We start from the raw sequence: 144,179 nt of genomic DNA, 5'->3' as shown, positions 1-144,179 counted from the left end.
ATAGGAGCGCCGGATTGCAAAACGGACAACGGGGAAAATGCTCGGATGCATGAGACGAACACGTATGCGAATGCAATGCACATGATGACATGATATGAAAATGCATGACATGACAAAATACAAAACGAAAAACAAAACCCGACAACGGAGGGAAAAACATATCACATAGCCGAAAATGGCAAGAGTCGGAGTTACAAATATGGCAAGTTACATGCGGGGTGTTACAGCCCCCCTCCACCATATTCCACCTCGGTCATATCGTAGCGGTGCTTAGGCAAAGCCCTGTGTCGGTAGCAACATCATCACCGTCACCACGCCGTCGTGCTGACGGAACTCTCCTGTGAAGCTCTGCTGGATCGGAGTTCGCGGGACGTCATTGAGCTGAACGTGTGCTGAACTCGGAGGTGCCATACGTTCGGTACTTGGGTCGGTCGGATCGTGAAGATGTACGACTACATCAACCGCGTTGTGCTAACGCTTCCGCTTTCGGTCTACGAGGGTACGTGGACACACTCTCCCCTCTCGTTGCTATGCATCACCATGATCCTGTGTGTGCGTAGGAATTTTTTTGAAATTACTACGTTCCCCAACACCTACGACACTGTTAGTTGGTCCTTCCTTCGGGAAGTTTTGCTCCGGAAGGGCTTCGATGATCGATGGATCACCCGGGTGATGCAGATGGTCTCCTGCGGTCGCACCGCCGTGAACATCAATGGGGAGATTGGCCCTTACTTCCCCACCCTCTGTGGGGTAAGACAAGGTGATCCTTTCTCTCCGTTCTTGTTCAATATGGTGGTGGACGCGCTTGCCGCCATCCTAGATAAGGCCAAAGCCGCGGGCCATATTCGTGGGATCACCCCTCATCTGGCTGGCGGCTCCGGGATCTCCATGCTCCAATACGCCGACGATACCATCATCATGGTCGAAGGCTCGGACACGGACATTGCTAACCTCAAGTTCCTCCTTCTATGCTTCCAACAAATGTCTGGCCTCAAGATCAACTTCGACAAGAGTGATGTGATGTTAATGGGCTATTCTCCGGCAGAAGCCCTCGACATCGCCAACCACCTCAACTGCCGCCTCGGCTCCTTCCCCACGACGTACTTGGGAACCCCCATCAGTGACTCTCGGCTCACCGTCGCGGACTTGCGCCCCATGGTAACCAAGTTGCAAACGCGCATGGAGCCTTGGCAGGGTAGGTGGCTGTCAAAGGCGGCTCGGACGATCCTCATTAACTCCTCCCTCACTGGCCTCCTCCTGTTCCTTATGAGCTTCTATAGCCTCCATGAGACCCTTCACCATGAGATCGCCAAAATCCAATCTCGCTTCTATTGGGCTGGCGACAACAATAAGCAGAAGTACCATATGGTTAGCTGGCCGGACATCTGCAAGCCCCGGGAACAGGGAGGCCTCGGTATCATGTGCTCTAAGCGCATGAATATTGCCCTCCTCACCCGCTGGCTCTGGCGCATTTCGCAAGGGCATGGTGGTCTTTGGCTTGACATTATCCAGAACAAGTACCTGCGCGGACAGCCCATCGCCTTTTGTCAAAGGTCCGGCGGTTCCCAGTTTTGGCAATCGGTCGTCCAACTGCTACCCGTCCTCCGCATTGGGACCTCCATCTCGGTTGGATCGGGTACGACGACGTTATTCTGGTTCGACCGTTGGGCGGGAGACTCCCCCTTTGCGGCCCGCTTCCCCGATCTCTTCTCCATCGCCGTCGCCCCCTTGATCTCAGTTGAGAGGGCCCTTATTGACTTAGGGCGCCTCGCCTTCCGGAGGCCATTTGGGCCTCCGGAAGCCGCCGCGTGGCTTGAGCTGCTTGATTGCGTCGCTCTCCACGAGCCGGTGGTGGATGCTGGCCCGGACGAGGTGCGGTGGCGTCTTGAGCCTTCGGGCCAATTCTCCACCAAGTCCCTTTACACGGCCATCGCACCCTCGTCCGCTCCTCCCCCCTCCCTGCGGTTTGGTCCATCCGCCTGCCACTGAAAATCCGGATATTCATGTGGCAATGGATCCGCGGAAGGATTCCGTCCGGGGTGGAGGTCCGCAAACGCAATGGCCCTGGGTCCGACCTCTGTCCTTTGTGTGGTACCCCCGAAGATTCGAATCACATCTTCTTCTCCTGTGTCTCAGCTCAATTCATGTGGAGCTGCTTTAGGGAGGTTGTGGGAGGTGATTGGTGTCACACCAACTTCCCCGACCTCTTCGCCGAACTCCAGAACTCCCCTCTGCCCTCTCGCCACATTAGGTGGCTCGAGATTGGGGTGCTCGCGTGGACTCTTTGGACGATTCGCAATAAGCTTGTGATTCAGCGTATTCCTCTTCGACGGGCTACTGACGCTCTCTTCAAACTGTCTGGTTACTTGCAGCTTTGGCGGCCGCTTAGCCGCCCTCAGGAACACGACGCCATCACCGCCTTCATCGCCGACCTTCGCTCGATGGCCGTCCGTCTGTCGCCGCCGCCCCCTCCGCCTCCCCCGGAGCCAGATTAGACGCCTTGCCTCGGCAGCGTCCTTTTTTTTTTTCTTTTGGGCTTGTTGAGCTATGCCCTCAGCAGAACCTTTGTACTTCTCGTTGTGTGACTTGGATGTGTGTTCTGAACTAGTCCGTGTATGTGTGTTCCTGGCGGTTTGCTTTATATATAAAGCGGGGCGAAAGCCTTTTTGAGTAAGTGTATATTCGGCACCGTCTCGTCCACCACCGCTGCCCCCGACGCGTTCCGGATGCACAGCCACGGCGGTTCCCCATCTACGGAGGCCGGCAGAGCAGGTCACTATCCGTGCGGCCGCGAGCTGGCTCCGGTGGCTTTGTAAGAGGAGAAGAGGTCGTCCCGATGGCGTGATCCGCCTCAACGGAAGAGGCGGCACCGCCTATTCCGAGCGCGACCTCAGCTCCACGGCGACGCTTGGTCGCTTCGAGCCTTCGACACGCTCAGCCTCCGCGAGCTCGTGGACTGGGTTTCTCTCCTCTCTCATCCTCACCTCTCCGGTTGAAAGGATCCAGAGATTTCACCAGTCGCCGTTGAGTCTTACGGTCTAGGTATCATCGACCTCCTCTTCATGTTTGGTATTTCCTCCTACTTCATGCGCCCATATAAACGGTGATTCCTTCCTATTTTTTGATAGACTGAAGCATGTTTGTGTCATCAAGACTGAAGAGTGCATCAGAATTTGTGCGTATGAATTTGGCATCTAAACAGGGATGGTAAGTTGTGATGGGGAAATTACATCTCAAGGATTCACTCGTCTGTTGGAATAAGTGCAGAACGATATTACCATGCTATGTGAAATTAACATGCTTATTCTAAGGCTTATAATATCAGAATTTTCTTGCGGCATCTGCCACAACCCTAGGATGTCTGCGACCTCAGCTTCTTGCCACTTGCAGATTTTCTTCAGCTTGTAGTTATGCTAATTTTGTTGGCTAAGTTCTTCAGTTCTTTCCTGATTCTCATGGAGATATCCACATCCAATTCCAAATGGAAGGTATTTGTGCCGAACTAATGCTGTTTCCTTAAATTGAAACACCTCTCATTCTTTAGTTCAATTTTTGGTGTAGGGATCCAGGTGAGGCCTCACTATAAACATAATCTCCATCAAAACATACATTTTTTTCCTCAGCAGAATGCACCTTTTGTTAAGCGACTTGTATGGTCTGATTGACTTATCAAACTCATTGAATTTTCCTTGGCGTTTTTTGGGGAAGGTATGGGAGAAAGATTTTGTTCTAGAATATAGGTTTGTACCACAATACACGATGAGCAAATCTCGCTGCAAATACATTTCCAGTGTTCCGAAAAGTTCTTGTTCTCTTAATCAAGAGTCATACTTGCAGCTAGTAGCTCCTTCCAAACATTATTGTAGTATTACTAAATATATATTCTGGAGGTGCTGCTAAAATTTCCTACTATAATAAAATAAACAATTTTTGGGATTCCTGACTGTTCAGAATGCATATGTAACTTTCCTACCATCTATGATGGGTTTAAAGTAGATATACCTCATGCTGGAGTTGAAGTAAATACTTCACATACTTCTTGTATAGTTTGCTATAATTTTTTAGCTGCTTGTGTAACATCATTGATTTTCACACATAAAAAATAGGAAATTGTGTTTATTAATTTTCAGGTAGAAACTATATCACAAAAGGCATACCCAGGCGTGCCATTCTTCTCGAAAGAAGATGAGTTTCCAGAATCATTAATGCAAAATAGCGGCTGCTTCAGTTTTCTGGTTTTCTTTTGCAATCTGCATCCTAGTCCATAGATTGTTTGGGCAATACAGAAAAAAAGTACTTGCAGTTTTTGTACAATTTTGAATAGTATATCGTTAATATATATGTTGAGGACGAAAACCTTATCAATCAATTCGATGCTAATATTTGTACTTGAGAAATAACTAACTCTCTCCCTGCAAAAGAAAATGAAGTACTGAAGTAGTTAGCTCTCATACGAACATGTATTTAGATCTTCCGGCTCTGTTATGCATGGATCTAACTAGAAGCTTCATATGGTTGGCAGACCATTGTCTTGAGATTGAGATTCATGATGATACTACTTGTTCTATACATAAAAGAAACCTATGTGTATACATGTATTTGGTACTTAATGTATTCCTTATTTCCTTGTTTTCTGGCTGGGTATTTTGTTCACAATATCATTTTCTGTTTATCACAACCACAACTCGTGCAGCTGCTCGACCTGTCGATGCTCACCACGAATTCGAAAGCCTGACTGAAGCTGCCAATGCCAGAAGAAGATAGAAGAACTCTGAATTTTTATGCCATGAATGGAACATGTCATTCAGCTGGTCTCTAGTTATGCAGCCTGACTGAAGCTGCAAATATTTCACTGCCAATTCATTTTCATGATGTATAGTGAATACTTGATTGAGGTGTAATGCATTTACCTTTTGAATTATTATATGTAGGTAAAATCGCTCCATGTGAGTCCTTATCAAATTTCCTTGTAGAAGTAGCACTGGAAGTTTGTTCTTATAATTTTTGTGTGTTTTCACCAGAATATGATAGCCTTGTCAATAAGGGTATTGTTGAGTTTATCTGTGAAAAATCATGTTTTTTGGTTTGGGATTCCTGCTCTTCATTTGCCAAGATAAAGGAATTGCTGCAATGGTGCATTACACCACATAAAATCTACCCAAAAAGCACTTGGATTTCATGACATAACTAGGTCGGTTTTGCAATGAACAAAAAGATGATGTGAGTTCATAACTAGGTCATCTTACAACAAATTCAATGCACTGCTTGACAAACTAGCATCTAAAAATTCAATATCTACAAAAAAATGTCTTTCTGTACGTAGTAGAACACACTCCAATCGATCTTGAGATGGGCACTGGTCTAGCCAAGCTGGAGGCATTTGTTTAGCGGTTTGAAATCCCCATCTGGATGATCCTACAGTATCTTCAAAGATGTATTTCCAGTTAGCCTTTACAACCACCTCATCTAGATGACCCTACAGGTTCAGCAATGATTAGTGAAAAAGTTCAAGAGCTTGGGCAACAGTTACATGTACACATATCATTGCTCCTCCTAACTTCTGTGTCATGTTTCTTTGTCAGAGATGCATGGCAAAATGTAAGCAACAAAAACTATAAGGTGAAAAGAGGAACAGTAGTTTGAAAGGTACTCTTCATGCTCCCATCAGCCGCAAAATAAATAAATATGACCATGAACTAAATAAACACAGGTCTATGGCAGTGGGGAAAAAATCCCCAAGGAAGATGACATTAATCATATTAGGGTTGATGCATCCATTCTTCACTGGATGGTGAAGTGTTAGTACTATAGACGCCCAGTGGTTTCAAACAAGAAATCAAAACATAGATATTTAGGTGCTTGAGGTCCCCGGAAACCGCCACCCATCTGTGCAAAGGCTGCCCCTTCACCTCAGCGGTCCGTTCCGCGGTGCTCTCCTGGAAGGGCGTCCATTTGAGTCCGAGTCTAGCGGCTACCTTCCCCTCTATTGAAGGTTGGTGGCAAAGTCTCCTAAAGTTATCCAGCAAAGACACTAAGCGTGGCACACAGCGGCATGTCATTTATATCATGTGGAATACATGGAAAGAAAAGAACCGGCGCATCTTCAATGGCAAGCACATGACCATGGAACTCACGTAACCATGGAGCTCATTGCGCAGAGAGATTTAGCATTTAGCCCGAGAGTTAACCTTTTGCATGAGTAATCGACATGCGCCGTGATTTTCTCGAGGTTTCTGGCTTGTCCCCAAAACATGCCACTCTGTATATAGTCCCCCCTTGTTAATGAAAAGGAGCGCTCCTGCCGGTTGCTCAAAGAAATCCATTTAGTCAAAACATTCTATGGAAAAAATAACATTCCAACCACAGCAAGCCAGACAAGAAACAAAGCAATAAGGAGTATAATAATTACAAAATTTCCAAGTTGAAAAAGAAAAGAAATCGCGAGGTAAAAACTACAAGTATTCTTGTACACATGGATTTCTTTTTATCGGTATAGAATGAGTAGTAGTATCATGAAGAACAACCAGAAGACAAAACCTTCCAGTTTTCAATGAAGTTCCAAAGAGGTATGTGCACATGAAAAAGAAGTACATTTTCTTCAAACTCCTCAACTTCCAAATTTTTCTCTTCATATGAGAGCTAACTACAACATTTTTTATTTTGCAGGGAGAGAGTTGGCTATTTCCAAACCACAAAATTCAGCATTCAATTCATTGATAAGCTTCTAGTCCTCAACAAATGAATTGATAAGCTTCAACTGCATAATCAAACATGGATGATAAATTTATTTCTGGATCAACTAAACCTGGAAGATAGAACAACATGCTAACACACAATATAAGATACTTCCATGGATACAATTGCTATATTTTAGAAAGGACTAGTTTATTTGTTGTTCTATAAAATACTCGAGCTTTATCTTATTTTCTTGTTTCCGGATCAATCTCTCCAGGGTTCTCCATAGTATAGGACCAGAGGTATGTATGACATTTCCAAGTTATGCACAGGAATGGAGTGGTATGGCTGTCTTACATGTGACTTTCATCAGTAAAGGAGGAGCTGTGATCCACTTCAATAGATCAAATTGGACATCTACTCAGCGCCGCAATGAGTTGGCCTCCAAAAAAATTTCAGCCAAAATATTTATTGCATCAACAACAATTAGCTTCTTTACATGCTGAGCAGTACTGGCACACATTGCGGAGAGCTCTCTTAGTCGGGATCTTGAGTTCGTGAGGATGCCGAGGCGAGCTCTTGGCCGGAGATATAAGGTACCTGCACATCCCATTAGTATTATGGTCAGAAAGTTAGTCAAACAACTTTCTGCTCTAAGCAACTTGCCCAAAACAGAACTGTGTATCTCTAGGATGGCAAGTGAAAAAAGATACTAATTGTTCAATGCAGTGCAGATATTTCACATTCCAATCAAAGTGCAAATGCAACAAGCTATGAACAAAACAATTCACGATTTGTGACACCAAGTCTGAGGCAAGCAATCGCCAGAAGATTATCACTTTCAATAGAAAAGAGAGAACATAATAATGATTAGAGTGGGACTTCAGAGTTCAGAGTTTAAATAGAGTAGCAGATCTATCCAATTTGGGATATGGGCAAAAGAATTAAAATTACTGGGCATCAAGCCCATCCATAGAGGAGGCGTCGAAGAGATTTGTATTGAACTCAACAACACGTACTAGAGCAAGCAGCCGTGGCCGCTGTCCGGAGGATTGCACGAAGCGGTCACGGTCGAACAGGGGCCGCCGCGAGCACTACTCATAGTGTCGCCGCCAACGTCACCTGAACTGTCGCCGCAGCCAGCCGACCACCACAAGCCACGCTTCCCAACATCGAGGCTACGTCGCGCTCACCTCGACGCCGTGGCCGCCGAGGACCAGGCCGTCGCGTTCCCGTGTTCAACCGTCGCTCCCCACGATGCCCAGCCTTTATATATATACCATGTGGTAGTATATACTCTACTTTATTATTTTTAGTATGTTCATATACTATATCTAAGATACTTCAAAGTAATTTATATGAAAAAATTGCAAGTGAGATTAGCCAATTTTTCATAGCTTGTTGCATTTGTTTCATCCACTCAGTGCCGCAATGAGTTGGCTGATTGTTTTAGCAACTTGAACTTTGCTCAAACACGATGAGTTGGCCTCCAAAAAATTGTTTTGGGCAACTATATGAAAAAATTGTTTCATCCACGATGCTCAAACATAACAGCTAGTACTATCAACTAAACAAATGAAATTGGCTGATTGTTTTAGCAACTTGAACTTTGCCTCTGAGGTTTTATCTTCCTGAAGAGATACCCGTCCTAAAACTGAAATGCACTTAAAGTTGACAATACAGCTACGAAGCTGACACATCAATCTGAACCAAAATTAGCAGTACAACGAGCATTCAGATAGAAATTCCCCAAGCCAAAAATGAGGAGACTGACGAAACTCGGGAGAGAAAACAATTTTTCAGAGTAGGCGACTCCGATCCTGGCCCGAATGCGTAAACCAGGGATGATGGATGCTGCAGAGGAAAAGTTAGCGTCCCTGAGAAGCAGAGATGCATGGTTGCTGAAGGTGGAATACCACAAGCAGCACGCTGATCTTGTCTTCCGCTATGCCTCCCATGGAGACGCAGCCTTTGCTTCTGTGAAGGAAGGTCATCTAGCTAGCTTTATTGAACTCAAAACAATATTACATCGTCCACAAGCTTGCTGACTAGATAGTCACTATCCAATCATTAGAATACATGGCTAAATAATATGCCTAGAGTTTATAGTTTCGTAGTACTTAAGGCTCTGCCTCTCTAGAGCAAATTGACACATACAGTACCTCATAAGACCAGCTATCTTACAGAGCAAGGGTAACTTCCAAATTTCAGAACATGTTCCCTCTAGGTATTTCTCCCGAGCTAAAATAGAAACCTTAATATCAGCTATATTTAATATGTGTAACCTTTTGTAATGTTGGCTCAACTTATGTCCCCTAAAACTCCGACTCTTATTCTCCTAATCTTATCAACTCCAGATCTTAAGGAGAGCTTCTTAACCAAACAGACAGTGTAGTTCTCCCTGTTGTATATTCCTTCCACTATATTACAGTCGCTACATTAACTCGTGTAGCTTGCAACGGGCCTATAGGCAAATGGACCTTGACTCATGAAAGGTACCAAGTCATTCTCTAAACTTTGAATTAGTCCAAGTCTCTGTAAGACAACGAAACATGCAGCTGCCAGTACTACAACCAGCCAAGTGCACATCAAGGCACGCTGCCGTATTGCACGGGATATTACGTTGGCCACATAATGGTGGCGCACAAGCTTTCATCTTGGACAAACAACAATGCCATTAAACAGAAACTTTAGTGCTAGGAACGAGTGAAATGTACTGTTGAGATTTATACATCTACCATGTATTATATATTACCCTGAGCACCAGTTTGAAGTTATAAAGCAGATAAGCAGTAGAAAGATGAGCACCAGGCGCCCACAGCTTCACATCAACCTGCTACTGCTAGTATACTACTGCTCCATCCACACCGCTGCCAATGGCGGCACTGGCGTCAAAATCCAGTGCCTTTCAATGAAAAGAAACTATGTTGACTCGTTCACCCTTCCGCTTGTCATTTGCGCAAATCCAGTGCCTGTTCAAAATCCAGTGCCTTTCAATGAAAAGAAACTATGTTCGAGAAAACGCAATCCAGTGCATGTTCCCCCATTTTTCAATGAAAAGAACCGCAAAGTCTTTGCGTTTTCTCGGAAAAAAAAACTTCCATAGCTAACCTTACGCCCTAAATGCATTGTTGCTCTCGGGGTCAAGAGTGGAGAAGCCAATGCTCTCTTGGAATTGTAGACTGCAGAATCTGTCATACTTATCGCTGGAACACTATAATTTATCTGGGCCAATACCCTGGTGGATCAGAAATTGTATGAATTTGATAAGCTTAGAGCTCTTTGGTTGTCATTAATCAGGCGAAATACCCTCGTGGATTCGGAACTTGACCAAGCTTTCAGGTTTGAGCTTTCAGTACAATAGGCTGAGCGGTAAGCCACGTTAGAGTTATAATATAGGTCATGTTCCCCTTTGTATTTATCCCGTTGTACAAGGGGTTTCCTGCATATGTTCCACACCTGTACATGTATATATATTGGCCTATGGCTTCATGGTAATACAAGTTGCTTATTCCTAACATGGTATTAGAGCTTTAGGTCTCTTTTTTCGCACGCGCAACTCGTGCTCCGATCCCATCTCGCCGCCGCCGCGTCTTCTCTTCGCCAGACGCCGTTCCTTCCCGCCCAGCGCCACTTCTTCTCCCGCCCAGGCGCTGCTCCCGCCTGGCGCCGTTCCCGTCGTCCGCTCCTCCCGCAGGCTCGCGGTCGCCAGGCGCCGTTCCTTCCCGCCCAGCGCCGCTCCCGCCAGGGCGCCGTTCCCGCCCAGGCGCCGTTCCTGTCGTCCGCTCCTCCCGCAGGCTCGCGGTCGCCCGGCTCGCGTTCGCCAGGCCCGCCAGGCTCGCAGCCGCGTCTCCTGCTCTCAGGCGCCGGTGCTGCTACCCGTGCGCCCCAGCTCCACTCCCCGCGGCGCCGTTCGCTCCCGCCTGCTCGTGGTCTTCCGCCTGTCGTCTCGGATTCTGCTGACTTCGGGTCTCTCCAAAAAAAAATGTCTGCTGCATCGGGCTATGTTGCTGTCCCTCGCTGTCCGGTGATCTTCGATGGTACTAACTACACCGAGTTCGCTGGCTTCATGCGCATTCACATGCGTGGCATCCGTCTCTGGGGAGTTCTTTCTGGCGAGGTCTGCTGTCCGCCACGTCCGGTTCCTCCGGTGGCCCCTACTCCGCCGACTCCACTGGTTCTTCCTACGGATGCTAATCAGGCCGCCAGGATGCGGCTAAGATTGCTGATGAGGCTGCTGATCGTGCCTATGATGAGAGGGTTTTGGCTTATGAGGAGGCTCTTCAGACGTATCATGGTGCTTTGTCTGTTTACACCCAGTGGGTTGATGATGATGCTTGTGCTGCAGCCGTTCTCACTGCTAGTGTTCTGCCTCAATTTGCTTCTGAGTTTCTGGGTCTTCCTACTGTCTTCTAGATGTGCACCTGTCTTCGTCAGCGCTATGAGCCCTCTGGTGATGCCTTATATCTTTCTGTGGTTCGTCAGGAGCATGCTCTTCAGCAGGGTGACTCTACTGTTGATGACTTTTATGCACAGAGTTCTGCTATCTGGCGCCAGCTTGATTCTCTCCGCAGTGCTGGTTGTCGTACTTGCCCCTGCTGCCAGACTGTCCAGGCCGATTTGGAGTTTCATCGCGTCTACGAGTTCCTGTCTCGGCTCCGTAAGGAGTTTGAGCCCCGGCATGCTCAGTTGTTTGCTCGTGGCCGTATTTCTCTCATGGAGGCGCTTTCAGAGATTCGTGCTGAGGAGACTCGCCTACGTGGTGCTGGTTTGCTGGAGGTTCCCTATGTGCTCGCTACTCGGGCTTCTTACACTCCACCTGCTGCACCGCCTCATTCTCGCTCGAGTGCTCCGCCGCTTTTGCCCACTCCTTCTGGAGGCTCAGGTCGCCCCCGTTCACATTGTGACTACTGCAACAATGATGGTCATATTGAGTCCCAGTGCTACACAAAGCGGAAACACCTGCGCAAGGCGCGATCATCCTCCTCAGGGACTTCATCATCTCCCTCGCCAGCTTCAGCCATTGCTTTGACTGAGTAGGATATTTTGAGACTTAAGCGTCTGCTCGCGGCTTCAGGTTCTTCCTCGACGGGTACTGCTGGTTCTGTGAATGATGCTTCCCGCACTGAGCACCCGCCCCCTACACAGTCAGGTACATCCCCATGGGTTCTGGACTCTGGAGCTTCTTTTCATATGTCTTCTCATTCTTCTGTTTTGTCCTCTCTTCGATCGCTGGATTCTCCTGTTCATGTCTTCACTGCTGATGGTACTCCACTTTCTGTTGCTAGTAGAGGCCATCTTTCCACTTCTTCTTATTCTGTTCCTGATGTTGCTCATGTTCCTCGACTTACCATGAATCTGTTTTCTGCCGGTCAACTTACTGATTCTGGTTGTCGTGTCATCCTTGATGTTGACTCTTGTTCTGTCCAGGATCGTCGCACGCACACTCTGGTTGGGGCTGGCCCTCGCCGCCGTGATTCTCAGGGTCTTTGGGAGTTGGACTGGCTTCATGTTCCTTCCGCTGCCACCACCATCGCCGGTCCCTCCGCTGCTGTCGCCTCTGTTACTGGTTCCTTCAAGCAGTGGCATCATCGACTTGGTCATCTGTGTGGTTCTCGGTTATCGTCTTTAGTTCGTCGAGGTCTTCTGGGGTCTGTCTCAGGAGATGTCTCTTTAGAGTGTCAGGGTTGTCGTCTTGGCAAGCAGATTCAGTTACCATATTCCCATAGTGAGTCAGTGTCTACGCGTCCTTTTGATTTAGTCCATTCTGATGTCTGGGGTCCGGCTCCTTTCGCTTCGAAAGGTGGTCATAAATACTATATTATTTTCATCGATGATTTTTCTCGTTACGCATGGCTTTATTTCATGACTTCACGTAGTGAGGTGTTGTCTATTTATAAGCGTTTTGCTGCCATGGTTCATACTCAGTTCTCTTCACCCATTCGTGTTTTTCGTGCTGACTCCGCTGGTGAGTATATCTCTAAGATGTTGCGTGGTGTCCTTGCTGAGCAGGGTACTCTTGCCTAGTTCTCTTGTCCTGGTGCTCAAGCTCAGAATGGTGTGTCTGAGCGCAAGCATCGTCACCTTCTTGAGACGGCTCGTGCTATGATGATCGCAGCCTCTCTTCCGCCTCATTTTCAGGCCGAGGCTATCTCCACCTCCGTCTATCTCATCAACCTTCAGCCATCTGCTGCTTTGCAGGGTGGTGTTCCTTTTGAGCGTCTTTTTGATCGTTCTCCCGATTATTCGATGCTTCGTTTGTTTGGTTGTGTTTGCTATGTTCTTCTTGCCCCTCGCGAACGCACCAAACTGACCGCTCAGTCTGTTGAGTGTGTCTTCTTAGGCTACAGTGATGAGCATAAGGGCTATCGTTGTTGGGATCCCATCGGTCGTCGGATGCGTATCTCTCGAGACGTGACTTTTGATGAGTCTCGTCCTTTCTACCCACGCCCATCTTCCTCGTCTTTTTTAGTGGAGGATATCTCTTTCCTCACTTTTCCTGACTCCCCTATCACCCCCGTCGCGTCTGTGCCTATTCGTTCCACTTCCTCTGCTTCTCCACCCCTCGTCGATTCGCCGCCACCATCTTACCTGGTCTCCTCATCTAGCATCTCCCCGGATTCTACACCTTCATCTCCGGTGACTTCTTCGTCGCCACCCCCCGATTCTACCTTGGCGATTCCTCCTTCTCTTGTTCCATCTTTTCCTCAGCATTACACTCGCCGTTCACGACCTATGGATGCTTCCTTGGATGAGTCGTCCTCTTCCTCTCAGCCTACTTATGGCTTGCGTTCTCGTCCTCGTCCGCCTATTGATCGCTTTGGATTTCCCACTGCTGGTGCTGCTGTTCTTGAGCCGACTTCTTACCGTCAGGCTGTTGTTCATCCTGAATGGCAGTTTGCGATGGCAGAGGAGATTGCTGCTCTTGAACGCACTGGTACCTGGGATCTTGTTTCTCTTCCTCCCGGAGTCCGTCCCATCACTTGTAAGTGGGTCTACAAGGTTAAGACTCGCTCCGATGGTTCTCTTGAGCGTCACAAAGCTTGTCTCGTGGCTCGTGGTTTTCAGCAGGAGCATGGTCGTGATTATGACGAGACTTTTGCTCCTGTGGCCCATATGACCACTATTCGTACCCTTCTTGCTGTGGCCTCTGCACGCCATTGGTCTATATCTCAGCTTGATGTTAAGAATGCTTTTCTTAATGGTGAGCTGCGTGAGGAGGTGTACATGCAGCCACCACCTGGGTATTCTGTTCCTGATGGCATGGTGTGTCGTCTTCGTCGCTCTCTCTATGGCCTTAAGCAAGCCCCTCGTGCCTGGTTTGAGCGTTTTGCTTCTGTGGTCACTACTGCTGGTTTTTCAGCAAGTGCTCATGATCCCGCATTGTTTATTCACCTTTCTCCTCGTGGCCGGACTCTTCTTCTTCTCTATGTTGATGATATGGTCATTACTGGGGATGACCCCGAGTATATTGCCTTTGTAAAGGCCCGTCTTAGTGAGCAGTTTCTTATGTCTGATCTTGGACCTCTTCGCTACTTTCTTGGGATTGAAGTCTCTTCTACCTCTGATGGCTTTTTTATATCCCAGGAAAAGTATATCCAGGATCTTCTTGCTCGTGCTGCTCTTTCTGACGAGCGCACTGTTGAGACTCCTATGGAGCTCAATGTTCACCTCCGTGCTACTGATGGCGATCCTCTCCCTGACCCGACGCGTTATCGTCATCTTGTTGGCAGTCTTGTCTATCTAGCTGTCACTCGTCCGGACATCTCTTATCCGGTTCATATTCTGAGTCAGTTTGTCTCTGCTCCCACATCGGTTCATTATAGTCATCTCCTTCGTGTTCTCCGATATCTTCGGGGCACGATCTCTCACCGTCTATTCTTTCCTAGCTCCAGTTCTTTACAGCTTCAGGCCTATGCGGATGCTACGTGGGCTAGTGATCCTTCTAATCGCCGTTCACTTTCTGCTTACTGTGTTTTTCTTGGTGGTTCTCTCATTTCCTGGAAGACGAAGAAACAGATTGCAGTTTCCCGTTCGAGTGCTGAGGCTGAGTTGCGAGCTATGGCTCTTTTGACGGCAGCGGTGACTTGGTTACGGTGGTTACTTCAGGATTTTGGTGTTTCTGTCACTACACCGACTCTGCTCTTATCTGACAGTACAGGTGCTATTAGCATTGCGCGGGATCCTGTGAAGCATGAGCTCACCAAGCATATTGGTGTTGATGCTTTCTATGTGCGCGCTGCTGTGCAGGATCAGGTTATTGCTCTTCAGTATGTGCCTTCCGAGTTACAGTTGGCGGATTTCCTGACGAAGGCCCAGACTAGAGCACAACATGGCTTTTATCTCTCCAAACTCAGTGTTGTTCCTCCACCATGAGTTTGAGGGGGGTGTTAGAGTTATAATATAGGTCATGTACCCTTTGTATTTATCCCGTTGTATAAGGGGTTTCCTGCATATGTTCCACACCTGTACATGTATATATATTGGCCTATGGCCTCATGGTAATACAAGTTGCTTATTCCTAACAAGCCAGATCTCCCCCTTCCCGCCTTCTCATTTCACATCAATATTACGTTTTTTTGGGTATTTTACTATCCTTTGATCACTGTTCTCTATCACATGCAGGTAAAATCCCAAAGGCTCTGTTCACCCTTCCGTCATTGCAAGGACTAATACAATCAACAAATAAACTTTGTGGAACTCTAGAAGACATTCCAGACCCAATTTTTTTTTAAAATGGAGGCATGCCCTGGCCTCTGCATCATGAAGATGCATACGGCCATCTTATTAAAAATCCAGAAGGTATCATCACAGCTTGCAAACAGAGCGAAACAAAGTAGAAAAAAAACAAAAGAGTACAGGCGGACAAAGACAACCGATACGGTAATAAGAAGGATAAGCTCCCTAAACTCCTATCCTGTTATGCGAGCGCCATCCGAATCGGTTGAATATAACCCGAGCCACCATCTCCTATTGGTTGCACCCAGTAACCAAAGGCTCCCTGGAGTCCATAGGAGTGAGTAAGGATCCAAGCTGTAACTGTGAATATAACCTGCAAAAAATTTAAGTTGTGTTGTCTATTAAAAATCATATCATTTCTGCAGTTCCATATAGCCCATAATAGCGCACATATTCCAATCCGAATACGAGCTGCAGTAATCTGTTGAACATCAGCTAACCACGTCCCAAACAGAGACGCAATATCTGTTGGAGGGTTAATATTGAACGCTATATGAATCGTTCTCCAAAGTAATTTGGCAAGTGGGCGTTCAAGAAATAAGTGTTGTATTGTTTCATCCTGAGCACAAAAACAACACCGTGAATTGCCTACCCATCTCCTCTTAAGTAAGTTGTCCTTTGTGAGTATTACTTGCTTGTGGACAAACCACATGAAAATTTTAATACGCAAAGGAACCTTAACCTTCCATATATGTAGTGACCTTGAGAGGGGGCCAGAATTAATCAGATCCGTATAAAAAGATTTCACCGTAAACATCCCATTATTAGTTAACTTCCACTGTGTTGAGTCCGGCAGGTCGGAGAGTTGAACATCAATCAATCTCCGAACCAAGTGCAGCCAGGCTGTCCATTTCTCACCCACTAACACACGTCTGAACTGGATGTTCAAAGGAATAGTTTGAAGGACAGTGCCTACGTAATCCTCCTTACGTTGCACAATATTGTAGAGGATAGGATATTGTATGGCCAGAGGCGTCTCTCCTAACCAGGTATCCTCCCAAAATCTTGTTGGCATACCGTTGCCAACCAAGAATTTGACCCTACGAAAGAATATGTCCTTCGTTCTCATAAGTCCCTTCCAGAACGGCGAGTCTGTCGGTCTCATGGTAACCTGGGCTAGTGTTTTCGAGTGCAAATACTTATTGCGCAGGATTTGAGACCACATGCCCTCCGGCTGTCACTAACCTGTACAACCATTTGCTCATAAGGCATTTATTCTTAATTTCCAAGTTCTCAATACCGAGACCACCTTGGTCTTTAGGTCGGCATAGGATATCCCATCGCGCGAGACGGTATTTCCTCTTGGCCTCATCAGACTGCCAAAAGAAACGAGATCTAAAGAAATCAAGTCGCCTTCGGACCCCTTTCGGAATTTCGAAAAACGAGAGTAGAAACATCGGCATACTAGTCAGTACTGAGTTAATCAGAACTAGCCGACCTCCATATGACATCAGCTTGCCCTTCCAGCAACTGAGTTTTTTTAATTCGTTCTTCAATACATTTCCATTATTTATTGGATAGCTCACGGTGATGAATCGGGATACCCAAGTAACTGAATGGTAAGGCACCTAATTCGCATCCAAACAATTGTCTGTAAGTGTGTTCCTCGTCTTTGGCCTTCCCAAAACAGAACACCTCACTTTTATGAAAATTAATTTTTAAGCCAGACAATTGTTCAAATAGACACAAGATAAGTTTCATGTTACGAGCCTTAGCCATGTCATGTTCCATGAATAAAATAGTGTCATCAGCATATTGTAGAATAGACACCCCTCCATCAACTAGATGAGGAACTAGACCCTCTACATGGCCATGCTGCTTGGCCCGACCAATAATAACGGCCAACATATCTGCCACAATATTGAACAACAGAGGTGACATGGAATCCCCTTGTCGCAACCCCTTATGCGTTTGGTAGTAGTGACCGATGTCATCGTTCACCTTAATTCCAACACGACCTTTCTGGACTTGAGTATCCACTTGGTTTCTCCAGGTCTCGCTAAAACCCTTCATGCGCATTGCCTGCTTAAGAAAAGGCCATTTTACTTTATCATAAGCCTTCTCAAAATCCACTTTGAAGATAACCCCGTCCAGTTTCTTCGAGTGAATCTCATGAAGCGTTTCATGTAGGACGACCACCTCTTCTAGTATGTGTCGTCCCGGCATGAACGCTGTCTGACTGGGTTGAACCACTGAGTGAGCAATTTGTGTCAATCTATTGGTTCCAACCTTTGTGAAAATTTTGGAACTCACGTTCAGCAGGCAAATGGGCCGGAATTGTTCGATCCGAACAGCCTCCTCTTTCTTAGGTAACAATGTTATCGTACCAAAGTTGAGGTGAAACAACTCCAAATGACCATCGAAAAAATCGTGAAACATAGGCATAAGATCATCTTTAATAATATGTCAACATTTCTTATAAAATTCAGCTGGAAACCCATCTGGTCCCGGGGCTTTATTCGGCTTCATTTGGGTTATGGCCTGATGAACCTCTTTTTCAGTGAACGGTGCAGATAGAACATCGTTCTCTGCTACCTGTAATTGAGGTATATCATCAATCACCGTTTCATCAAGAGACACCGTGGTTGTATTCGGGGGACCAAAAAGTTTTTTATAATAATTAGAAATATACGCTTTCAGATTTTCATGTCCCACAATTGTCCCCTCGTCCTGCTCAAGCTGTATGATCTTCTTCTTCCTATGTTTACCATTTGCAACCATATGGAAGAATTGTGTATTGTCGTCCCCTTGGACCACCTTAAGCGTTTTCGCACGCAATGCCTATTTGAGCTCCTCCTCTCTCAGGAGAGCACGTATGCCTTGCTCAGCTTCGGACTTAGTTCAGTGCTCATTAACATAAAGAAGAGTGGTTTCAGCCTTTAAGTCTAATGCCTCAATCAGTTGAGTAAGACGCTCTTTTTCCTGTTTGTAAATCCCACTCTCATTTCTGGCCCAGCCTCTCAGAAATTGTCGGAGATGTCTAATTTTATTTTGCCATCTCTCGACATGTGTCCTTCCCGTAACCGGCTTAGCCCATTCGCGTGCAATCATCTCCATAAATCCTTCTCGCTCAAACTAGCTTTGCTCGAAGGAGAAGATGTTCTTATTTGCCACATGGGTAGCCTCACCCGAGTCTAAGAGGAGTGGTGTATGATCCGAGATCGCTCTCTGCATCGCATGAACCGACACCAACGGATATTTTTGTTCCCACTCCACACTAGCAAGAACACTATCCAGCTTTTCATAAGTCGGAATAGGTAATGAGTTGGCCCATGTAAACTGTCTACCGGTGAGCTCAATTTCTCTCAAATTGAGACTCTCGATAATCATGTTAAACATCATCGACCAACGCCCATCAAAATTGTCATTATTCTTTCCTTCTCTCCTCCTAATGATATTAAAATCCCCCCCGACTAGTATTGGTAGATTTTCATCTCCACAAATCCGCACCAGATCGGCCAGAAAGTCAGGTTTAACTTCAGGTTGTGCTGCCCCATATACAACAACTAGTGACCATCGCAACCCATCCAATTTTGATCTTACCCTAAATTTGACCGAGAAGTCTCCCTGAACCACATTAAGCACCTCTAACGTCTCACACCGTACTCCTAGTAAAATCCCGCCCGATCTTCCTCTAGGAGGTGAAATGTGCCAGTAAAAATCGATACCACTGGAGAGGGTTTGAAGGAACTGTGATGTGAAATTATCTCATCCCGTTTCCAAAAGTGCAATAAAGTCTAAGTGTTGTTCTAACGTTGTCTCTGCTAAGAATCTTTGTTTAGCCAAGTCAGCTAGACCTCTGCTATTCCAGAAGAGTCCTTTCATAAATCATCATGAAATTTTTTCTTATGCTTAGCTCTAGCACTTCTGCGCACTGCGGAAGTAGGATAGATTTTCCGCTTCAAGGGTCGTTTGGGTTTCTCCTCAACACCCTACGGGAAATTAGGATTGTCTATGACAGAAACTACGCCCTCCATCAAGAGAGGCTCGAAAGTATCTGTGGTCTCCAAATCCTCCTCATCCTCAGCCTCGACACTAGGCAACATATTATTACAAATATTCGCGAGATCAGCAATTCCTAGATTATTCATGTCATTATCATTCATAGGTTTGATAGATGCAAGATTACGAATGATCTCAGAAGCCCTCTCCGCTTCCAAGTCTAAAAGATCATTAACTGATTTGACGACCTCGGTTTCATTTGATCCCAAAGAAATTCCTAAGTCGTTTGCCTTATCAACTATTTCATTCTGAGAGAAGTGTAAAATTGAACAACTTTTATCAAAAGACGTACCTGTAGTAGCCTCGGCCTGACGAAGCATGGTGGCCCTCTTGGCACGCGCTAGCTGCAGGTCATTCGCATCCGGCTGACCCTGGATCCGGTTGCTGACACGCCTGCCAGCCGACACCGGATCCGCAATCCCGCCGAAAGCGATAAGCTCCTCCGTCGTCCTCTCTCAGGGTGTACAGTCTGGACTCCCACGCCCCTCCCTTATCGTCGGTGAAGGAGGGTGAGGCGTAGTCGAGCGGGCCTCAGCCACAGAGGTCAAGGGGAATGCGGACCTTGGAGACGCCTGCTCACTAGTCCCGTTCCCCCTTTCCCCACCAGAACAAGTCATCCCCCGGCCAACCTGCAAGGCGCAATGCTGCGAAGGGGTTACGACACGGGACTCCTTCCCACATCTCACCCCTAGCTCGCCACTCTGGATGGTGCAGTCCTGTGTAGGGGTTGCAGCGCGGGACTCCTTCCCGCACCTCACCCCCAGCTCGATCGGTGAAGCCGGTGTGGGAAGAGCGCCATAGATCTCCTGTCCAGGTGCCCCTCCCCTCGAAGTGAAGTCGGAAGCAAGTAGCTGGGTGCTATGGGTCTCCTGCCCACGCCCCCCACCCGCAGCCAACCTAGCAGGCACAACCTCCCCACCGGGAGAGGAATCCACAATCATCGCCTCACCGGCCAGACGCAGCACCGGTGGCAGCTCAAGTTCCGTCGGGTCGTCTGCCTCGACCCTGGTGCTCCATAACCGACTAGGAGCCGACCTTGGTGCAAACGAACCAAAACGAAGCGTGTTCATCGGAGTAGTGGACGGGGGCACCTCTTTGGTAGAACTGTCTACCTTATCTGGTTGTGCCTTAGGCCCCTTGTCCGACTCCGGCAGTGGATCCTCGGATCCCTTATCCTGATTCCCAGGCGCGCCGCCTCCCTCAGTCGTGTCCATGTCCTGTGGCTCATCCCCATCCTGGGAAATCGGAGTATCCTCGATCTCAAGCTCTAAGACATAAGTGACTCCAGCATGTGTCCATCTGACCACATCTGGTATGAACTCAACACTCACAACGCTGACCAGTAACCTCGCAGCCCTGTGTGCACGAGTGAAAGGCATGTCAACCTTTTCTGTTTTACCAATCATAGCACCCAAACTCCAAGCAATCAGAAAATGTTTCATCAATTTTGGTGGCGCGCCAAAGAAACGTACCCACACCTTCTCCAAAGGTATACCATCAGGTTCGTCCTCCTTCCACTCATCAAAAGCAATAACAATGTTGGTGCTCGGGACTCTGCACAAACCCCACTTAAGAAAATGCAATTGATCCTCTTTGGTGGGAAAATCCACCTTATAGGACTGATCCTCTAAATGTTCCAGATGCCACTGATGGTTCCCTGGCACTAAGTCACGTAGCTGTCTCACGATCTAAGCCTCTGACAACTGTCCATTAGTGACTCTGACTACTGCTGGGAAGGAACTCTCAACCATCTGCGGTAGAGGGTCCACCTCCGGTGTCTCAAAGAACATCAACTCCTTACAGTAGACACCAAAAATGTTAATGCCAGGTTTAGGACCCGAAAGAAGTGGGCAGTCCCCAGTCGCATGCTGAGATCGGCAGCAATAATCACAAAGCTCATTCTACAGTCTGCCATAAAATGACCCGGTTCACCACATCTATAGCAAGGCAACTTTTTCTTCTTAATTGCCCACTTAGAGAGTTTTTCGCCCTCCGCTTTCTCCGGCCCTTTATCAGACGTGCCATCCCTAGACTTAGTACCTCCAGAAGTCACCGGAACATGTACTGCTGCCAAAGCCCGAACCGCGTCCACTGCCGCCACGGGTAACGTGGATGGGTCTCCCACCCCATCTGCTGTGTGCTTGAGCACCTCCTCTGAGGCCATATCCGCAGCAGGCGGTGGTGGCGGTGGATAGTGTCGAGGTGGTGGTGGTCGTCTCCCTCTCCCACCGCGGCGATAGCCACCTCGGAATCGATCCCTGGTCCTGTATTTCACGCACCAGATCGAGGTAGCAACTCGGGCGGCCTTCCTGCTCCGGCCAGGCGCGTTTGCTGGGCCTCATCTCTCCTGCGAGTTCTCCTGTAGAGGCAGAGATTGTCAGGAGTTCGAGTGCGGCGAGGCAAAGAGATAGACAAGGAGCGTCGGGACGTTGCGCTCGGGCAGCAGTACATGCACGAGGGGGGTGAAGAGCGGCGCGCGACTTGGAGCATGAGCTGCAGCCGAGCCGCCTGTGGACGCCGGCGCTGTGACGGGAGGCGCGTGGGACAGTGCCACGCCTCCACGGACAGGCAGCCGCGCACCGCCTCTGCTCCGTCGCTTCGATTAGTTTTGGAGAAGTCTCGGGATATGGGCGGTGAGACTCGCAGAATACTAGAATCGACTAGTATGTCATTGCCTGCCCTCCATTGCGCAAGGACACGAGTCACTGCTGCTTGCTATCTTGAACTTCTATGTTTTACCTTCGAAAACGTACCGAAACCACAAAAGAAATTGAGAGATTGGGCATAGCTACTGGCCAGTGTATTTGCCATTGTCCCACAACCACAAAAGAAATTCACCGAATAGGCAGTCAAACACGGCCATGCTGATTGACACTTGATATGTTGAGTCGGTCTAGGACAGCAACACAAGCGGTACTACAGTCTCACAGCCTCATAATTGTAAATACAATCCCCATCTCCTTCTGTGGTGAAAACAAATCTGACTAGTCCCTTGAAGGAAAATCTGTACATTTTGCAGTTAAACACAAATTGCCGACCTATACCATTGTAGCTCACTATCCCCAGGTTCACAGAGACACCTCATCACTATCCAATCATTAGAATACATGGCTAAATAATATGCCTAGAGTTTATAGTTTCGTAGTAATAAAAGAAAAAGAGTTTATAGTTTCGTAGTAATTTATTTATTTTTGAGAAGTTTACTGCATGTTTCTTAAAAATAAATGAGACCTAATGTGGCATGCACGCAGAAATTAGGAGAAAACCCGTGAGAGTACAGGAGACCCAATACAACTACCGAAAAGTCCTCACTAAAAGAAGAAAATATAATCAGGTCCTTGGAGAGCTTTTGTGCAAACCCCGCCGCCGAAACAACCACCGGAAGAAAACACAATCCAGAAACTGAGAACACACCATTGCCGCAGCCGGCTTTGTGAGTCGATGAAAATCCCCGCCGCGAATGGCGAAGCACTGTCGATGTGGCTCGTTGACAGGGGTAAATCCCTGTGCGTCTCAGCCCCAACACCGGCTCTTCTGTTCGAAAAAGTCGATGGAGAGTCGCTGAGGTCACCGCCTCAGACCACCAACCACACACTGGAGAATCAAACCTCCCGCCGGCCGTTGAGATCGCCACGAAGACGACCACCAGCGACCACAAAGCTCCAATACAAGATCTCCCAGCCTCTCGAAGGCGCTGGACGAGGCGCCGCCAAGCCGATGGAGAAGCCGAAGAACCAAAAGGAACGACGATACCAACGCCACCGTCCCGCCAATCTCGCGCACCGACACCTGATCTAATCGCTCCAAGGAGACACCGGGAAGACACGTCCCACAACTCCATAAGCCGCCAGAAGCGCCGCTATGGAGGAACCAAAGTTGAGGAAGATTTATTTAACGCTACTCAACCGCCACCACCCGGACGAAGCCACCTGAAAACCTAACCCTACAACTATCTACAAACAGGGAGAGGACTGGGGTTCCCTCCCCCTCCCACCGCCTGAGTGGCTGAAGGAGGGGCAGGGAACCCGCAGACTCGCGACGGTCGACGCTGGGATCTGGACGCCTTCCTCTTCGCTTTGGGAAGGAAACAAAAAGGAACTGCAAATTAACACATACAACACCTCATAAGACAGAGCGAGGGTAACTTCCAAATTTTCAGAGCATGTTCCCTAGGTATTTCTCCTGAGCTAAAACAGAAACCTTAATATTTTTCTTCCTTTAGGCTCCATATCAGCTATAATTAATATGTGTATCCTTTTGTAATGTTGGCTCAACTTATGTCCCCTAAGAGTCGGACTCTATTTCTACTAATCTAATTAACTCCGGCTATTAAGGAGAGCCTCTTAGGCTGGTTGTAATGGCAAGTACCATAGACTAGTATCATGCATATGATACTAGTGTATGATACTACATCCGTAGTGCATAATATTATATGTTACCACCTCCGTCCGGGTTTATTGGTCCCCATTGTATTTCGTGCTAAATTTTGACCATAGATTAAACTAACAAAATGTTCACGCACGTCACCAAACATTATATTTTTGAAAACTATGTTCAAATACGAATTCAATGAGATAATTTTTCTTGATATGCATTAACATTTTGTTAGTTAAATCTTTAGTCAAAATTTGGCACAAACTACAAAGGGGACCTATAAACCAGGACGGAGGTAGTAGTATCATAGATGACTCCATTTATTAGCATGCATGACACATAGTAGCACAACATTTAATATGATACGGTATTATGATATGATACTCAACCCTCTCTTTCTTCATTTAATTCTATGCCACCTCATCAAATTTGTCTAGTTGGCATACATGATACTACCTATAATACTCCCATTACGACCAGCCTTAACCAAAGAAATAGTATAGCTCACCCTATTGTAGATTCCTGCCACTACAGTACAGTCACTACATTAACTTGTGTAGCTTGTAATGGGCCCACGGGCAAATGGACCTTGACTCATGAAAGGTACCAAATCGTTCTCTAAACTTTGAATTGGTCCAAGTCTCTGTAATAAGACAATAAAACATGTAGCTGCCAGTACAGCAACCAGTCGCGTGCACATCAAAGTGCGCTGCCGTATTTCATAGGAAATAACTTTGGCCACATAATGGTGTTGCACAAGCTTTCATCTTCGACTAAACAACAACAGTGCCATTGAACAGAAACTTGTACAGCTAGGAACGAGTGAAATGAACTGTTAAGATTTCTACATCTACCCTGTATTATATATCCCCCTAAGCACCAGCTTGAAGTTGCAAAGCAGACAAGCAGTAGACCGATGAGCTCCAGGCGCCCACAGCTTCACTTCATCCTGCTACTGCTCACATACTACTGCCCCATCCGCATCGCTGCCAACGGCGGCAATGGAACCAGAGTCCAGTGCCTCCCTGATCAGGCGTCGTCTCTCCTCCAGCTGAAGCACTCCTTTCACAACACCAACCTCTCTACCTGGCAGCAGGGCTCAGACTGTTGCCACTGGGAGGGCGTCGGGTGTGATAGGGATTCCGGTCAGGTGATCACTTTGGACCTCAGTGATCGTAACCTGCGGAGCTTCCGTGGTCTCAGCCCAGCACTATTCAATCTCACCTCTCTCACAAGTCTCAGCCTCTCTGGTAACGACTTTGGCCATATCAACCTTCCTAATTTCGGCTTTGAGCGGCTGGTCCAGCTCCTCAGTCTCGACTTGTCTGATACGAGCTTGGCTGGACAGATTCCTGGGTTATTTGCAACATTCTCTTTCTTAAGATACATTGATCTCTGGGGTGATAATTTTGAAGGGAAACTTCCAACAAAAATCTTCCAGCTAGAAAATCTGATATATCTTGATTTCTCGTACAACCCTAGTCTTTTTGTTCAACTACCAAATTTCTCACCAGGAAATCATTTGGAATCTTTAGATTTATGGAAGACAAATTGTTCTGGTGTCATACCAGACTCTTTTGTCCATCTCAAATCAGAAATTCTTGGGCCTTACCTACATAGGATCTCCCAAGCAGCCCACTGCTTCTTACATAGCTAACCTTACGTCCCTAAATACATTGTGGCTCCATGGGTCAGGAATAGAGAAGCCAGTACTCTCTTGGATTGGAAGACTTCATAATCTTACAGACTTGATGCTGGTAGATTACAATTTCTCAGGGCCAATTCCTTGGTCGATCAGAAATTGTACGAATTTGATGAGCTTAGACCTCAGTAATGGCAGTTTATCTGGGGCAATACCATCATGGATTGGAAACTTGACCAAGCTTTCAGTGTTGGACCTGTCAAGTAATAGGCTGAGCGGTAAGCTCCCCCCCCCCCCCCCCCCCCCCACACCCCCACACGGCAAATTTGACAATTTTGACCTGGAAACGAAATAAATTCACAGAATGAACTGGGTGCGAAACTATTTCACACCCCTGACCCTTTTGTGTAGCGCCCGCCACGCCGGCGCCACACCCTACGGTGCAGCGCCTAGCTCCGGGGCGTTGCACCTCTGTCCACCGTGGCAACCCACGGGCCCGCACCCAGCAGTGCAACGCCTCCGAGCTAGGCGCTGCACCTGTAATGTGCAGCGCCTAGCCGCTAGGCGTGGCATGTGTAATGTGCAGCGCCTAGCGGCTAGGCGCTGCACTGTGACTTATATGCAAACCCACTTGGCTGGGCCCCCCTCCCCCACCCCCCAACCACACACTCTCTCACTCTCTCCCCGAGCTTTGCCCCCTCTCCCACTCTCCCCCCCTCTCAAATCTTCTTCCAAATCTTGCAAATTTGAAGAATTTGTCCGTGGATTTCGAAGTCAAACCCTCCCTCAAGGTAATAATCTCCGATCCCCTTTTTTTGATCGAAGTAAAATTCTCCCATTGCTCATTTGTTGGTAGTTTGGGGAAACCCTAGGTTTGTTTGGATCTAGAGATTTGCATGGAGATGTGAGATGTTTGTTTGCCAATATCTATGATTAGGCTTTGTTAGTATGCTAGGGTTATTCTTATGGGTGTTCTTATGTTGGTGCTAGGGTTAGGTTTAGGGCTAAGGTTATGGTTAGGGTTATGGTTATGGTTAGGGTTAGGGTTATGGTTAGGGTTAGGGTTGTTGTTTCATATATATATTAGGGTTTGTATTCGGTGTTAATCCATGGATTAGTATTCATGGAAGCAATGTTACCTTGTGTTCATTGCTTATAGGGATGGGAAGAACTTGTGTGTTTGTTCATCATGGGGACAAAGACGCCTTTTTGAAAGGCAATAAAGAACCGGACCCGGATGAGTTTGACATGGTGTTTGATAGTAGTCCTAGCTATGCGGAGCTCTTGCAACAAGTTAGGAAAGATTTGAATTGGATGGACCCTAGTGATATCATTGAGTTGGAGGGAAGGCATAATGTTGGTTTTGGAATGCACATCCGTTGGAAGACAATGCGTGTAAACTCGGAGCAACGTTGGGTTGCATACAAGGAGACGGTGGCCGAATCACTAGACAAGGCTCTTGAGTTATTTGCAACGAAGAAGGTTGATTCAAGTTTGAATTTGGACTTGAACCGGAACCCCTCCCCTTTGGTTGCTAGTAGCCCCCCATCCTTGAAGCGAGATGAAATTGTTGAACCTCTTTTGACCCAAGAAGTGAGGCCAACATTTAGCCTGTATAGAAACAACCAAGATGAATCTTTGCAAGAGGACAATGATGAGTATGCAGACGATGACAATGAAGTTGATCTCCATGACAACAATGTGGGTGATCTCGACAAATATCATTTGCAAGAGACAATGGACCATTCCATCCCTTTTTCCCGTGCATATGCATCGGACTCGGATGACGATGGTCCCGATGAACAAGTTGATGCGGAGGGGTTCATGGTGAAGGAGGCCGAAGCTTTCGAGAAGGTATTTGGTCGGGATCATCGGACTACATTGTTCAAGGATGTTAGTCTCGCGGATGAAGCCGTGGTAGATGGTGGCCAATGTGTACCTCTTGGGGTTAGCCAACAAGTGCCAAGGCAACCAAGTGGTAGCCAACAAGTGCCTAGCCAACCAAGTGTTAGCCAACAAGTGCCAAGGCAACCAAGTGGTAGCCAACAAGTGCCTAGCCAACCAAGTGTTAGCCAACCTAGTGGTAGCCAACAAGTGCCAAGCCAACCTAGTGGTAGCCAACAAGTGCCAAGGCAACCAAGTGGTAGCCAACAAGTGCCAAGGCAACCAAGTGGTAGCCAACAAGTGCCTAGCCAACCAAGTGTTAGCCAACCTAGTGGTAGCCGACAAGTGCCAAGGCAACCAAGTGGTAGCCAACCAAGTGTTAGCCAAAGAGGATCTAGGCAACAAAGAGGTCGGCAACTTGGACTTACAAGAGGCCATGGTGGTGGTAGAGGTGGTGGTGGTGGTCTCGGCCGTGGTGGTGGAAGAGCTCGACGTGGTGGTAATGGCCGTGGTGATGGTCTCGGCCTTGGCGATGGTCTTGGCCTTGGTGGTGGACTTGGCCGTGGTGATGGACAAGCGCAAGTTCGTTATAGAGGAATGTTTGGATACCTAGATGGACCGTTTTCGTATGTTCCTCACTAACTATAATGTATCATATGTTCTTGTTTTTTCATATGTTCTTCTTTTTCATATGTGCTTCCATTTGTTCTTATTGTCCTTACTAACCATTATGTTCCACTCATTGTAGGTATGGCGGCTTCCCAACCAACAAACCAACGATGAAGGAGGATAGCGAAGATGAGATGGCCGGATGGTGGGAGAAGGCTGCGAAGAAGCTTAGAGAGGAGGATGCAGCCAAGCTAAAGAAGAAGAAGGAAGAGGAGCTTGAGAAGGAGAGGAAGCGAAAACAGAGTGCGGCAAATGCGATGCGCGCTAGGGAGCAAGCGTTGATGAGGAAAGTTGAGGAGGCACAGAAGAAGCGTCAACAGGATTTTGAAGAAAGAACCATGAAGCTTTGGGCAATTGCAGCTGAAAAAGAAAAGAGGGACAATCAGATATTCATGGAGAGGGTGGTTAAGGAGGCTCACCTCATAAGAAAAAGGGAGGAGGAAGAGGAAGAAGAGAGGAAGAAGAAGAAGGGAAAGGGGCCTTGCTCTACGCAATAGAGCTATGTCTCCTCTTCGATTTGGTTGTCTCCAATGTGATTTGGTTGTGAACTACTATGTGTCGTGAACTACTATGTCTCCTCCTCGATTTGGTTGTGTGAACTACTATGTGCGGTGAACTACTATGTCTCCTCCTTGATTTGGTTGTAAGAACTACTATGTGTCGTGAAGTACTATGTGTTATGAACTACTATGTGTCGTGAAGTACTTGGGCGCTGCTATCTACCATGTGGCGCCTAGCTGCTGTGGCTCTCTGGATAGCTAAAAATTCACTAAGTCCAAGTACAAGTGCCTCAAACTGTAAAGTACCTTCTGTTCTGGCTGCATAGCTACAGACCAGTGCAGCGCGTAGCTAGGAGGCGCCACACTGTACAGTGCAGCGCCTGGCGGCTAGGCACTGCACTGTATAGTGTGGCGCCTCCGTGCTAGGCGCTGCACAAACACTTAGCGAAATTTTTGCCTGAAACTGGAGGCATACCTTCTGCTGATTGCTGGATACCTACAGACATGTGCAGCGCCTAGCTCGGAGGCGCCACACTCTATAGTGCAGCGCCGGCGAGCTAGGCGTTGCACTGTATAGTGTGGCGCCTCCGAGCTAGGCGCTGCACATGTCTGTACCTATCAGAAAAGCAACAGAAGTCTGGCTAGTTACAGACATATGCAGCGCCTAGCACGGAGGCGCCACACTCTACAGTGCAGCGCCTGCGTGCTAGGCGTTGCACTGTAGAGTGCGGCGCCTCCGAGCTAGGCGCTGCATATGTCTGTAGCTATCCAGAAAGCAACAGAAGTCTGACTAGTTACAGACATATGCAGCGCCTAGCACGGAGGCGCCCCACTCTACAGTGCAGCGCCTGCGTGCTAGGCGTTACACTGTAGAGTGCGGCGCCTCCAAGCTAGGCGCTGCATATGTCTGTAGCTATCCAGAAAGCAATAGAAGTTTGGCTAGTTACAGACATATGCAGCGCCTAGCACGGAGGCGCCACACTCTACAGTGCAGCGCCTGCGTGCTAGGCGTTGCACTGTAGAGTGCGGCGCCTCCGTGCTAGGCGCTGCATATGTCTGTAGCTATCCAGAAAGCAACAGAAGTTTGGCTAGTTACAGACATATGCAGCGCCTAGCACGGAGGCGCCACACTCTACAGTGCAGCGCCTGCGTGCTAGGCGTTGCACTGTAGAGTGTGGCGCCTCCGTGCTGGGCGCTGCACAAACACTTAGCAATTTTTTGCCTGAAACTTGAGGCCTACCTACTGTGCCTCCTCCCCCCCTCTACTAGGTCTTTTTCAGCCACAGTTGAACAACTAGTATAACAAACATTCAGGTACGACATCATTTCTCCAAGTATAACAATTAGTATAACAAACAAAGGGTTCACAAAAGACATCATTTCATAGAAAGGACCATCACAATAAGTTCCAGTTTACCATAGAGCTACCATCACTCCAAGTTCAACGACATAAAAGGTACGACCACTCCAAGTTCAACGACATAACAAATCGCAAGAAGTTCAACATTATAAAAAAACTAAGATGACTAGTGCTTTCCACGCTTGCTGGGTCCTCCCCCCCTCTTGACGCTTATCTTCTTCACCTTCCTCGGAAGAGGAACCCGCTCCGGCTCCGGCTCCGCCTCCGGTTCCACATCGTCATCCAAATAGTCATCCAAAGCCGCCATCCGCGAGGTGCCGACCGTCCTTTTGCCTCTTTGGGTGAAGTCTTCAGGTGTGTACTTGTTGATTCCCCTCCTAGGCTTCAACTCGTATGCAGACCGAGCCCGGTACGTCCCCAAGGTCATATCATCAGCAACCTATGCATCAACAAAAGATATGGAAAGACCGTGTGTGAGGATATAGTTAGCAATGCATCAACAAATGGATATATATCGTCATGCCATACCTCTTGGGTGACCCCACCCACATCCTCATCCTCGAAAGGTTCACCATGGCTCTGCCCCGAAGCGGGATCTGATTGTGTCGCCGACCTAGACCGTTCTGGTGATACATACTCGGGGTCACGACAACTGAAAAGGTTTGATAGCCGCCTTAACTTTTGGCCCTGGCGCTGCAACATGTACAAGTGAATGAGACATGGAACGTACCAACAAATGTTAAGTGCTAGTTTGAAGGAGATGTGAACCTTAATGAATTCTCGAAGTGCACCTTCCCCATCGCTTTTGCCAGCCGGGGTTGTTTCCAGAATAGTCTCGGTCTCGTCAGCTGCTTTCTTGATTTGGGCACGCTATGAACAGAAACGGTATCAAAGTGTTAGGCAAGCGAAGATGTGAAAAGTGCGAATGGAAAAGCAAGAAGGGCTAACCACAAAGTTCATCATTGGAGCTGAAGGGATCACCGAGTTGCCTTTCCTGACTAATGCGTTGTACTGGTGCTGGGCTACCTCATCAAAAACGGTGGGTTCTTCCAGAATCTCCTCAGCATACGCCGGCTGGCATACCTCCACGCGGGTACTTGCAAGAAACCATGCGAGATAGTTGTTGAACGCGATCGGGCAGTGCTCACGAAGCTGGGCTCGTTTTCCAGCCCTTGCTTGCTCCACACTAAGAGCGAACTGCACGACATACTTCTTGTGATGGCTGGCCCAATCCTTGATCTTCCGTTGCTTTTTCCTATCCAACCTGCAAGTTAGAAACAGAATATTAGCATCATCGAAACCGTCGAGAAGCTGCTAAGTGCTCAAGGTTAATTATATCTTACGCGTGTAGCAACTTGTCCGTGTCCTCCCACTCCGGCGGGTGTGGCTGGAACAAACCAAACTAGCGGAAAACCCGATGTGGCAGGTGAAGCTCAACCGCCCAGTTGCATATCAGTGGGCACCGCATATGCCAGAGATCCCTATCCCTAATGCACATCGGATTAAGCCTGAACTCTATAGGGTTACCAAAACTCTCTCCTTTTCCATACGGCTCCCATTCCACCTGCAAAATGGGATTGAATGCAAAATTGATATCGAGTGAAGATACAAGCATGATAATCACTTATGCAAGGTCGGTTCACCTGCTCAGGTGTGATCGCGTCCAGCTCGCTCTTGTACAACTTGTACATTACCGAGGGATCATCCGTCGTCTCATTTAACACATCCCACTTGTAAGCCCAAGTGGGGAGCCGTAGTGGGTCGTCTTTATCGTCCCAATCCTCGTACTTCACGGTCTTAGGTCGTCCAACCGGCAGACCCTCCCAGCTCCATATGGAAAGTGCGAGCAGACAACCACCAATACCTCTAGTGTGCCTACAACTGGCATCGTCCAACTGCACATAAAAAAGAACATGGTCAAATTTGCCGCAAGAGCGCATTGATAATGTGTCAATGAAGTGAAAAGGAAACAACTTCATACCTGTCGATACAAGTAAGCTAGTGTCGCCGAACCCCAACTCCATTTGCTATCGAAGACGGTCAACGCCTTCAGCCACATCCATGGAGCATTCTTGCCTGTGCCATCAGCAAACAGTGTCCTCGATATCGCGTACCACATGTAGACACGAGCATAAGTCTTCACCAGGTCCTCATTAGCATCATCGGGGCAATGAGCGAAGTTCGATGATATCCACGTGAAAGTAGCGCCCGCTGCGACTCTTTCCTTCTTCTTATCTTCCCTTTCTGGCTCCCGAGGCTCCGGAGGAACCATACCGATAAGGGCATGCATCTGCGCGCGCCACCCTTCAGAATCGGTGTTCATACATAAAGGATTGCCATCGATAGGAAGACCGGTGATCATAGCGATATCCTGCAGCGTCACGGTCATCTCCCCGGTCCGAAGATGGAAAGTGTGTGTCTCCGGCCTCCAATGATCAATAAGCGCGGTGAGTGCTGCAGCATTGTTGGGTGGCGTCGACCGGCGGACCAACTCAATGAAAGGGAGAAGTCCTGCCTCCCTAACATAAGGTGTGTACCGCTCATCATAGCGCATCCCTCCAAGGCTGATCCCGTGAGACCGAAGCTTCAGAGGTGCAAGCTCCTACAAACAAACAAATCATAACATTACATATGTGTTTGAAGAAACATACGAAATTCATAACACCGGCCACTTTCAGTATTACCCGCTGCTGCACCAACATAGCGTACGACCGGTGTTGATGGTCCCAGTGATCATCGAGAAGCCAAACCATCCTAACAATTTCAACAAAGCATTCTTGTCAACACGATTATCTTTTCAATTCAAAAAAACTAAAGTAGGCCTACTACATGCAAGATCCAAAGCATATGGTGCTTCCCCCTACTTGGGCCTACTTCATACAAATAACATGTCAATCTATGTATCCAAACTATAACATGTCAATCTACTTCTCCATACAAATAACATGTCAATCTACTTCTCCATAGAAATAACATATCAATCTATGTATCCAAACTATATAAATAACATGTCAACCTATCTATCCAAACCACATTCTAATCTAACAAGGGTTCCCCAAATCTAATATATGCAAGATTCAAACAAAAGTTGCCCAAATCTAATACATGCAAGATTCAAACAAGGGTTCCCCAAATCTTCAAAATATAATATTTTCTATGGATAGAAAGAAGGGGATCGGAGGAGAGTACCTTCTACGATGGATTGGTGAACAAATGCACGGACCAAATCGTCGGATCGGAAGGATTTGGGAGAGGGGATTGAGAGGGGGAGTGCAGATGGCCGCCGCCCTGTTTTTCTGTAACTGCCAATGGGGAGGGTGGGGGAGGAGAGGGCTGGCGCGTTTGCATATAAGTCACAGTGCAGCGCCTAGCCGCTAGGCGCTGCACATTACACGTGCAACGCCTAGCGGCTAGGACGGCTGGGTGCGGGCCCGTGGGCTGCCACGGTGGACAGAGGTGCAACGCTCCGGAGCTAGGCGCTGCACCGTAGGGTGTGGCGCCGGCGTGGCGGGCGCTACACAAAAGGGTTAGGGATGTGAAATAGTTTCACACCCAGTTCATTCTGTGAATTTATTTCGTTTCCACGTCAAAATTGTCAAATTTGCCCCCCACCACCACCACCACCACCACCATGAACCTCATACAACATCATTATTGTTATGTTATTTTTGGGGTATTTACTATCGTTTGATCACCGCTCTTTATCTACATGTATGCAAAATCCCAAAGCATACATATAGTTGTAAATTTACTGCTCTTTGAGTTTGACCGGTTTTATCCTATGTGTGCAGGTGACATTCCAAAATGTTTGTTCAATCTTCCAAATTTGGAAGGATTGTCCTTACACTCAAATCAACTTTCTGGTCACCTTGAAGATATTTCCGCACCACTATCTTCACATTTTACTTCCATTTGGTTAAGTTCTAATCAGCTGAGTGGCCACATACCCAAATCATTCTTTCAGTTGACAAAAATTGAAGTTATTTGGCTTCACCCGAATAAACTGGAGGGCACTATAGAGCTTAGCCTTCTGTCAGGACTGAAATATCTTTCTATGTTGAGCCTTTCTGACAACATGCTATCAGTAATAGACGGAGAATATCTATTTCCTACCCTGCCTAACATGCAAGACCTACACCTTGCTTCTTGCAACCTTACAAAAATACCAAATATGTTGAGGCGTCAATATGAGATGGAGGATGTTGACCTTTCAAGCAATAATATAGATGGAGTTATACCATGTTGGTTGTGGGAGAATGGGAAGAATAGCATGCGGTTCAACCTTTCACACAACATGTTCGCCTCGAGAAGTGTACACCTCTTAATCCTACCATGACGAGTTTGGATTATCTTGATCTTAGTTCCAATAGACTTGAAGGAAATTCACCAATACCACTCATAACCAGTATATATGGTGGAGTTTTGTAAGATTACTCCAACAATAGCTTCTCTTCCATCACACCGGCGGTGGATATACATATCAACAACTCCATCTATCTTGATTTGTCAAAGAATAAACTAAATGGTCATATACCAACTTCACTTTGTGGTGCAAACTATGAAATGCTTGACTTGTCATACAACAACCTTACTGGCTCGGTTCCATCCTGCTTGATTCAACATGGCAATGTGAAAATGTTAAAGTTGAGAAACAACCAATTAAATGGGATGTTGCCTGAAAATATTGGAGAAGGTTGTATGCTTCAGCCAATAGATTTGAACAGCAACCAAATTGAAGGGAAAATACCCAGATCGCTCTCTAACTGCAGAAGCTTAGAGGTCCTTGATATAGGTAACAATCATATTGTTGATTCTTTCCCAACCTGGTTGGGGATCCTTTCCAATCTTCGAGTTCTCATCTTAAGATCCAACCAATTCCATGGTTCAATTGGGAGCCCTTCAGAAGGTGTTGCTGCCAGAAATATTTTCTCAGGAATGCAAATTATTGATTTGGCCTCCAATAACTTTTCTGGGAGCTTAAATTCAAAATGGTTTGAGAAGCTAGAGACAATGATGACAAACTCTAGTACTGAGGGTAATGCTCTAGCCCTAGATAACAGAAGTTCTCCTGGGAATGAGTACTACCAAGAAATTCTCACATTCAAAGGGATTGAACATACATTTACCAAGATCCTGACCACTTTCAAGATGATTGATTTCTCAAACAATGCATTTGATGGCCCCATCCCAGACTCAGTTGGGAAGCTTATTGCTCTACATGGCCTGAACATGTCACATAATGCCTTGACTGGAGCAATCCCATCAAAGCTTGCCAACTTGGCTCAACTCGAGTCACTAGACCTCTCTCAGAACAAGCTCTCGGGGATGATCCCACAGGAGCTAAACATGCTGACATATCTTGCAGTGCTGAATCTATCAAACAACAATTTGAGCGGAATGATACCAGAAGGGCAGCAGTTTTCGTCATTCACCAACAGCTCGTTCGAAGGCAATGAAGGGCTGTGTGGAAGGCCATTATCCAAACAGTGCAACAGTTCAGGTACGGGAACCCTCGACTCATCAGTGTCTTCGCAAGACAGTGTTGGAACCATAGTGTTGTTTGTGCTTGTGGGATCCGGTTTCGGAGTTGGATTTGCAGTGGCAGTTGTGTCGTCAGTGGTTTTTCAGGTCAAACGTTGGAACTGCAATCATTTCCTGTTCTACCAATGAAATTATGTGAATTGGGGTGTGTCAGTGTGTCTGTGTATCATGTATTCATATGAGTGTGTATGAACCTACTTGTATAAGGTTAATGCACCTTTTCTCCTTTTCATATATGACTGTAAAGTAAGGGAACAAAATCATAGTATGAGCTTGTACGAACCTGCTTCTTAAGGTTAATCAAGGTAGAGTCTGTGGTAGACCTTGATCCCCAGCAGCTCTTTTGCGGCCAGAGTTTGGTCAACCTAGGACACCTGAAAAGGTAATAAACGAGTCCAATTAGACTTACAGTTCCTAGTGTCAATCCTATATTTCACGCGCCATTTTTTGGGAAAAATAAATGAGAGATGTGTACATTTTGCTACCACCTGGAGGATGGAGCCGTCGCCCATGCACGTTCCATCGAACACCTGGAGCGCGACGATGAACTCCATGGCGTGCCCAGTGACCGGAGTGAAAAATAACCTAGTGTATAGTGTTGGGGAACGTAGTAATTTCAAAAAAATTCCTACACACACGCAAGATCATGGTGATGCATAGCAACGAGAGGGGAGAGTGTGTCCACGTACCCTTGTAGACCGAAAGCAGAAGCGTTTAGCACAACGCGGTTGATGTAGTCGTACGTCTTCACGATCCGACCGATCAAGTACCGAACGCACGGCACCTTCGAGTTCAGCACACGTTCAGCTCGATGACGTCCCTCGAACTCTGATCCAGCCGAGTGTTGAGGGAGAGTTTCGTCAGCACGACGGCGTGGTGACGATGTTGATGTTCTATCGACACAGGGCTTCGCCTAAGCACCGCTACGATATTATCAAGGTGGAATATGGTGGAGGGGGGCACCGCACACGGCTAATAGATCCAAGGGATCAATTATTGTGTCTCCAAGGGGTGCCCCCTCCCCGTATATAAAGGAGTGGAGGAGGGGGAGGGCCGGCCCTCTCTATGGCGCGCCTTAGGGGAGTCCTACTCCCGCCGAGAGTAGGATTACCCTTTTCCTAGTAGAACTAGGAGCCCTTCCAAGTAGTAGGAGTAGGAGAGAAGGAAAGGGAAAAGAGAAGAGAAGGAAGGAGGGGGCGCCGCCCCTCCCCCTAGTCCAATTCGGACTAAACCTTGGGGGGGCGCACAGCCTCCCCTCTCTCTTTCCCCTAAGGCCCAATAAGGCCCATATACTCCCCGGCGAATTCCCGTAACTCTACGGTACTCCGAAAAATATCCGAATCGCTCGGAACCTTTCCGATGTCCGAATATAGTCGTCCAATATATTGATCTTTATGTCTCGACCATTTTGAGACTCCTCGTCATGTCCCCGATCTCATCCGGGACTCCGAACTACCTTCGGTACATCAAATCACATAACTCATAATATAAATCGTCACCGAACTTTAAGCGTGCGGACCCTACGGGTTCGAGAACTATGTAGACATGACCGAGACACGTCTCCGGTCAATAACCAATAGCGGAACCTGGATGCTCATATTGGCTCCCACATATTCTATGAAGATCTTTATTGGTCAAACCGCATAACAACATACGTTGTTCCCTTTGTCATCGGTACGTTACTTGCCCGAGATTCGATCGTCGGTATCTCAATACCTAGTTCAATCTTGTTACCGGCAAGTCTCTTTACTCGTTCCGTAACACATCATCCCGCAACTAACTCATTAGTTACAATGCTTGCAAGGCTTATAGTGATGTGCATTACCGAGTGGGCCCAGAGATACCTCTTCGACAATCGGAGTGACAAATCCTAATCTCGAAATACGCCAACCCAACAAGTACCTTCGGAGACACCTGTAGAGCACCTTTATAATCACTCAGTTACGTTGTGACGTTTGGTAGCACACAAAGTGTTCCTCCGGTAAACGGGAGTTGCATAATCTCATAGTCATAGGAACATGTATAAGTCATGAAGAAAGCAATAGCAACATACTAAACGATCAAGTGCTAAGCTAACGGAATGGGTCAAGTCAATCACATCATTCTCCTAATGATGTGATCCCGTTAATCAAATAACAACTCATGTCTATGGCTAGGAAATATAACCATCTTTGGTCAATGAGCTAGTCAAGTAGAGGCATACTAGTGGCACTCTGTTTGTCTATGTATTCACACATGTATTATATTTCCGGTTAATACAATTCTAGCATGAATAATAAACTTTATCGTGATATAAGGAAATAAATAATAACTTTATTATTGCCTGTGGGGCATATTTCCTTCAGTCTCCCACTTGCACTAGAGTCAATAATCTAGTTCACGTCATCATGTGATTTAACACCAATATTCACATCTATATGTGATTGACACCCATAGTTCACATCGTCATGTGACCGACACCCAAAGGGTTTACTAGAGTCAATAATCTAGTTCACATCGCTATGTGATTAACACCCAAAGAGTACTAAGGTGTGATCATGTTTTGCTCATGAGAGAAGCTTAGTCAATGGGTCTGTCACATTCAGAGCCGTATGTATTTTGCAAAATATTCTATGTCTACAATGCTCTGCACGGAGCTACTCTAGCTAATTGCTCCCACTTTCCATATGTATCCAGATTGAGACTTAGAGTCATCTGGATCAGTGTCAAAACTTGCATCGAGGTAACCCTTTACGATGAACCTCTTGTCACCTCCATAATCGAGAAACATGTCCTTATTCCACTAAGGATAATTTTGACCAATGTCCAGTGGTCTACTCCTAGATCACTATTGTACTCCCTTGCCAAACTAGGGCAGGGTATACAATAGGTCTGGTCCATAGCATGGCATACTTTTATAGAACATATGACTGAGGCATAGGGAATGACGTTCATTCTCTTTCTATTTTCTGCCGTGGTCGGGATTTGAGTCTTACTCAATTTCACACCTTGTAACACAGACAAGAACTCTTTCTTCCATTTTGAACTACTTCAAAATCTTGTCAAGGTATGTACTCATTGAAAAAACTTATCAAGCGTCTTGATCTATCTCTATAGATCTTGATGCTCAATATGTAAGCAGCTTCACCGGGGTCTTTCTTTGAAAAACTCCTTTCAAATACCCCTTTATGCTTTCCAGAAAATTCTACATTATTTCTAATGAACAATATGTCATTCAAATATTCTAATCAGAAAGGCTGTAGTGCTCCCACTCACTTTCCTGTAAATACAGGCTTCGCCGCTAGTCTGTATAAAACTATATGCTTTGGTCAACTCATCAAAGCGTATATTCCAACTCCGAGATGCTTGCACCAGTCCATAGATGGATCACTGGAGCTTGCACATTTTTGTTAGCACCTTTAGGATCGACAAAATCTTCTGGTTGCATCATATACAACTCTTCTTTAAGAAATCCATTAAGGAATGTAGTTTTGACATCCATTTGCCAGATTTCATAAAATGTGGCAATTTGCTAACATGATTCGGACAGACTTAAGCATCGCTGCGAGTGAGAAAATCTCATCGTAGTCAACATCTTGATCTTTGTCAAAAACCTTTTTCGACAAGTCGAGCTTTGTAGATAGTAACACTACTATCAGCGTCTGTCTTCCTCTTGAAGATCCATTTATTTTCTATGGCTTGCCGATCATCGGACAAGTCAATCAAAGTCCACACTTTGTTCTCATATATGGATCCCATCTCAGATTTTATGGCCTCAAGCCATTTCGCGGAATCTGGGCTCATCATCGCTTCCTCATAGTTCATAGGTTCATCATGGTCTAGTAACATGACTTCTAGAATAGGATTACCGTACCACACTGGTGCGGACCGTACTCTGGAAGACCTACGAGTTTCTGTAATAACTTGATCTGAATTTTCATGATCATCATCATTAACTTCCTCACTAATTGATGTAGGAATCACTGGAACTGATTTCTGTGATGAACTACTTTCCAATTCGGGAGAAGGTACAATTACCTTATCAAGCTCTACTTTCCTCCCACTCACTTCTTTCGAGAGAAACTCCTTCTCTAGAAAGGATCCATTCTTAGCAACAAAGATCTTGCCTTCGGATCTATGATAGAAGTTGTACCCAACAATTTTCTTTGGGTATTCTATGAAGACGCACTTCTCCGATTTGGGTTCGAGCTTATCAGGTTGAAACTTTTTCACATAAGCATCGCAGCCCCAAACTTTAAGAAACGACAACTTTGGTTTCTTGCCAAACCACAGTTCATAAGGCGTCGTCTCAACGGATTTTGATGGTGCCCTATTTAAAGTGAATGCAGCTGTCTTTAATGTATAACCCCAAAAAGATAGTGATAAATCGGTAAGATACATCATAGATCGCACCATATCTAATAACATACCGTTATGATGTTCGGACACACCATTACGCTGTGGTGTTCCGGATGGCGTGAGTAGTGAAACTATTTCACATTGTTTTAAGTGAAGGCCAAACTTCGTAACTCAAATAGTTTTCCTCTACGATCATATCGTAGAAATTTTTATTTTCTTGTTACGATGATTATCCACTTCACTCTGAAATTCTTTGAACTTTTCAAATGTTTCAGACTTGTGTTTCATCAAGTAGATATACCCATATCTTCTCAAATCATCTGTGGAGGTCAGAAAATAACGATACTTGCCGTGAGCCTTAACACTCATCGGACCGCATACATCAGTATGTATTATATCCAATAAGTCAGTTGCTCGCTCCATTGTTCCGGAGAATGGAGTCTTAGTCATCTTGTCCATGAGGCATGGTTCGCAAGCATCAAGTGATTCATAATCAAGTGATTCCAAAAGCCCATCAACATGGAGTTTTTTCATGCGCTTTACACCAATATGATCTAAACGGCAGTGCCACAAATAAGTTGCACTATCATTATTAACTTTGCATGTTTTTGGCTTCAATATTATGAATATGTGTATCACTACGATCGAGATCCAACAAACTATTTTCATTGGGTGTATGACCATCGAAGGTTTTATTCATGTAAACAGAACAACTATTATTCTCTGACTTTAAATGAATAACCGTATTGCAATAAATATGATCAAATCATATTCATGCTCAACGCAAACACCAAATAACACTTATTTAGGTTCAACACTAATCTCGAAAGTATAGGGAGTGTGCGATGATGATTACATCAGTCTTGGAACCACTTCCAACACACATCGTCACTTCACCCTTAACTAGTCTCTGTTTATTTTGCAACTCCCGTTTCGAGTTACTACTCTTAGCAACTGAATCAGTATCAAATACTGAGGGGTTGCTATAAATACTAGTAAAATACACATCAATAACATGTATATCAAATATACTTTTGTTCACTTTGCCATCATTCTTATCCGCCAAATACTTGGGGTAGTTCCGCTTCCAGTGACCAGCCCCTTTGCAGTAGAAGCACTCAGTTTCAAGCTTAGGTCCAGACTTGGGCTTCTTCACTTGAGCAGCAACTTGCTTGCCGTTCTTATTGAAGTTCCCCTTCTTTCCTTTACCCTTTTCTCGAAACTAGTGGTCTTTGTCAACCATCAACACTTGATGCTCTTTCTTGATTTCTACTTTCGCTGATTTCATTATCACGAAGAGCTTGGGAATTGTTTCCGCTATCTCTTGCATATTATAGTTCATCATGAAGTTCTAGTAACTTGGTGATGGTGACTAGAGAACTCTGTCAATCACTATCTTATCTGGAAGATTAACTCCCACTTGATTCAAGTGATTGTAGTACCCAGACATTCTGAGCACATGCTCACTAGTTGAGCAATTCTCCTCCATCTTTTAGGCAAAGTACTTGTCAGAGGTCGCATACCTCTTGACACGGGCATGAGTCTGAAATACTAATTTCATCTCTTGGAACATCTCATATGCTCTGTGATGTTTCAAAACATTTTTGAAGTCCCAGTTCTAAGCCGTAAAGCATGGTGCACTAAACTATCAAGTAGTCATCATACCGAGCTTTGCCAAACGTTCATAACGTCTACATATGCTCCTGCAATAGGTCCGTCACCTAGCGGTGCATTAAGGACATAATTCTTCTGTGCAGCAATGAGGATAATCCTCAGATCACGGATCCAAGCCGCATCATTGCTACTATCATTTTTCAACATAGTTATTCCCTAGGAACATATCAAAATAAAGGGGGAGCAACATCGCGAGCTATTGATCTACAACATAGATATGCTAATACTACCAGGACTAAGTTCATGATAAATTAAAGTTCAATTAATCATATTACTTAAGCACTCCCACTTAGATAGACATCCCTCTAATCACCTAAGTGACCACGTGATCCAAATCAACTAAACCATGTCCGATCATCACGTGAGATGGAGTAGTATCAATGGTGAACATCATTATGTTGATCATATCTACTATATGATTCACGCTCGATCTTTCGATCTCAGTGTTCCGAGGCCATATCTGCATATGCTAGGCTCGTCAAGTTTAACCCAAGTATTTCTGCATGTGCAACTGTTTTGCACCCGTTTTATTTGAACGTAGAGCCTATCACACCCGATCATCACGTGGTGTCTCAGCACGAAGAACTTTCGCAACGGTGCATACTCAGGGAGAACACTTATACCTTGAAATTTAGTGAGAGATCATCTTATAATGCTACCGTCGATCTAAGCAAAATAAGATGCATAAAAGATAAACATCACATGCAATCAATATAAGTGATATGATATGGCCATCATCATCTTGTGCTTGTGATCTCCATCTCCGAAGCATCGTCATGATTTCCATCGTCACCGGCATGACACCGTGATCTCCATCATCTTGATCTATATCAATGTGTCGTCACATGGTCGTCTCGCCAACTATTTGCTCTTGCAACTATTACTATCGCATAGCGATAAAGTAAAGCAATTATTTGGCACTTGCATCTTATGCAATAAAGAGACAACCATAAGGCTTCTGCCAGTTGCCGATAACTTCAACAAAACATGATCATCTCGTATAACAACTTATATCTCATCACGTCTTGACCATATCACATCACAACATACCCTGCAAAAACAAGTTAGACGTCCTATACTTTGTTGTTGCAAGTTTTACGTGGCTGCTACGGGCTGAGCAAGAACAGTTCTTATCTACGCATCAAAACCACAACGATATTTCGTCAAGTTAGTGCTATTTTAACCTTCGCAGGGAGCGGGCGTAGCCACACTTGATTCAACTAAAGTTGGAGAAATTGCCACCCGCCAGCCACCTGTGTGCAAAGCACGTCGGTAGAACCAGTCTCGCGTAAGCGTACGCGTAATGTCGGTCCGGGCCGCTTCATCCAACAATACCGCCGAACCAAAGTATGACATGCTGGTAAGCAGTATGACTTGTATCGCCCACAACTCACTTGTGTTCTACTCGTGCATATAACATCTATGCATAAAACCTGGCTCGGATGCCACTGTTGGGGAACGTAGTAATTTCAAAAAATTTCCTACGCACACGCAAGATCATGGTGATGCATAGCAATGAGAGGGGAGAGTGTGTCCACGTACCCTCGTAGACCGAAAGCAGAAGTGTTTAGCACAACGCGGTTGATGTAGTCGTACGTCTTCACGATCCGACCGATCAAGTACCGAACGCACGGCACCTCCGAGTTCAGCACACGTTCAGCTCGATGACGTCCCTCGAACTCAGATCCAGCCGAGTGTTGAGGGAGAGTTTCGTCAGCACGACGGCGTGGTGACGATGTTGATGTTCTATCGACGCAGGGCTTTGCCTAAGCACCGCTACGATATTATCGAGGTGGAATATGGTGGAGGGGGGCACCGCACACGGCTAATAGATCCAAGGGATCAATTGTTGTGTCTCCAAGGGGTGCCCCCTCCCCGTATATAAAGGAGTGGAGGAGGGGAAGGGCCGGCCCTCTCTATGGCGCGCCATAGGGGAATCCTACTCCCACCGGGAGTAGGATTCCCCTTTTCCTAGTAGAACTAGGAGCCCTTCCAAGTAGTAGGAGTAGGAGAGAAGGAAAGGGAAAAGAGAAGAGAAGGAAGGAGGGGGCGCCGCCCCTCCCCCTAGTCCAATTCGGACTAAACCTTGGGGGGGGGGGGGGCGCGCAGCCTCCCCTCTCTCTTTCCCCTAAAGCCCAATAAGGCCCATATACTCCCCGGCGAATTCCCGTTACTCTCCGGTACTCCGAAAAATACCCGAATCACTCGGAACCTTTCCGATGTCCGAATATAGTCGTCTAATATATCAATCTTTACGTCTTGACCATTTCGAGACTCCTCGTCATGTCCCCGATCTCATCCGGGACTCCGAACTACCTTCGGTACATCAAATCACATAACTCATAATATAAATCATCACCGAACTTTAAGCGTGCGGACCCTACGGGTTCGAGAACTATGTAGACATGACCGAGACACGTCTCCGGTCAATAACCAATAGCGGAACCTGGATGCTCATATTGGCTCCCACATATTCTACTAAGATCTTTATCGGTCAAACCGCATAACAACATACGTTGTTCCCTTTGTCATCGGTATGTTACTTGCCCGAGATTCGATCGTCGGTATCTCAATACCTAGTTCAATCTCGTTACCGGCAAGTCCCTTTACTCGTTCCGTAACACATCATCCCGCAACTAACTCATTAGTTACAATGCTTGCAAGGCTTATAGTGATGTGCATTACCGAGTGGGTCCAGAGATACCTCTCCGACAATCGGAGTGACAAATCCTAATCTCGAAATACGCCAACCCAACAAGTACCTTCGGAGACACCTGTAGAGCACCTTTATAATCACTCAGTTATGTTGTGACGTTTGGTAGCACACAAAGTGTTCCTCCAGTAAACGGGAGTTGCATAATCTCATAGTCATAGGAACATGTATAAGTCATGAAGAAAGCAATAGCAACATACTAAATGATCAAGTGCTAAGCTAACGGAATGGGTCAAGTCAATCACATCATTCTCATAATGATGTGATCCCGTTAATCAAATAACAACTCATGTCTATGGCTAGGAAACATAACCATCTTTGATCAACGAGCTAGTCAAGTAGAGGCATACTAGTGACCTCTATTTGTCTATGTATTCACACATGTATTATGTTTCCGTTTAATACAATTCTAGCATGAATAATAAACATTTATCATGATATAAGGAAATAAATAATAACTTTATTATTACCTCTAGAGCATAGTTCCTTCATATAGCAAGCAGCAACTTGGGCGGCCTTCCTACTCCGGCTTGCCACGTTTCATGGGTCTCATCTCTCCGGCGAGTGATGATGCTCCGACTTGGTGCATGAGCTGCTGCAGCCGCTTGCGGATGCCGGCGCTGCGGCGGGACGCGCGCGTGGGACAGGCAGATGCCCACCGTGGTCAACACGAGGATCGATGGCCGGGAGGGACCGCACCGCCTCTGCTCCGTCGCCTTGTAGGGTCGATTAGTTGGAGATGTCTCGAAATATTGGCAATGGGACTCACATGATTCGACTCAGTCGTCGAATTCTGCTTCATCACTTGAAAGTTGGAAACACCGATGCTTGGAGGAACACATGCCTTCGTGAAGCTTCGCGAACTGTGCCTCTTGAAAAAATGATTGCTTATGACATATGTCACGTGGTCACCCTCTTTTTCTATAATAATGATGCACCTCTCCGTGGTGTATGTTAAAAAAAGAGTTTTACTTTTTGAGAAATAGGGGGAGAAAACTCCAACCAACATGACCTTCATAGCAAATCCCAAAGAGAGATTTTTTTGTGCCCTGGTGACGCCTAGATGCATCGGCCTTTCTGCCGCCATGTGTCACATGCTGGACGCCTCCTCGAGATTTCATTTTTTTTATTTTCTATATGTGTTTACGGGTTTGTTCATTCGGCTTTTCAGTTTTTGCTTGGTTTCCTTAGGTTTTAGACCAAATTATTTTCTGCACGAAAAGCACGTTTTCTTCTTCCGCAAGAGGCACATATTTACTTCTCGTGGTGGCATCTTCCGTGAGAGGCACAAATTTGCTTATCGTGGAGGCACAGTTTTGCTTTCGCGAGAGGCATAACTGTGCCTCTCGAGAAAAAAACATGCTAGAGGCATAGATTTGCTTCTAATGAAGGCACATGTTTGCTTCCGCGAGAGACCCTCTCAAAAAGAGAAGAAAAACACGTTTTTCTTTCTTTCACGAGAGGCACAGAGTTGCTTCGCGTGGATGTGCCTCTCGGAAATGGAAAAAAAGGGGGCGGGGTCATGCTTCCGGCTCGTTTTTTTCTTCTGATTTTTTGTGAAATAAAAGTTCATCCAAATCCTATTAACATGGGATCTAATTTGGAAGATCTTGACACGAGTAATCCAACAGTGAAAATGGTTCACAATTTAAACGCATGGCTTAAGAGATAAAACATTTCGAATAAACGAATCTATGAAGAAAAAGGGAAACTCCGCAAGTTGGAAAGATGAGAGTGACCTTTGCAAAGGGTATCCCTTAATTAGTTTTTTTAGGTGAACTCGGGATTTATTCAACAATCACAGAAGGAATACAAACAATGTCCGGTGGGTTCCCTAGCCACAAGTGGCGCCCAACAGGGAGTGACGAAGCTGCCTTTGCCAAGGCATGTGCTTCAAAGTTTGCCTCCCTGTTTTCAAACCGAAAAGTAATGCTAACAAAATCTGAAGCTCTATCTCTAATTTCATTCAAAACTAAAGCATACGAAGAAGAACTCGAAGCTCCATTTATGTCTTGTATCACCTGCACGCAGTCGGACGCTATTATCGCATGTGTCAGAAGCAGGTCTTGCGCTAGGGCAAGAGCCTCATTGCATGCTTGAGCTTCGAGGCATGGAGCATCGACTAGCCCATCGAATACCACCGCAGATGCTCCAAGGTAATTGCCGTGTTGATCCCTGCAAACAGCGGCTGAAGCTCCCGTCGTGCCCTGGCGGGAAATAGCACCATCAGCATTGATCTTCGCCGCATTCACTCCATGTGGAATCCATGCGCGAGCTCTTGGCGTCGCAGCCTGTGACTGTCTCGTCGGTGTCCTTGTAGTAGCAATTTCCAAGTCCTGCAAGTATCGGTTAACAAAGCACATTGTGGACATGGGACTTTGGAACTCATCATCATGTATCGCTCTACGGTGAGCCCACCATATTGCCCACATGGTAATCAAAACTCTCGCGAGATCATGCTGGTTCATCGTGTCAAACAGTCAAAACAGCCAGAGCCTCGCGTCGTCACTTCTGTTTGATATCACATGCTCAAGAATCTCCTCATCTCCGAGTGCCCACACGCACCTCGCCATCCTACAATCAAACAAGGAGTGGCGCCAAGAATCAAACTCTTCTTCACACAGGCTGCATGCGGCAGTTGTCGCCATTTTGCGTTCATGTTGTACTGAACCCGTTGGTAAAGACATATGAGCCAGTCGCCATACCAAAATCTTGACCTTTGATGGGACTTGTACTTTCCATAGCCGCGTCCAAGATTTCCCCTCAGCTTCTCTGTTTGAATGGCCCGGTCGATGCTCAAGCCAATCTTCTCGTTGAAATTTAATGCCATTGATCATTCTGTAGGCCGATTTCACAGTGAACAGCCCCCTTCTGTCATAATGCCATGCCCAGAAATCAGGCTGTATCCGCGAGCTCAGTGGGATATTCATAATAACCTCAACATCCGGCCCTATAAAATTCTCCATTAACAACTGCTTGTTCCATGTTCTGGTCGTCACATCAATTAACTCCGAGACGTAAGTAGGAGGATTGGCCGATATGGGGCATATCGGTTTCAACTTGTAGTCTCGGGGAAGCCAATTATCTTCCCATATGCGCGTGTCTGCACCCGTACCAATTCTTCTAATCAATCCTAGGGTCAGAAGATCCCTGCCCTCCACCAAAGATCGACATACCTGGGACGGATAGGCTCCGAGAACTGCATCTAGAATGTTACCATTTGGGTAATACCTCGCCCTAAGCACTCGTGCACTTAGTGACTCCGTGTCCTGCAGCAAACGCCACACTTGCCTTGCGAGCAATGCCAGGTTAAAGAGCTCGATATCTCTGAATCCTATCCCGCCCATGTTTTTTGGTTTGCACATCGTCTTCCATGACACCCATGCCGGCTTTCTCTGGCTTTGTTTGCTTCCCCACCAAAACTTCCGAAGAAGACTGTTAATATGTTCACTGAGGCCACGGGGTAATTTGAAACAGGACATCGAATATGTCGGAATAGATTGTGCAACAGATTTGATCAACACCTCCTTCCCCCCTGCAGACAAGCATTTCTCCATCCAGCCTTGAATATGTTTCCAGATCCTATCCTTTAAATATCTGAAACTGCCTTCCTTGCTCTTGCCTACGTCCGTGGGTAGGCCTAAATATTTCTCTGAAAGTGACTCGTTCTGGACATCCAAGATATTCTTTATCTCATTTCTGGTGGCTTCCGGGATACCCTTACTGAAATAGATTGACGATTTATCCGTGTTAATTTTCTGTCCTGAGGCATCATAGTAAGTTCTCAAAAGGTCACGAACCCGAGCTGCATTTTCACCATTGGCTTCAAAAAAAAAGACTATCGTCTGCAAAAAGGAGATGATTAATAGCCGGTGTTGTTTCTGCAACAGAAAGTCCTCGGACACCTGCACCTTGATCTTTCAACAAGCAAGATAAGCCTTCTGCCGCCAATAGAAATAGATACGGGGAGATCGGATCCCCCTGCCTCATTCCCCTTGTGGGGTTGAAATCTTGTAGAATTCCTCCATTAAACAAAACCGAAAAGGACACAGAAGTGACGCACCTCATTACCGTTTCAGTGAATCATGGACTGATGCCCGATTTCAACATAACTGCTTTAAGATATGACCACTCCAGCCTGTCATATGCCTTCATCATATCCAACTTTAGTGCTACATATCTGTTTGCTTTGGCTCTCCTTGTTTTCATATAGTGAAGACACTCGTAAGCTGTTATAAAATTATCCGTGATCAGACGTCCAGGCACAAAGGCCGACTGCTCTTCAGAGATTACATCGGGGAGAATGATCTTCAGCCTGTTTGCTAAGACCTTAGATGCAATCTTGTAGATCACATTGCAAAGGCTTATAGGCCAAAATTGTCCTAGAAATTTTGGACTAGCGATCCTGGGAATAAGAATGATGAACGTACGGTTGATACCCTCCGGTGAGTCCTCTCCATTGAGCAACCTAATTATCATGCCAGTTACCTCTTCTCCACAAAGCTCCCAATTCCTCTGAAAAAAGTGTGCAGGAAATCCATTGGATCCCGGAGCTTTGGTCGGAAACATTTGAAAGAGTGCTTCTTTTACTTCCTCGTTTGTATACTGGGCGTTTAGCCTAACATTCATGCCTGCATCAACCCTGGCTGGTATATGTGACAGTACTTCTTCAATTCCTATGCAGCCCTCGGTTGTGTATAGATTCTTGTAGACATCGTTTATCATCTCAGCCAACTCCCCTGGATCCGAGACCATAGTACTATCCGGTTTTTGGAGCTGTCTAATTGTGTTCTTGGCTCTCCGGCCACTTGCCTTCCTCTGGAAATATTGCGTGCTACGGTCTCCTGCAGAGAGCCAGTTGATTCGAGACCGCTGTCGCATCATGATCTCCTCGCGGAAGGACAGCTCCACGATCTGATCCTGCACTCTCTTCTCTTCCTCCCCAGGCCCCACCCTATGGGGATCCGCTCGCAACTCTGCTAGCTGATGGCGCAGCTTCCTCAGTTCTTGCCGTACAGACCCGAATGACTCCCGCCACCAGCGTTTCAGCGACGAGCCAACAGAGGTCAATTTCGACGCTAGCTCTGCCACTGTGGTTGCTGGTATTGTTTGGTTCCATACCTGCTGCACCTTTGCACCGAAAGTACTGTCAGTTTCCCACATACACTCGTACCGGAACGGCTTCTTCAGAGCAACTCTCAAGTTATTCGCTTCCAACTCATTCAAAAGCAGAATGGGGCTGTGGTTGGATTTAGCCGCTGTAAGATGTTCGACAGTGGCAAAAGGAAACATAGCCGACCAACTGGCCGTAGCTAGGGCACGATCAAGTCGAACTCTGCAGTACTCCCCTCCCCAGCAACTCTCTTCTCAAGCGTCCAGTCTAGGCCTTTGTAGCCCAAATCAGCTAGTTCACATACGTCCACTACTTCCCTGAATCCTTCTATTTGTGCACTATCCCTCTCATTGGGTCCCATCTGCTCTTCCTGTCGCAATATCTCGTTAAAGTCTCCCATGCAGACCCAAGGTAGATCATTTTCTCCACGCAAGATTTTCATGGTATCCCACGTTTTATACCTCATGCTCCTGTTCACTGCACCATAGAAAACAGATAACCTCCACGCTTCTTTGCCCGGTTCATTAACCACCGAGTCGATATGATACTGAGAGTAAGTTTTTATTTCAAAATCTACATTATTCCTCCAAAATAAGCAAAGACCACCACTTCTACCTCTACTATCAACTCCAAATCTACCAACAAAACCTAAACTACCTGCCAAGCCTTCCACACGATACTTCGCTAGTTGTGTCTCCACTATGCAAAGCACCGCCGGCGCGCAAGCCTCCACTAGATCGCGGAGCTCCTTGACCGTCGCAGGATCGCCAATCCCACGACAGTTCCAACAAAGTATCCTCATTGGATCCGGCGGTCCTCCTCGGAGGAGGCCGCCCCATTGGTCGCTTCCATATCCTCACTTCCCCCTGCTCCATCTTGTCTCCTCCTCTTCACTATCGGTACCTTCCCAGGCGTGCTAGAGGCCGCTTGTGGTGCGTCCCCTCCTCCCTGCTCCAGCATCAGAACCATCCCTGCCACCCTGCCTGCAAGATTTGGCACAGGTTGGCCTTGCACGTTGACTGTACCATCCGCCAATATGAGTCTCTTGCGTGCATTTAGATTTTCACCCAAGTCCATGTTCATTGGGACCTGGCTTGGATGATCTGCTGCCTCTTCCCTAACTTCCTCCCTCTCACCTCTTCCTTGCCTTCCACCCCTGGTTCCTCTCCCTCCCGCTCTTCCACCTCTACCTCGCCCATCCATACCTCCTCTCCCTCCTGCTGCATAAGTCGACGGCTCAGGGGTCCAGAGCAGCCATTCACCCCACTCACACTCACGAGGATCATGGATTCCATCCCCGCATTCCTGCACGGTGTGCCCCATTAAGCCACAAAAGTAACAGAAATCCGGGAGCTTGTCATAGTAGGGTACTTCTTCCTTCCTTTCAGTGTGATTGGCACAAACCTAACGAGGGGTGTGTCCACATCCACATAAAACCTAACTCGCAAAGTGCTTGCTGGGTTAATCTTACCCTCATTCACAATTACTGTGAAGGGTGGTTCTCCAACCTTAGCAGCCACCTTCTCCGCTAATTCTCTCTTAGTTGTTAGGCCGTCCGGCAGCCCTTTTACTCGCGCCCACAACGGCACCTTATTCAGCTTATACTCTGCCACATCTGTAAAGCCATCATACTCCTGAACAACCACATGAGCATAAGAAAGATCCATGGGCCACCCTCCATGATGCGCTTCCAATCACCGAAGCAATGGCATTGGAACAAGAAGAGGTTTGGTCCCTTAACGTTGAAAGTCACACCCTGAGCTGCTGCCCAGGCATTCCTCATCTGCCTCAACAGCGCTGCATGGCTGAACGGCTTTGTGGTGTGGACTCGGAAAAGCCCTAGCCACTGCATGTCTCCAATCAGGTCTTCTACCTCTCCTGACAGGTCCAGATCATCCTCCTCTTCGCCATGAAGCTTCATCCCCGCAAACTGATCCTCCAGATCCGGTTCTGGGCCATAGAAGTCCCAATCTTCCTCGCCTCCGTCGTCCCATGTTTCATGCCTGCCGCTACCCCCTCCATCTACTCCTAGTGGCACCTGCGTCTCCCCCTCTACCCCCAATCTTCCGTCCCCCCTCATCTGTCCCTTCCCCACTCGATCTCCTCCTTCAATCTCCGCTCCCTCTCCGCCTATGACCGCTGATGATGGTAATTCCGCCATGCAAGGAGGCCTCGCCGACGTACTCATGATGGTGCCTTTCGATCGCCAGAGAACTCCGGCCACCAGGAAGGATTTACGTGGACTCCGCCGTCGCCGCCGGAGGAAAAGTGGAACCCTAGATTGCCTCTAGAGGAAAAGTCAGGGTTCGTGCCTGTTGTTTATCGAGATGCTATGCTTCACGAGCAACCCTTAATTAGTGATTTCAGGAAAAAGGACAGGGCACACCCTCTCGCTCCCCCACGTGTGACCTTGGGCTGGCCTAGGTGCGGGGCGGGGCTCCCTTGTTTTTTTCCTTTCTTCTTGTTCTGTATTGGTTTTTTTCTTCCTTAAAAAGTTCGGGATTTCAAAACAAAAAGGTTTAAAATTTAAAAAATTGTTCACTAATGCAAAAACATGTTAACAAATTTCAAGAATGTTCACAAATTCAGAAAATATGTTCAGGAATTCAAAAAATGAACATTTTCTGAAGTTTTGTGAATTTTTTTTTGTATTTTTATGAAAAAAATTATTATTCAATGGATTTTTTGAATTTGATGTACAAATTTTAAATTTGATGAACATTTTTAAAATTTAATGAACATTTTTTAAATTTAAGAACATTATTGAATTCGATGAACATTATTTAATATGATGAAAATTATTACAAATTTATGTACATTTTTTGAATTTGATGAAGACATTTTTAATTTCCAAAAAATGTTTACCAATTTGAAAAATGTTCCAAGATTTCAGAAAATGTTTGTGAATTGGAAAACAAGAAAAATAAAAAAAAGATAACAAAAAAGAAAAGGAGAAAAGAACCGAAATAAAAAGAAGAACAAAAAAAGAAAACCGGTTTGGGGGAGGTTCTAGAACCTTCCCAAAACCAGAAACGAGCACTTGCGACGATGTTGTCGTGTCCGTAGCAGCACCCGATGGCGGCCTTCCATGTCCAAGGTAGTCGTGACCATCCCTAATTCTGAACGCTAAATGCCGCTTCCTTCGTCCCAAAACAAGTGTCGCTGACGAAGGTAGTGTCGATTTCATCGAAGCAATAGGCACAACATGTGAATGGTTTTTGGAATTTTAGCTAGATTATTTGAGATCTTTTCGCCGTGACCAACAATTTATGTACGGGTGCTTGTTATCTCGAACCATTATGTTTTACCTTGAAAAATTACCCAAAAATTTATAACAGCAATGATTGTGTACCCAAGTCCGCTGTCCATATGGATGTGAACCAAAAAATATATTTTTTTCTCTTTTTTCCACAAGGATGTAAGCCAAACCAACGGCTTGAGAGATTGAGCATAGCCACAGCCGAATGTATGTACCACAACTACAAAAGAAATTCCACTGAATACGCAGTCAGACACGGCACAGCGACAATACCTGATTTGCCGAATCGGTCTATGAAAGCAACTGTATTTCAAAGGTAGTGATCGTTTGCACTCTCAGCCTTAGAAACGCAAATACTAAATGGCATTCTGTAGCGAAATGAGACCAGTTATCTTGCAGAGCATGTTCCCTCGGAGTACAATACAGCGACAATTCCACCTTCTTCTGTGGTGATGGAAAATCTGTACAAGTACAATACAGTTTCTTGCAGAGCATGCTATACCATTCATTGTACACCATTGAGGAAGCATCAAGCCAGTAGCGAAATGGCTCCAGCTAAACAGCAGCACCTCCACGTCCTCCTACTCCTGCTACTGAGCAGCTTCGCCGGCCACCGTCTTTCTCACGAGACCAGTTATCTTGCAGAGCATGTTCCCTCGGAGTTTCTTTGAGCCCTAAATTGAAACAGAAACCTTTAATATTCTTCTTCCTTCAGTCCCCAAATCAGCTATAATTAGTATGTGCAGACTTTCCTAATGTTGCCTGTCTCAACTTATATCCCCTAAAACTCAGGCTCCATATCAAGTAATCTAATCGACTCCAATTCTGATCTTACAAAGCAAAGGGTAACCTGCAAATTTTCAGGACATGTACGTTCTCAAGGTATTTCTCTGTGTAAAACAGAAAGATTAAATTCTCCATATAGTCTTCAAATCAGCTATAACTAATAGTATGTGTAGCCTTTCCTAATGTTGGCTCAACTCATATACCCCTGAAACTCAGACAGTCAGACTCTCTTTCTAGTAATCTAATCAGCTCCAGATCTTCAGGAGAAATTCCTAATCCTGCTGTAGATTCTTGCCACTGGAGACACGCTGCGACACTATCGTACAGTGACTACAGCTTGCAACGGGCCTACATGCAAGTAGACCTTGACTCATGAAAGGTAACAGACCGTTCCGTAACCTTTGAATTAGTCAGCAACCAGTTGTGTACACATCAAAGGCATTTGCGGCGGAGGCTATGGCTATGGCACATGCCATTACCGCTGTTTCTGACCTTGGGATCGTCCAAGCTGAGTTTGAAACCGACTTACAGCTGTTGGCGGAGGCTCTGGACCTGAGCAAAGTGGACTCGTCAGCCTATGCAGTAGTCATTGAGGACATGAAATATCAGCTTAAGCTCTGGTTCTCCAAGTTCTCTATCTCAGTTTGTAGGCGTAGTGCAAATTCCGTAGCGCATGAACTCGCTGCCGTTGGTCGTATGTGTGAACCAAACCACTTTGTTGAGTGGGACTCTGATGTACCTGCCCATGTGGGCGCTTGTGTTTTGGGCGATTTGCCCAACACCAGTTAAGTTATAAAGCTATGCTTTTTCCCTCAAAAAAAAAAGGCACTGTCGTATTGCACAGGAAATAAGAAATAACACTGGCCACATGATGGCTCTACACATGCTTTCATCTTGGACTAACAACGGTGGCATTTAACATAAACTTGTATTTGCTAGCTAGGAATGAGCAAAATGCACTGCTGAAATTTCTACTTGTATGGTTCTACCCTGTATTACATATTGCCTCTGAGAACTAGCTTGAAGCTGTAAAGCCTAAAGCAGTAGAAAGATGAGCTCCACGCGCTCACTGCTTCACCTCATCCTGCTACTACTCGCATACTACTACTCCACCCACACCACTGCCAACGGCGGCAATGGAACCACAACCCAGTGCCTCCCTGACCATTCTTCGTCTCTGCTCCAGCTGAAGCATTCCTTCCACAACCCCAAACTCCCGTCGTGGCAGCATGGCACAGACTGTTGCCACTGGGAGGGTGTTGGCTGCGACAGGGCCTCTGGTCAGGTGATCACTTTGGACCTCGGTGATCGTAACCTGCGGAGCACCAGTGGTCTCAGCCCAGCAATATTCAACCTCACCTCCCTCACAAATCTCAGCCTCTCTGGTAACGACTTTGGCCTGACCAGCCTTCCTGGTTTTGGGTTTGAGCGGCTGATTGAGCTTCTCAGTCTCGATTTGTATAATGCGTGTTTTGCTGGTCAGATACCTATTGGAATTGCCCACCTCAAGAATTTGCGTTCCCTTGATCTTTCCTATAATAATCTGTATCTTCAAGACCCAAGTTTCCAAACCGTCATAGCAAACCTGAGCAATCTGAGAGAGCTCTATCTTGATAGAGTGGGCATCTTAAGTAGCAAAGCAAATTGGTCCGTTGCTTTAGCAGACTCTGTTCCTCTACTACAGAATATTAGTTTGTCGGAGTGTGAACTAAGTAGTCCGATTCACCATTCATTCTCCCGACTCCGTTTTCTAACGATGATCAACCTCGCATATAATGAAATTTCAGGACAGGTTCCTGGGTTCTTTGCGGAATTCTCTTTCTTAAGAGACCTTGCCCTTGGGGAAAATTATTTTGAAGGGCAATTTCCCACAAAGATTTTCCAGCTAGAAAATCTGAGTGTTCTTGATTTGTCTAACAATTTCGGTCTTACTGTGCACCTACCAGATTTCTCATCAGGAAGTAATTTGGAATATTTAGATCTGAGGGGTTCAAATATTTTCGGGGCCATACCAGACCCTTTTGTCCATCTCAAGTCCTTGAAATTCTTGGGCCTTAGCAGCATAGAACCTCCCGAGCAACCCACTACTTCCATAGCTAACCTTACATCCCTAAATGGATTGTGGCTCTCTGGATCAGGAGTAGAGAAGCCATAGCTCTCTTGGATTGGAAGATTTAAGAACCTGACATATTTGTCGCTGGATGGCTATAATTTCTCTGGGCCAATTCCCTGGTGGATCAGAAACTGTACAAATCTGATAAGCTTAGAGCTCAGTGATTGCAGTTTATCTGGGGCAATACCCTCGTGGATTGGGAACTTGACCGAGCTTTCATTTTTGAACTTACAGAATAATGTGCTGAGCGGTAAGACAACACCCCCTCCCCCCCCCCCCCCCCCCCCGCGGCATATCACATTATTATTACGTTATTTTGGGGGGTATTTAGTGTCCTCTGATCACTGTTTTTATCGGCATGCAGGCAAAATCCCAATGGGCAAGCTTTCATATTTGGATTTATCACAAAATAGGCTGAGCGGTAAGACAGCCCCTTCCCCTAGCATATCACATCATTATTACGTTACATTTTGAGGGTATTTAGTGTCCTTTGATTACCGTTTTCTATCTGCATGCCAGGCAAAATTCCAAATCTTGGTCAAATGAAGTTGACCCAGCTTTCATATTTGGACTTATCAGATATACAAGTTTTAGAGTGGTTGGGCTTTTTTAGAACCGTTCGTTGATGTCGATCTAACGGCAGACAAATACGAAGTACTGGGTAGTACTCCGATGAAAGTACGCGAAAGTACTGAAACGAGTGGGGCCGGTACTCGTGACAAGGTGGGGACGCGTTTTAATATAGGGGCAGTTTAGTCCTAGGAAAATTTGCACGCGCCGCCCCTCTCGTCGAATGCAAAACCGCCGCCATGGTGCTACACCTTCCACAATTACTCATCGACGGCCATCTCCGCCCTCTCCTCCAAGTCCACCGCAGTCATCTCCTCCTTCTCGCCGCTGCAACTTCTCTCCACTCAGGCAAACCCCCCCCCCCCCCCACCCCCTCTTCCATCGAAGCAAGAATCAGCAGATCGAGCTGATGGCCGGTGGCGAGAACACCGACTTCGTGCAGATCGCCGGCGGCGACCAGGTCAAGTTGGCCAGGTTGAGGGAGATCCGTTCTTGGTTTGACAACACAAGGCAGATGAGCTGGACGGCAATGGCCACTCTCAAGAATTTGACGAAGAAGGAGAGGGCAAAGCTTTGCCCCCCGCCCGCACAACCGATTCACAAGATCGAGATCCTCCTCTGGGCGATGGAGTAGGCCAATTCGTCCAGCAAGTGGACCAGGCGGAGGTGGTGGGCGTTCAGATCCAGGGTAGAGCATCCACTGGATCAGGAACCCACCGTGCACGAGGTGCCGTTGCAGATTGTGCAGCCTCCAACCGAGTCATCGGTGACTCCGAAGCACAAGATGAGGAGGACAGTGGTCGCGACCTCGCTTCCCCGCCGTTCTCCACGCTTCCCTCGCCGCTCTCCTCGTCTGAACGGCGGCGGTAGCTATGTTTAGAGTAAGCTTCCCCACTCCTCATCTTCCTACTGCTCGTGCTTACATCGTGGTGATACTGATCGTAATAGCTCAGAGAGGGAATGCTATATGGCATTTTAATCTCAATGAATTGCATCAATATTTGAGTAGATGGATTTGGAGGATGATTATGATGTATGTGAACCCTAGGCATCATATGAACCCTAGGAAAAATTAGTAATGTTCTAGTGGTAGACACTGAAATATTTCGGTACACACCGGTAGGCACTGAAATATTTCGGTACTGCCCTAGGCAAAATTTGTAATGTTGTAGTGGTGGACACTGAAATATTTTGGTACACACCGGTAGGCACTGAAATATTTCGGTACTGCCCTAGGCAAAATTTGTAATGTTGTAGTGGTGGACACTGAAATATTTTGGTACACACCGGTAGGCACTGAAATATTTTGGTACTGCCCTAGGCAAAATTTGTAATGTTGTAGTGGTAGACATTGAAATATTTCGGTACACACCGCTAGGCAATGAAATATTTCGTTACTACAATTTCAGTACACACCGATGCACATTGAATTATTGAAATGTTGCTAGCGCCGTGTCCTTTTATGATATCTATGTTTCTTTGTTGTTCGGTGTGTCTGAACTTATGTCCTGTGGTGTGTCTGAACTTATGCTGTGCGGTGGTTGATCTGCCGTTTATCTTAAGAGTTTGCTGCTACTCTGGTTTAGTGTTCCAAGTTGTTAATACTATTTTGGTGATGCATGATAAGCCTTGTACAATGCTTGATGCGTACGGTGGTGCTTAGAAAAATAAACAGGGTTTTTCTGAAGCATCGGTGCCTATTTCTACAGGAGAGACGCCTAGTTAAGCGTCTACCCTGTACAAATAAGCACCTGTGCTTAAGAAAAGCTTCGTATTTTGTTTATGCATTATTTCAAATTCATAGTAGCTTGTGAATGGAACTTTGTGGCAGCCAGCCTCTACCATTGATACTAGTTCAACATGTCGGTCCAATTAGGCCTTGTACAATGCAGGGTGCTTAGGAGAGGTGCTTAGAGAAATAAACCAGGTTTTCCTTAAGCACCGGTGCTTATTTGTACAAGGTAGACGCTTAACTAGGCGTCTCTCCTGTAGAAATAGGCACCGGTGCTTCAGAAAAAACCGCTTTATTTTTCTAAGCACATCCCTAAGCACCTTGCATTGTACAAGGTCTTAAAGACCAGCCTCTACCATATATAACAGTTACCATGTCACACTACAGTCTATAAAACATCACACAGTGGAATAATCATAGCTAGTAGAGCATTAGTTATCAGTTAATAATAGTTGCAATCCATCACAAGCAATAGTACCTAGATATGAGTAGATATAGGTACGGTAATACACGACAAGTACTCGCAAACAAGAGCTAACATAACAAGTTCATTGCACATCGATACATGGCCCAGCCCAGTTCTAAATGAGGTGGATGGTCATCATCATCCTCAAGTCATGGCGACTGGTGTTCGTAACAGTGAGTAGGATGGCCTGTCCTACCCGAAGATTCTTGCCACGAAGGAACTTCTTCCACCCTGCCCTTCTCAAGACAGTGCGACCGTCCGTGTCCACTGCATAGGCACAGCTGGTGATGGAGCCCGTTCTGGTAAGGCGTAGTCCAGCAGCCATGCCTTCTTCGTCCGGGTCGATGCCACAGCTATCAAGTAACCTCTTAGGTAATTTCTGAAAACAGTTGACATGATATATGATCATGTCACGTGCAATTATCAACAAAGCATACACTTCAAGACACATATATCATTGGTTCAACACTGAGCATATATATCATCACATCACTACACTATACGCCAAGCATCAAATTACTATAGTAATTAGGCATATCATTAGATTACTGCGTACACTAAGCATATCATCGCATATTACTACACTACATGCATGTCATAAAATTCTTCACTAAATGAATTCTAAACTAGGCCTCTCATCACAGTACTACAACATGCATATCATATGAACTACTACACTAACTAAGCATGCATATCATGTAATTACCACACTAAGTAACATACCATGATATGTCGTTTAACATTCGTCCATGTGAGGCGGGTCACGAATGGCTTCCCTAGGTAGTCTTCACGTAGCGGAAGCATGTCCCAGAGGTTGCCGATTTCCTCGTCGCCCAGTCTGAGTCCTTGGGCATACAGGTATTCAACAAGTGGGTTCTCATCATCATCTGAATCGTCATCATCTGAATCAGCACCATCTTCCTCCTCATGAACTTCATCCTCACTATCCGGAATCAAATTTAGATAGATAACAGAAATCCTGGGCCTATCTCTTCTGAAGCAGAAGCTGATCAATTCACCCCCACTAAGACGCATGCGGGCGATGAAACGGTCCCAATCATCTCCTCCTATCTGGGTTATCTTTCGCCCCTTCTCGACCTGCATAGTGTATGGGCCCCCAAGAGCGTCGAAGGTCACGGTGTCTCCGATGAGCTCATTGAATGCCAATCTCACATTGCATGGTACGATCTGTGTAAGATAAAAACAAATAACAGACACAATACATTAGTGGAAATAGCAAAAAAAAAGAATGTACTGTCAGAAGGTTCATATAAATTGTTACCGCTGCAACAACAAAAGAAGGCTGGAAGTAGATGCCGAACAGCGTGGCAGTAGAAAGGCTGGTCCGGCACCGTGAGTTGCAGCGTCCAAATGGTGCTTCCTCCATTCTACACAGAACATGTTGAACTCTAAGTTGAATTGTACATAGTACAATACAAAGATCATACATATAATAAATCATAGTGATAACCTATACTGGCAATGGCCAATCAATCTATTTACTATCATCTACGTAATAAAGCAATGCCAATGGCAATGGCAATGCCCGTCTCATCTAAACCTGGGAATAGTTCGGCATCCAAACTAAAACCAGTCCAATCCACGGCACACATCAAAACCAAACCAATCCAGATATTTTCATTTAGAATCTAGACCAAACCGAACTATACATGCTCGTCATCCAACCCAGTCCAAACCGTTTTCAACTTTTGGATTGAATCCAAAGGTTCAAACCGTGGACAAAGCCATATGCGAGGGCACGTCATGAATCTAGATCAGACATGGCGTCAAAGCTCGAGAGATCCGACGAGCTCCGGCCGGCAACAGCCAATCGGCTCAGATCTGCCTCCGTAGGGAGACGCGGTTGGGGAAGGGAAGAAGAGGGGAGATCTCACGTACTTGCCGGAGTTGGCGGCGGCCGCGCACCGGCAGCGAAGAGAGGGGTCGTCGGGAGATGGCGGCGGCGGCGGCGCTGGTCGAGAAGGGGAGAAAGAAAGATGTGGAGTGGCCGGGACGGGGAGAAAGAAAAATGTGGTACATGTGGTGGCGCGGTTGTGTGGATGACAAGGGGACCCACTTGTGAGACCGATAGCAATTGATGGCAAACCGCAGGAGGTGCACGACCGCGTGCACGACCGCCACGTCCCCACGTGGAATGGGGATGGCCGGGTGGGTGTGTCAAGTCAAATCGGCACCCGCGGCTTCTCGGTAACTCCAACAGGCAGGAGCAGTGCATTTCTTCCCCAAATCGGGTAGAAAACCCTCGTCCTCTCCCGAACCTAACCACCCTCTCTTCCTTCCTCACCACCTCACCACCCTCTCCTCCTTCCTCACCACCCTCCTCCCTTCCTACGCCTCCCTCCTCCTGTCTTCGACCGACGATGAAACGCGGGCGTGAAGATGCGGCGGACGAGCCAGAGGCAACCATCGGAGCAGAGCAGTCTGCTGCCGTGGCTGCAGCCGTGGGTGGAGCGGCTGAGTCCGCCGTAGCGGTGAAAGCTGGCGGTGCAGCGACCGTTGTGCCTGCTCCCGCTGCCATCGCAGCCGTCGAGGCACCCGTCGGCGAGCACAAGGTCGGGGAAGATCTGGAGGAGGAGGAGATGAGAAGGCTTAAGCGCAAGGTGCATGACGAAATCGAAGAGCTCTACGAGGAGAACGCCATAAAGGAGTTCGACGTAGATTGCAGGAAGGGCAGCGACTTCGACGAGGATGCCATCGACGAGCTATCTGAGGTAGTACTCTGTTTTTTGCTCTGTTTTTTTCATGACATTGGGGTTTTTCTTGTTAACTAGATGAGCATCAATTTCACTTGGGCGTGCTAGTTGTACATATGTAGGATTGTAGGGATTTAGCATAGATCTTCATGTTGGATCTGGATTTTTAAATCTGATTCCAGCAGATACCCTGGTTTTTTTCATGGCATTGAGGTTTTTCTTGTTAGCATAGATCTTCATGCTGGATGTGGAATTTTAAATCTGATTCACATTCTGATTCCAGCAGATACTCTGTTTTTTTTTCATGGCATTGGGGTTTGTCTTGTTAACTAGATGAGCATAAGTTTCACAAGGGATACATTAATGAAAGAAGTGGGGTAATGAACCCAAATACAAGAAAATGTTCATGGCAGGGATACATTAATGAAAAAAGTGGGTTAAACAATGGATATATGGCAGGATTCTCCATTGGCTTTCCCAGGACAGTGACAAAATGCTGCAGTTCCTGATTCATTTTAGTTTATGTAGATGAATTAATTTGCACACATGTTCATAGATGATCAGTTTGCACACATGTTCATAGATGATCCATTTGCAAATTCTGTACAGATTTCCATTTTGCAAAGGAAGTGATTGCTCCCTTAATAATTATGGGCTGACACTACATATCCACTGGATACCAAAAAATCAAAACATTTCATGTAGCCAATTTTCCCCAGTATATTATCTAGATGATCACAGCCACATCTCTCATCAATATGAGCAGTGAGACACCCCATAGCTCCTTTACCAATTTCCTTCTGAAACTTATGAGGGTCTAACAATGTTGGAGAAGCAGTACTGCCGCTGTCAGAAAGAATAATGGTTTCTTCATTCCAGTAGATAGAACAAACCCCCCTTGTGTGAAACATGGAGGAGTATAATGAAGCCATTTTTCTGATTCCAATAAGAATTACACCTGTAACAAGTATCAAATATCATTAAACCAAGCCAGTTCATGAAGTCTTTCATGTGTTAATTATGTACTACTTGTGCACTAATCTATAAATGCAACTATTCCACCGTCCATATTTATGCATGTCAATTTCTTTGGCTCAATTATGTATGTGCACATACGCCTTATTTCTAGCAAATAGATATTTGCCATGTTACACATGTGTACTTTGAAAACATTGTAATTAAGGCAATGTACCATAATAGATTAGCTGAGTTCTTCTATGTGTACTAATTCACTAATTCACAGGAGGATGACGACGACGTGGACTACGGCATGGACAGCAGGCACAACAAGAGCCGCTACACCCTGAGGCATCTGATTGCTGGCAAGATCAAGTACCGTTTCTTTGGCAAGATTGGGTGCCCTTTCTGTTGCAAGGTGATCGGTGGCGGCATAGATGGCATGATCCAGCATGCCATCAGCACTAGCAATGGACATGGTATGAAGCATACGGCCAGTACTCTGGCTAAACATGCGGCCTACGCACGCTTCCTCGAGATTGTCAAAGTCAATGAGCCCTACAACCTCCATTGAAGAAGGGAGAGAAGTGATGTGCTGCTAGAGTGCTGCTGCTGCCCCAGGACCGTCGTGTCCTCTTATGTTATCTATGTTTCTTTGTTGTTCGACTCTAAAACTGATGTCCTATGGTGTGTCTGAACCTATGCTGTGAGGTGGTCTTCATGTCGTTTATCTTAAGAGTTTGCTGCTACTCTGGTTTAGTGTTCCAAGTTGTTAATACTATTTTGGTGATGCATGTTAAGCCTTGTACAATGTTAGATGCTTAGGGTGGTGCTTAGAAAAATAAATAGGGTTTTTCTGAAGCACCGGTGCCTATTTCTACAGGAGAGACGCCTAGTTATGCGTCTACCCTGTACAAATAAGCACCTGTGCTTAAGAAAAGCCTGGTTTATTTCTATAAGCAACTCCCCTTTCTGATAAGTAGAGGATGCTCATGATTGCCAAAAGTACCTATTTCCACTTTCTGATAAGAACTAAACGTGTATGAAATGATGCTAAATGTAGAGCATGAGCATGAGCATGTATCAATTGATGATCAGTTGATGCTACCTATTTGTGTTTGAATGGGCTCAATAAAGCTGGTGCTGGTTTATGCTCTCTGCGTGACCGTGATGGTAACGAAGACACTTGGTTGGCTATGGTCTTGCTGTCAAATTTAAGTTTCAGTTCTTTAAGACTCTTTGTTTTTGCTGCTTCCTCGGGATCGACTAGCTTTCTCGGGCGTCCACGTGCTCTCTTCCTTTTTGGGGAGTTGGGTGCACCACTTTTGGGGGAGTTGGGTGCACCGGTATCCTTCTGGGAGTTGGATGTGTCGGGTTCGTTGGAACCATCAGGATTGTTGACTAATTGGACATCGTCTTCTGAACCATCAGGTAGAACTGCTTGCTGGTCATCGTACACCTCCTTCTGTATAAGAGAGAGTGTTGCGTTAGTTCTAATCATGAGACTTATGAAATAAATGATATATTCTTGATGTAGCACTAACCGTTATGGGGAACTTATATGATTTGAGACGAAGCGCGTTGCAATTTGAATTGCAGTAAGGCTGTACATATTTTCCACCTGAAAATATCTATCCTTGCCTATATTTGATAACTGACACTTACGTCAGCATAGCTTTCAAGCTAAACAAAGTACAAATGTAAATTAGGCATTCAATTACCTGGTTCAAAATATCGGTCATTTCATCCCCGTTCCATGACAACATGTACTGCAGTGTCCAAACCGCACAGGAAGTCCTGCGATGTTTAGTTAAAGATCAGTAATCTTCTTCGTGTAGGCAAATAATAATTTATGAGGCCATGCGTACCCATCGGTCTGTTGTGCTATGTTCTCATAGCGTTTTTTGGTCCATTCGGCAAAATTGATGTTCTTAGCTGGTGATATCAACCCATTCTTGACAGCTTCGTCGATGCAGAACTAAATCGAGTCCACCTAGGGTACGACGAGTTATACATAGGGTTACGGTACTTTGGGAGCTCATGTGCCATGCGGATCAAAAGAGGCAGGAAGAGAACACTTACAAGAGAATCTTCCTTGGTCTTCTCGCAATGATAATTCATGGAGTTCAGAGTCTGAATTTATTTTTTGTCAAAATTAAACATCATTAGCATCCAATGGTTTTGGTGTACATTCAGTGGGACATGCACCTGCAGTAAAATTTGGGTTGGGTTGAGAACCGAAAATTGTCGTGTACAGTGTGTACATAAACTATGAAAGTGAGGAAAACATGTACCTTTCGGCGCCCTACAAATTTTTCTGCTACACGAGCTAACCATGAGGCTGCACGTCCAACAGGAACCACCCCCTTCATTTGTAACAGCTTTTCGGTTTCTTGAGGGGATATGATTGAGGTAGTATCATTCTCAATTTGGCTAATGCGAGCATATGCCATAATAACCTGCCAAATTTTCAATCATACAATAATAAGAAAGTTGTTGCAGTAATGATGTAGACTAGAGTATAATGGGCTTACATCACCATAAATGTATTTGTCGTCCAAATTTCGCTTCAGTTTTTCTGCTGTGAGGGTAATGTCTCTGATTCTAGCTATTTCAACAGGGTCGTATGTTCCGCGGATGTAAACGGCTGTCTCTATGTCCTCATCCGTGAACTTGTAATCATTACCAAAGACAGGCTTCATCGGAGTTAATTGTGGTTTCTCATTGTTTTCCGTCACATGTCTTGCACTTGGTGTAGTCGAAGTCCATGCCGTGAATTGGCTAGCCCTAGGAGTTCCTGTCAGGGATGAATTGCACACATTGACTTGATCCTACAATGAACAAAGGTAGTTCATCATTAGTTTGTTACTTTTAGATATTAACGTGTTGGGCCATAAAGATCACCTGCACGCCTCCTTTCTGTGACACTGATTGTCGGTTGCTTGTAAATTCGTATTTTAATTCCTGTAACAATGCAAACAATAACGAACATGAAGGAACATATTCATACAAAATACAAAATGCATAGTATGACATACATGTAGTTCCCTCCTTAAGTCTTTAATTTCGTCCTCGGCCTTCGACAACCTAGGATTAGTGCCAGTTTTAGTCTTCATGTCGATCAAGTCTTCACCTAGCGTCTGGTATTTGACATCAAATCTGTGCTCAATTTCCATTAATTTCCTGCCTACCTTCTTTTCATGATCAGCTAAGCGTGCATTCATGGCTTCAACTACCATGTCAATCTGTGTAAACAAAATAAAACCCCGTTGATAACAATAGCCAAATGAATGAGGTTCCATGACACCTATTTGTGATATTGCAAAAACAAATAGTCTTTGGAGTACATACTTGCTGGCTACTAAATTGCTGTCCTTGTGATGGTGCTCGATACGAATCATGTTGATGCACATGTTCATCATTTTTTCTTGGAAAATTATTAGAATTCTCAGACGGTCGTTGAGGAGCACAAATTTCCATGACAGCCTTTTTTTATAAAATATAATGAACCATTAGTACCAAATAAAAAATCGGATATAGAAAGTTCAATTGTAGATAGGTACCAGCCCGTTATGAAGACCTCCTTTCTCGTAAGCATCGCTTCTTAAAGTAGCCATCATTTCGTCCCATCGTGCGATCAATGGAGGGGGTCTAGAAGCATACATCAATCGGCCACTACGCACGTGCTCCCAGTACCAATACTACACAATAAATTAGTTCATCGCCATACAGATATGCAACAGAACAATAATTAAAGGACATTAAGTAGTGATCTAGCACTAACCTGGAGCAGAATTAGATTTCCTTGTAGATTTACGTGATCTCGATTTCTAAACTTGTGAACGGACTTGAAGAAGTGATTAAGTGTGAAACATCCCCAGTTAAATTTCCGAAGGTTTTGAAGATCTGTAACAAGGTTGAGAAATTTCGAGTCCACATAATGTTGTGCTGTTGGTGCTAGAACAGTACCAATTGCGTACAAAATGAACCGTCTCAGGAAATCGCCGTCTGGGGCTTTGGAAGCTCGGATCGCCGTTTCAAGGTCAGAAATCAAAATTTGCCCATTGTTTGCATAGGCGGTAAACAATTCTGTGTCGGTTTGCATTTCCAGATGTGGCTCTATATCCTCCCCTTCTATCGGAATGCCAAATATACACTGCACGTCCTCTTTTGTTATAGGAATTGGCGTTTTTCCAATGGTAATGGATTGGGTGTCCATATCTATGCTCTTGGCTAGTCTAACCAACATTATGCGCCGTAGAGTCACTTCATGCATCTGGGTTAGACCGGCAAGACTGGTTTCTGATATGATGTACTTTTTGTGGTCTGGTGACAACAGTTTCATGGTTTTTCCGAACCTTGTCTGTGAGCATACTAACTTCATATGACCATGCTTTTCGGCGAGTTCCTGTTACATGCCATTAAATTATACTGAGTACACATGAATTATGTGTACGAAACAATTGTACACAAACAGTCAATTACTTACCACATCGGTTATTTCGGAGATGGGCTTTTCTCCATTATGAAGGTTTGTATCTGAAACTGACATTGCTGGCTAATATGCAATGATAAAATCCGGCTCAATTAATCTGAACAAAATTGGAAAATGTATAACAAAATTAGCAGCGAATTAATTTTAACAAAATTAACTGGGTCATTTAACATATGATCCACTTATGGGTTCAAGCACAGAACCTATTTGGGTGCAAAACCTATGAGGGTTCAACTACTAAAGCAGCGGCCGACAACGATTATAAAGAGTTACGATCAGGTAATACCTTCTCTCGGAGACGGTGCCGCCGAGTAGATGGCGGCGGTTAGTGCGTCGCAAACTATAAGTGCCGGTATAGTGCGGTCGACGGCGCAACGGAAAAACGGCGCGTTCACGCGAGGAGGAGGCGGCGAGAAGAACACTGACGTCCGACCCCTCAGATCACGTTGGCGGTGGGCGGCGAGTGGTGGCCGCCGACTCCTGTATTCCGTGGGCGACCGGCGTCTCCGATCTGATCTTGCAGCGGTCGTGGGAGGTGCGGACGGCCCGGGTGGTTAGAATGCGGAGCTGTAATCGCGGGATTTAGGGAGGGGTGGGCCACGTGAGTTATGTGAGATTTGGATAAATGATATAAAAAAATAACAAAATCTTGTCAACTCATTTAGGGGTTTAGGGGTTTAGGGTTATTAGGGTTTAGGGGTTAGGGTTTAGTGGGGGGGGGGTTAGGTTTATCAGGGTTTAGGGTTTAGTGGGGGGGTAGGGTTATCAGGGTTTAGGGTTTAGTGTTGACATGCAAGCCCGGAAATGCGCGTGTGAGTGATCGTACTTGCGTGTACATGTACTAATGATCCCAAACTTTCTTAATGGCATCCCATGACCACATAGAGAATGCATGCATAATGGTTTCCATGTGGGGCAAAATTTTGAATGTTTTTACGGTTTAGTGGGGGGTTAGGGTTATCAGGGTTTAGGGTTTAAGGGTTTTAGGGTCGACGGAACTATGTTTGTCTTACAGTGGACGTAGCACACACACCGGACATTGGTGGAGCGTTGGTCTACAATGGATTCCCTCCGGTAGCATCGATCCGGTCCGTTGACTGGCTCGGCCGACAAACTTCGTGGCACATAGAGCATGCATCCATCCACTGGACCGGATCGATGTTGGGTTGGTTTCATACAGGTGAGGAACCCAGGTAGTGCTTTCGGGGTGTTGACATGCTAGGCCGGAAATGCGCGTGTCAGAGATCGTACTTGCGTGTATAATCTTAAACTTTGTTCATGGCATCCCATGACCCCATAGAGAATGCATGCATAATGGTTTCCATGTGGGGCAAAATTTTGAATGTTTTTACGGTTTAGTGGGGGGGTTAGGGTTATCAGTGTTTACGATTTTAGGGTTGACGGAACTATGTTTGTCTTACAGTGGACCTATCACACACACCGGACATAGGTCGAGCGTTGGTCTACAATGGAATCCCTCCGGTAGCATCGATCTGGTCCGTCGACTGGCTCGACCGACATACTTCGTGCCACATAGAGCATGCATCCATCCACTGAACCGGATCGATGTTGGGTTGGTTTACATGTACATGTACAGGGACCGGAAATGCGCGTGTCAGAGATCGTACTTGCGTGTACATGTACTAATGATCCCAAACTTTCTTCATGGCATCCCATGACCCCATAGAGAATTCATGCATAATGGTTTCCATGTGGGGCAAAATTTTGAATGTTTTTACGGTTTTGTGTGGGGGGGGGGGGGGTTAGGGTTCAGGGTACATGCCACATTGTTCACATTGTCCAATTAACACTTTGTATAGATTTTTTGGGTAAAAAATGAACGAAATAATGCAACTAATCTGAACGTAACGTTTGGCATGTATCAAACCAAGTAGCCACTATTCCTAAAAAAACCAGTTAGCCACTAATTGCGCCAAACATATCACGTAATTACCAACAAAAATGGGTTGACAATTATTTCTGGAAATTCTTGGAAGGAATTTATTGCTCTTCCTTTTTTAGAGAACAATAAGTTACAAATTTTATTTTGGAAACAAGAAATCAGTTTTCAATTTTATTTGTCCTTTCCAATAGATTTCAAATGAGCTTTTCCTTGGTCTGGTCATACAAGGCATTAAGCACACATGACATTGCTTATACAGAAGTTGACTGAAATAATTTGTTAACAACTACCAGCGACTGATGATCAACAAGTAAACAAATCCCACAACAATTATTAAAAATAAAATCCCGCGGCCATCAGATTTGCGTGCTTCTTCAGATCGATCAACTGCCTTAAGTTCTTGTTGATCTTCTTCAATTCCACCTCGAGTTCCGCATCCGCCACCATCGGAGGAACATTGGCATAGCCCTTATTATCCACCGCCGATGGCAGATCTACCTCTAGGGTTGCCCCGTGCCTCAAATCAATTAAGCCATCCGTTTGAAGCCTCTCAACGTATTCATCCAGCCACTCAAAATGCTTGCATGTTTTCAGCTTCTGAAAAAGGGAAGGGAAACCCTAAATACCAATTCTGAGGAAATATAAATAAATCTAGGGTCAGAATTCATAGCAAAAAGACACAACAGAACATAGATTTAACCTTCCCCGCTTCTGGTTTGCTCTCGCATTTCACAAATTCCCGCCCATGGTTTCCATTCTTCTCCGATATGGTTGCCAAACGCTTCAGTGGCGCGATGCGTGGGCAGTCGGGGCATCTGGTCATCGGTAGTGAACCATACCGCGGCCATGATGACGGAGAGGCCGAACTGGACATGGACATCTCTCGTCTCTCACCGTCCGCCGGCGATGGCAGGCTTCGTCGCCGGAGAAGAATAACAATTTGGTGGGGCAAGGGAAAGGGAGGCAATGGTGGGCCGCGGGTTGGCACGGGCACGGCGATGGCTCGGGCTTCTGTGATATGTGGTTGGACCCGCGGTCAGTGCACATGTTTTGGAAGCCCCCAAAAGATCGTGCTCGTTAAAAAAAACTTGCATCGAAGCGCATTACTTCAAAATAACTAATTAACCCTACAATCACGGATATATACCTTCCCATTCTACCGCATATCAACCCTATCCTAACCACCCCCATCTACCTTGTTTCTCCTCACATAGCCATCGCCGGGATCGCGCCATTGCTTCTCAAGCGACCACGCCGACGCCGGATTAAAAAGGTCTCCTCCACGGCTCCTCCCATCTTCGATTGCAGTGCTGATTATTTTTTCCATTGATTCGACCAAGAAGTCATTTCCGAAGAGATTAGAAAATACAGCCTTTGCCATAGTTGAGTAGTTCTGGTGTAATTGGAGTACAGGATGTCATGCAAGAGCTTTTTGATTGATAGTTTTTAGTAGTTGTTCGTACGAACTGGTTATGAATATATTTTCTCGGTGGTATTTTTAGGAATTAGTTGGATGAGGTTGTGGATACAGTTTTCATACTATGGGTGTATGTGTTGTTGTAGGGACCATGGTCTCAGAGGCGCATAACAACCGTGCGGAGTACGACAAGTCTTTGCATGAAGCGCGCCGAGAGATCGACTTGAAGGTGCAAAAGGATCGCGCTGAGGTAGATAAGAAACTCAAAAAAGAACGTTCATACGTGGACAGGATGATAAAGGAGGAGCGTGAGGAGTTTTCCCGTAAGATGGCGAAGATGCGTCTTGAGATTGAAGAAAAGTATAAGCGGGACTGTGAGGACATGGAAAAAAAGTTTTTCCTTGGCTATAAGGAAATGCCTCAAACATTGCAGAAGGACCGGAAGCTTGTGGACAGTATTATACAGACAGAGCGAGTCGGGATGGATGCCTATGTGTTGCAGGCACGTTCGGATATGGACAGCAAGCTGCTACAGGAGCGGTCGGACATGGATTATAAGGCCATGCTGGAGAAGGTCCGTTTGGAAGGACATATGTTAGAAGCCCGTGCGATCTCACGGCCACCCCGACAACATGTCTTCAATTTTTCTCCCCCTGTAAGTATCTCGCACCGATTGTATATATTAAGGACCTACGTATTCTATGATACAAACATCTTCAATTTGTGGCAACCTTATGTCGGCGATTGTATGTAGGCTAAGCATCATGAGACGGCACAGTCGCCATCCACTCGAGACATTGCGATAGAGTCACCCGTTCAATGCCACATCACTCCACCCCAACAACATATCTTCAATTCTCCCCTTGTAAGTACCTCGCAACGATGCCATACCCAAGATATGGTATGACCTTTTAAAATTTGTGTGTAAACCCACTGTTGACGTTTCATACGCAGGATAAGAAACCTGTGATGGCAGAGTCCCCAGTCACACCACATGAAGGATACATTCCACATAACAAGGTGAGAAGGTTTGAGATGGCACAATCCCCAGTCACTCCACATGAAGGATACATTCCACAAAAGCAGGTAACAACACCGCAATGTTGCTGTGCACATAAAAAATTATGTTTGCCCCTTTACTCATTGAATGTATTAACTCTGATATGAGATATTAGGTGCTGGTCATGGAATTTTTTGTTAGTAGGGATGATGAGATGTCACATGTCCCGAGAGCATACTTTGATGAAGACCCGGCAGAAGTCAGAATTTTTGAACCCGCCAAAGTGACCTACGATCTCATTATGAGTGAAATGAGAGATACTTTTGGTTGCAAACTGGGAGCAGAACTGTACTACTTCTTACCCGGGTCTGCGTGGAAGCTGCCAGAAGGAATGTTCTTGATTGCAGGACCAGATGATGTAGAAAAATGCTTTCTGATCTGAATGGCAGCAAGACATGTCACATGTACATTGTGTACAATAGAACCACGAGTTGTTTTCCCGAGGATGACATTGATCCAGAGGTTCAAATTTTACATGTTACATGCATCTAGTTTATGGCTACGTCATTTTTAAGTTCTTCCTAATACAATTCCTATGGTTTTCTACAGGAAGTGAGAATCCAAGAAATGGAGGGTCTTGCTAGAGAGTTGGCGGAGAAAGAACAAGAACAACTTCAGTTGTATGGTTACATTGATGTTAAAGAGAAAAAGATTGAAGCACATGGGTCATCGCCAAGCCCGACGCAATCTCCAACATCGCAACGCAAGAGGTCACTGGATTTTGGCAGTGCAGAAGACCATATGGAGTAGGCTCAATTGTTTTTCAACCAGTTTAAGCTTCAAACCAGGATTATTTTGTTGCAAACAAACATTTTTTTCTGTTTCACACTATGTTCGCAATTATGGTACAATTTATTCATGAGACAGTTCTTTGAACAACAATGCATGTGTTTTATGATCAATCATACAGTTGTTGCTGAGTTGTTTGTGAGATGGCATTGCATCTAAAGAAGTTTCCATCTATAAAACTTGTAAAAAATCATTTATGTTGTCTTCGTTGAAACTGTTTTTTCGTGCCTTTCATCTACACGTGTAATCATTATAGCCTACAAAACCATACAACGTCGCAAAACAATTTCCAGTTGGCATGGATGCTTGTCATGTTGGTACAAGGGTTTCAAAATTTTTTTGGGTCCATTTCAAGCATGCCGAAAAAATCCGTCTTCCCAGACGGAACATCCCCTGCTACCCGAACGACTAAGTTGAATGACACCAATTTTTTCCATCAAGCGCGCAAGCACACCCCCGTGGGCCGCGTGAAATCTGAGCTAACCCCAAAACTTGCTGGTTTTGACGTCAAATAAGATAGAAATATCAAGGGAAGAAGATAGAAATAGCAAGCAAAACACAGATAACCAACAACATATCAAATAGACGGGTAGAAATCATAACATAGTTCGGATAGATAAAGTTCACGGTAGAACCAACAACATGATTTAATAGAAATATTTAAAAGATAAAAAACTTGCCCTAACACGCTAGGGCAAGACAAGCTGACGAGACCGGGCCTTCACCACCATCTTCACTGCGCCTCCTCTCCAGTGCTCCTCTCCATCCCGTCCTCGCCGATGTAGTAGGGGAGGGTGTGCATACCGTCGCGGGTGGGGAAGATGCAGTCGAAGTTTGTGAAGATGTTTTGGGTTGTGAATGCGATGAATTCGCATCCACACCAAAACACCTTGCCGAGGAGGTAGTACGCATCAAATCTGTTGGTGAAGGTGACGGTGAGCCCTATCGGCGGAGACCAGGAGTTTGGACGCACTTCATCCAGTCGGAACATCACCGGAGAGCCCGCCGGGAGGTGGGCGAAGCCCGCACGGAGGAACCACTGGGCAAAGCCCCTTGCACCCCTCCAGCGTGAGAACGCCCACACGCGAAGCGTGCTCTCCACGACGACGCCGGCCGGATACTGTCTCTCCGGCACGGTCGGTGGGAGCCGGTAGGTGGGGCTGTTGTACTGCATCCTCGCGGCTCGCTCAGAGAGTGCTCTGGGTTTGGGGAAGAAGAGAAGGGCGGCGCAAATGGATGTGTGTAGAAGGTGAGGGCTGGTGGTTTAAATAGGGAAAGGGGAGGTCAAACGATCCATATGCCACTTTAATTGCCACGTTCAATAGATGCGGGTGGATCAAAAAAGTGTGAAACCAAGGCTTTAATTGCCACGTTGAATACATGCGGGTGGATCAAAAAAGTGTGAAACCAAGGTTTTAATTGCCACGTTGAATCGAAAAGTGTGAAAACAAGGTTTTAATCGCCTCGCTCGCATGCATGCACGTCCGCCACCCGCGCATGCAAACCCACGCCGCCGCCCTTCCCATGCATGCAGGCCTCAGGCGCAGACAACGAGATGGCCCAACGGTCCATCTAGCGACCCAGCGGGTGAGGCTGGCGTGGGATGGCCCACCCGAATTAGGCCCAAGCGAGCTTAGTCCCACCTCGCCGAGCAAGGGGAGCTAGCACCGGTTTATATAGCGGGCTGAGCTTTCCCTCTCAAGTTCCTTTCTAAAGCGGGCAGCACATTGCCTAACCGTCTCCGTCCCTGCCCTGTGGGGCCTACTTGCTACCTGTTTTCACAATCTGGCGGGCCTCTGCATCCGGGCCGAATAAATGATTGGGTTACTAGTCGTATGCAGGCCGTTGAATTGTGAAAGCGGGCAAGTAGGCGGGCTTTTTTTGTCTATTTCATTTTTTTCATTTTCACCACTATTTCCATTGCAGCCTGTCCATCATGCTGCATTTTGGCAAGAACAAGCTAGAGTTGTACACACCCTGATTTAATGCTCAAGACGTCGGTCTATACCTCAAGGTGACATTGTAACATAAATGTTTTCAAAAATTTCTTTCATAGACATGTTGCACACATAATCTCTTCCACAAACAAAACTAGGTTTCCAAGTTTTTGTATTTTTTTGCATTTTTTTGAATTTATAATGCCCTCTAGACTGACTGCTGAAAACATCGGTCTATGGCTCAAGGGGGCATTGTAAAACAATTTTTTTCAAAAATTTCTTTCATAGACATGTTTGGCACATGTGTGTCACCATGTACAAGAAAATTTGGGTGATTTGGAGGTGGTGGAAAAATTCACCTTTTTTCAAAAACTGGCTTAAGTCCCTCCGGAATGCGGGCATTTTTTCGACCACCTCCAAATCACCTCAAATTTGGCACACATGATCTCTTGCACAAACAATGCTAGGTTTCCAAGGTTTTGTATTTTTTTTAATTTTTTTGAATTTATAATGCCCTCTAGACTAACTGCTGAAAACATAGGTCTATGCCTCAAGGGGGCATTGTAAAACAATTTTTTTCAAAAAAAAATTCATAGACATGTTTGGCACATGTGTGTCACCATGTACAAGAAAATTTGGGTGATTTGGAGGTGGTGGAAAAATTCACCTTTTTTTCAAAAACTGGCTTAAGTGACCAAATGGTCCCTCCGGAATGCGGGCATTTTTTCGACCACCTCCAAATCACCTCAATTTTGGCACACATGATCTCTTGCACAAACAATGCTAGGTTTCCAAGGTTTTGTATTTTTTTGAATTTTTTTGAATTTATAATGCCCTCTAGACTGACTGCTGAAAACATCAGTCTATGCCTTAAGGGGGCATTGTAAAATAATTTTTTTTAAATATTTCTTTCATAGACATGTTTGGCACATGTGTGTCACCATGTACTAGAAAATTTGGGTGATTTGGAGGTGGTGGAAAAATTCACCTTTTTTCAAAAACTAGCTTAAGTTAGACCAAATGGTCCCTCCGGAATGCGGGCATTTTTTCGACCACCTCCAAATCACCTCAAATTTGGCACGCATGATCTATTGCACAAACAATGCTAGGTTTCCAAGGTTTTGTATTTTTTTGATTTTTTTGAATTTATAATGCCCTCTAGACTGACTGCAGAAAACATCGGTCAATGCCTCAAGGGGGCATTGTAAAATAATTTTTTTCAAAAATTTCTTTCATAGCCATGTTTGGCACATGTTTGTCACCATGTAAAAGAAAATTTGGGTGATTTGGAGGTGGTGGAAAAATTCACCTTTTTTCAAAAACTGGCTTAAGTTAGACCAAATGGTCCCTCCGGAATGCGGGCATTATAAATTTGGGTGATTTGGAGGTGGTGGAAAAATTCACCTTTTTTCAAAAACTGGCTTAAGTTAAAAGACCAAATGGTCCCTCCGGAATGCGGGCATTTTTTCGACCACCTCCAAATCACCTCAAATTTGGCACACATGATCTCTTGCACAAACAATGCTAGGTTTCCTAGGGTTTGTATTTTTTTGAATTTTTTTGAATTTATAATGCCCTCTAGACTGACCGCTGAAAACATCGGTCTATGCCTCAAGGGGGCATTGTAAAATAATTTTTTTCAAAAATTTCTTTAATAGACATGTTTGGCACATGTGTGTCACCATGTACAAGAAAATTTGGGTGATTTGGAGGTGGTGGAAAAATTCACCTTGTTTCAACAACTGGCTTAAGACCAAATGGTCCCTCCGGAATGCGGGCATTTTTTCGACCACCTCCAAATCACCTCAAATTTGGCACACATGATCTCTTTCACAAACAATGATAGGTTTCCAAGATTTTGTATTTTTTTGAATTTATAATGCCCTCTAGACTGACTGCTGAAAACATAGGTCTATGCCTCAAGGGGGCATTGTAAAACAATTTTTTTCAAAAAAATTTCATAGACATGTTTGGCACATGTGTGTCACCATGTACAAGAAAATTTGGGTGATTTGGAGGTGGTGGAAAAATTCACCTTTTTTTCAAAAACTGGCTTAAGTGACCAAATGGTCCCTCCGGAATGCGGGCATTTTTTCGACCACCTCCAAATCACCTCAATTTTGGCACACATGATCTCTTGCACAAACAATGCTAGGTTTCCAAGGTTTTGTATTTTTTTGAATTTTTTTGAATTTATAATGCCCTCTAGACTGACTGCTGAAAACATCAGTCTATGCCTTAAGGGGGCATTGTAAAATAATTTTTTTCTAATATTTCTTTCATAGACATGTTTGGCACATGTGTGTCACCATGTACTAGAAAATTTGGGTGATTTGGAGGTGGTGGAAAAATTCACCTTTTTTCAAAAACTAGCTTAAGTTTAGACCAAATGGTCCCTCCGGAATGCGGGCATTTTTTCGACCACCTCCAAATCACCTCAAATTTGGCACGCATGATCTATTGCACAAACAATGCTAGGTTTCCAAGGTTTTGTATTTTTTTGATTTTTTTGAATTTATAATGCCCTCTAGACTGACTGCAGAAAACATCGGTCAATGCCTCAAGGGGGCATTGTAAAATAATTTTTTTCAAAAATTTCTTTCATAGCCATGTTTGGCACATGTGTGTCACCATGTAAAAGAAAATTTGGGTGATTTGGAGGTGGTGGAAAAATTCACCTTTTTTCAAAAACTGGCTTAAGTTAGACCAAATGGTCCCTCCGGAATGCGGGCATTATAAATTTGGGTGATTTGGAGGTGGTGGAAAAATTCACCTTTTTTCAAAAACTGGCTTAAGTTAAAAGACCAAATGGTCCCTCCGGAATGCGGGCATTTTTTCGACCACCTCCAAATCACCTCAAATTTGGCACACATGATCTCTTGCACAAACAATGCTAGGTTTCCTAGGGTTTGTATTTTTTTGAATTTTTTTGAATTTATAATGCCCTCTAGACTGACCGCTGAAAACATCGGTCTATGCCTCAAGGGGGCATTGTAAAATAATTTTTTTCAAAAATTTCTTTAATAGACATGTTTGGCACATGTGTGTCACCATGTACAAGAAAATTTGGGTGATTTGGAGGTGGTTGAAAAATTCACCTTGTTTCAAAAACTGGCTTAAGACCAAATGGTCCCTCCGGAATGCGGGCATTTTTTCGACCACCTCCAAATCACCTCAAATTTGGCACACATGATCTCTTTCACAAACAATGCTAGGTTTCCAAGATTTTGTATTTTTTTGAATTTATAATGCCCTCTAGACTGACTGCTGAAAACATAGGTCTATGCCTCAAGGGGGCATTGTAAAACAATTATTTTCAAAAAAATTTCATAGACATGTTTGGCACATGTGTGTCACCATGTACAAGAAAATTTGGGTGATTTGGAGGTGGTGGAAAAATTCACCTTTTTTTCAAAAACTGGCTTAAGTGACCAAATGGTCCCTCCGGAATGCGGGCATTTTTTCGACCACCTCCAAATCACCTCAATTTTGGCACACATGATCTCTTGCACAAACAATGCTAGGTTTCCAAGGTTTTGTATTTTTTTGAATTTTTTTGAATTTATAATGCCCTCTAGACTGACTGCTGAAAACATCAGTCTATGCCTTAAGGGGGCATTGTAAAATAATTTTTTCCAAATATTTCTTTCATAGACATGTTTGGCACATGTGTGTCACCATGTACTAGAAAATTTGGGTGATTTGGAGGTGGTGGAAAAATTCACCTTTTTTCAAAAACTAGCTTAAGTTAGACCAAATGGTCCCTCCGGAATGCGGGCATTTTTTCGACCACCTCCAAATCACCTCAAATTTGGCACGCATGATCTATTGCACAAACAATGCTAGGTTTCCAAGGTTTTGTATTTTTTTGATTTTTTTTGAATTTATAATGCCCTCTAGACTGACTGCTGAAAACATCGGTCAATGCCTCAAGGGGGCATTGTAAAATAATTTTTTTCAAAAATTTCTTTCATAGCCATGTTTGGCACATGTGTGTCACCATGTAAAAGAAAATTTAGGTGATTTGGAGGTGGTGGAAAAATTCACCTTTTTTCAAAAACTGGCTTAAGTTAGACCAAATGGTCCCTCCGGAATGCGGGCATTATAAATTTGGGTGATTTGGAGGTGGTGGAAAAATTCACCTTTTTTCAAAAACTGGCTTAAGTTAAAAGACCAAATGGTCCCTCCGGAATGCGGGCATTTTTTCGACCACCTCCAAATCACCTCAAATTTGGCACACATGATCTCTTGCACAAACAATGCTAGGTTTCCTAGGGTTTGTATTTTTTTGAAGTTTTTTGAATTTATAATGCCCTCTAGACTGACTGCTGAAAACATCAGTCTATGCCTTAAGGGGGCATTGTAAAATAATTTTTTTCAAATATTTCTTTCATAGACATGTTTGGCACATGTGTGTCACCATGTGCTAGAAAATTTGGGTGATTTGGAGGTGGTGGAAAAATTCACCTTTTTTCAAAAACTGGCTTAAGTTAGACCAAATGGTCCCTCCGGAATGCGGGCATTATAAATTTGGGTGATTTGGAGGTGGTGGAAAAATTCACCTTTTTTTCAAAAACTGGTTAAGTGACCAAATGGTCCCTCCGGAATGCGGGCATTTTTTCGACCACCTCCAAATCACCTCAATTTTGGCACACATGATTTCTTGCACAAACAATGCTAGGTTTCCAAGGTTTTGTATTTTTTTGAATTTTTTTGAATTTATAATGCCCTCTAGACTGACTGCTGAAAACATCAGTCTATGCCTTAAGGGGGCATTGTAAAATAATTTTTTTCAAATATTTCTTTCATAGACATGTTTGGCACATGTGTGTCACCATGTACTAGAAAATTTGGGTGATTTGGAGGTGGTGGAAAAATTCACCTTTTTTCAAAAACTAGCTTAAGTTAGACCAAATGGTCCCTCCGGAATGCGGGCATTTTTTCGACCACCTCCAAATCACCTCAAATTTGGCACGCATGATCTATTGCACAAACAATGCTAGGTTTCCAAGGTTTTGTATTTTTTTGATTTTTTTTGAATTTATAATGCCCTCTAGACTGACTGCTGAAAACATCGGTCAATGCCTCAAGGGGGCATTGTAAAATAATTTTTTTCAAAAATTTCTTTCATAGACATGTTTGGCACATGTGTGTCACCATGTACAAGAAAATTTGGGTGATTTGGAGGTGGTGGAAAAATTCATCTTTTTTCAAAAACTGGCTTAAGTTAGACCAAATGGTCCCTCCAGAATGCGGGCATTTTTTCGACCACCTCCAAATCACCTCAATTTTTGCACACATGATCTCTTGCACAAACAATGCTAGGTTTCCAAGGTTTTGTATTTTTTTGAATTTTTTTGAATTTATAATGCCCTCTAGACTGACTGCTGAAAACATCAGTCTATGCCTCAACGGGGCATTGTAAAATAAATTTTTTCAAAAATTTCTTTCATAGACATGTTTGGCACATGTGTGTCACCATGTACTAAAAAATTTGGGTGATTTGGAGGTGGTGGAAAAATTCACCTTTTTTCAAAAACTGGCTTAAGTTACACCAAATGGTCCCTCCGGAATGCGGGCATTTTTTCGACCACCTCCAAATCACCTCAAATTTGGCACACATGATCTATTGCACAAAAAATGCTAGCTTTCCAAGGTTTTGTATTTTTTTGATTTTTTGTGAATTTATAATGCCCTCTAGACTGACTGCTGAAAACATCGGTCTATGCCTCAAGGGGGCATTGTAAAATAATTTTTTTCAAAAATTTCTTTCATAGACATGTTTGGCACATGTGTGTCACCATGTAAAAGAAAATTTGGGTGATTTGGAGGTGGTGGAAAAATTCACCTTTTTTCAAAAACTGGCTTAAGACCAAATGGTCCCTCCGGAATGCGGGCATTTTTTCGACCACCTCCAAATCACCTCAATTTTGTCACACATGATCTCTTGCACAAACAATGCTAGGTTTCCAAGGTTTTGTATTTTTTTGAATTTTTTTGAATTTATAATGCCCTCTAGAATGACTGCTGAAAACATCGGTCTATGCCTCAAGGGGGCATTGTAAAATATTTTTTTTCAAAACTTTCTTTCATAGACATGTTTGGCACATGTGTGTCACCATGTACAAGAAAATTTGGGTGATTTGGAGGTGGTGGAAAAATTCACCTTTTTTCTAAAACTGGCTTAAGTCCCTCCGGAATGCGGGCATTTTTTCGACCACCTCCAAATCACCTCAAATTTGGCACACATGATCTCTTGCACAAACAATGCTAGGTTTCCAGGGTTTTGTATTTTTTTGAATTTTTTTGAATTTATAATGCCCTCTAGACTGACTGCTGAAAACATCGGTCTGTGCCTCAAGGGGGCATTGTAAAATAATTTTTTTCAAAAATTTCTTTCATAGACATGTTTGCCACATGTGTGTCACCATGTACAAGAAAAATTGGGTGATTTGGAGGTGGTGGAAAAATTCACCTTTTTTCAAAAACTAGCTTAAGTGACCAAATGGTCCCTCCGGAATGCGGACATTTTTTTGACCACCTCCAAATCACCTCAAATTTGGCACACATGATCTATTGCACAAACAATGCTAGGTTTCCAAGGTTTTGTATTTGTTTGATTTTTTTGAATTTATAATGCCCTCTAGACTGACTGCTGAAAACATCGGTCTATGCCTCAAGGGGGCATTGTAAAATAATTTTTTTCAAAAATTTCTTTCATAGACATGTTTGGCACATGTCTGTCACCATGTACAAGAAAATTTGGGTGATTTGGAGGTGGTGGAAAAATTCAACTTTTTTCAAAAACTGGCTTAAGACCAAATGGTCCCTCCGGAATGCGGGCATTATAAATTTGGGTGATTTGGAGGTGGTGGAAAAATTCACCTTTTTCAAAAACTGGCTTTAGACCAAATGATCCCTCCGGAGTGCGGGCATTTTTTCGACCACCTCCAAATCACCTCAAATTTGGCACACATGATCTCTTGCACAAACAATGCTAGGTTTCCTAGGGTTTGTATTTTTTTGAATTGTTTTGAATTTATAATGCCCTCTAGACTGACTGCTGAAAACATCGGTTATGCCTCAAGGGGGCATTGTAAAATAATTTTTTTCAAAAATTTCTTTCATAGACATGTTTGGCACATGTGTGTCACCATGTACAAGAAAATTTGGGTGATTTGGAGGTGGTGGAAAAATTCACCTTTTTTCAAAAACTGGCTTAAGACCAAATGGTCCCTCCGGAATGCGGGCATTATAAATTTGGGTGATTTGGAGGTGGTGGAAAAATTCACCTTTTTTCAAAAACTGGCTTAAGTTAAAAGACCAAATGGTCCCTCCGGAATGCGGGCATTTTTTCGACCACCTCCAAATCACCTCAATTTTGGCACACATGATCTATTGCACAAACAATGCTAGGTTTCCAAGGTTTTGTATTTTTCTGATTTTTTTTGTATTTATAATGCCCTCTAGACTGACTGCTGAAAACATCGGTCTATGTCTCAAGGGGGCATTGTAAAAAAAAATTCAAAAATTTCTTTCATAGACATGTTTGGCACATGTGTGGCACCATGTACAAGAAAATTTGGGTGATTTGGAGGTGGTGGAAAAATTCACCTTTTTTCAAAAACTGGCTTAAGTTAAGACCAAATGGTCCCTCCGGAATGCGGGCATTTTTTCGACCACCTCCAAATCACCTCAAATTTGGCACACATGATCTCTTTCACAAACAATGCTAGGTTTCCAAGATTTTGTATTTTTTTGAATTTATAATGCCCTCTAGACTGACTGCTGAAAACATAGGTCTATGCCTCAAGGGGGCATTGTAAAATAATTTTTTTCAATTTTTTTTCATAGACATGTTTGGCACATGTGTGTCACCATGTACAAGAAAATTTGGGTGATTTGGAGGTGGTGGAAAAATTCACCTTTTTTCAAAAACTGGCTTAAGTGACCAAATGGACCCTCCGGAATGCGGGCATTTTTTCGACCACCTCCAAATCACCTCAATTTGGCACACATGATCTCTTGCACAAACAATGCTAGGTTTCCAAGGTTTTGTATTTTTTTGAATTTTTTTGAATTTATAATGCCCTCTAGACTGACTGCTGAAAACATCAGTCTATGCCTTAAGGGGGCATTGTAAAATAATTTTTTTCAAATATTTCTTTCATAGACATGTTTGGCACATGTGTGTCACCATGTACAAGAAAATTTGGGTGATTTGGAGGTGGTGGAAAAATTCACCTTTTTTCAAAAACTAGCTTAAGTTAGACCAAATGGTCCCTCCGGAATGCGGGCATTTTTTCGACCACCTCCAAATCACCTCAAATTTGGCACACATGATCTATTGAACAAACAATAGTAGATTTCCAAGGTTTTGTATTTTTTGGATTTTTTTTGAATTTATAATGCCCTCTAGACTGACTGCTGAAAACATCGGTCTATGCCTCAAGGGGGCATTGTAAAATAATTTTTTTCAAAAATTTCTTTCATAGACATGTTTGGCACATGTGTGTCACCATGTAAAAGAAAATTTGGGTGATTTGGAGGTGGTGGAAAAATTCACCTTTTTTCAAAAACTGGCTTAAGACCAAATGGTCCCTCCGGAATGCGGGCATTTTTTCGACCACCTCCAAATCACCTCAATTTTGGCACACATGATCTCTTGCACAAACAATGCTAGGTTTCCAAGGTTTTGTATTTTTTTGAATTTTTTTGAATTTATAATGCCCTCTAGACTGACTGCTGAAAACATCGGTCTATGCCTCAACGGGGCATTGTAAAATAATTTTTTTCAAAAATTTCTTTCATAGACATGTTTGGCACAAGTGTGTCACCATGTACAAGAAAATTTGGGTGATTTGGAGGTGGTGGAAAAATTCACCTTTTTTCAAAAACTGGCTTAAGTGACCAAATGGTAACTCCGGAATGCGGGCATTTTTTCGACCACCTCCAAATCACCTCAAATTTGGCACACATGATCTCTTGCACACAATGCTAGGTTTCCAGGGTTTTGTATTTTTTTGAATTTTTTTGAATTTATAATGCCCTCTAGACTCACTGCTGAAAACATCGGTCTGTGCCTCAAGGGGGCATTGAAAAATAATTTTTTTCAAAAATTTCTTTCATAGACATGTTTGGCAAATGTGTGTCACCATGTACAAGAAAATTTGGGTGATTTGGAGGTGGTGGAAAAATTCACCTTTTTCAAAAACTAGCTTAAGTGACCAAATGGTCCCTCCGGAATGCGGACATTTTTTCGACCACCTCCAAATCACCTCAAATTTGGCACACATGATCTATTGCACAAACAATGCTAGGTTTCCAAGGTTTTGTATTTGTTTGATTTTTTTTTTGAATTTATAATGCCCTCTAGACTGACTGCTGAAAATATCGGTCTATGCCTCAAGGGGGCATTGTAAAATAATTTTTTTCAAAACTTTCTTTCATAGCCATGTTTGGCACATGTGTGTCACCATGTACAAGAAAATTTGGGTGATTTGGAGGTGGTAGAAAAATTCACCTTTTTTCAAAAACTGGCTTAAGTTAAGACCAAATGGTCCCTCCGGAATGCGGGCATTTTTTCGACCACCTCCAAATCACCTCAATTTTGGAACACATGATCTCTTGCACAAACAATGCTAGGTTTCCAAGGTTTTGTATTTTTTTTAATTTTTTTGAATTTATAATGCCCTGTAGACTGACTCCTGAAAACATCGGTCTATGTCTTAATGGGGCATTGTAAAATAATTTTTTTCAAAAATTTCTGTCATAGACATGTTTGGCACATGTGTGTCACCATGTACAACAAAATTTGGGTGATTTGGAGGTGGTGGAAAAATTCACCTTTTTTCAAAAACTGGCTTAGGTTAGACCAAATGGTCCCTCCGGAATGCGAGCATTTTTTCGACCGCGTCCAAATCACCTCAAATTTGGCACACATGATCTCTTGCACAAACAATGCTAGGTTTCCAAGATTTTGTATTTTTATGAATTTATAATGCCCTCTAGAATGACTGCTGAAAACATCGGTCTATGCCTCAAGGGGGCATTGTAAAATAATTTTTTTCAAAAATTTCTTTCATAGACATGTTTGGCACATGTGTGTCACCATGTACAAGAAAATTTGGGTGATTTGGAGGTGGTGGAAAAATTCACCTTTTTTCAAAAACTGGCTTAAGTTAGAAGACCAAATGGTCCCTCCGGAATGCGGGCATTTTTTCGACCACCTCCAAATCACCTCAAATTTGGCACACATGATCTATTGCACAAACAATGCTAGGTTTCCAAGGTTTTGTATTTTTTTGAATTTTTTTGAATTTATAATGCCCTCTAGACTGACTGCTGAAAACATCGGTCTATGCCTCAAGGGGGCATTGTAAAATAATTTTTTTCAAAAATTTCTTTCATAGACATGTTTGGCACATGCGTGTCACCATGTACAAGAAATTTTGGGTGATTCGGAGGTGGTGGAAAGATTCACCTTTTTTCAAAAACTGGCTTAAGTTAAAAGACCAAATGGTCCCTCCGGAATGCGGGCATTTTTTCGACCACCTCCAAATCACCTCAAATTTGGCACACATGATCTATTGCACAAACAATGCTAGGTTTCCAAGGTTTTGTATTTTTTTGAATTTTTTTGAATTTATAATGCCCTCTAGACTGACTGCTGAAAACATCGGTCTATGCCTCAAGGGGCATTGTAAAATAATTTTTTTCAAAAATTTCTTTAAATAGACATGTTTGGAACATGTGTGTCACCATGTACAAGAAAATTTGGGTGATTTGGAGGTGGTGGAAAAATTCACCTTTTTTCAAAAACTGGCTTAAGTCCCTCCGGAATGCGGGCATTTTTTCGACCACCTCCAAATCACCTCAAATTTGGCACACATGATCTCTTGCACAAACAATGCTAGGTTTCCTAGGGTTTGTATTTTTTTGAATTTATAATGCCCTCTAGACTGACTGCTGAAAACATCGGTCTATGCCTCAAGGGGGCATTGTAAAATAATTTTTTTCAAAAATTTCTTTCATAGACATGTTTGGCACATGTGTGTCACCATGTACAAGAAAATTTGGGTGATTTGGAGGTGGTGGAAAAATTCACATTTTTTCAAAAACTGGCTTAAGTTAAAAGACCAAATGGTCCCTCCGGAATGCGGGCATTTTTTCGACCACCTCCAAATCACCTCAATTTTGGCACACATGATCTCTTGCACAAACAATGCTAGGTTTCCAAGGTTTTGAATTTTTTTTGAATTTTTTTGAATTTATAATGCCCTCTAGACTGACTGCTGAAAACATCGGTCTATGTCTCAAGGGGGCATTGTAAAATAATTTTTTTCAAAAATTTCTTTCATAGACATGTTTGGCACATGTGTGTCACCATGTACAACAAAATTTGGGTGATTTGGAGGTGGTGGAAAAATTCACCTTTTTTCAAAAACTGGCTTAAGTTAAGACCAAATGGTCCCTCCGGAATGCGGGCATTTTTTCGACCACCTCCAAATCACCTCAAATTTGGCACACATGATCTCTTTCACAAACAATGCTAGGTTTCCAAGATTTTGTATTTTTTTGAATTTATAATGCCCTCTAGACTGACTGCTGAAAACATAGGTCTATGCCTCAAGGGGGCATTGTAAAATAATTTTTTTCAATTTTTTTTCATAGACATGTTTGGCACATGTGTGTCACCATGTACAAGAAAATTTGGGTGATTTGGAGGTGGTGGAAAAATTCACCTTTTTTCAAAAACTGGCTTAAGTGACCAAATGGACCCTCCGGAATGCGGGCATTTTTTCGACCACCTCCAAATCACCTCAATTTGGCACACATGATCTCTTGCACAAACAATGCTAGGTTTCCAAGGTTTTGTATTTTTTTGAATTTTTTTGAATTTATAATGCCCTCTAGACTGACTGCTGAAAACATCAGTCTATGCCTTAAGGGGGCATTGTAAAATAATTTTTTTCAAATATTTCTTTCATAGACATGTTTGGCACATGTGTGTCACCATGTACAAGAAAATTTGGGTGATTTGGAGGTGGTGGAAAAATTCACCTTTTTTCAAAAACTGGCTTAAGTTAAGACCAAATGGTCCCTCCGGAATGCGGGCATTTTTTCGACCACCTCCAAATCACCTCAAATTTGGCACACATGATCTCTTTCACAAACAATGCTAGGTTTCCAAGATTTTGTATTTTTTTGAATTTATAATGCCCTCTAGACTGACTGCTGAAAACATAGGTCTATGCCTCAAGGGGGCATTGTAAAATAATTTTTTTCAAATTTTTTTCATAGACATGTTTGGCACATGTGTGTCACCATGTACAAGAAAATTTGGGTGATTTGGAGGTGGTGGAAAAATTCACCTTTTTTTCAAAAACTGGCTTAAGTGACCAAATGGTCCCTCCGGAATGCGGGCATTTTTTCGACCACCTCCAAATCACCTCAATTTTGGCACACATGATCTCTTGCACAAACAATGCTAGGTTTCCAAGGTTTTGTATTTTTTTTGAATTGTTTTTAATTTTTTTGAATTTATAATGCCCTCTAGACTGACTGCTGAAAACATCAGTCTATGCCTTAAGGGGGCATTGTAAAATAATTTTTTTCAAATATTTCTTTCATAGACATGTTTGGCACATGTCTGTCACCATGTATTAGAAAATTTGGGTGATTTGGAGGAGGTGGAAAAATTCACCTTTTTTCAAAAACTAGCTTAAGTTAGACCAAATGGTCCCTCCGGAATGCGGGCATTTTTTCGACCACCTCCAAATCACCTCAAATTTGGCACACATGATCTATTGCACAAACAATGCTAGGTTTCCATGGTTTTGTATTGTTTTGATTTTTTTTGATTTTATAATGCCCTCTAGACTGACTGCTGAAAACATCGGTCTATGCCTCAAGGGGGCATTATAAAATAATTTTTTTCAAAATTTCTTTCATAGACATGTTTGGCACATGTGTGTCACCATGTACAAGAAAATTTGGGTGATTTGGAGGTGGTGGAAAAATTCACCTTTTTTCAAAAACTGGCTTAAGGACCAAATGGTCCCTCCGGAATGCGGGCATTTTTTCGACCACCTCCAAATCACCTCAAATTTGGCACACATGATATCTTGCACAAACAATGCTAGGTTTCCTAGGGTTTGTATTTTTTTTGAATTTTTTTGAATTTTTTTGAATTTATAATGCCCTCTAGACTGACTGCTGAAAACATCGGTGTATGCCTCAAGGGGGCATTGTAAAATAATTTTTTTTTAAAATTTCTTTCATAGACATGTTTGGCACATGTGTGTCACCATGTACAAGAAAATTTGGGTGATTTGGAGGTGGTGGAAAAATTCACCTTTTTTTCAAAAACTGGCTTAAGTGACCAAATGGTCCCTCCGGAATGCGGGCATTTTTTCGACCACCTCCAAATCACCTCAATTTTGGCACACATGATCTCTTGCACAAACAATGCTAGGTTTCCAAGGTTTTGTATTTTTTTTGAATTGTTTTGAATTTTTTTGAATTTATAATGCCCTCTAGACTGACTGCTGAAAACATCAGTCTATGCCTTAAGGGGGCATTGTAAAATAATTTTTTTCAAATATTTCTTTCATAGACATGTTTGGCACATGTGTGTCACCATGTATTAGAAAATTTGGGTGATTTGGAGGTGGTGGAAAAATTCACCTTTTTTCAAAAACTAGCTTAAGTTAGACCAAATGGGTCCCTCCGGAATGCGGGCATTTTTTCGACCACCTCCAAATCACCTCAAATTTGGCACACATGATCTATTGCACAAACAATGCTAGGTTTCCATGGTTTTGTATTTTTTTGATTTTTTTTGATTTTATAATGCCCTCTAGACTGACTGCTGAAAACATCGGTCTATGCCTCAAGGGGGCATTGTAAAATAATTTTTTTTTAAAATTTCTTTCATAGACATGTTTGGCACATGTGTGTCACCATGTACAAGAAAATTTGGGTGATTTGGAGGTGGTGGAAAAATTCACCTTTTTTCAAAAACTGGCTTAAGGACCAAATGGTCCCTCCGGAATGCGGGCATTTTTTCGACCACCTCCAAATCACCTCAAATTTGGCACACATGATATCTTGCACAAACAATGCTAGGTTTCCTAGGGTTTGTATTTTTTTTGAATTTTTTTGAATTTTTTGGAATTTATAATGCCCTCTAGACTGACTGCTGAAAACATCGGTGTATGCCTCAAGGGGGCATTGTAAAATAATTTTTTTTTAAAATTTCTTTCACAGACATGTTTGGCACATGTGTGTCACCATGTACAACAAAATTTGGGTGATTTGGAGGTGGTGGAAAAATTCACCTTTTTTCAAAAACTGGCTTAAGACCAAATGGTCCCTCCGGAATGCGGGCATTTTTTCGACCACCTCCAAATCACCTCAATTTTGGCACACATGATCTCTTGCACAAACAATGCTAGGTTTCCAAGGTTTTGTATTTTTTTGAATTTTTTTGAATTTATAATGCCCTCTAGACTGACTGCTGAAAACATCGGTCTATGTCTCAAGGGGGCATTGTAAAATAATTTTTTTCAAAAATTTCTTTCATAGACATGTTTGGCACATGTGTGTCACCATGTACAACAAAATTTGGGTGATTTGGAGGTGGTGGAAAAATTCACCTTTTTTCAAAAACTGGCTTAAGTCCCTCCGGAATGCGGGCATTTTTTCGACCACCTCCAAATCACCTCAAATTTGGCACACATGATCTCTTGCACAAACAATGCTAGGTTTCCTAGGGTTTGTATTTTTTTGAATTTTTTTGAATTTATAATGCCCTCTAGACTGACTGCTGAAAACATCGGTCTATGCCTCAAGGGGGCATTGTAAAATATTTTTTTTCAAAAATTTCTTTCATAGACATGTTTGGCACATGTGTGTCACCATGTACAAGAAAATTTGGGTGATTTGGAGGTGGTGGAAAATTTCACCTTTTTTCAAAAACTGGCTTAAGTTAGAAAGACCAAATGGTCCCTCCGGAATGCGGGCATTTTTTCGATCACCTCCAAATCACCTCAAATTTGGCACACATGATCTATTGCACAAACAATGCTAGGTTTCCAAGGTTTTGTATTTTTTTGAATTTTTTTGAATTTATAATGCCCTCTAGACTGACTGCTGAAAACATCGGTCTATGCCTCAAGGGGCATTGTAAAATAATTTTTTTCAAATTTTTTTTCATAGACATGTTTGGCACATGTGTGTCACCATGTACAAGAAAATTTGGGTGATTTGGAGGTGGTGGAAAAATTCACCTTTTTTTCAAAAACTGGCTTAAGTGACCAAATGGTCCCTCCGGAATGCGGGCATTTTTTCGACCACCTCCAAATCACCTCAAATTTGGCACACATGATCTATTGCACAAACAATGCTAGGTTTCCAAGGTTTTGTATTTTTTTGATTTTGTTTGAATTTATAATGCCCTCTAGACTGACTGCTGAAAACATCGGTCTATGCCTCAAGGGGGCATTGTAAAATAATTTTTTTCAAAAATTTCTTTCATAGACATGTTTGGCACATGCGTGTCACCATGTATAAGAAAATTTGGGTGATTTGGAGGTGGTGGAAAAATTCACCTTTTTTCAAAAACTGGCTTAAGTTAAAAGACCAAATGGTCCCTCCGGAATGCGGGCATTTTTTCGACCACCTCGAAATCACCTCAAATTTGGCACACATGATCTATTGCACAAACAATGCTAGGTTTCCAAGGTTTTGTATTTTTTTGAATTTTTTTGAATTTATAATGCCCTCTAGACTGACTGCTGAAAACATCGGTCTATGCCTCAAGGGGCATTGTAAAATAATTTTTTTCAAAAATTTCTTTAAATAGACATGTTTGGCACATGTGTGTCACCATGTACAAGAAAATTTGGGTGATTTGGAGGTGGTGGAAAAATTCACCTTTTTTCAAAAACTGGCTTAAGGACCAAATGGTCCCTCCGGAATGCGGGCATTTTTTCGACCACCTCCAAATCACCTCAAATTTGGCACACATGATCTCTTGCACAAACAATGCTAGGTTTCCTAGGGTTTGTATTTTTTTGAATTTATAATACCCTCTAGACTGACTGCTGAAAACATCGGTCTATGCCTCAAGGGGGCATTGTAAAATAATTTTTTTCAAAAATTTCTTTCATAGACATGTTTGGCACATGTGTGTCACCATGTACAAGAAAATTTGGGTGATTTGGAGGTGGTGGAAAAATTCACCTTTTTTCAAAAACTGGCTTAAGTTAAAAGACCAAATGGTCCCTCCGGAATGCGGGCATTTTTTCGACCACCTCCAAATCACCTCAATTTTGGCACACATGATCTCTTGCACAAACAATGCTAGGTTTCCAAGGTTTTGTATTTTTTTGAATTTTTTTGAATTTATAATGCCCTCTAGACTGACTGCTGAAAACATCGGTCTATGTCTCAAGGGGGCATTGTAAAATAATTTTTTTCAAAATTTTCTTTCATAGACATGTTTGGCACATGTGTGTCACCATGTACAACAAAATTTGGGTGATTTGGAGGTGGTGGAAAAATTCACCTTTTTTCAAAAACTGGCTTAAGTTAAGACCAAATGGTCCCTCCGGAATGCGGGCATTTTTTCGACCACCTCCAAATCACCTCAAATTTGGCACACATGATCTCTTTCACAAACAATGCTAGGTTTCCAAGATTTTGTATTTTTTTGAATTTATAATGCCCTCTAGACTGACTGCTGAAAACATAGGTCTATGCCTCAAGGGGGCATTGTAAAATAATTTTTTTCAAATTTTTTTTCATAGACATGTTTGGCACATGTGTGTCACCATGTACAAGAAAATTTGGGTGATTTGGAGGTGGTGGAAAAATTCACCTTTTTTTCAAAAACTGGCTTAAGTGACCAAATGGTCCCTCCGGAATGCGGGCATTTTTTCGACCACCTCCAAATCACCTCAATTTTGGCACACATGATCTCTTGCACAAACAATGCTAGGTTTCCAAGGTTTTGTATTTTTTTTGAATTTTTTTGAATTTTTTTGAATTTATAATGCCCTCTAGACTGACTGCTGAAAACATCAGTCTATGCCTTAAGGGGGCATTGTAAATTAATTTTTTTCAAATATTTCTTTCATAGACATATTTGGCACATGTGTGTCACCATGTATTAGAAAATTTGGGTGATTTGGAGGTGGTGGAAAAATTCACCTTTTTTCAAAAACTAGCTTAAGTTAGACCAAATGGTCCCTCCGGAATGCGGGCATTTTTTCGACCACCTCCAAATCACCTCAAATTTGGCACACATGATCTATTGCACAAACAATGCTAGGTTTCCATGGTTTTGTATTTTTTTGATTTTTTTTTATTTTATAATGCCCTCTAGACTGACTGCTGAAAACATCGGTCTATGCCTCAAGGGGGCATTGTAAAATAATTTTTTTCAAAATTTCTTTCATAGACATGTTTGGCACATGTGTGTCACCATGTACAAGAAAATTTGGGTGATTTGGAGGTGGTGGAAAAATTCACCTTTTTTCAAAAACTGGCTTAAGGACCAAATGGTCCCTCCGGAATGCGGGCATTTTTTCGACCACCTCCAAATCACCTCAAATTTGGCACACATGATCTCTTGCACAAACAATGCTAGGTTTCCTAGGGTTTGTATTTTTTTTGAATTTTTTTGAATTTATAATGCCCTCTAGACTGACTGCTGAAAACATCGGTCTATGCCTCAAGGGGGCATTGTAAAATAATTTTTTTTTTAAATTTCTTTCATAGACATGTTTGGCACATGTGTGTCACCATGTACAAGAAAATTTGGGTGATTTGGAGGTGGTGGAAAAATTCACCTTTTTTCAAAAACTGGCTTAAGACCAAATGGTCCCTCCGGAATGCGGGCATTTTTTCGACCACCTCCAAATCACCTCAATTTTGGCACACATGATCTCTTGCACAAACAATGCTAGGTTTCCAAGGTTTTGTATTTTTTTGATTTTTTTTGAATTTATAATGCCCTCTAGACTGACTGTTGAAAACATCGGTCAATGCCTCAAGGGGGCATTGTAAAATAATTTTTTTCAAAAATTTCTTTCATAGACATGTTTGGCACATGTGTGTCACCATGTACAACAAAATTTGGGTGATTTGGAGGTGGTGGAAAAATTCACCTTTTTTCAAAAACTGGCTTAAGTCCCTCCGGAATGCGGGCATTTTTTCGACCACCTCCAAATCACCTCAAATTTGGCACACATGATCTCTTGCACAAACAATGCTAGGTTTCCTAGGGTTTGTATTTTTTTGAATTTTTTTGAATTTATAATGCCCTCTAGACTGACTGCTGAAAACATCGGTCTATCCCTCAAGGGGGCATTGTAAAATAATTTTTTTCAAAAATTTCTTTCATAGACATGTTTGGCACATGTGTGTCACCATGTACAAGAAAATTTGGGTGATTTGGAGGTGGTGGAAAAATTCACCTTTTTTCAAAAACTGGCTTAAGTTAAAAGACCAAATGGTCCCTCCGGAATGCGGGCATTTTTTCGACCACCTCCAAATCACCTCAATTTTGGCACACATGATCTCTTGCACAAACAATGCTAGGTTTCCAAGGTTTTGTATTTTTTTGAATTTTTTTTGAATTTATAAGACCTCTAGACTGACTGCTGAAAACATCGGTCTATGTCTCAAGGGGGCATTGTAAAATAATTTTTTTCAAAAATTTCTTTCATAGACATGTTTGGCACATGTGTGTCACCATGTACAACAAAATTTGGGTGATTTGGAGGTGGTGGAAAAATTCACATTTTTTCAAAAACTAGCTTTAGACCAAATGGTCCCTCCGAAATGCGGGCATTTTTTCGACCACCTCCAAATCACCTCAAATTTGGCACACATGATCTCTTGCACAAACAATGCTAGGTTTCCAAGATTTTGTATTTTTTTGAATTTATAATGCCCTCTAGACTGACTGCTGAAAACATCGGTCTATGCCTCAAGGGGGCATTGTAAAATAATTTTTTTCAAATTTTTTTTTTCATAGACATGTTTGGCACATGTGTGTCACCATGTACAAGAAAATTTGGGTGATTTGGAGGTGGTGGAAAAATTCACCTTTTTTCAAAAACTGGCTTAAGGACCAAATGGTCCCTCCGGAATGCGGGCATTTTTTCGACCACCTCCAACTCACCTCAATTTTGGCACACATGATCTCTTGCACAAACAATGCTAGGTTTCCAAGGTTTTGTATTTTTTTGAATTTTTTTGAATTTATAATGCCCTCTAGACTGACTGTTGAAAACATCGGTCTATGCCTCAAGGGGGCATTGTAAAATATATTTTTTTCAAAAATTTCTTTCATAGACATGTTTGGCACATGTGTGTCACCATGTACAAGAAAATTTGGGTGATTTGGAGGTGGTGGAAAAATTCACCTTTTTCAAAAACTAGCTTAAGTTAGACCAAATGGTCCCTCCGGAATGCGGGCATTTTTTCGACCACCTCCAAATCACCTCAAATTTGGCACACATGATCTATTGCACAAACAATGCTAGGTTTCCATGGTTTTGTATTTTTTTGATTTTTTTTTATTTTATAATGCCCTCTAGACTGACTGCTGAAAACATCGGTCTATGCCTCAAGGGGGCATTGTAAAATAATTTTTTTCAAAATTTCTTTCATAGACATGTTTGGCACATGTGTGTCACCATGTACAACAAAATTTGGGTGATTTGGAGGTGGTGGAAAAATTCACCTTTTTTCAAAAACTGGCTTAAGGACCAAATGGTCCCTCCGGAATGCGGGCATTTTTTCGACCACCTCCAAATCACCTCAAATTTGGCACACATGATCTCTTGCACAAACAATGCTAGGTTTCCTAGGGTTTGTATTTTTTTGAATTTTTTTGAATTTATAATGCCCTCTAGACTGACTGCTGAAAACATCGGTCTATGCCTCAAGGGGGCATTGTAAAATAATTTTTTTTAAAAATTTCTTTCATAGACATGTTTGGCACATGTGTGTCACCATGTACAAGAAAATTTGGGTTATTTGGAGGTGGTGGAAAAATTCACCTTTTTTCAAAAACTGGCTTAAGTCCCTCCGGAATGCGGGCATTTTTTCGACCACCTCCAAATCACCTCAAATTTGGCACACATGATCTCTTGCACAAACAATGCTAGGTTTCCTAGGGTTTGTATTTTTTTGAATTTATAATGCCCTCTAGACTGACTGCTGAAAACATCGGTCTATGCCTCAAGGGGGCATTGTAAAATAATTTTTTTTAAAAATTTCTTTCATAGACATGTTTGGCACATGTGTGTCACCATGTACAAGAAAATTTGGGTGATTTGGAGGTGGTGGAAAAATTCACCTTTTTTCAAAAACTGGCTTAAGACCAAATGGTCCCTCCGGAATGCGGGCATTTTTTCGACCACCTCCAAATCACCTCAATTTTGGCACACATGATCTCTTGCACAAACAATGCTAGGTTTCCAAGGTTTTGTATTTTTTTGAATTTTTTTGAATTTATAATGCCCTCTAGACTGACTGCTGAAAACATCGGTCTATGTCTCAAGGGGGCATTGTAAAATAATTTTTTTCAAAAATTTCTTTCATAGACATGTTTGGCACATGTGTGTCACCATGTACAACAAAATTTGGGTGATTTGGAGGTGGTGGAAAAATTCACCTTTTTTCAAAAACTGGCTTAAGTCCCTCCGGAATGCGGGCATTTTTTCGACCACCTCCAAATCACCTCAAATTTGGCACACATGATCTCTTGCACAAACAATGCTAGGTTTCCTAGGGTTTGTATTTTTTTGAATTTTTTTGAATTTATAATGCCCTCTAGACTGACTGCTGAAAACATCGGTCTATCCCTCAAGGGGGCATTGTAAAATAATTTTTTTCAAAAATTTCTTTCATAGACATGTTTGGCACATGTGTGTCACCATGTACAAGAAAATTTGGGTGATTTGGAGGTGGTGGAAAAATTCACCTTTTTTCAAAAACTGGCTTAAGTTAAAAGACCAAATGGTCCCTCCGGAATGCGGGCATTTTTTCGACCACCTCCAAATCACCTCAATTTTGGCACACATGATCTCTTGCACAAACAATGCTAGGTTTCCAAGGTTTTGTATTTTTTTGAATTTTTTTGAATTTATAAGACCTCTAGACTGACTGCTGAAAACATCGGTCTATGTCTCAAGGGGGCATTGTAAAATAATTTTTTTCAAAAATTTCTTTCATAGACATGTTTGGCACATGTGTGTCACCATGTACAACAAAATTTGGGTGATTTGGAGGTGGTGGAAAAATTCACATTTTTTCAAAAACTAGCTTAAGTTAGACCAAATGGTCCCTCCGAAATGCGGGCATTTTTTCGACCACCTCCAAATCACCTCAAATTTGGCACACATGATCTCTTGCACAAACAATGCTAGGTTTCCAAGATTTTGTATTTTTTTGAATTTATAATGCCCTCTAGACTGACTGCTGAAAACATCGGTCTATGCCTCAAGGGGGCATTGTAAAATAATTTTTTTCAAATTTTTTTTTCATAGACATGTTTGGCACATGTGTGTCACCATGTACAAGAAAATTTGGGTGATTTGGAGGTGGTGGAAAAATTCACCTTTTTTCAAAAACTGGCTTAAGGACCAAATGGTCCCTCCGGAATGCGGGCATTTTTTCGACCACCTCCAACTCACCTCAATTTTGGCACACATGATCTCTTGCACAAACAATGCTAGGTTTCCAAGGTTTTGTATTTTTTTGAATTTTTTTGAATTTATAATGCCCTCTAGACTGACTGTTGAAAACATCGGTCTATGCCTCAAGGGGGCATTGTAAAATATATTTTTTTCAAAAATTTCTTTCATAGACATGTTTGGCACATGTGTGTCACCATGTACAAGAAAATTTGGGTGATTTGGAGGTGGTGGAAAAATTCACCTTTTTCAAAAACTGGCTTAAGGACCAAATGGTCCCTCCGGAATGCGGGCATTTTTTCGACCACCTCCAAATCACCTCAATTTTGGCACACATGATCTCTTGCACAAACAATGCTAGGTTTCCAAGGTTTTGTATTTTTTTGAATTTTTTTGAATTTATAATGCCCTGTAGACTAACTGCTGAAAACATCGGTCTATGCCTCAAGGGGGCATTGTAAAATATATTTTTTTCAAAAATTTCTTTCATAGACATGTTTGGCACATGTGTGTCACCATGTACAAGAAAATTTGGGTGATTTGGAGGTGGTGGAAAAATTCACCTTTTTTCAAAAACTGGCTTAAGGACCAAATGGTCCCTCCGGAATGCGGGCATTTTTTCGACCACCTCCAAATCACCTCAATTTTGGCACACATGATCTCTTGCACAAACAATGCTAGGTTTCCAAGGTTTTGTATTTTTTTGAATTTTTTATGCCTTGGGCAATGTCAGTTCGAAACACTCTAGAGATACTTCCTCAACCAATGATGCGACCCAAGGACCTTCATGCAAAAACCAGGCACCTGCATGCAAGAGTCGGGGACCTGCATGTGAATAGTGATTCATCAAGGCCTTGACAGTTGCTGGCACAGCGGCTACCGCCCGATTTGCATGCAGCGAAGATGAACGTGCATGGAGGTTTCTCAAATATTTCCAAGCACACCCCACTGGGCCCCGCTTATTTAAAAAATACGTCAGTCATTAATAATCTCTAAATGAAGAATATGCATGATGATTATGAATATGCATGACAACCATAGTAAGGGTAAGAATCATATTCATCCTACAATGAGGACCAACGCTTGCTAAAATCACCTCGATGAAGGTATTTAAGCAGGTAAAGGAGCTGGTCGAGGGACAAGGTGGGACTATTTTTAGTTACACGAGAACAACGCGCGAGATCGTACGTGACGTGGGCTGTCCGGAGCTGCAACCTCGGATGGGCCGGTGTTTGGGTCGACGTAGGAAAACGGCCTGCCATGCATGAGCCATGCAGACCGTGGGATCGCGCGGGAGATCCGTCTGGCGGCCGTGCGTGCGTGCAGAAATACATCACAAAAATTATTCTACTCGACAATAACAAGTGCTCCATGCTAGCCCTTATTCCTGTTCGAAATACATCATCATTCTTAAAGTTGGACATCAAATGATACACACAGAAAATGGAAACGAAAGATGTCGAACTAATACAGTAACATGGCAGTACAACCGCACTTCACTAAATTACTATCACGATGAAATAGAATGTAAAGACCACGTCACACAAAGCTGAATGGCACACGACTTTCTCTGGCTCATCGTCGGTTCATGCTGTATGTAGACATCACAGTTCAGCCTCGAGATCCTACACAGAAGAATAGAATAAATCACATGGACATCAATTATGAGTAAAACACATGCAAAAAATAAATATGAACATATTTCGTACCTCTAGCAATTTAGCGCATTTACGTCAATTGTGACCAGGATTCTTGCAATAGCCACATATATTCTATGATCTTGACTTCTTTGTCTTTGCCTGCAGCCTTTTCTTCGGTGCACCTCGGCCAGGCACATGCACGGGATCCAGAACCTTATCAACTTTCTCCGAGTGCGGCATCAACGGGCCAAACCTAATGTTGTGATGCTGAGCATTAGTTGACTCCTTGCTGTCAGCTTGTTCAAAACTTGATTGCTTGCCATGATGTTGTGCTTGCAAAAGCATAATTAGATGGTGATAGTCCTCATCAGAGTGGCATGCCTTGAAACTTGCGGCGTGACTACAATTCCGCAACTCGCGGTACCTCTGCAGGCTTACCGAATAGTCATACATCTGGGTTTTTCTGGTAGGTGCGTATGCACATTTTGCATTCATAGTCCACCTAGTGGGAACGCAACAACTGGGCAGAATTGTTTGTTTTAAAATCCCCAATATGTAAAAAATGTGGGAACATGGTGTGCCTGCGCATTCCAGCTTACGGCAAGAACAACTCACCCTGTGCAGAAGACCTCCTTGCTCTTCAATGCGCCCTCCAAACTTTTTATCCATTCTTTCCTGCTTGGACACAACATAAGTGGAATCTTCTGATCCATCTAGTATCTCTCTGATCTGACATTTGCTGACAGCATCTATGCTCCATAAGACCATCTTAAAGACACTAGGTGTGAAAACTGTTGCGGCGTGTTTCTCAAGCAGCGAAGCATTTTCCTCTGTAAATGGAACGGACTGCAAGGCTTCGACGTCATGGAGAGCTTCGTTAATCCGTCGCGACGCAAGGCAACGCTCATAGTGCTCTAGCATTTCAAACAACGACATCTTACCCTCAAGATGCGTATGTAGCACAGAGTTCAAGCTCTCACTCCTCTGATTGCTGCTCAATCCTAGGAAACAGCGCCCCTCAAGATATGGAGCACACCACAACTTTCTCATTTGATACATCTGATGCAGCCAAGACTCCTCACTGGTTACTTTATTCCGTTGTAAGAAGTATATCCATTCTATCTCATGCTCTTCAATGGAAGAAGTGTCATAAATGAAAGATCTGAATTCCTCCTTTACGTCGTCATCATGCAGATGGCGTACAATGTTCTGCTGAATGTGCCATATACATAGTCTATGGTTTGAGTCTGGCCAGACCACCCTGATTGCTCTCTGCATTGCAAGGTCCCCATCTGTGATCACAGATATCGGATGCTTCTGTGCCATGCAATCAGAAAAGGTCCGCAACATCCACTCGTATGCCTGGCTTGTTTCATGAGAAATTATACCACAGCCAAAAATGACAGTGCTCCGGTGGTGATTCAACCCGACAAATGGCACGAATGGCAGATTGTATTTGTTGGTTCTGTATGTGCTATCGAAAACAATGACGTCTCCGAAAGCCTCGTAGTCAAGTCGCGATTGACTATCAGCCCAGAACAGTCCCTTCAGATGGCCATGCTCGTCTACCAAGTACTTGAAGAAAAAATCCACATCTCGCTCTCGCCTCGCCATCATGTGCATGATCACCGTATTAGCATCACCGGCACTGATTGTCTCCTGCTTATTAGCATGGCAGAAATTATAAATGTCCCTCTTTATGCATCCAACCTTATCAAATCCACCGTATTGAAAGCACAAAATATCCATAATACGGTATTTGCGGATCCCACATTTTTCCTTGTCCGCAATGTCCGCTTTCTGCTCATCGCTAATTCGTCTGTGCGAACGCAGCAGACAAGAAAGATCCCGTGGGGCTAGAGGATGGCTGTGCTCATCGATGAAATCCTTGACAAACCACCGACCGGTTTCCTCCTGTCTCATAATGACCAATTTAGCATTACACCCAACACGAGTTAAACTTCGTGGCCTCCTCTTTCTATCTTCCATCTTTCTTTTCATGTGCTTCTCTTCGCGAAACCCTTGACGACTACACACAGTTTTCCTTAAAATTATGTATTTGTTGGATCCATCCCACTCAACGTAGCTTTTCCTCACACTAAAACCTTTTTCAAGAGCATATTTGTTGTAGAATTCATAGCCTTCAGCCTCACTATCAAACATCTTGCTGACAACATTTAGATACTCGAACATACTCTCATCACTTGCATACGCCATGTCTTCCTGCATATGACATGTGAGGGAAACCAATCATCAACATCTTTCTGTTTATCAATGTTGCAGGTGTAAAATAGCTCATAGGCAAAGACAAGTGCATGGAAAAGACTTTGCTCGTTTGACATGTGAGGGAAACCAATCATCAACGCCCAACAAGTAGTATCTCATCTTCCTTTAAACTATATTTCATGCACTATGCAAACCTAAAGTGATGATGACTTTAATAAACTAAATTAAGTCAACTATGGAACCAGTATCTCATCTTCCTTTAGTATATCTCATCTCAAACGTCAAGTATGTCACTTTTTTTATGCGGTACCAAAGGAAGTAAGCAATGCCCTCAACATCTTAGTTAAACTAACATGATGCGATTAGCTCAAGAGAAACTATGCCACGATGAAGCTTTCCATTCGTTGTTCTAGTCCGTACAAATCTCGCATACTGCTAAATTACCCGGATCTTGTGGGGTTGAGGTTGTACTGCATGCACGGTGGAGGGGCGCAACGGCCAAGAGAACGAGCAGAACGCCAAGCCGAATTCATACCTTAAGGATGGTACGCGCGAAGAGATGGGATCGCCCGCCGCCGTCGCCGCCGATTCAGCCGGCGCAGATCCGTCCTTCTTCTTCTTCGGTGACGGCGTGGGGGCTGGGGTTGGTTGGGTGGAGGACGAGGACGATGAATTTATTCCTCTCACCAGGCAGGTCGAGGACGGAGAAGGTCAGGAGCGGCGAGCGGCGACGAATACATCGGAGGAGGATTCTGGACTGGATCGAGTAGACATGGATCTGGTCCTCAGGTGATCGGTTCAAGAAAAGATATTTCCCCCTGGACCATTATGCCCTTATCGCAATTAACATATTAAATTTAATCAATTAAAATTCCCCGCAAGATCGGACGGCTAATAAAAATCAGACATGATCAGACATGTAAGTACTGCTAAGTACTCCAAGTACTAACCCAATCACCGTGAAACAGCTCTATCAGATAATATGCTGAGCGGTAAGACCCCCCCCCCCCCCCCCCCTCGGCATATCACACATCATTACCATGTTATTTTGGGGGGTATTTAGTGTCCTTTGATTACTGTTCTCTATCTGCATGCAGGCGAAATTCCAAAGCTTGGTCAAATGAACTTGACCAAGCTTTCATATTTGGACTTAGCACATAATATGTTGAGCGATAAGGCACCCCCTCCCCCCTGGCATATCACATCATTATCACGTTCTGTGTCCTTTGATTACCGCTCTCTATCTGCATGCCAGGAAAAATTACAAATCTTGGTCAAATGAAGTTGACCAAGCTTTCATATTTGGACTTATCATATAATAGGCTGAGCGGTAAGAAGACACCCTCCCCCCTCCCCGGGCATATCACCTCATTATCACGTTATTTTTTGGGGGTATTTAGTGTCCTTTGAGTACTGTTCTCTATCTGCATGCAGGCGAAATCCCAAAGGCTTTGTTCGCTCTTCCGTCATTGGAGGCGCTAATGCTATCATCAAATGAACTTTGTGGAACTCTAGAAGGCATTCCAAACCCCTTATATTCCTTCATGTACTCCATCGACGTAAGCAATAACAGCCTTGCAGGTCATATACCCAAATCTTTCTTTGATCTTACGAGACTTCAACAACTCAAGCTTGACTCGAATCACTTCCAAGGCACAGTAGAACTTAGCCTTCTTTGGAAGCTCAGGAGCCTTTATTCATTGATGTTCTCCAATAATATGTTATCAGTGAAAGATGTTGAAGATGACTATCCATTCACTTACCTCGATAACATCAGAACACTAGGACTAGCATCTTGCAGCCTTACAAAAATTCCAATTGCATTGAGGTATACAAATGAGTTGTCTTACTTGGACCTCTCAAACAACCAAATAGATGGAGTCATACCAAGTTGGATATGGATGAATTGGAAGGATAGTATATTCTTCTTGGACCTCTCAAACAATATGTTCACTTGTCTTGAAAACTCCCCTTCTATTGTTCATATGCACAATTTAGAATATCTCAACCTTAGTTCCAACCAACTGCATGGCAGTGTGCCCATACCACTCACAGCTAGAAAGTCCATGGTTTTCTTAGATTACTCAAACAATAACTTCTCTTCTATTACACCCGATTTTGGTAGGTATCTTCCCAACAATACCATTTACCTTGATATGTCCAAGAATAAATGAAGTGGTCACATACCAAGATCTATCTGTACCCAACATGATCTTGATATACTGGACCTATCATACAACAATTTCAGCGGTGTGGTACCATCTTGTCTAATGCAAGGTTACAACAGCTTGAGTACGTTGAAGTTGAGAGAGAATCATTTCCATGGGATACTGCCTGAAAATATTATAGTAGGATGTATGCTTCAGACAATAGATTTGAACAACAATCTAATTGAAGGGGAAATACCCAGATCACTATCAAATTGCCAAGGCCTAGAGCTCCTTGATGTTGGTAACAACCAAATTGTCGGTTCTTTTCCATCTTGGTTCGGTATTCTTCCACATCTTCGAGTTCTTGTCTTGAGATCCAACCAACTAAACGGCACCATAAGGGATATTAAACATGATCAGACAATCAACAATTACTTTGCAAGTTTGCAAATACTTGATTTGGCCTCCAACAACTTCTCTGGAAACCTACCAAAAGGATGGTTTAATGAACTGAAAGCAATGATGGAAAATGTTAGTGATGAGGGACAAGTTCTAGGACATGAGACATCTTCAAGTGCAGGATTTTATCAAGATACTGTTACCATCACATTCAAAGGATCTGATCTAAGTTTCATAAAAATCCTAAGCACTTTCAATGCAATAGATATCTCAAATAATTCATTTGATGGTCATGTTCCGGAGTCAATTGGGATGCTTGTCTCCCTACGCGGACTTAACATGTCATACAACAACTTCACGGGACAAATTCCATTTCAGTACAGAAACTTATCTCAGCTGGAACCGATGGATCTCTTGGAACCAGATAACAGGGGAAATACCACAAGAGTTAACCTCACTTACTTCTCTTGAATGGTTGAATCTTTCATGCAACAACTTGTATGGAAGAATCCCACAAGGCAACCAGTTCTCAACATTTTCTGACAGTTCATTTGAAGGTAATGCAGGGCTCTGTGGAGTTCCACTCTCCAAGCACTGTGACAATCAAAGTTCAATTGCTCCAAGTGAAGTGGCTCCTCCAGAATCTGACAACTTGTGGCAGGACAAACTCGGCGTTATCCTTTTGTTCGCGTTTGTTGGCTTGGGATTTGGAGTCGGCTTTGCACTGTCATTCTTGTTGCGACTGTATTGCCGCATGGAAGTATGGGTCTACAGGAAATCATGAATCCATATGCAATACTATTCGCATACAATGTACTTCCTGAAAAAAGATATGTTGTGTGCATATGGGTTTTACTTTTTTTAGGATGCACAATATGGATTCTACTTTTTATATGAGACAACTTAAATAAACTACTTTTCTGTGGAAGAAATTACTTATCTACCTCCTTCGGTTGCATTGGATTCCTTGCATTGATTGAGTTTATGTTACATATCCAATGACACGCAATATGCAGCGTGTTAACTATTTTCTCTGTGCGCAAGGATGTAAACCAAATCAATGCTTGAGAGATTGGGCATAGCCACTGCCGAGTGTATCTACCACAACCACAAAAGAAATTCTAGCGCAATTAAACACAGCCTGGGGACCAACCCTTGATATTCTGAATCATTCTAGGACAGCAACACAACCTCATAATTGTAAATACAATCTCCATCACCTTCTTCTGTGGTGAAACAATATCTGACTAGTTCCTTCAAGGAATATCTGTACACTACAGTTATTAAACAGAAACTGGCTCCAACTAAACAGCAACCTTCACAACACCATTGAGGAAGCATCAAGCCAGCAAGTAGCAAAATGGCTCCAACTAAACAGAAACACCTCCACCTCCTCCTACTCCTGCTACTGCGTTACCTCCAGACCAGCTATGCCGCGCGGGACAGCCTCCGTCGTCATTTGCTCATTTGCAGATCATAGTGTTCAAGGAACAGTTCTTCCAAGACTTGTAGTTTAATTAGGCATTCTTTTTCGCAACAGCATGGTACGTATCAACCACGCACCTGGTCTGTGATCCTTATTTCTATAGAGCATAACATCGGCTCAAAGCACAACTGCACAAGCAAATTAAAGCCGTTCATCCCCAGGTTCACAAAGGCACCTCGCTATCCAAGCATTAGAATACATGGCTAAATAATATGCTCAGAGTTAATAGCTTCTTAGGTACAACCGAGGCTCTGCCTCTCTACAGCAAATATCTTACAAAGCAATGTAACGTCCAATTTTTAAGAACATGTCCCCAAGGTATTTCTGTCAAGCTAAAACAGAACATTTAATTTTCTTCTTACTTTAGTGTCCAAATTAGCTATGATTAATCAGCATAGCCTTTCCTAATGTTGGCTCAGCTTATATCCCCTATAACCTCTTGATCCCGGCAGTCTCCGGCGCATCTCGCCGCGCGCAGGCCTGATTCAGGCTCTCTTCCCACTGCTCTTCCCTCCCCACCCCCGGATCCGCCCTCGTGCTGCCTCCCCGGGAGGCGGCCGGGGCGGCGCGCGCCCCTCCCCTTCAGCCCCTTCCTCCCCTCCTCCCCCCACCGCCGCCGGCGGGTGCCCCCGGCTCTGGCCCGGGTGGTGTCGGCGGCGGCGGGATGTCATCTTCCCGCGCGTGCGTCCTCCCTACCCGGGGTGGGGGGCGGTGGCTGGCGGCGGGCATGGTGGTGGCACGGCTCCTTGGCGGCGAGGCGGCTTGGTGGCGCGGGGTGGCCGGCGGCGCGCCCCCGGCTCAGATCTGGGCCCTTCGGGCCCCATCTATGTCCTAGCGTGTCGGCGCCCGGCGTGCCTTCGTTGTCCTCTGCGTGGTGAGGAGGAGCGACTTGGACCGGGGGCGGCGACGCCGACGGCGTGCCGGCTGCAGCGCGAAGGCGGGAACTTTACGGGCCTCGGAGATCCCGGCCGGGGCTGTGCGGCCACGGGCCTGGTATGTTCCTGCTATTGCGTAAGGTCAGCTACCATCGTTGACGGTGGAGGTGGGACCCTCCCGCATGCCGACGGTGTTGCTGCCTAGTCCCGACTCCTCCTCTTCATTGTGCAGGCCATCCTTCGCGGTGTCGTGGTGAGACAGCGTAGGAAGCTTCATGTCCGGGTCGGCGCTGGGTGGTGGTCGGTTTGGTGGCGAGCTCCGAAGTGCCTGAGGTGATAGGTTGGGATCGGGAGAAATCCCTGTTGGCTTGGCTGACACCGACGCGGTGGCGCTTGAGGGTGCTGCCGGACTGTAACGCCCCGGATGTAACTTTCCATAATTGTAACTCCAACTCTTGCCATTTCCGGCTATGTGATATGTTATTTCCTTCGTGGTCGGGTTTTGTCTTTCGTTTTGCATTTTGTTCATGTCATGCATTTCATCTCATGTCATCTCTTGCATTGCATCATTTCATCATGCCATCATATCATTAATTTTATAACTCTTTTAAATAAATTGTATGGATCCTCGATCCATTTAAATCGAGGGAAGGGTGACTTCTCTTTATAACATATTCTCCCAATATTTTAGGGAGCTATATTAAATCATTCCATTAACTTGGAATCATCCATAACACATTTGCGTTATTCTTCAATTTTCCTTCATATCCAACTCTACTTCCCAATCTTCCTTTAAACTTTTGGTGAAATTGAGTTGCAGTTTTACTTTCTCTAAAAATGTTCCACTTCTGCCCATAAGTCATGTTATTCATGTAGGGTTACCAGTTGAAATCTCATCTCATTTGGTCTTCATCTAAATTTTCTTCAAATTCAAACGGTTTGAGTTTTATTCAAACTTATTTGAATTTCTATCTGCTAAACTCTTGCCAATCATTTTTATTAAATCCTCCATTTTTTCCGTCTCTAGAAAATATGTCACTTGTTGAAATCTCAGCTCTACCCACTGTTTTTTTTTTCTTCCCTTTTCTGTTTTCGGAGAGAATTGGAAAGGAAGAGAGAGGAGCCTGCACAGCCTTGCAGCCCTACAACTAGGCCGGCCCATTTGCATCATGGCCCAACCAACAGCCCAGTCATTCCCATCTTAACCCCAGCCTCCTCCCGATCCCCTCGCTCTCTCCCTCGATGCCCCCTCCAGCGCCGCCAGGAGCCCCGATCCCCATCTCCCTCCGCTCGATCTCCTCCTCACCCTCTCGCTCTCCTAGCGCGCGCCCCCTTCGCCTGCCTGCTCCCTCCTGCTTCTTCGACCTCGCCTCGCCCCGCGACCCCGCCGCCGCTCCGGCCGGCGAGCCCATGCTCCGGTGCCGCGCCGCTGCACCCTTGTTGCTCGCGACCGCCATGGATGCCTGCAGGACGACGCCGCCGTCCTCGTGCTGCAACGCTGCCGGCAAGCCCTGCCTCTGTCACCTCCTTCCCCGCGCGTGAGATGCTCTCCTCCGCCAGCCACCTCCCGCTCGCCTCCTTCTTCTCTTCCTCGCGCGCCAGCGACCATGGCTGCCTCGTCATCAAGCTCGCCTTCGTCTCCCTGGTGGCCGACTGCCTCGACCTCCTCTGCAAGGTGAAGCCACCGCCGCGCCACGTTCCCTGCTCCGCCTCCACACGCCGCCCGCACACGCCACCAACCGCTGCTGCTGCCTCCAGGCTGCGCTCCCCGTCCATCACGAGCTCCGCCCTGCTCCTATTCGACCCTCCTTGAACCGCCAAGACGCAGCCTCGACCCGGCGTCATCCATCCTCTAGCAACCGCGTATGTGCAGCACCACCAAGTTTTGCCTCTGTACACTCGTGTGGGGTTGACCGTGGTCGTGTGCCTGGTGCCACTTGGAGTCGCCAAGACCGCCAAGACCCGTACCCGGACCGTCAAGCATCTTCTCCAAGATTTTGCCAAGTACCCCGACGATGCGCCAAGTACCTCTACCCATGACCGGAACGTCCACGACCCGTGAACAACTACCGTCGCCAAGATCGCGAGTACCTCAACGGTCATCGTATACCACTACTTCCACTATCATCATGAGAACGACTACTTCCACTGCGACCCGCAAGTACCACTACTTCCCTCGACAAACTTGATCCGTTCCGGAAACGCACGCTTCGAAGGTATACCCGCCGAGACGACCTTCCGAGAACGAATGCATGTGTTGTATGAGATGCTCGTGTTTGCACCGTGTCCGAGATGTCTTTGCACGTTCCTCCTCGTTTGCCATGCCGCAGTCCTGTGGGAACCCGGAATCCGGGATCACCCCACCATCCTTGCATGGCACGCTCACGTCACACTTCCTTTTACACCGGTATCTCCATGAGTTATCGGGTCATCGGAATGTTGCCGTGGCACCATTTTCATTGTCGTTGCCGTGGCACCCTTTCTTTCCACTACGGTGACAAATGCTTCATAACATGCTCATGTCAACATGTTCATAAAATTGCATAAAACTTGCATATGTCATCCACATCACGATAACAACATTTAAAATGTTAAAAATTGTTGTTGCATTAAATTGCTAAATAACATATGGGGATTTTTCGGAATTGTTGTTTGTGTTTCCGTCCTCATTTAAACTTGCTTAAATTGTTAGTTTAATTATGCTTCACCTCTTGCCATGTTTAACAACATTTAATATTGTTGAGTACATAAACGAGAGTTAACTTAATAATTAAATGTGGTGTTTCGTGAGCTCCACTTAACTTGTAGTATTGTTTGTTGCACTTTGCCATGCTTTTAAACCGGTCATGCAACATACTTGTTTGCGCATCATGCCATGTTTATGCTTGTGTGTTTATCATGTTGTTTGATTCTTTCCGATTTGCTTCTCTCGTTAGCTTCGGTTTCGTTCCGGAGTTGTGAGGATTCGTTCGACTACGTCTGTTTGTCTTCTTCATGGACTCGTTGTTCTTCCTTGCGAGATCTCAGGCAAGATGACCATTACCCTCGATATCACTTCTATCTTTGCTTGCTAGTTGCTTTGTTCTATCGCTATGCTGCGCTACCTATCACTTGTTTACCATGCTTCCCATATTGCCATGTCAAGCCTCTAACCCACCTTTCCTAGCAAACCGTTGTTTGGCTAAGTTACTGTTTTTGCTCAGCCCCTCTTATAGCGTTGTTAGTTGCAAGTGAAGTTAAAGATTGCTCCATGTTGGAACATGATTATGTTGGGATATCACAATATCTCTTATTTTAATTAATGCATCTATATACTTGGTAAAGGGTGGAAGGCTCGGCCTTTTGCCTGGTGTTTTGTTTCACTCTTGCTGCCTTAGTTTCCGTCATACCGGTGTTATGTTCTTTGATTTTGCGTTCCTCACGCGGTCGTGTTTATGGGAACCCCTTGAAAGTTCGCTTTGAATAAAACTCCTTCAGCAAGGCCCAACTTTTGTTTTCCATTTGCCTACCCAGGACCTATATTTTTCCCTAGGGAGTCGCCTTCCCGAGGGTCATCTTTATTTTAGCCCCCCCGGGCCAGTGCTCCTCCGAGTGTTGGTCCGAACCGAGCGATGTCCGGCGCCCCCTGGGCAACCAGGGTCTATGCCAACCCGATGTCTGGTTCATCCGATGTGCCCTGAGAACGAGATACGTGCGACTCCTATCGGGATTTGTCGGCACATCGGGCGGTCTTGCTGGTTTTGTTTTACCATTGTCGAAATGTCTTGTAACCGGGATTCCGAGACTGATCGGGTCTTTCCGGGAGAAGGAATATTCTTCGCTGATCGTGAGAGCTTGTGATGGGCTAAGTTGGGACACCCCTGCAGGGTATAAACTTTTGAGAGCCGTGCTCGCGGTTATGGGCAGATGGGAATTTGTTAATATCCGGTTGTAGAGAACTTGACACTCGACTTAATTAAAATGCATCAATCGCGTGTGTAGCCGTGATGGTCTCTTTTCGGCGGAGTCCGGGAAGCGAACACGGTCTTTGTGTTATGATTGTGCGTAAGTAGTTTCAGGATCAGTTCTTGATCACTTCTAACTTCTCCACCGTTGCGTTGCTTCTTTTCTCGCTCTTACTTGCGTATGTTAGCCACCATATTTGCTTAGTGCTTGCTGCAACTCCACCTCATTACCACTTCCTACCCATAAGCTTAAATAGTCTTGATCTCGCGGGTTTTGAGATTGCTGAGTCCTCGTGACTCACCAGATACTATCACAACAGTTGCAGGTGCCGATGATACCAGTGCAGGTGATGCAACCGAGCTTAGATGGGAGCTCAACGAAGATCTTGGTCGTTGCTATGTTTCGTTCCATGTTGATCAGTAGTGGAGCCTAGTTCGGACGATCGGGGATCTAGCAGTTGGGTTATTTTCTTTTCTTTTGGCTTCGTCCGTAGTCGGACTATGTGTGTACTCTGAATGATGTATGAATTATATGTTCATTGTGTGAAGTGGCGATTGTAAGCCAGTTCTCTATCTCATTCTTGTTCATTACATGGGATTGTGTGAAGATGACCCTTCTTGCGACAAAACCACCATGCGGTTATGCCTCTAGTCGTGCCTCGACACGTGGGAGATATAGCCGCATCGTGGGTGTTACACGGACCTTCCTGGAAGGCGTCGGGGCTACCCTTCCTCTCTCCTCTCAGCGTACCGGGGGAAACCCTTGGCATCAGCGTCGTCATCGTCGCGTCCCGTCTTGGAGGTGTTGATTGGTACCGGCGCTTCAGAGGCTCGGAGCTTGGTGGGCGAGCTCCGGTGGATGCAGCGGCCACGAGGCTTCTTTGTTTTTTTGTCGATCCGCCGTTGTCGGCATTTGTTTCTCTTGTATTTTCTCTTTTTTTTTCTTTTGGGCGTGACTGTGCTGGTTTCGCCCCAGCACCTATCGTTGGTTGTCTTGGTTGGTTGCTTTGTATACAAAGCGGGGGAAACCCTTTTTCGGTAATATCCCCTATAAGTCCGACTCTTACCTTACAGAGCAAAGGGTAACCTTTTCTCTCAAGTAGGTACCCAAGGTATTTCTCTCAAGTAAAATAGAAACATTAGTATTCTTCTCCATTTAGTCTTCAAATCAGCTATAATTAATATGTGTAACCTTTCCTAATGTTGTCATCCCCTAAAACTCAGACTATATTTCAAGTAATATAATCAACTCCAGCTTTGGAGGAGAGCTTCTAATCAAGTTAATAATGTAGCTCTCCTGCTGTAGATTCTTGCCACTGGGAGACACGTTACGACACTCTTGTACAATGACTACATTAACTACAGTAGCTTGCAACGGGCCTACATGCAAGTGGACCTTGACTCATGAAAGGTAACAAACCGTTACGTAACCTTTCAATTAGTCAGCAACCAGTCGTGTGCACATCAAAGACACTGCCGTATTGCACAGGAAATAACACTGGCCACATGATGACTCTACACATGCTTTCATCTTGGACTAACAACAGTTAAACTTGTACTGCTAGGGCCCGCAAAAAAAACTGGTACTGCTAGGAACGAGCAAAATGCACTGCTGAAATTTCTACTTGTACGATTCTACCCTGTAATATATATTCCTTGAGCACTAGCTTGAAGTTGTAAAGCATGTGTTTATACATGGGTGCTTTTTTTTTTAACCAGGCATTACCCCTTTCCATTACTGCGACATAACGGAAATACAACCATTGTCCAGAAAATAAGGCGGGAAAGAGGAAAGCGGGTTCAAGCATCGCCGGAAAACCCACCATGAGCACTCGTCATCGAGATTACTCACTGTGGGCGAAAACCCGACGACACTATATAATCCAAGCCCTAACCAGATCAAACACCGTCTACAACCAGACCAAAACAAACGATAGGCTCCAACCAGAGCAACAGGCCCGAACCAACCTCACGCAGGAGGCAACTATTCCAGCAAAGTAAAAGACAAGATCACGATCACCCCCTCCTCAACGAGCTCCTTCTTCTTGATAAGCCGTCGCGCAGATCCTCATCAGACGAGAAGTATTCTCTTTCAGCTTTTCCCCTCCAGTTCTCAGTGTCATCGCGTCCTCTTGCTTCATCAGACCTGCCCAGTAACACAACAGCGCACAAGCAGAGAAGATGCATTCAAACGGAGATTTGAGAGGAATATGTTCAAAAATAACTCTGTTACGACGGGTCCAGATAGCCCAGCAAATGGCCGCAATGCCAGCCGTATAAAAGACATCTCCCCCGGTAAAAACACATGACACCAAACATAAGCCTGCCACAAATTGTTAGGGCACTGTTCAGTGCCCAGCATGCACCCCACCACTCTCCAGGTAACTCTCGCAACAGGGCACGTGAAAAATAGGTGTTGGGAAGTCTCCCTTTCCCCGCAGAACGAGCACTTTGGTTCCCCTTTCCACCCACGATGTTTCATCATGTCCCTAGTTAGCACCGCATCCTGCGACAATTGCCACATGGAAATCTAAATTTTCAAAGGAATACGGGCTTTCCAGATCCACCGGTAGTTGCAACCTGAGATGTTTCTTTCAAGATATGTATACATGGATTTGGTCGTATATACATGCTTAGGACCCAAACCCCATCTGATAACATCACTCTCAGTGGAGACACAAGCACACCTGACATATATACATGAGTGCTTGTTATCTTAACCTTTTATGTTTTCCTTGAAAGAACTACCCCCAAAAATTAGAACAGCAATGTTCGTGGACCTGAGTCCGCAGTACACAAGGATGTACGCCAACCACAACCACAAAAGAAATTCCACTTCTATAAAAAATCCACTGAGGCAGTAAAACACCACACAGCAACCAACACTTGATATGCTGAATCTATCTAGGACAGCAACACGAACGTCACTATAGTCCGCAATCTACCGTGATCTGTTGCACTTGCAGCCTTAGAAGTGTAAATACATTCTCCATCACCTTCTTCTGTGGTGATGGAAAATCTGTACAATACCTTTTTCAAGGAAAATCTGTACAATACCTTTTTCAAGAAAATCTATACAATACAGTTAAACATAAACTGCCATGCCTTGTGCACCATTGAGGAAGCAGCAAGACAGTAGAAAAATTACTCAACTAAACAGTGACCCCTCCACGTCCTACTAATCCTGCTCCTGCTAATGCTCCTAAACCGTTGATAGTATCTTGCCTCTACGATCCTACTACTCCTGCTAGTGCCACTTCTACTGGATACTGCAGCCAAGCATAACACCACTGTTTCTTGCCTCCAAGATCAGGCTTCTTCCCTCCTCCAGCTAAAGCGCTCATTTATCGACATCGATGCGAATCTGGCATCTTGGCAAGCTGGAAGAGACTGCTGCCAGTGTGGGAGGGCGTCACCTGTGACATGGCTAAAATAGATGCCTCAATATTTTTTTCCTTCAGTTTCCAAATCAGCTATAATTAATATTTAATATGTGTAGCCTTTCCTAATGTTGGCTGGCTCAACTTATATCCCCTAAAACTCAGACTCCATATCCAGTAACCTATTCAACTCCAGCTCTTATCTTACAGAGTCAAGAGTAACCTGCAATTTTCCAGAACATGTACGTTCCCAAGGTATTTCTCTGAAGTAAAATAGAAACATCAGTAACCTTTTCTAATGTTGGCTCAACTTATATACCCCGTAAAACTCACACTATATTTCAGGTAATATAATCAACTCCAGCTTTTGAGGAGAGCTTCCTTATCAAATACTCCCTCCGTCCGGAAATACTTGTCATCAAAATGAATAAAAGGGGATGTATCTAGATGTATTTTAGTTCTAGATACATCACTTTTTATCCATTTTGATGACAAATATTTTTGGACGGAGGGAATAAGCAACATGTAGCTATCCTGTTGTAAATTCTTGCCACAGGAGGCACGCTACAGCACCTGCGTGCAGTACACTGACTACATTAAGTACCGTAGCTTGCAACGGGCCTACGGGGAACTGGACCTTGTCTCATGAGAGGTAGCAATTTGTTCTTTGAACTTTGAATTAGTCAGCAACCAGTCGTGTGCACATCAAAGGCGCTGCGGTGTTGCACAGGAAATAACATTGGCCACATAATGACACTGCACACGCTTTCATCATTGACCAACAATAGCCCTTTCAAGAAAAATGCCGCATTGAACATAAATGAGCGACATGTACTATTGGGATCTCTACATCTACCCTGTATTATATATTGCCCCAAGCACCAGCTTGAAGCTATAAGGTAGACAAGCAGTAGAAAGATGAGCTTCAGGAGCCCACGGCTTCACTTCACCCTGCTACTCCTCACATGCTACTGCTCCATCAAAATTGCTGCCAACGGCGGCAATAGAACCACAGTCCAGTGCCTCCCTAATCAGGCTTCATCTCTGCTCCAGCTGAAGCACTCCTTTCTCAAACCCAACCTCTCGTCATGGCAACAGGGCACAGACTGTTGCCACTGGGAGGGTGTTGGATGTGACAGGGCATCCGGTCGGGTGATCACTTTGGACCTCAGTGATCGTAACCTGCAGAGCACCAGTGGTCTCAGCCTAGCACTATTCAACCTCACCTCTCTCACAAATCTCAGCCTCTCTGGTAATGACTTTGGCCTGACCAGTCTTCCTAGTTTTGGGTTTGAGCGGCTGACCGAGCTCCTCAGTCTCAATTTTTCTAATACGAGGTTGTTTGGTCAGATACCCATTGGAATTGGTCACCTCCAAAATTTGCGTACACTTGATCTTCCCTCTCATACTGACTGGCCTGGTTATGCACACAATGATCTATATCTCCGAGATCCAAGTTTTCAGACATTCGTATCCAAATTTTGCAATCTAAGGGATCTCTATCTTGATAATGTGCAAATCGTAAACGGTGGATCAACTTGGTCTATTGCTTTAGCAGACTCTGTTCCTCTACTACAGAATCTAATAGAAGGTAGCAGCTTAGGTATGTTGAAATTGAGAGATAATCATTTGCATGGGATACTACCTGAAAATATTGGAGAAGGATGTATGCTTCAGACAATTGATTTGAACAACAACCAAATTGAAGGGAAGATACCAAGATCATTATGTAACTGCAGAAACTTAGAGGTTCTTGACATTGGTAGCAATCAAATTCTTGATACTTTTCCATCTTGGTTGGGTGAGATGTCTAATCTACGAATTCTCATCTTGAGATCAAATCAATTATATGGTTCAATAGGAGGCCCTGGTGAAAGTGATGCGAGTAGTAAGGGCTTCTCGGCTTTGCAGATTATTGATTTGGCCTCAAATAACTTTTCTGGGAACTTGAGTTCAAAATGGTTTGACATGCTACAAAGAATGACAGAAAACTCTAGTGAGAAGGGTAATGCTCTGGCCTTTGACTCAAGATTTCCCAGGGAGTACTACCAAGAGAGACTCACATTCAAAGGGATTGATCTTACATTTACCAAGATCCTGACCACTTTCAAGATGCTTGATTTCTCAAACAACACATTTGATGGTCCCATGCCAGACTCAATTGGGAATCTTATTGCTCTACATGGCCTGAACATGTCACATAATGCCTTCACTGGAAGAATCCCATCAAAGCTTGGTGACTTGGCACAGCTTGAGTCACTGGACCTCTCTCGGAACAAGCTCTCGGGGGAGATCCCAAGGGATCTAACCAGCCTAACATATCTGGCCGTGTTGAATCTCTCCTACAACAATTTGACCGGAATGATACCAGAAGGGCAGCAGTTCTCACTGTTCACCAACAGCTCATTCGAAGGCAATGAAGGACTGTGTGGGAAGCCACTGTCCAAACAGTGCAACAGTTCAGGTACCGGAACCCTCAACTCATCGGTGTCTTCGCAAGACAGTGTTGGAACCATAGTGTTGTTTGTGTTTGTGGGATCCGGTTTCGGAGTTGGCTTTGCGGTGGCTGTTGTTTTGTCAGTGGCTTTCCAGGCCAAACGCTGGAACTGCAATCGTTTCCGTTCTACCAGTAAATGATGTGTGGCCTGGGCTGTGTCAGTGTGTTTGTTTATCATATGTATTGATATGAGTTTGTACGAACCTACTTGTATAAGGCTGATGCACCTTTTCTCCTTTTCATATATGATGAATTGTAAAGTAAGGAAACAAAATCATAGTATGAGCTTGTACGAACCTGCTTCTTAAGGTTAATCAAGGCAGAGTCTGTGGTAGACCTTGATCCCCAGCAGCTCTTTTGCGGCCAGAGTTTGGTCAACCCAGGACACCTGAAAAGGTAGTAAACGAGTCCAATTAGACTTACAGTTCCTAGTGTCAATCCTGTATTTCACGCGCCATTTTTTGGGAAAAATAAATGAGAGATGTGTGCATTTTGTCGCCCAGGCACATTCCATCGAACACCTGGAGCACGAGGACGAACCCCATGGCGTCCCCAGTGACGAGAGTGAAAACTGACCAAGTCCGTAGCAGGTAGCAACTTGGGCGGCATCCCTGCTCCGGCTTGCCTCGTTTCCTGTGTCTCATATCTCACGCGAGTGATGATGCTCCGACTTGGTGCATGAACTACAGCCGCCTGCGGACGCCGGCGTTGCGGCCGGACGAGCGTGTGGGAAAGTGGGCAACGCGCACCCTCTTTTTTATGAGATTTAGCGCGCACCCTCTCGCTCCCCCATGTGTGACCTTGGGCCGACCCAGATGCGGGGCCGGTCTCCCTTATTTTTTTCGTATCTTTTTTTTTCTGTTTTTGTTTTTTGCTTCTTTAAAAAAGTTTGGGATTTCAAAAAGCAAATTAGAATTTCGAAAAAATGTTTACTAATGCAAAAACCTGTTCAAGAATTTAAAAAATGTTCATGAATTCAGGAAAATGTTCATAAATTCTAAAAATGAACATTTTTTGAATTTTTGTGACATTTTTTGTATTTTTATGAACATTTTTGAATTTTCAATTATTATTTTATGTATTTTGATGTACAAAATTTAAATTTAATGATCATTTTTTGAATTTGATGAACATTTTTCAATATGATGGACGTTTTTTGAATTTGATGAATAAATTTTGAATTTCAAATAATGTTCACAAATTTGAAAAAATGTTCTCAGATTTCAGAAAATGTTCATGAATTTGGAAACAAAAAAGAAAAAAAAATGAAAAAAGAAAAGGAGGAAAGCAGAAAAAAGAACAAGAGAACCCGGTTTGGGAAGGTTCTGAACATTCCCAAAATCCTAAACGACTTTCTCGTGTTCGTAGCAGTACCTGATGGCGGCCTTCCTCGTCGAAGGTGAGTCACGAGTATCCCTAATTTTGAACGCTAAATGCTACTCCTCCGTCCCAAAACAAGGGTTGTTGATTTAGTACAACTTTGTGCTGATTTTATATTAAATTAGCGATGCTTATTTTGGAACCGGGGGGAGTATCGATTTCATCGGGGCAATAGGCACAATATGTGAATAGTTACTGGAATTTTAGCTAGATTATTTGAGATCTTTTCACCATGACCAAGAATTTATATACGGGTGCTTGTTATCTCGAACCTTTATGTTTTACCTTGAAAAATTACCCCCAAAAAATATAACAACAAAATAATTACCCAAAATATTTTTTTTCATTTTTTCCACAAGGATGTAAACGAAACCAATGGCTTGAGAGCGCATGGCCACTGCCGAATGTATCTACCACGACCACAAAAGAAATTCCACTGAATATGCCGTTAAACACTGCACAGGAACCAAAAATTGATGTTACTCAAAAAAAGGAACCAAAAATTGATATGCCGAATCGGTCTAGGACAGCAAGACAGAACGTCGGTGATCGGTTGCTCTCACAGCCATTAGAAGTGTAAATATTATTGTCCATGGCCTCCTTCTGCGGTGAAGGAAAATCTGTAGAATAATTTGTTTGGAACAGCGATGTTTGCTGTGCACAGGGATGTAAACCAAACCGATGCTTCAGAGGTTGGGCACAGCCGCTGCCGAGTGTACTTCAAAAGAAATCCCACCGAAAAGGCAGTCAAACACAGGCCAGAGACAATACCTGATTTGCGGAATCGGTCGTTTGAACTCGCAGCCTTAGAAATGTACTCCATCACCTTCTTCTGAAGTGATTGTATAGAAGTAAATACTATATACAATCTCCATCACCTTCTTCTGTGGTGATGGAAATTCTGTACAATACAGTTTCCAGATACAAACTGGCATGCCTCCACGCCCTCCTACTCCTGCTACTGCGTGGCCTCCTTCAGCACGAGCAGCAGCTTCGCCGGCCACCATCCTCCCCTCCTGCTTCTGCTGCGCCTCCAGAGACCTGCTTTGCCGCAGGCGACTAGCGAGTTCACGTGCGGCCTCTTCTTCTTTGGAGTAAATTGAAAGATACAGTACCTCACGAGACCAATCAATTGTCTTGCAGAGCATGTTCCCTCGGAGTTTCTTTGAATATTAAACTGAAACAGAAACCTTTAATATTCTTCTTCCTTTAGTCCCCAAATCAGCTATAATTAGCATGTGCCGCCTTTCCCAATGTTCGTTGTCTGAACTAATATCCCATAAAACTCAGGCTCCATATCCAGTAATCTAATCAACTCCAGCTCTTATTTTACAAGCAAACAGTAACCTGCAAATTTTCAGAACATGTATGTTCCCAAGGTATTTCTCTGAGTAAAACAGAAAGATTAAATTCTCCATTTAGTCTTCAAATCAGCTATAACTAATAGTATGTGTAGCCTTTTCTTATGTTGGCTCAACTTATATACCCCTGAAACTCACACAGACTCTCTTTCTAGTAATCTAATTAACTCCAGCTCTAGAGGAGAGATTCCTAATCAAATTAATAATAATGTAGCTCTCCTGCTGTAGATTCTTGCCGGTGAAGACACGCTGCAACACTACAGTACAGTGACAACATTAACTACAGTAGCTTGCAACGGGCCTACATGCAAGTAGAGACCTTGACTCATGAAAGGTAACAAGCCGTTCCGTAACCTTTCAATTAGTCAGCAACCAGTCGTGTGCACATCAAAGGCACTGCCGTATTGCACAGGAAATAACACTGGCCACATGATGGCTCTACACATGCTTTCATCTTGGACTAACAACAGTGGCATTTAACATAAACTTCTACTGCTAGGAACGAAAATGCACTGCCCAAATTTCTACTTGTATGGTTCTACCCTGTATTATATATTGCCCTGAGCACTGGCCTGAAGTTGTAAAGCCTGTATTTATACACGGGTGCTTGTTACCTTAGAATCTTTTATGTTTTCCTTGAAAGAACTACCCAAACAATTAGAACAGCAATGTTTGAGGACCTGAGTCCGTGGTGCACAAGGATGTAAACCAACCACAACCACAAAAGAAATTCCGCTTGTTCTCAAAAAAAAAATTCCACTGAGGCAGTCGAAGATCGCACAACAACCAACACTCGATATGCTGAATTAGTCTAGGACAACAACATGAACGTCACTATAGTCCACAATCTACGGTGATCTGTTGTGCTCGCAGCCTTAGAAGTGTAAATGGAAAATCTGTACAATACATTTTTCAAGGAAAATCTGTACAATACAGTTAAATATAAACTGCCATTCACCCGCAAAAAAAAACATAAACTGCCATGTATAGCCTTGTGCACCACCGAGGAAGCAGCAACTAGCAAGACAGTAGAAAAATTACTCAACTAAACAGCAACCCCTCCTACTAATCCTGCTACTGCTAGTATGCTCCTACTCCGTCGACTACTACTCCTGCTAGTGCTACTGCTAGTATGCAGCCAAGCATAACACCACAGTTTCTTGCCTCCAAGATCAGGCTTCTTCCCTGCTCCGGCTAAAGCACTCATTCATCGACGTCGATGCGAATCTGGCGTCTTGACAAGATGGAAGAGACTGCTGCCAGTGGGAGAGCATCACCTGTGACATACTGACAAGGCTAAAATAGAAATCTCAATATTCTTCTTCCTTCAGTCTCCAAATCAGCTATAATTAATATGTGTAGTATTTCCTAATGTTGGCTGGGTCAACTTATATCCCCTAAAACACAGACTCCATATCCAGTAATCTAATCAACTCCAGCCCTTATCTTATAGAACAAAGAGTAAACCTGCCATTTTTCAGAACATGTACATTCCCAAGGTATTTCTCTGAAGTAAAACAGAAACATCAGTAACCTTTTCTAATGTTGGCTCAACTTATATACCCCGTAAAACTCAGACTATATTTCAGGTAATATAATCAACTCCAGCTCTTGAGGAGAGCTTCCTTATGAAATAAGCAATATGTAGCTATCCTGTTGTAAATTCTTGCCACAGGAGACACGCTACAGCACCTGCAGTACACTGACTACATTAAGTACCGTAGCTTGCAACGGGCCTACGGGGAACTGGACCTTGTCTCATGAGAGGTAGCAATTTGTTCTTTGAAATTTGAATTAGCGAGCAACCAGTCGTGTGCACATCAAAGGCGTTGCGGTGTTGCACAGGAAATAACATTGGCCACATAATGACACTGCACAACATAAACGAGCGAAATGTACTATTGGGATTTCTACATCTACCCTGTACTATTATATATTGCCCCAAGCACCAGCTTGAAGTTATAATCAGATAAGCAGTAGAAAGATGAGCTCCAGGCGCCCACGGCTTCACGACACCCTGCTACTCCTTGCATGCTACTGCTCCACCAACATTGCTGCCAATGGCACCAATGGAACCACAGTCCAGTGCCTCCCTAATCAGGCTTCATCTCTACTCCAGCTGAAGCACTCCTTCCACAACCCCAACCTTTCATCATGGCAACATGGCTCAGACTGTTGCCACTGGGAGGGCATCGGGTGTGATAGGGCCAGGTCAGGTGATCACTTTGGACCTCAGTAATCGTAACCTGCGGAGCACCAGTGGTCTCAGCCTAGCACTATTCAACCTCACCTCTCTCACAAATCTCAGCCTCTCTGGTAATGACTTTGGCCTGACCAGTCTTCCTAGTTTTGGGTTTGAGCGGCTGACCGAGCTCCTCAGTCTCAATTTTTCTAATACGAGGTTGTTTGGTCAGATACCCATTGGAATTGGTCACCTCCAAATTTTGCGTACACTTGATCTTTACTCTCATATTGACTGGCCTGGTTATGCACACAATGATCTATATCTCCGAGATCCAAGTTTTCAGACATTCGTATCAAATTTTTGCAATCTAAGAAATCTCTATCTTGATAATGTGCAAATCGTAAACGGTGGATCAACTTGGTCCATTGCTTTAGCAGACTCTGTTCCTCTACTACAGAATCTTGGTTCATTGCTTTAGCATTGGATGGTTCTATTCATCCTTCAATTTTCCCAACTCCGGTTTCTAGCAACGATGGACCTTGGGCTAAATGGAATTTCTGGCAAGGTTCCTGGGTTCTTTGCAGAATTCCCTTTCTTAAGAGACCTTACCCTCCGGGCTAATGATTTTGAAGGGCAATTTCCCACAAATATCTTCCTGCTAAAATATCTGAAACATCTTGACCTGTCCTATAACCCCAGCCTTTATGTGCAACTACCAGATTTCCCACCAAGAAATGGTTTGCAATCACTAAATCTACTGGAGACAAACATTTTTGGTGGCATACCAGATTCTTTTGTCCATCTCAACTCCTTGAAATTCTTGGGCCTTAGCAACATAGGATCTCACAAGCAGCCCATTACCTCCATAGCTAACCTTACGTCCCTAAATGGATTGTGGCTCTCTGGATCAGGAATAGAGAAGCCAATGCTCTCTTGGGTTGGAAGATTTGAGAATCTGATTTACTTGTCGCTGCATGACTATAATTTCTCTGGTCCAATTCCTTGGTGGATCAGAAATTGTACAAACTTGATGAGCTTATGGCTCAGACAGTGCAGTTTATCTGGGGCAATACCCACGTGGATTGGGAACTTGGCCAAGCTTTCAGATTTGAACTTATCATACAATCGGTTGAGTGGTAAGACCCCCCCTCTCTTCCCTTGGCACATCACATCATTATTACGTTATTTTGGGAAGTATTTGCTGCTCTTTGATTACTGTTCTCTATCTGCATGCAGGAAATGTCCCAAAGGCTTTGTTCACTCTTCCGTCGTTGCAAGAACTACTACTATCATCAAATGAACTTTGTGGAAGTTTAGAAGACATTCCAAACCCAATATCTTCCTTACTGTACTCCATCGAGCTAAGAGATAACAACTTTGCAGGTCATATACCCAAATCTTTCTTCGATCTTACAAGACTTCAAGTTCTCTTGCTGGACTCGAATTACTTTGAAGGCACAGTAGAACTTGGCATTATTTGGAAGCTGAATGCACTAGATTTTTTGATGCTCTCCGATAATATTCTATCAGTCATAGATGTTGAAGATGGTTATCCATTGCCTTACCTCCCTCACATCAGATATCTAGGATTAGCATATTGCAACCTTACAATAATTCCAGGCACATTGAGGTATACAAATCAGTTGTCTTACTTGGACCTTTCAAATAACAAAATACATGGAGTCATACCAAGCTGGATATGGGTGAACTGGAAGGAAAGTATGTTCGAACTAAATCTCTCAAACAACATGTTCACTAGCTTGGAAAACTCTCCATCTCTTGTTCAAATGGACAATTTAAAAATGCTTGATCTTAGTTCCAACAAGCTGCATGGCACCGTACCTATACCAGTTACAACTACGTCGTCTAGTGCTTTGTTAGATTGGTCAGACAACAGCTTCTCTTCTATTATACCTGACTTTGGTAGGTACCTTCCCAACAATACCATCCATCTTGATTTGTCTAGGAATAAATTATATGGTAACATTCCAGGGTCTATTTGTACCCAAAAGCAACTTAAGATCCTGGACTTATCATACAACAACTTTAGCGGCATGATGCCAGCGTGTCTAATAGAAGGTAGCAGTTTAGGTATGTTGAAATTGAGAGATAATCATTTGCATGGGATACTACCTGAAAATATTGGAGATGGATGTATGCTTCAGACAATTGATTTGAACAACAACCAAATTGAAGGGAAGATACCAAGATCATTATGTAACTGCAGAAACTTAGAGGTCCTTGACATTGGTAGCAATCAAATTCTTGATACTTTTCCATCTTGGTTGGGTGAGATGTCTAATCTACGAATTCTCTTCTTGAGATCAAATCAATTATATGGTTCAATAGGAGGCCTTGCTGAAAGTGATGCGAGTAGTAAGGACTTCTCGGCTTTGCAGATTATTGATTTGGCCTCAAATAACTTTTCTGGGAGCTTGAGTTCAAAATGGTTTGACATGCTACAAAGAATGACAGAAAACTCTAGTGACAAGGGTAACGCTCTGGCCTTTGATTCAAGATTTCCTGGGGAGTACTACCAAGAGAGACTCACATTCAAAGGGATTGATCTTACATTTACCAAGATCCTGACCACTTTCAAGATGCTTGATTTCTCAAACAACGCATTTGATGGTCCCATCCCAGACTCAGTTGGGAATCTTATTGCTCTACATGGCCTAAACATGTCACATAATGCCTTCACTGTGTTAGAAGGGATAGAGGGGGATTGGTGGAATTGTTTTATGTATTGCTTGAGCCTCATGGGCATATATATAGGAGTACATGATCTACTCGGAGTACAAGGCAAGCCAGGATATTTCCTAGTCTAACCTATGTTTCCTAATACAATCACGTTACTCAACATCCCCCCGCAGTCACAACGGTAGCGACGCAGACGGTGAGACTGGAGAAGAATGCGAAGGCAAGCCGACGGACACCCCCCCACAGTCGTAACGGTCGACGCATAGCGGAGTCGTGGCTGGAGTGGAAACCAACGAGGTTGCTCAAGCAGGCGGTAGCCCTTTGTGCCGTTTGTCGATGTAGCCAAGAGCGTGGGTGGTGGAGCCGTGGTCGAGGTAGCCGTGCGAAGAATGCCGTGGTCGATGTCGAGTCAGGGTGCGCCGACCAGGCTTGCCAGGCCCGGTGTCGAGGAAGTCGCCGTGGAACCGCGGGCGCAAGAGGGCGCCGAGTTGGTCATGGGCGCAGTGGTGACGAGGTAGTGGTGCGCCGGAAGGATGATGGTGTTGACGACGCGTCGCAGCGGGTTTGCCAAGGCCGGGGACACATCGTGGACGAAGGCATGCACCGGTGTTGCCAGCACCGGGCATGCGTAGACGGACGAAGATGAAGTTGACGAAGCGCCGACCAGGCTTGCCGGGCCGGGGACACGTCGTGGATGAAGGCACGCATCGGTGTTGCCAGCACCGGGCATGCGTAGACGAGGGACCTGCACGAGCTGTACACCATGTCGGAGAAGTCGGAGGGGCCAGCAGAGAAGAACTCGACGACGATTGCGGCGTCCATCGGCGCGGGGCCGATGTCACCAACGGTGGTCGGAGTAGACGAAGTGGTCGGGGTAGATGACGGCGACACTGGCGACGGGCTGGTGCTTGGATGAAGACCGAAGGGGGTGGACGGGCGGCGGCGGCGGCTAGGTTAGGTGTGCGGCGGCGGTGCTCGAAGTAGGCGAAGAACCCTGACAGCGTGACAAAGACCGGCGCGGACGGTGGCGTTCCCGCGCCAAGGGAGACGGCGCGGCACATACCACGGGAGGTCGACGCGCGGTGACGGCGGAGTGCATCGCGGGCCGCGGCGCTACGGCCCGAAGGGGCGACGTAGCGGCGGCAGGAGGGTCGGGGCGACGGCGGGAAGACCTCGGGGCGGCGGCGGGGACCGCGGGCCGCAGCGCGACAACCCGAAGGGGCGGCGCGGCGGAGGAGTGCGGGTCGGTGCAACCACGGGGACGGCCTCGGGACGGCTGCGTGGACCACGTGCCACGCTCGCTACGGCCTGACGGGGCGATGCAGCGGCGACGCGAGGGTCGGTGCGGCCACGGGGACGACCAGGAGCGGACGGCCTCGGGGCGGCGGTGACCGCGGGCCGCGGCACTACGGTCCGTAGGGGCGACGCAGCGGTGACGCGGGTCGGTGCAGCCGGGAGAAGAACCACGGGGTGGCGGCGCTGCGGCCTGACGGGGCGACGCAGCGGCAGCCCGTTGCTCGATCGGTGGAGGGACGCGCTGAACTCGGGGACGATCTTCACGGGACCTACGGAGGCGCGCGCAACCGACGGGCCAGGTCGGTCGCACGGCGTAGATGAGGCGGATCGCGGTGGCGGGCGTGTGATCAATCCGATCGCGCGCGAGGTCGGGACGCTGCTCAGTGGAGACGGGGTGGCGGCGGAGTCCGAGATGAAGTCGGCGACGGCGGGCGGCAGGGCGGCTATGATTGGCCGCCGCATGGCGCGAGGCCACCGGGTCGGGTGACGTAGGAGTCCCGATCGGAGCAGGGCGATGATGGCCGGCGTAGATCGACGGGAGGGCTGGCGCATGAATGGCTGCGGCGAAGGGCCGCCGCATTACGTGAAGCCGCCGGGTCGGAGCAACCGGCGGGCAGACGCGCGGACGACGCGCAAGGCCGCCGGGTCGGGGCAATCGGCGGGCAGACGCGCGGACGACGCGCGAGGCCACCGGGTCGGTGAAGAAGCCGGCCGATCGCGCCGGGGTTGGAGTAGAGGCGTACAGGTTCGACGGCAGCGGTGGGCGACGCAACCGATCAAGATTAGATCAGAAACCCAAAAAGAAACCGCCGATCAAGATGACCAGCGGGAGTGAAAACCCCCGGAGCAAGGGCTCGGGGAAAAGACTCTCTAGAGCATCCGGTCAACACGACCGGCGGACAAACCCTAGGTACGGGCGGCGCGGCCCCGGCGGCGGTCATGGAGGCCGACCGCCCCAGGGGCGGCGCGCGGGTGCGCAAGCGGCAGCGGCTAGGGTTTGGAACCTGGAAACTGATACCATGTTAGAAGGGATAGAGGGGGATTGGTGGAATTGTTTTATGTATTGCTTGAGCCTCGTGGGCATATATATAGGAGTACATGATCTACTCGGAGTACAAGGCAAGCCATAATATTTCCTAGTCTAACCTATGTTTCCTAATACAATCACGTTACTCAACACACTGGAAGAATCCCATCAAAGCTTGGTGACTTGGCACAACTTGAGTCACTGGACCTCTCCCAGAACAAGCTCTCAAGGGTGATTCCACGGGATCTAACCAGCCTAACATATCTCGCGGTGCTGAATCTCTCCTACAACAATTTGGCCGGAATGATACCAGAAGGGCAGCAGTTCTCGTCATTTACCAACAGTTCATTCCAAGGCAATGAAGGATTGTGTGGAAGGCCACTTTCCAAGCAGTGCAACACTTCAGGTGCGGGAACCCCGAGCTCATCGGTGTCTTCACAAGAAAGTGTTGGGACCATAGTGTTGTTTGTGTTTGTGGGATCCGGGTTCGGAGTTGGCTTTGCGGTGGCAGTTGTGTTGTCAGTGGTTTGGCAGGCCAAACGTTGGAACTGCAATTGTTTCCCCGTTCCACCAGTGACGATGTGAAGGAAATATGCCCTAGAGGCAATAATAAAGTATTATTTATTTCCTTATTTCATGATAAATGTTTATTATTCATGCTAGAATTGTATTAACCGGAAACTTAGTAGATGTGTGAATACATAGACAAAACAAAATGTCACTAGTATGCCTCCACTTGACTAACTCGTTGAATCAAAGATGGTTAAGTTTCCTAGCCATAGACATGAGCTGTCATTTGATTAACGGGATCACATCATTAGAGAATGATGTGATTGACTTGACCCATTCTGTTAGCTTAGCACTTGATCGTTTAGTATGTTGCTATTGCTTTCTTCATGACTTATACATGTTCCTATGACTATGAGATTATGCAACTCCCGTTTACCGGAGGAACACTTTGTGTGCTACCAAACGTCACAACGTAACTGGGTGATTATAAAGGTGCTCTACAGGTGTCTCCGAAGGTACTTGTTGAGTTGGCGTATTTCGAGATTACGATTTGTCACTCCGATTGTCAGATAGGTATGTCTGGGCCCTCTCGGTAATGCACATCACTATAAGCCTTGCAAGCAATGTGATTAATGAGTTAATTGCGGGATGATGTATTACGGAACGGGTAAAGAGACTTGCCGGTAATGAGATTGAGCTAGGTATTGAGATACCGATGATCGAATCTCGGGCAAGTAACATACCGATGACAAAGGGAACAACGTATGTTGTTAAGCGGTTTGACCGATAAAGATCTTCGTAGAATATGTGGGAGCCAATATGAGCATCCAGGTTCCGCTATTGGTTATTGACCGGAGACATGTCTCGGTCATGTCTACATAGTTCTCGAACCCGTAGGGTCCGCACGCTTAACGTTCGTTGACGATTTATATTATGAGTTATGTGTTTTGATGTACCGAAGGTAGTTCGGAGTCCCAGATGAGATCGGGGACATGACGAGGAGTCTCGACATGGTCGAGACGTAAAGATCGATATATTGGACGACTATATTCGGACATCGAAAAGGTTCCGAGTGATTCGGGAATTATTCGGAGTACCGGAGAGTTACGGGAATTCGCCGGGGAGTATATGGGCCTTATTGGGCTTTAAGGGAGAGAGAGAGAGAGGCAGGCCGCACGCCCCCCCAAGGCCTAGTCCGAATTGGACTAGGGGGAGGGGCGGCGCCCCCTCCTTCCTTCTCTTCTCTCTTCCCTTTCCTTGTCTCCTACTCCTACTACTTGGAAGGGGGGAATCCTACTCCCGGTGGGAGTAGGACTCCTCCAGGGCGCGCCATAGGAGGGCCGGCCCTCCCCCCTCCTCCACTCCTTTATATACGGGGGAGGGGGGCACCCCACAGACACACAAGTTGATCTGTTGATCTCTCCCAGCTGTGTGCGGTGCCCCCCTCCACCATATTCCACCTCGGTCATATCGTAGCGGTGCTTAGGCGAAGCCCTGCGTCGGTAGCATCATCAACACCGTCATCACGCCGTCGTGCTGACGGAACTCTCCCGCAAAGCTCTGCTGGATCGGAGTTCGTGGGACGTCATCGAGCTGAATGTGTGCTGAATTCGGAGGTGCTGTACGTTCGGTACTTGGATCGGTCGGATCGTGAAGACGTACGACTACATCAACCGCGTTGTGCTAACGCTTCCGCTTTTGGTCTACGAGGGTACGTGGACAACACTCTCCCCTCTCGTTGCTATGCATCACCATGATCTTGCGTGTGCGTAGGAAAATTTTGAAATTACTACGTTCCCCAACACGATGATATGACTCGGGGTGTGTCAGTGTGTTTGTGTATCATGTATTCATATGAGCTTGTACGAACCTACTTGTATAAGGTTAATGCACCTTTTCTTCTTTTCATATATGAATTGTAAAGTAAAATAACATAATCATAGTATGAGCTTGTACGAACCTGCTTCTTAAGGTTAATCAAGGCAGAGTCTGTGGTAGACCTTGATCCCCAGCAGCTCTTTTGCGGCCAGAGTTTGGTCAACCCAGGACACCTGAAAAGATAATAAACGAGTCCAATTAGACTTACAGTTCCTAGTGTCAATTCTGTATTTCACGCGCCATTTTTTGCGAAAACTAAATGAGAAATGTGTGTATTTTGTCGCCCAGGCACATTCCATCGAACACCTGGAGCGCGGCGACCAACCCCATGGCGTCCCCGTGACCAGAGTGAAAAATGACCCAGTGTATAGCAGGTAGCAACTTGGGCGGCATCCCTGCTCCGGCTTGCCGCGTTTCCTGGGTCTCATCTCTCCGGCGAGTGATGATGCTCCGACTTGGTGCATGAGCTGCAGCCGCCTGTGGACGCCGGCGCTGCAGCGGGACGAGCGCGTGGGAAAGAGAGCAGCGTGCACCCTCTCTCTTTTCTTTTTCCTTTTGCTTTTTTGAGATTTAGCGCGCACCCTCTCGCTCCCCCGCGTGCGAAATTGGACTGACCAAGATGCGGGGCGGCGCTCCCTTGTTTTTTTCCGTTTCTTTTCTATTTCTGTTTTTGTTTTTTGCTTCTTTAAAAAAGTTTGGGATTTAAAAAAGAATTTCGAAAAAATTCACAAATGCAAAAACTTGTTCACGATTCATAAATTCTAAATGAACATTTTTTGAATTTTGTGACAATTTGTTGTATTTTGATGAACAAATTTGAATTTCCAATGATCTTTTTTGTATTATGATGTACGAAATTTAAATTTAATGAGAATATTTTTAATTTTATGAACATTTTTTGATATGATGAACATCTTTAGAAATTCATGCATATTTTTAATATGATGAACAAATTTTGAATTTTAAAAAATGTTCCCAGATTTTCAGAAAATGTTCATGAATTTGAAAACAAAAAAGGAAAAAGGAAAAAAGGAAAATGAAAAAAGAAAAGGAGGAAAACCCAAAATAAAAACGAGAAAAATAAAAACCAGTTTGGGAAGGTTCTGAACATTCCCAAAATCCGAAATGACTTTGTCGTGTCAGTAGTAGTACCTGATGGCGGCCTTCCTCGTCCAAGGTGAGTCACGAGTATCCCTAATTCTGAATGCTAAATGCTACTCCTCCGTCCCAAAAAAGGTGTTGTTGATTTAGTACAACTTTGTGCTAATTTTATATTAAATTAGCGATGCTTATTTTGGAAACGGGGGGTATCGATTTCATTGGGGTAATAGGCACAGTATGTGATGGTTTTTGGATTTTAGCTAGATAATTTGAGATTTTTTTGCTGTAACCAAGAATTTATATACGTGTGCTTGGTATCTCGAACCTTTATGTTTTACCTTGAATATTACCGAAAAAATATAACAACAAAAAATTAACCAAAATGTTTTTTCCTTTTTTTCCACAAAGATGTAAACCAACCCAACGGCTTGACAGCGCATGGCCACTGCCGAGTGTATGTACCACAACCACAAAAGAAATTCCACTGAATAGGCCGTCGGACACGGACGCGGATTTTTGAGACATGCAGCCACGCGATGCCGTTATCCGGTCCGTCCGTGAGCGCATCGTGATTGCTAATTAATATAGCCCCATGTGCAATACTTTGCCCGGTAATTGCATACGAAAGGCAATACGCCCGCTATACCCCGCGCGAGTGGGCCACACTGAATTTGTGTTAGTACGAGGCTTGTCTGTTAGCGAATTAATCGGCCCAGGCTTCGGGGGTGGCATAACTGCTGTTGACATTGGAGTGCATCATCATTTATGAGTTATGACGCCCCCTCCCCCGTTCGTGGATGTCTACTGTACATCTTCCCCAGAAGAACAGAAGGGGAAAGAGAACCTGGCTTCCGTAGAAACGGAGAACGTCAGGTTAGCCCATCAAAACTTTATTTTTATCCGTCGTTTCTCCTGTGTTTTTGGTACGAATGAACGAGACATCCTCTAATAATCTTTCCGCTGTCTGTCCTCCATAGCATAGCATGTCGACATTTTTTGGAGGCAAGTACTGATGTAAGACGAGACGGTTGACACTGGATTATTCGGCTGCAGGGGGGCTGGGTGTATTGGTGCGCAGTGCCGTCTTAACTTTTAGGCATTTAAACGAATGTCAGCCGACGGCTCGTGAATTATTTCCGTTGGGTTGGTCGGGTGGGCCACCCCGAATTTATGACATCTCTACATTTGTTTCGTCATTAGGGGTTGACTAAATATGTCCGGGTCAATTACAGCTTGCTGCATGCACACAACGGGTCCAGATAATTATTGATAGACAAGCTTGCAACCTGTGCGAGAAAGCATAACGACCTAGTGGGTACATGCAGTGCATGCGCATAGAGCGCACAAAAAAACATATGAAATACTACGGCAGTACCTACGCAGAGGGAAAAAAACTTCAGAGTTTGTGGAGGAAAATCATGGCCATGGCAGGTACATGCAGATCCAGTGCTTAGAGCACTAAAAAATACATATGAGAAACTACGGCAGAGGTGATTAGAGCATGTGGAGGAAGATCATGACCATGACGGGTACATGCAGTGCTTAGAGCACAAAAAGAAGTACATATGAGAAACTACAGCAGAGGGGATAAACTTCAGAGTGCAGCCAGCCGTTCGCACTTGTAAAAATGCCTTTCTGGATTTTCTTCCGTTCTTGAGACAAACCAGAGCACGTAGCCGGAGTTGCATTTGGGGCAACGGATGAGAGGAAGTGGAGGCATCTTGTTGGCCATGTGATGCAATGGAGGTGGTGTTGAACTACTCTGGGACATGGACGAACACATGCTTTGGAGCTCCAGTGACACTCAGAGGAATGGAGAAGGAGAACGGAAGAGGATGGCCAGCAGAAGCAAGCAACCAGGTCATTGAAGAAGACTGTGAGGTGCGTGGTGCAGCTAGCCGTTGTGGCTGAGGTGTAATCAACCCACGTCTCGCTCCCGCGTGCAGCCAGCCGTTGGCACTTCTGTGTAATTAAAGCGCCCATCGTTTCAATGCGTCAGGCTGCCTTGTGGTTCATTTAGTGCGGAAGACAGAGGCAATACAAGAGCTATACCACTTGCTGTACGGTGGCCAGAAAACGTTATACAACATCGATGTATTGAGCAGCACAAATCGCGTGGGAACAAGCGGTGATGATACCGAACCTCGCATGGCTGCATGTCCACACGTGATTTATCGGTCGGACACCGCACAAGAACCAAAAATTGATGTTACTAAAAAAAAAGAACCAAAAATTGATATGCCGAATCCGTTAGGACAGCAACACGAACGTAGTCGGCAATCTACGGTGATCGGTTGCGCTCGCAGCCTCAGAAGTGTAAATATTGCTGTATTCTCCATCGCCTCCTTCTGTGGTGAAGGAAAATCTGTAGAATAATTTGTTTGGAACAGCGATGTTTGCTGTGCACAGGGATGTAAACCAAACCGATGCTTCAGAGGTTGGGCACAGCCGCTACCGAGTGTACTTCAAAAGAAATGCAGTCAAACACGGCACAGCGACAATGCCTGATTTGCTGAATCGTTCTATGAAAGCAACACAAACGATTTACAGCCTTAGAAATGTAAATACAATCTCCATCACCTTCTTCTGTGGTGATGAAAAATCTGTACAATACAGTTTTTAAACACAAACTGGCATGCTGTACCATAGTACACCACTGAGATAGCATCAAGCCAGTAGCGAAATGACTCCAGCTAAACAGTAGCACCTCCACGAGCAGAGTCAATTGCACAAAACCATCACTTTAAAGGCTAGGTTTGCAGAAAACACTACGCCACACTTTTGTTGCAAAAAACACCACGTCTTTTGTAATCGTATTGCAAAAACCACTGATCGGCGGCTTTGTCTCGGTTAAGCGCACTTATGACAGACGGGGCCCGCCAGTCAGGCTGACGTGGAACCGCTTAACACCTCCCAGATAACGGCGAGAGTTGGTAACGTTGTGAGCATGTGTGGAGCCATGTCGGGCCACCTGTCATTGAAAGAAAAAAGACAAAAAAATGTCTGCCTTTTTTTTTTGCTTGCCTTGCCTTATCTTCAGCATACTGAAACAGAGCTGAGTTGCAGCCATAGCCGTTCCTTGGGAGGTGCACCTGCTTCGACACTATCGAGCTCCGCATGCCGCCGCCGGTGCCCTCGAGAGCATCAGGAGGCAGAGCGCGGCGTCCTCCTGCTCCTCATGGAATGCGCTCAACATCGGCGGTCGCCGCGCGGGGACCGGCGCCGCCACGCGCATCGAACTGCGCCTCCGCCTAGGCGGCGTGGCCATCACAGCCACCGGCGGCCGCCTCCATCTCGTCGTGGGCCTCCGGCAGCTCCTCGCCGAGCGAGATGTGGGAGCGCATGTGCCCGCCGAGCGAGCGGCCGCACAAGAAGCCCTTTCCCGCACACCTTGCACTTGTGGTGGTGCATCCCGCTTCCCGCAGCAAGCTCCCCCATGGCGTCCATGATCGATTGAGCGACCAAAAGCAGTGATTCGGTTGGATCGATCAAGAGGAGAGTGGGGAGGGGCTGCCTGGGGGAGGATCTAAGGCGGCGGGCGCGACCATTGGGGATCTGGGGGAGAGCTGAAGGAGTAGAGGGGAGGCAGGCTCGTCCCGCTTTGTCAACTGGCTGGCTCGACCTTCAAGCGGTCTCTGCCTCGGCGGGGGCGGGGCGAGCTTCGCACGGCAACGGGTACAGCGGCCTATGCCCCAGCCGGGGGCGGGACGGGCGACGAGCATCTGCCCTGATCGAGACCCGATGGTGAAGATGAAGCTTTATTTTTCTTTTTCTTTCAATGACAGGTGGACCCCACATGGCTCCACACATGATCACACGTTACCTACTGTCGCTGTTAGCTCCGAGGTGTTAAGCGGTGCCATGTCAGCCTGACTGGTGGGCTCCGTCTGTCATAAGTGCGCTTAACCGAGACAAAGCCGCCGATCAGTGGTTTTTGCAAAACGATTATAGAAGACGTGGTGTTTTTTGCAACAAAAGTGTAGCGTAGTATTTTCTGCAAACCTAGCCTTCAAAGTGGTGGTTTTGTGCAATTTACTCCCACGAGCAGCAGCTACTGCGTGGCCTCCTTCACCACGACCAGCAGCTTCGCTGGCCTGCTTCTGCTGCGCCTCCAGACCTGCTTTGCCGCACGCGACCAGCGAGTTCACGTGCGGCCTCTGCTTCACTGGAGTAAACTGAAACATACAGTACCTCATGAGACCAATTATCTTGCAGAACATATTCCCTCGGAGTTTCTTTGAAGACTAAATTGAAACAGAAACCTTTAATATTCTTCTTCCTTTAGTCCCCAAATCAGCTGTCCTAATGTTCGCTGTCTCAACTCATATCCCCTAAAACTCAGGCTCCATATCCAGTAATCTAATCGACTCCAATTTTGATCTTACAAAGCAAAAAGTAACCTGCAAATTTTCAGAAAACGTACACTTCCAAGGTATTTCTCTGAGTACAACAGAAGCATTAAATTCTCCATTTAGTCTTCAAATCAGCTATAACTAATATTCCCTCTGTAACTTAATATATGACCTTTTTTACACTATGTCAGTGTCAAAAAAACGTCTTAAATTAAGTTACGGAGGGAGTATGTGTAGCCTTTCCTAAAGTTGACTAGCTGTAGATTCTTGCCACTGGAGACACGCCGCGACACTACAGTAGCTTGCAACGGGCTTACATGCAAGTAGAGACCTTGACTCATGAAAGGTAACAAACCGTTCCGTAACCTTTGAATTATTCAGCAACCAGTCGTGTACACATCAAAGGCACTGCCGTATTGCATAGGAAATAACATCGGCCACATGATGGCTCTACACATGCTTTCATCTTGGACTAACAACGGTGGCATTTAACATAAACTTGTACTGCTAGGAACGAGCAAAATGCACTGCTGAAAATTCCTACTTGTATGGTTCTACCCTGTAGTATATATTGCCTCTGAGAACTAGCTTGAAGTTGTAAAATATGACAAGCAAGCAGTAGAAAGATGAGCTCCAGTCACCCACAGCTTCACCTCATCCTGCTACTACTCGCATACTACTGCTCCATCCACACCACTGCCAACGGCGGCAATGGAACCACAACCCAGTGCCTCCCTGACCATTCTTCGTCTCTGCTCCAGCTGAAGCATTCCTTCCACAACCCCAACCTCCCGTCGTGGCAGCATGGCACAGACTGTTGCCACTGGGAGGGTGTTGGCTGCGACAGGGCCTCTGGCAGGTGATCACTTTGGACCTCGGTGATCGTAACCTGCGGAGCACCAGTGGTCTCAGCCCAGCAATATTCAACCTCACCTCCCTCACAAACCTCAGCCTCGCTGGTAATGACTTTGGCCACACCAGCCTTCCTAATTTCGGCTTTGAGCGGCTGATCGAGCTCCTCAGTCTCAATTTGTCTGATACGAGGTTGGCTGGTCAGATACCCATTGGAATTGCTCACCTCAAGAATTTGCATACACTTGATCTTTCCTCTCATTATGATTGGTTAGTTTTTCCACACAATGCTCTATATCTCCAAGACCCAAGTTTTCCGACATTTGTGTCAAATTTTAGCAATCTGAGAGATATCTGATAACGTGCAAATCTTAAACCGTGGCTCAACTTGGTCCGCTGCTTTAGCAGACTCTATTCCTCTACTACAGAATCTTGGTTTGTCTGGGTGTGAACTGGGTGGTAGTTCTATAAATCATTCATTCTCCCGACTTCGTTTTCTAGCAACGATCAACCTCGACGGAAATGGATTTTCTGGCAATGTTCCTGGGTTCTTTGCAGAATTCTCTTTCTTACGAGACCTTAACCTCGGGGATAATAATTTTTTAGGACAATTTCCCAAAAATATTTTCCAGCTAGAAAATCTGAGAGATATTGACGTGTCTTACAATCCCAGTCTTTCCGTGCAACTACCAGATTTCCCACCAGGAAATAGCTTGGAATTGTTAAATCTACTGGAGACAAACTTTTTGGGTGCCATACCAGACTCTTTTGTCCATCTCAAGTCCTTGAAATTCTTGGGCCTTAGCAACATAGGATCTCCCAAGCATCCCACTATCCATAGCTAACCTTACATCCCTGAATAAACTGTGGCTCTCTGGATCAGGTATAGAGAAGCCAATGCTATCTTGGATTGGTGGATTTAAGAATCTACAAGTCTTGAGGCTGGATGATTATGGTTTCTCTCGGCCAGTTCCCTGGTGGATCAGAAATTGTACAAATTTGATGAGATTACAGCTCATGGATTGCAGTTTATCTGGGGCAATACCCTCATGGATTGGAAACTTGACCAAGCGTCACATTTGCAAATGGCAAATAATAGGTTGGGCGGTAAGAAAAAAAACCTCTCATTTCTATCACATCATTATTACGTTAGTTTTGGGGTTATTTAGCTTCCTTTGATTACCGTTCTCTATCTTCATACAGGCAAAATCCCAAAGGCTTTGTTTGCTCTTCCGTCATTGGAAACACTAGTACTAGCATACAATGAACTTTGTGGAACTCTAGAAGACATTCCGGACCCCTTATCTTCCTTCATGTACGGCATCGACCTAAGAAGTAACAACTTTGCAGGTCATATACCCAAATCTTTCTTTGATCTTACAAGACTTCAAGTTCTCTGGCTTGACTCGAATCACTTCGAAGGCACAATAGAACTTAACCTTGTTTGGAAGCTGAAGGCACTGTATTCCTTGAGGCTCTCCGATAATATGTTATCAGTAATAGGTGTTGACGATGGCTATCCATTCCCTTACCTTGGTAACATCAGAATACTAGGACTAGCATCTTGCAACCTTACGAAAATTCCAGTTGCATTGAGGTACGCAAATGGATTGTATTTCTTGGACCTCTCAAACAACAGAATAGATGGAGTCATACCAAGTTGGATATGGGTGAATTGGAAGGATACTATGTTCTACCTGGACCTCTCAAACAATACCTTCACTAGCCTTGAGAACTCCCCTTCTATTATTCATATGCACAATTTAGAGACTCTCGATCTTAATTCCAACAAACTGCATGGCAGTGTACCTATACCACTCATAGCTAAGTACAAGGCTTTCTTAGATTACTGAAGAAATAGCTTCTCTTCTATTATACCTGACTTTGGTAGGTACCTTCCCTACAAGACCAACTACCTTGATTTGTCAAGGAATAAACTAAGTGGTCACATACCAAGGTCTATTTGTACCCAACAAGATCTTGAGATACTGGACTTATCATACAACAATTTCAGCGGTGTGGTGCCATCCTGTCTAATGCAAGGTAGCAATAGCTTGAGTACATTGAAATTGAGAGAGAATCATTTCCATGGGATGCTGCCTGAAAATATTGGAGAAGGATGTATGCTTCAGACAATAGATTTGAACAACAATCTAATTGAAGGGAAAATACCCAGATCACTATCAAATTGCCAAGGCCTAGAGCTCCTTGATGTTGGTAACAATCAAATTATCGGTTCTTTTCCATCTTGGTTGGGTGTTCTTCCACATCTTCGAGTTCTTGTCTTGAGATTCAACCAACTAAACGGCACCATAAGGGATTTTAAAGGCGATCATACAATCAACAACTACTTTGCAAATTTGCAAATACTTGATTTGGCCTCCAACAACTTCTCTGGAAACCTACCAGAAGGATGGTTTAATGAACTGAAAGCAATGATGGAAAATGTCAGTGATGGGGGAGAAGTTCTAGGACATGAGACATATTCAGGTGCACGATTTTATCAAGATACTGTTACCATAACATTCAAAGGGTTTGATCTTAGTTTCACCAAAATCCTAAGCACTTTCAATGCAATAGATTTCTCAAATAACTCATTTGATGGTCCTGTTCCGGAGTCAATTGGGAGGCTTGTTGCCCTGCGCGGACTTAACATGTCATACAACAACTTCATGGGACAAATTCCATTTCAGTACAGAAACTTGTCTCAGCTGGAAGCAATGGATCTCTCTTGGAACCAGATAACAGGGGAAATACCACAGGAGTTAACCTCACTTACTTCTCTTGAATGGTTGAATCTTTCGTACAACAACTTGTATGGAAGAATCCCGCAAGGAAACCAGTTCTCAACATTTTCAGACAGTTCATTTGAAGGTAATGCAGGCCTCTGTGGAGTTCCACTCTCCAAACACTGTGACAATCAAAGTTCAATTTCTCCAACTGGAGTGGCTCCTCCGGAATCTGAGGGTTTGTGGCAGGACAAACTCGGCGTTATCCTTTTGTTCGCATTTGTTGGCTTGGGATTTGGAGTCGGCTTTGCATTGTCATTCTTGTTGCGACTGTATTGCCGCATGGAAGGATGGATCTGCAAGCAAGCATGAATCCATATGTAATAATAGAGCACTTTTACTATGTACTGTATTCAATTTTCTTCCTGAAAAAACATATGCTGTGTGCATATGGGTTGTACATTTTTTGAGGATGCATATGGGTTGTACTTGTTAGATGAGACAGCTTAAATAAGCCACTTTTCTGTGGCAGAAGTTACTTACCTGCTTCCTTTCGTTGCATTGGATTGCCAGCACTGATCAACCTTATGGTATATAGAATTATTACACATAATACGCAGTGTGTTAATTCTTTTCCTGAAAATAAGATATGCCGAATGTTTATGTGCTACACTTGTCAGATAGGAGTATATGATGAATCCATTTTCTTTGGAGATGGTATTTATCTGGTTTGTTTCACACACGATGCTCAAATATGTCAGCTAGTGCCATCAACTAAACAAATGAAACGGCCGGTTGTTTTAGCGACTTGAACTCTGACTCTGAGGTTTTCTCTACCTGAAGAGATACCCGGGCTAAAACAGAAACACAGTTAGCGTCGGCAATACAGCTAACAAGCTGACTGCAGCAATCTGAACCAAAATTATCGGTAGAACGAGCATTCATATTGAAATTCCACAAGCCAGAAAGGTTCATATATGTAAAATGGTTCAGAACTAAATGCAACATGAAACCTAATGCGGATTAATGATATTGTTTCGGCAAGGTTATACCCCTGTAATATCTTTTTTTATCAGAGATGAACATGAATATCTATTGGCGACTTAGGGTGCGTTTGGTTCCTTGGCAAAAATCGTTTTTGCCTTGCTAGGCTAGGCTTACCGTTTGGTAGCGCAAATATATCCTAGCTTTTGGGGGCAGCTAGCCTCGCTCGGCCAGAAAATCCTCGCTCCGCGGGGAGAGCCGATTTGGCTCGCCCTCGACGGCAAAGCCGGAACGCGCGAAGAATTCTACGCGGAACTCTCCGGATGGATAAGTCCGTCTGCAACAAATCCCTAAACCTACGTTCTCCACTCCGACCTCCTCCTCCACTTTCCCCTCTGATTTTTCCTCATCCCAACGAAATCCTCCGAAGCTGCAGAGATAAATCGAGCGAGTTGGCCCAAGTTGCCCTCCACGATTAGCCGCATCAGATTTGACAGGGAAAGCTTACATCCGCCTTGCACAAGTCTGCGTCCGCCCCCATCCGCCTTGCTCAGGTCTGTGTCCGCCTCATCTCTTGATTTCTCCTGTGTATGCGTGTGCACTTTTCTTGGCAATAGATCAGCTGGTTCAGGAATTGATTAGTACTAGAAGCAACAAATCGTAAATACTATCTTTCTATACTCCCCGTGGTCTTATCCAAGGCTGGATTCTTGTTGGGTGACCTGGCTTTGGGGTTAGATTGGAACGGCTAAGGTGATAGCAAACTGTAGTATAATGCCACTGTGGCGTTGGGGTTGGGAAGGATACTGTTGTTGGCAGGTACCCAGCTCTTGATTTTTATTCCAAACCAGACTCCAATTGAGTAGCTTATAGAAGTGCATGACATGAATTGATTTTACTGAAACATGTATGATGCATCTGCATCTGAATCCTTAATTTGGTCTGTACTGAATATGCATACAGAGCAATCTACTTAGCAGGCATCTGAACTGATTCATTAGTTCTGCATATGTATTTTCTAAAAGAACAGAGCTTCCTCTTTTTTTTGTCTTGTGCCTGCATCTTAGTTTCATTTATATCAACAAAGATTTGTCTACGGTAGTCCTAGACTGTGTATAATCACACACGTGACCAATCCGAATGAGAATTTATTCAAAATAATTGATGACATGGAAGAATACCCTCTCTTCGTCCGACTTGCACTACAGACATCTTTGGCCACCAATGAACAAGTGGCATCCATGTTGAAAGGGAGGCCGATGACTGCTATTCAAGAGTTTGTGCGGCGCTGGGTCGGTGATAACTTTCCTGAACACGTTCATGTTGCTCCCGACGTGTGATTCATTTTGCTGTAAATTTTTAGGATTATTTTGTATGTCTTCCAGAGTCATCTCCTAGAGAAATAATGTCCATGCCTCATGCTTGCATGTAATGATGTCATTCAGTTTTTCATTCCTGGAAAATAAGCTTGTTACTCAGATTTTGTTTTTATCAGTCAGTGTGTTCGCAAAGTGTGTTAAATTTATAATCATAAAGTTGCGTTGAATTTTTGCATGACTATTTACAACTTGATCTGCCTGTAGTCATTTATCTGTTTCACTGATTTTTTTCAACGATATTGTACTGTTGATGCATTTGTTATAAGCTAGATGTATTTGGATCAATGTTTACGAGTCAAATAGTCGTTGAGTCGTTCCAAGGTTGAGACTCATAGACTAATCGTGACTAGTCTAGACTAGTGCGAGACTAGTCTACATAACTGCTAATACCTAGTAGTAGTATGTAGTATTACACTATATAAGTATACAAGTACAGTATACAATACAAATGAATGCACGGCTTTGAACTTGGTTTGAGTTAGTCTTCATGTACAAATGCATCTCTTTCCTGATTTCATCAGTTGCTTTCAGACACATTAACACCACTGTGTAACCAGAAGAGACGTTTTTGCCACGCAAAACACACTGGATTGACAATTTGTCCTGCAGATCAGGCCAAAAGGCATACTTCCATGTTGGATCCTTGGTCCTAGTTGGCTTCCTCGCAGGATCCTTTGATGGATCATAATCCTCAGCGGCTTGAGCTGAAGTGGCTGCTGAGCATGCTGTCTGAGATATCTCTGGTGTTGTAGACATTGTAACTCTAGCTCTGCTCAAACCTAAGGATGTTGAATGGAAACAAGCAAACTTAAACCAGGAACCAACAGTAGAGGAACCAGCCCAGGAACAAGCAATAGAGGAACCATATATGATGATAAGAGAAGGGAGAAATTACTTGCAAAGCGAGGATCCAGGAGCAGATGAACCAGTCCAGGAACCAGCAGAGATAGGGCTGGATCTGGACAGCAGAACCAGTGAAGAGGGAGAGCTCCAGAGGAGTGGGCAGTTCTCTCTGGAGCGAAACTGAAACCTAGCCACAAAATTTCCCTCCGACAGGCTCGCAGACCAAGCGCCTCTGTTATCCCCTCCAATTTTAAGTCACTCACCTCTAAAGAAAAGTTTGAGTCATTCGACTTAATGTACACGACTAGTCCAGACTAGTCTCTCGACCGCTCGACTCATCGAATTAGTCTGCATGAGATTTGCAGTCGACACCACAGGTGCGACTCATAGACTAGTCCATCGACTAGTCTCGACTAGTCCTTCAACTCGTAATCAGTGATTTGGATACTGTGAAGATGAGCTACTTTGCCCGCAGCACAACCAAACGACTAGCTGCTGGCCCTTGCCAGCAACGGCATTGAACCAAACGTGCAGCTAAGGCAAAGGTAGCCCATCCGAGCTAAGCTAGCTAGGCTAGCTCAGCTAGTGGGCAAGCTGGGCAATACAACCAAACGCACCCTTAATAACGGCATGATTGCATGTGTACATTATAATTAGTAAGAATTCTTTTTCTTCACCAACTTTATCCCCTCAACTCATGCATCACTAATACACGCTATATTTTGGGAGTATGATGAAAGAGTTCGATTTTGGTGCTCAACAGCCCATGCTCTATAATGAGACAGGTACCGGTGTTAATACATAAATCTGTCAGTTACTACCAATAATCCTTGCACGAACAGGTGCCATTTTTAAACAAATGGAAACGTGTTCAATCTCTAACAATAATTTCTCTAATACCATATATGTACATTGTAATTAGCAAGATTTTTTTTCTTCACCAACTTTATCGCCTCGACTCATGCATCACTGATGTATCATGAAAAAGATTTTTTTTGTGATCAACAGCCCATGCTCTATATTGAGACCAAGTACCACTGTTAATTGACAAATTTGTTAGTTACTACCAATAGTCCTTGCACGAACAGGTGCCATCTTTGAACAAATGGAAACGTGTTCGATCTCTAACAACAATTTCTCTCCCATATACTTTGGATATAAGTTTGGTGACATGATGGCAATCTTGGCAGACTCTGAGGTTCTTGACAATCCGAATGGGTATATTATCATTTGTACTTATCAAAGCAAATGCGATTGCCAGCTTCTCACTGTGGCGGCTGAGTGCACCTTCCATCTCTTCTTCTTCAATGTCAAGCAAAACTTCTTTCTTATCAGGCACGTAACCTTCCTCTAGCCTTATCCTACTATCTATCTCATACCACTTTGTCAAAATATCTTTTATGCGAGGATGAGACAGATCTCCAACAATGAACTGGTGGATAACTCCTTTAATCTCCACATTGCTACATCCAGGTGTCTTCTCAACTCCCTTCTCACGCATTAGGTCCCGAATTTCCCTCGCAGAAGCATGCCTACCAGAGGCAGAATATATGTTACCTAAAAGTACATAAGCACCACTTTTGTCTGGCTCCAATTCGATCCAGTGCTTTATAGCATACTCAGCCAACTCCACATTCTTGTGGAACCTACAACCAGCCATTAGAGCTCCCCAGATTAAGGCATCTGGTTTCATGGGCATTTTCTCAACCATGTCTCTGGCCTCACTCAGCAAGCCATTCCGTGCCAGGAGGTCTACCATGCATCCATAATGCTCAATCTTTGGTTTAATACCATAGTTGCTCACCATGGAGTTGAAAAGCTCCCGACCCTTGTCAACCAACCCAGTGTGTGTGCAAGCACAGAGAGCACCAATGAAGGCAATGTCATCCGGCTTCACACCTGAGCTCTCCATCTGGGAGAAGAGTGTCAATGAGTCTGCGCCGCGGCCGTGCATAGCCAGGCCCTTTATCATAGTAGTCCAGGCCAGCACATTCTTGTCCTTCATTCCCTCAAACACCTCCATTCCAAGCTGCACCTCACCACATTTGGCATACATATCAACCAACGCAGTGCCCAGGAACACGGTGATCCTGATATTGTTTGCTTTGAGGTAACCATGCACCCACTTCCCCTGTTCCAGAGCCCCCAGCTGCGCGCACGCGGCAAGCACCCCGACGAGAACCGTGTCGTCCGGGCGGACACCTTGGGCCTGCATCTGAGAGAACACCCCCAGCGCCTCCCTCACGTCCCCGGCCTGCACGTACCCATTCACCATGGCGCTCCAGGACACAACATTCCTCTCAGGCATTTCGTCGAACAGGGAGCGGGCGTCGGCGACTCGCCCAGCCCTCGCGTGCGCGGTGATGAGCGTGTTGAACGTGGAGGCGTCGACGGCGGCCGAGGCGCGCAGCAGCAGGTGCGCGTCGGGCAGGCGGCCGAGCAGGCCCGCGTGGACGCGGATGAGCGCGTTGTTCACGAGGAGGAAACCCGTGAGGCCGAGCCTGACGGCGTGGGCGTGGACGGCGAGCGCGAGGCGGCGCGCGCCCGGGACGGCGGGGGAGAGGGCGAGCGACTTGAGGAGCGAGGGGAGGGTGTGCGGGGTGGGGAGGAGGCCCGCGCGGAGGAGGTGGGCGTAGAGCGGGAGCGCCGCCTGCGGCCTCCCGGAGCTGGCGAGCGCCCGGATGAGCGCGTCGTGGAGCTCCGCGCTGCGCCGGAGCAGGCCCGACGTGACCAGGGCCGCCTGGATCCGCGCGATCGGCCGCGCGTCCGCGCCGCCGCGGCACCGCGACAGCAGCTCCGCGTACCGCCGGACGGCCACCATCTCATCACGTAGTGGTGGCATGTTTTCCTCTAAAATGGCTCACTCGCAGGCAGCGCCACGCAATACGAAATATGAGAGGGGGAGAGAGATGGTTTGACCTGGTCTTCGCCGGTGAGCTCCTGCGGGCGGGACTTGAGGACGGGGCCGGGGCGGTCGCCGCTGCGCGGGTGGACGAACGCGACGAGGGGGTTCTCGGGGCCGTCGTCGTCGTCGGGCGCGAGGGCGAACCGGGGGTTGGCCGCGGCGCCGGCCCCGGGGGCCTTCCTCCGACGCGAAGGCCCCAAGAGTGACCTTTTTTACTACACTACTGTGTCCCAAACAAAAATATCTCAATTCCAAGACCTGACTACAAGTTACAGAACCTCTTTGATCAGCAAATCGAAAAAGTCTTCCACCCCAAACACGGCCAGACCGATACAAAGTGATGAGAAAAACCTCTTACAAAGCGGATTAAAGATAGAACAAGATTATAAGAGTGCTCACACTCCATCAAGACACACCCAAGGCTACTAACTAGAAGTGAAATCGCGCCTCCAAGAGAAACCGTCGGACGTCGATGCAACACACACACCAAGTTGTCGCTGGAGAGGGCACCCCTGCCCTCTCGCTTCGGACCGTGGAGCACCGATCCTGCCTGCAGACAACAAGGACAGAGAGCGATGCTCTCGACGTCATGTGTAAAGTATAGGAAGCTGTCGGCATCGCCCCAAGCCAGAGCTGAAGGAGCTTTGAGATAGGATCTGAGCTCACCCTCCGATGGCGAAGAAATGCAATCGGTAGGCACCTACGCTCCACGACGACGCCCCCAAGAGGGTGACGACGCAACAGGCCGCCGCCGTCGAGACCGAAGACACGGTCAAGGGTTTTCACCCGGAGCCTTGACGCGGGGAGAGATACCACAACGACGCCCCCAACAGGGACACGACACCCGCAGGCATCGCCGCCGTCCACGCCAAAGGGCTGAGCTTTCGCCCCAAGACACTCTCGCGCCACATCGAAGTACCACGGTCCAAATCCGCTGCCACCAAAACAGGCCTCCACACACGATCTGGACGATACCCCTGCCGTAGCAATGCCATCGTCAAGATCCCCGCTGCCTCGCTCCTCGCTGCCCGCACAGCCAAGGAGAAACACCACCACCACCGCAACACCGCTCGCCGAAGAGCCGACCGTGCAGACCACCTTACAGGGCCGCCTGTTGGGTAACGTAGCATGCAATTTCAAAAAATTTCCTACGATCACGCAAGATCTATCAAGGAGATGCATAACAACGAGAGGGGGAGAGTGTGTCCACGTACCCTCGTAGACCGAAAGCGGAAGCATTATGTTAACGCGGTTGATGTAGTCGAACGTCTTCACGATCCAACCGATCCAAGTACCGAACGTACGGCACCTCCGTATTCAGCACACGTTCAGCTCGATGACGTCCCTCAAACTCTTGATCCAGTAGAGGGTCGAGGGAGAGTTCCGTCAGCACGACGGCGTGGCGACGGTGTTGGTGATGTGATCCACGCAGGGCTTCACCTAAGCACTACGACGCTATGACCGGAGGTGTAAACTGTGGAGGGGGGCACCGCACACGGCTAAGAGAAATCTTGGTGTGCCTTTGGGGTGCCCCCGCCCCCGTATATAAAGGAGGAGAGGGAGGAGGCCGGCGGCCTAGAGGGGGCGCGCCAAGGGGGAGTCCAACTAGGATTCCCAATCGTAGTTGGATTCCCTTTCCTATTCCAAGAGGGGGAAAGAGGGAAGGAGAGGGAGAGGGAGAGGAAAGAGGGGGCCGCGCCCCCTCTCCCTTGTCCAATTCGGACTCCCTTGGGGGGAGGGGGGGCGCCACCCTGTGGGCTGCCCTCTCCTACTCCCTTATGGCCCATTAAGGCCCATAACTTCCCCGGGGGGTTCCGGTAACCCCTCGGTTTCCCGATAAATATCCGAAACGTCCCGAAGCCATTCTGGTGTCCGAATACCTTCGTCCAATATATCAATCTTTACCTCTCTACCATTTCGAGACTCCTCGTCATGTCAGTGATCTTATCCGGGACTCCGAACAAACTTCGATCACCAAAACACATAACTCATAATACAAATCGTCATCGAATGTTAAGCGTGCGGAACCTACGGGTTCGAGAACTATGTAGACATGACTGAGACACATCTCCGGTCAATAACCAATAGCGGAACCTGGATGCTCATATTGGCTCCTACATATTCTACGAAGATCTTTATCGGTCAAACCGCATAACAACATACGTTGTTCCTTTTGTCATCGGTAAGTTACTTGCCCGAGATTCGATCGTCGGTATCATCATACCTAGTTCAATCTCATTACCGGCAAGTCTCTTTACTCGTTCCCTAATGCATCATCCCGCAACTAACTCATTAGTCACATTGCTTGCAAGGCTTATAGTGATGTGCACTACCGAGAGGGCCCAGAGATACCTCTCCGATAGACGGAGTGACAAATCCTAATCTTGATCTATGCCAACCCAACAAACACCTTCGGAGACACCTGTAGAGCATATTTATAATCACCCAGTTATGTTGTGACGTTTGATAGGACACAAGGTGTTCCTCCGGTATTCGGGAGTTGCATAATCTCATAGTCAGAGGAACATGTATAAGTCATGAAGAAAGCAATAGCAATAAAACTAAACGATTATAATGCTAAGCTAACGGATGGGTCTTGTCCATCACATCATTCTCTAATGATGTGATCCCGTTCATTAAATGACAACACATGTCTATGGTCAGGAAACATACTAGGGACACTCTGTTTTGTCTATGTATTCACACATGTACTAAGTTTTCGGTTAATACAATTCTAGCATGAATAATAAACATTTATCATGAAATAAGGAAATATAAATAACAACTTTGTTATTGCATCTAGGGCATATTTCCTTCGGTCTCCCACTTGCACTAGAGTCAATAATCTAGATTACATAGTAATGATTCTAACACCCATGGAGTCTTGGTGCTGATCATGTTTTGCTCGTGGAAGAGGCTTAGTCAACGGGTCTGCAACATTCAGATCGTATGTATTTTGCAA

The 144,179-nt window shown here is 44.9% G+C and overlaps 5 protein-coding genes, 3 long non-coding RNA genes and 3 pseudogenes across 8 annotated transcripts; 7 read left to right on the top strand and 4 right to left on the bottom strand.

Annotated features, from left to right (window-relative positions):
- Positions 1-24,684: 24,684 nt before the first annotated feature.
- On the top strand, positions 24,685-35,714 carry LOC109747296 (receptor like protein 27). Its single transcript, XM_020306377.4, has 2 exons — positions 24,685-25,710; positions 33,637-35,714. Exon 2 carries the CDS (start codon positions 34,409-34,411, stop codon positions 35,513-35,515), a length of 1,107 nt encoding a protein of 368 aa, XP_020161966.1. The 5' UTR covers positions 24,685-25,710; positions 33,637-34,408; the 3' UTR covers positions 35,516-35,714.
- A 13,709-nt stretch (positions 35,715-49,423) lies between these two features.
- Positions 49,424-50,026, bottom strand: LOC141042703 (uncharacterized). The gene has a single exon (XM_073511582.1). It carries the CDS (start codon positions 50,024-50,026, stop codon positions 49,424-49,426), a length of 603 nt encoding a protein of 200 aa, XP_073367683.1.
- A 4,256-nt stretch (positions 50,027-54,282) lies between these two features.
- On the top strand, positions 54,283-102,337 carry LOC109738893 (uncharacterized; annotated as a pseudogene).
- Positions 102,338-105,077: 2,740 nt separating this feature from the next.
- LOC141042264 (uncharacterized) lies at positions 105,078-108,433 on the top strand. The gene is made up of 2 exons (XR_012204239.1): positions 105,078-106,130; positions 106,851-108,433. It is a non-coding gene; the product is annotated as an uncharacterized lncRNA (long non-coding RNA).
- LOC109738899 (uncharacterized) lies at positions 106,849-114,607 on the bottom strand. The gene is made up of 4 exons (XR_002226912.4): positions 114,312-114,607; positions 114,033-114,123; positions 108,174-110,004; positions 106,849-106,936 (listed from the first exon to the last, which is right to left on the bottom strand). It is a non-coding gene; the product is annotated as an uncharacterized lncRNA (long non-coding RNA).
- On the top strand, positions 111,883-114,067 carry LOC109738894 (uncharacterized). Its single transcript, XM_040403476.3, has one exon. The coding sequence runs from the start codon at positions 112,157-112,159 to the stop codon at positions 113,873-113,875; it is 1,719 nt and encodes a 572-aa protein (XP_040259410.2). The 5' UTR covers positions 111,883-112,156; the 3' UTR covers positions 113,876-114,067.
- Positions 114,608-118,437: 3,830 nt separating the features above from the next.
- On the top strand, positions 118,438-139,312 carry LOC109738891 (uncharacterized). Its single transcript, XM_020297991.4, has 3 exons — positions 118,438-119,797; positions 119,898-121,804; positions 137,991-139,312. The coding sequence occupies exons 1-2, from the start codon at positions 119,146-119,148 to the stop codon at positions 121,487-121,489; spliced, it is 2,244 nt and encodes a 747-aa protein (XP_020153580.2). The 5' UTR covers positions 118,438-119,145; the 3' UTR covers positions 121,490-121,804; positions 137,991-139,312.
- LOC141042263 (receptor-like protein Cf-9 homolog) lies at positions 118,461-119,139 on the top strand (annotated as a pseudogene).
- Positions 129,717-141,440, bottom strand: LOC120976460 (uncharacterized). The gene is made up of 3 exons (XR_005771956.3): positions 141,232-141,440; positions 135,650-135,742; positions 129,717-135,462 (listed from the first exon to the last, which is right to left on the bottom strand). It is a non-coding gene; the product is annotated as an uncharacterized lncRNA (long non-coding RNA).
- LOC123497808 (receptor-like protein 6) lies at positions 132,152-135,165 on the top strand (annotated as a pseudogene).
- On the bottom strand, positions 139,143-141,237 carry LOC109738895 (pentatricopeptide repeat-containing protein At5g66520). Its single transcript, XM_020297995.4, has one exon. The coding sequence runs from the start codon at positions 141,152-141,154 to the stop codon at positions 139,376-139,378; it is 1,779 nt and encodes a 592-aa protein (XP_020153584.1). The 5' UTR covers positions 141,155-141,237; the 3' UTR covers positions 139,143-139,375.
- Positions 141,441-144,179: the final 2,739 nt, after the last annotated feature.

The sequence above is a fragment of the Aegilops tauschii genome, chromosome 3, assembly GCF_002575655.3.
Source record: "Aegilops tauschii subsp. strangulata cultivar AL8/78 chromosome 3, Aet v6.0, whole genome shotgun sequence".
Classification (NCBI taxonomy): Eukaryota; Viridiplantae; Streptophyta; class Magnoliopsida; order Poales; family Poaceae; genus Aegilops; species Aegilops tauschii.
Note: the sequence above shows the minus strand (reverse complement) of the source record. Positions and strands in the feature narration are given on the sequence as shown.

What these genes read in the sequence shown, in the direction of transcription:
- LOC109747296 (XM_020306377.4), top strand. Translation starts at nt 34,409, where the DNA reads ATGCTTGACTTGTCATACAACAACCTTACTGGCTCGGTTCCATCCTGC.
- LOC141042703 (XM_073511582.1), bottom strand. Translation starts at nt 50,026, where the DNA reads ATGAGGATACTTTGTTGGAACTGTCGTGGGATTGGCGATCCTGCGACG.
- LOC109738894 (XM_040403476.3), top strand. Translation starts at nt 112,157, where the DNA reads ATGAGCTTCAGGAGCCCACGGCTTCACTTCACCCTGCTACTCCTCACA.
- LOC109738891 (XM_020297991.4), top strand. Translation starts at nt 119,146, where the DNA reads ATGGTTCTATTCATCCTTCAATTTTCCCAACTCCGGTTTCTAGCAACG. An exon ending in ATCATACAATCGGTTGAGTG is followed by an intron (nt 119,798 to 119,897) that starts GTAAGACCCCCC and finishes ATCTGCATGCAG; the next exon opens with GAAATGTCCCAAAGGCTTTG.
- LOC109738895 (XM_020297995.4), bottom strand. Translation starts at nt 141,154, where the DNA reads ATGCCACCACTACGTGATGAGATGGTGGCCGTCCGGCGGTACGCGGAG.